Source organism: Heloderma suspectum, chromosome 2 (assembly GCF_057233095.1).
Source record: "Heloderma suspectum isolate Gila_16-S chromosome 2, 16-S_ref, whole genome shotgun sequence".
NCBI classification, from domain to species: Eukaryota; Metazoa; Chordata; class Lepidosauria; order Squamata; family Helodermatidae; genus Heloderma; species Heloderma suspectum.
Window position 1 is genome coordinate 370,609,381 of NC_139459.1, and position 120,922 is coordinate 370,730,302.

Below are 120,922 nucleotides of genomic sequence, written 5' to 3' on the forward strand. Positions count from 1 at the left end.
AATGATTAGTGCCCCACTTTTGTCAAGCCCCTTGCATTACAGCTGAAAGTCCTGACTTCGCTCCCAACTGGGTGTGTTTCCTTTCAACTTCAATGTGGTGGTGTACGGAGGCCAACTGCCAAAACAGTTCTCCTTGTTCCAGTATTTCTGGCCCGGACTGTATGTTATTCAGGCATAGCAGTGAGGTAATATGACAGGTGCAAGCACTACTGATGAATACTGGCCTGAAACGAAATTCTCAGCCATCCCAGGCAATCATAGCAGTATAGCAGTTCAAAGGATTTTCCAGTGCCCCTTTCTCATTCTTCAGCAAAGAGAGAAAAGAAAATGACTATCTACTGTATATGGAAGCATAAGGTTGGGGAGACATTTCCCACGTCCCCAGCAATTATGGGTGGGTCTTTTTTGTCCTGTGTGACAAAACAGCCGGTATTTCTGCTTAACACATTTCTATTCTTCCTCGCCTCTATGGGCTCTCTTCTGGTGTCTAGTAAGGCGTGATTTCCGAGAAAAAGAATTTGCACATGTCAAGCTTTTAAAGGGTCTTTCTCCTGTGAGGACCCTCTGATGGGTTAGAAGAGTTTCCTTCCGAGCAATAGATTTGCCACACTCCAAGCATTTCTGTTGTCTCTCTCCCGTGTGAATAGTTTGATGTCTAAGGCGGCGGGATTTCTCCTGAAAACGTTTGCCACACTCCAGACATATGGGGTTTCTCTCCTGTGTGGACTCTCTGGTGCAACACAAGACTGTCCTTCCGGGAAAAACGTTTCCCACACTCCAAGCATTCATGAGGTCTCTCTCCTGTATGGATTCTTTGGTGTCCCTTAAGGCTTGATTGATGAGCAAATGATCTTCCACAGTCCAAACATTTATATGGTTTCTCTCTTGTGTGGATTTTCTTATGTGTAATAAGGTATGATGAGACAGTAAACGATTTCCCACAATCTGCACATTCATACGGCCTCACTCCTGTATGTATTCTCTGGTGTTTAGTAAGGTCTGATTTGCTGGCAAAAGATTTCCCACAATCCAAACACTTGTATGGCTTTTCTGCTGTGTGGACTCTGTGGTGGTTTTGAAGGTTTCCCATTTGTGAAAAACATTTGCCACACTCCAAACATTTATGTGGTTTCTCTCCTGTGTGGACTGCCTGGTGTTTCAAAAGAGTTTCTTTCCTGGAAAAGCATTTCCCACAGTCCAAACATTCATGAGATTTGCCACACTCCAAGGATTTCTGTTGTCTCTCTCCTGTATGAATAGTTTGGTGTCTAAGAAGGCAGGATTTCTCCTGAAAACCTTTGCCACACTCCAAACATGTATGGGGTTTCTCTCCTGTGTGGACTCTCTGGTGGGTAACACAAGAATGTGTTAATTAAACAGGGGGAATATGCCTCTATATGCCCCTATTCATTCTGCTGCACCGCTCAGCACCATTCCGTACCATCGACCGTGGTGTCCTCCTGGCCCGTCTGGTGGGGAGGGGCTTGAGCGGCGGCACCTTCCGAGGGCTGGCTTGCTGGCTTCGGGGTCTGTTTCAGACGATGCCGGGGGGGCCCTGTGTGACGCTCAGCCAGTGGTTCATGGTGCCCCCCAAGCTTCGATACTGTCCCCCATGACATTTAACATCCCGTTCACATTCCTGGGTCTTTAGTCCTGGGGTATCTTGCCACCAGTATGCAGAGGAGATCCTGCTCCCCCAGGTCCCAGTCCGTGGCAGACGCACGTTGGGAAAGACGGCCCTTCAGCTCCCTGGGCCCTAAGCCATCTACAGCCAGTGTTAGGACAGGGTGACTCTGGCAACCGGATTGGCAGAGAGAAGAAGGGAAGCATTCTTTCACGCCAAGCGCGGAATTGCCCATCACGAGATGTGGCGACAACTTCTGACTCCTCTTCCAACGATTCTTTGGTACTCTGTGCTCCTGGTCCACAGGCGGAGCACGAGGAAGCTAGGGATGGTGTGAGCAGAAGGAACACCAGGTGCTTTCTCACCTGCCCTTTCTCTCTGAGCAGCCGGGGGGGGGTCAGAGGGGGAGGAAGAGTGTGACTGTCGGGAGGAGGAAGAGACCCCCCTAGGGCCTCTTGCCCAAGAGACCCCCAAAGTTGGAGCCGACATGTTTCACGGGGTGGAGGGGGAAAGAGATCGGGGGCAGCAACAGCTCCTTATCTTGTGTAGCTCCTAATCAAGCCGTCATTCCATGTATTTTCTGAGGTTCCTCCTCTGCCAGATTCAGGAGCAAATCTTGTTTCCCCCTCACCCGTTTCTTCCTCCCAGCAGGTCATTTCTGGAAAACACACTTCTGCCCAGAGTGCGGCCGATGTTTTGCCCACAAATTGTCTCTTGCTGCACACCAGAGAATCCACACAAGAGAGGAGCCCCAGGAAAGCTCAGAGTGTGGGGAAAGTTGTGGTCAAAGTTCAGAACGTGGGAGCAACCGCCAAACACGAAGGGGACCAAGACGCCATAAATGCTCAGAGTGTGGGAAATCATTTGCTCATCGATCTGTCCTTTTGATCCACTGGAAGCTCCATGCCGGAGATAAATCATACACATGCTTGGAGTGTGGGAAATGTTTCCGTCAGCGTTCAGGACTGATGTGCCTTCAGAGGACCCATGTGGGAGAAAAGCTTACAAATGCTTGGAGTGTGGGAAATGTTTTCCCTGGACAAAAAAGCGTTGAGCGACATCAGAGAATCCACACAGGAGAAAAGCCCTATGAATGCTCAGAATGTGGGAAAACTTTTGGTGAAAACGCGCGAAACATGTCGGCTCCAGCTTTGGGGGTCTCTTGGGCAAGAGGCCCTAGGGGGGCCTCTTCCTCCTCCCTACAATCACACTCTTGTCTGATTGACTCTTGGAATGGCACTGAGCGGTGCAGCAGAATGAACAGGGGCATATAGAGGCATATTCCCCCTGTTTAATTAACACATTTATATCCCGCCTTTTTCCTCCACGGAACCCAAGGTGGCTTGCATGGTCCTCCTCCTCCTCCATTTTTATCCTCACAACAACAGCCCTGTGAGGTAGGCTGGGCTGAGAGTCAGTGACTGGCCCGAAGTCCCCCAGTGAGCTTCATGGTCGACTAGGGACTAGAACCCGGATCTCCCGAGTCCCAGTCCAACGCTCTAACCACTGCACTGCACTGCCTCTCCAAGTGTACATCACCCACCAGGCAAGCAAAGCTGTGTGGGTCTCCCCGTGTCAGTTTCCTTGTACGTTTCCTACTGGTGTGACCCAGGCCTGAAGCTGGACTGGAATGGTCCAGATCACCCTTCTCCAACCGGTTGCCCTCAGGGTGTGTGGGAGATGCAGTCTCCCACTGCTGCAGGGACCAGGTTGGGGAAAGCTGGTCTAGATGATCCATTTCATCCTGTAGCAGAAATCAGAGTCAGAGAGACCACGGAGTAAAGAAAAATGAGTATTCTTTATTTAACGCGCGGGCTTAAGGCTGGAATCTTTTCCAAAGAGCCAAAAGCCCCGAGGCATAGCCACACATTACTTTTATAGAGATGATGACACACAAGCGACCCTTTCTTCCACTCCCTCTCCTGTGGTTTTACAGTTGGTACAGTTGTTTATAGTACAGGAAATGGGCCATAGGACATTCTATCTTGAGAACAAGGATACAGTCTTGCAGTAAGCAAAAAGGCAAAATCATGACTGTGTTGTGCAATTCGGCTTGCTGACAGGGGAAGTCTCTACATTGCTGTTCCTGCCAAACTATGCTAGCTCAGCAAGAACATGAGACCACTTAGTCTGACCCCCGACATGGCTGCTACATTCCCCCCTTAAATGCATAATTTTATTACAATTATAGCATTTCATTACACAAGTAGACATCTCGGTTGGCAAGGCATAACACGGGATTTTTATGGCAACTTTCTTATTTAATATCTTGTTGAGCTATTAAAGCATAGCGGGCGGCTGTTTTTGTGGCTGAGGCAATAAACAGATTGTTTAAGCAACGCATAAACCAGGGGATGCAGAGGCATAACAGTACCCCTACCACTGCTACTGGTAAAATCAGAACAAATAATGCTTTGAGCCAGCTGAGATCTGGAAGCCAAGAGGTCAACCAGTCGAGCCAATTATGTTGCTCTATTTTGATGTCAGCGACTATTTGGTGCAGTTTGTTGATCTGTTCATCTACAGCATTGCCATTATCAGTTAAGTTAAAGCAACAGAGCTTTTGGTGTGTCTCACAACCCAAATGATGAAGAAGGAAGAGGTAATCTATACTAGCTCTATTTTCTAGAACCGCACCTCTTAGATCACGCAACTCTTTATTTAACAATGACAATGCTCATGAGGTGGCATTTATGCTTTTGGCTAAGCTGCAAGCTAACCGGTTGATCTCCAGACCATCAACCAAGGCTAAACCTGGAACCCCAACCAGTGACATTGCTAAGGCCAATTTTTCCGAGTCAGAGTATAGCTGCACATGACTATTACAATCTTCAGTCAGTTGCAGTGCTCGAGGCTGCTGTTGACGGATTTTTTTAGGCCACGGGGGAAGGAATGGCACTAGGCGACTGAGGCAACATGGTTGGTTATCCGACAAGTTGGCAGGAATAAATGACCAAGTGCGGGAACCACATGTCTAAAACTATCCATGAGGCAAAAGTATGTGGGCCTCATTAAAAGATATATTTTGAATTTTATTACAGTGGAAGGGCGGGACCAGGGATGGCTTTACATTTTCCGGAAGATTTTTGACAATTGGGCATTCGCGCACATGTAGCATTTGTTTTAGCAACAATGGGGGTGCGTAAATTCTGTAGGGGGTAGGATCTTTGCAACCACGCTCCAATCAGCATTTTGGGAGTAAGTTAAACTTACACCATAAACTCTTAACATGGTATCTTTTTTAATTTTCCCAGGATGTCTATAGACAGGTATTAGGCAAGAGCTAATAAGCCTGTTTGCAGGTATATCTTTTGGTAAACAAAAATACTTTATCCCAGTGATGTTAGCCAAGTGAAGCCAGTAATTATCAGCAAATTGCTGGGACAAACTACCTTCTCCAGGGGCAGGCCCCCCTTTTTGCACCTTATTAAGGAAACACAATGCAACACTACTAACACTACAACACGCATGTTTGATCTTCTTTGGGATCTGACCGTACGCCGGGCAGCTATTCACCTGGCAAGCTGCAGTAGGGTCTAGTCCCCTTTTTTAATTCTCCAGTTGCAGGTCTGACCGTACGCAGGGTGTGTCCGCAGTAAGGTCTAGCCTGAGTCTTCTTACTGCTTTTTTAGAATGATTTTTAAAGGATTTTTAGGATGTCTGTTTACAGTCCATTCCCCTCCTTTCGCTCTCTTGACTCGTGTTTAATGTACACAAGTTCATAGCTCTGGGGGTGGAAAGTATAACAGTTTTTGGTCTTCTCCATCTGGGAGTCAAAGGGTAATTTTTCCCTCTTTAACTCATACTTTATCTCCTGGTTGGAAAGGATGAATCTCTGTAATGGGAATTGGGGCTTATTTTCTAAGACAAAGCGATGCTGGGCTTGAAGAACTTTGCTCAGTGTTTGGACTTCTTGTTTAAGGCTAACGTTTGCTTGCTCTTGATGCAGCTCCAGTGTCAATTATGAAGTCAATGTCATGGCCCCTCTCAGTGGCAGTGACTAGGGGCTTCCCGGGGCTGAGATTAAGGGGGCCCGGTCTGTTTTATTTAAGACTTTTGGCTTTAGCCACTTTAATGAAGGGGGCTTCTTTATACATTTTTATAGACCCCTGCTTTCCAGTTTGGTTGCTAACTAAGCTGTCTCCTCCCTCGCCCGTTCTGGCCACTTTGGTTTTCTCTTTCTTGTATTTGATTTATTTCATTTGGGCATTTACGCCACCAATGTCCATCTTGTCCGCACTGGGCACACTGGTTTTTTCTTAAGAATCTTCTGCCTCTGCCGGGTCTTTTTCATTTCTTTGTCTACGTTTTCTTGGGCCTCTGGGTCGAGGGGGCATACTGGCAATAGGCATTTAAAAGACTCTCCAAGTACGCTCTGGGGGCTTCGGTGGCACCTTGCAGCACTTTAGACACTTTGGTTATATTAACTGACTTTTTCATACTTGCTGTCATGGCTTCTAACAGCAGGGTTTGATACTGGGTGAGGCGCTTTAGCCCCGCTTGTGTGTTGGGAGAGAGAAACCTCTCTCCCTTTCTTGCTTTTTCTCTCTTTTGCTGATCTGCCTGTATTGCCGATCACGTTTCAAACTTTTTATATAAAACTTTCCGCTCTATGCACCAGCCTTGTCTTTTTGCAAGTTAAACTCACTTACTTAAACTTTTCTGCCCTACACTAGTCCCAATGACGCACATTTGGGATAGGCTCTTTTTCTCTTTCTAGTTACATTTTCTTTATCTTAAAGAACTATTACAGTATTGTGGCTACTTTATCCCAGGTAATAAGCTGAAGAAGTAACCGTTAGCCTAGTGCGCCGGGAGGGCAGCAGGAGAATTGCCCACAACGTTCTGAGTTGTGCAACATCATCACCTCGCCTAATTGAGATGAAATCCCTAAGAAATGAAAACTGAAAATGAAGACCCAGAAGATGAAGGCAAAATAGAAAATAAAGGTGAAGAATCAGCCCCCAGGGCACAGGCTAGACCCCTCCTCGAGTGGAAAGTGTGCCATGCCCATAGGACGGTCCCAAGGCAGAATGAAGCGGAGAGACCATGATGAAGATCTCTGTCAAGGTAGCCATGTTTAGCTTTGAACTGTCCTAGAATTTCATAGAGCCTGTAGACCATCAGCTATATGATTTCTGAAGAGCATAACCATTAAGCTTTTGCCGTGGGATTCCCTGCAATGAAGAAATCTCACTGATTTAAGTGTCCAGTGTTACACTGCCTAAGTGTGTGTGCTGAAGAGACCGAGAAACCAGACAGCATGTTCCTGGCCAAGCCAAAATTACGCTACTACCATGCTCCTGGAAGCTGCAATAAACTGTGTAAGCTGGGAGACCCAACCTGATTGAGAAAAAAATAAGATATTGGAGCAACTGTCTTAAAAAACAGTGAAATCTGTGTAGCTGGCTGGCTGATGCTGTCAGTGATGTTACAACTTTAAATTAAGACTGTTTTCCTGTTTGAGACCCCAGCGAAGAAAGCTGACCCGAGTTATTTGTTGCCTGTGCCAAAGCAAAAATTTGGCTGCCCTGTACCTCATCGTGTCCTGTTTTAAGCTTGGGATTTACAAATACAAACAAACTGGGAAGCTTGCCTTTGAAGTCCTGCAAATCACCCCACCGCCTCCCCGAAGATTAATGGCTGCCTGAAAACAAATGCAAGTATAAGGTGATGCCCATCACCCCCCCAGTGTCCTGAGTTTCAGCACTTTGCTTTCGTGTACCAGGTTTGTTGTTGTTCAGTCGTTCAGTCGTGTCCGACTCTTCGTGACCCCATGGACCATAGCACGCCAGGCCTTCCTGTCCTGCGCTCTCTCCCGGAGCGTGCTCAAGTTCATATTCATTGCATCCGTGATGCTATCTAGCCATCTCATCCTCTGCCGTCCCCTTCTCCTTTGGCCTTCAGTCTTTCCCAGCATCAGGGTCTTTTCCAGGGAGTTTTCTCTTCGCATTAGGTGGCCAAAATATTGGAGCTTCAGCTTCAGTATCTGTCCTTCCAATGAGCACTCAGGGTTGATTTCTTTTAGGATGGACTGATTTGACCTCCTTGCAGTCCAGGGGACTCGTAAGAGTCTTCTCCAGCACCACAGTTCGAAAGCATCAATTCTTCAGCGCTCAGCCTTCCTTATAGTCCAGCTCTCACAGCCATACATTACTACTGGGAAAACCATAGCTTTGATTAGACGGACCTTTGTCGGCAAGGTGATGTCTCTGCTTCTTACTATGCTGTCTAGGTTGGCCATAGCTTTCCTCCCAAGGAGCAAGCGTCTTTTAATTTCATGGCTACAGTCACCGTCTGCGGTGATCTTGGAGCCCAAGAAAGTAAAATCTGTCACTGCTTCCATTTCTTCCCCTTCTATATGCCAGGAAGTGATGGGGCCAGATGCCATGATCTTAGTTTTTTTAATGTTGAGTTTCAAACCAACATTTGCACTCTCCTCTTTCACCCTCAACAAGAGGCTCTTTAGATCCTCTTCGCTTTCTGCCATTAGGGTGGTATCGTCTGCATATCGGAGGTTGTTGATAATTCTCCCAGCAAGCTTAATTCCGACCTCTGATTCATCCAACCCGGCATTTCTCATGATTCACTCTGCATATAAGTTAAATAAGCAGGGTGACAATATGCAGCCTTGTCGTACTCCTTTCCCAATTTTGAACCACTCGGTTGTTCCATGTCTGGTTCTTACTGTTGCTTCTTGACCCTCGTACAGGTTTCTCAGGAGACAGGTAAGGTGGTCTGGTACTCCCATCACTTTAAGAATTTGCCACAGTTTGTTGTGATCCACACAATCAAAGGCTTTAGCGTAGTCAGTGAAGCAGAAATAGACGTTTTTCTGGAATTCTCTTGCTTTCTCCATGATGCAGCGAATGTTGGCGATTTGATCTCTAGTTCCTCTGCCTCTTCGAAACCCAGCTTGTACTTCCGGTAGTTCTCGGTTCGCATACTGCTGAAGCCTAGCTTGTAGGATTTTGAGCATCACCTTGCTGGCATGTGAAATGAGCCCAATGGTGCGGTAGTTTGAACACTCTTTGGCGTTGCCCTTCTTTGGAATTGGAATGTAAACTGACCTTTTCCAGTCTTGTGGCCACTGTTGAGTGTTCCAGATTTGTTGGCATATTGAATGCAGCACTTTAACAGCATCATCTTTTAGGATTTTAAATAGCTCAGCTGGAATACTGTCATCTCCGCTAGCTTTGTTGTTACTAATGCTTCCTAAGGCCCACTTGACTTCACTCTCTAGGATGTCCGGCTCAAGTTCAGTGACCGCACTATCATGGCTATCAGGGACATTCAGATCTTTCCTGTATAGTTCTTCTGTGTATTCTTGCCACCTCTTCTTAATCTCATCTGCTTCTGTTAGGTCCCTGCCTTCTTTGTCCTTTATCATGCCCATCTTTGCACAAAACGTTCCCTTGAGATCTCCAATTTTCTTGAAGAGATCTCTAGTCTTTCCCATTCTGTTGTTTTCCTCAATTTCTTTGCATTGTTCATTTAAGAAGGCCTTCTTGTCTCTCCTTGCTATTCTCTGGAACTCTGCATTCAGTTGGGTATATCTTCCTCTTTCTCCCTTGCTTTTCGCTTCCTTTCTTTCGTGAGCTACTTGTAAAGCCTCATCAGACAGCCACTTGGCTTTCTTGCATTTCTTTTTCTTTGGGACGGATTTCGTTGCTGCCTCCTGAACAATGTTACGGACCTCCGTCCATAGTTCCTCAGGCACTCTGTCTATCAGGTCTAATCCCTGAAATCTATTCCTCACCTCCACTGTATATTCATCAGGGATATGATTTAGGTCATACCTGAACGGTTTAGTGGTTTTCCCGACGTTCTTCAATTTAAGCCGAAATTTTGCAAGAAGCAGCTCATGACCTGAGCCACAGTCAGCTCCAGGTCTTGTTTTTACTGACTGTATGGAGCTTCTCCATCTTTGGCTGCAAAGGACATAATCAATCTGATTTCGATACTGACCATCTGGTGAGGTCCATGTGTAGAGTCGCCTCTTGTGCTGTTGGAAAAGAGTGTTTGCTATGATCAGCGTGTTCTCTTGGCAAAACTCTATTAGCTTTTGTCCTGCTTCATTTTGTACACCAAGGCCATGCCTGCCTGTTATCCCGGTGATTTCTTGACTTCCTACTTTAGCATTCCAATCCCCTATGATGAAGAGGACATCTTTTTTTGGTGTTAGTTCTAGAAGGTGTTGTAGGTCTTCATAGAACCGATCAACCTCAGCTTCTTCGGCCTCAGTGGTTGGGGCATAGACTTGAATTACTGTGATGTTGAATGGTTTGCCTTGAATTCGTACTGAGATCATTCTATCATTTTTAAGACTGTACCCCAGTACTGCTTTTCCCACCCTTTTGTTGACTATGAGTGCTACTCCATTTCTTCTAAGGGATTCTTGCCCACAATAGTAGATATGATGGTCACCTGAATTAAATTCGCCCATGCCTGTCCATTTTAGTTCGCTGATTCCCAAGATGTCGATGTTCAATCTTGCCATCTCATGTTTGACCACCTCCAGCTTACCTTGATTCATTGATCTGACATTCCAGGTTCCTAAACAATATTGTTCTTTACAGCATCGGATTTTCTTTTCACCGCCAGACACATCCACAGCTGAGTGTCCTTTCGGGTTTGGCCCAGCCGCTTCACTCTTTCTGGCGCTACTTGGAAATACCCTCTGCTCTTCCCCAGTAGTATACTGGACACCTTCCGACCTGAGGGGCTCATCTTCCGGCGTCATCTCTTTTAGCCTTGTGATACATTCCATGGGGTTTTCTTGGCAAGAATACTGGAGTGGGTTGCCATTTCCTTCTCCAGTGGACCACATTTTGTCAGAACTCTCTGCCATGACCTGTCCGTCTTGGGTGGCCCTGCACGGCATAGCTTATGGCTTCACTGAGTTACGCAAGCCCCTTCGCCACAACAAGGCAGTGATCCATGAAGGGGTTAAACTACTTATATACTGCTTAATATGATTTATATAAAGAATGCATAAAACACAGTATAAACGCCCATATACAAACTGCGACATAATAAATACATTCAGCACACTGCAGAAACAGTAAAACCGAGCCGGGCAGTTACAGGTCAGGGAAAGCCTAAGAGGTGCATCTTCCAGAGGCATCTGCAGGTTGCCGGTGTCCGCCTCTCCGGCCACAGGAGCGTTCCAGAAGGCGGGGCCGCTGCAGAGCAGGCTGCGTGCATCTCTGTGCCCTGTCAGCTGCTAATAACACCCGCTGCATCCTGTGAAGTGGACTCTGGGTCCTGAGGGCTGGCGCGCTGAAGCAGCGCCTGGGAGTTTTGTTTTGAAATGCGACCTATTTTACTTTGAGATGCCGCTGAAGATTCAGGCCCTGAAAAGGAAGGAGGCCACATAACGCGGCAGCCAGGCCGTCACGCTCGCGGCACGGCGCTGAGAGGAGCACGCCCGCGGGGAGCAGCGGGGCCGAGTGGAGCACGCCCGCGGGGAGCAGCGGGGAGCAGCGGGGCCGAGAGGAGCACGCCCGCGGGGAGCAGCGGGGAGCAGTGGGGCCGAGAGGAGCACGCCCGCGGGGAGCAGCGGGGAGCAGCGGGGCCGAGAGGAGCACGCCCGCGGGGAGCAGCGGGGCCGAGAGGAGCACGCCCGCGGGGAGCAGCGGGGAGCAGCGGGGCCGAGAGGAGCACGCCCGCGGGGAGCCGCGGGGAGCAGCGGGGCCGAGAGGAGCACGCCCGCGGGGAGCCGCGGGGAGCAGCGGGGCCGAGAGGAGCACGCCCGCGGGGAGCAGCGGGGCCGAGAGGAGCATGCCCGCGGGGAGCAGCGGGGCCGAGAGGAGCACGCCCGCGGGGAGCAGCGGGGAGCAGCGGGGCCGAGAGGAGCACGCCCGCGGGGAGCAGCGGGGCCGAGAGGAGCACGCCCGCGGGGAGCAGCGGGGCCGAGAGGAGCACGCCCGCGGGGAGCAGCGGGGAGCAGCGGGGCCGAGAGGAGCACGCCCGCGGGGAGCAGCGGGGCCGAGAGGAGCACGCCCGCGGGGAGCAGCGGGGAGCAGCGGGGCCGAGAGGAGCACGCCCGCGGGGAGCAGCGGGGCCGAGAGGAGCACGCCCGCGGGGAGCCGCGGGGAGCAGCGGGGCCGAGAGGAGCACGCCCGCGGGGAGCAGCGGGGCCGAGAGGAGCACGCCCGCGGGGAGCAGCGGGGCCGAGAGGAGCACGCCCGCGGGGAGCAGCGGGGCCGAGAGGAGCACGCCCGCGGGGAGCAGCGGGGCCGAGAGGAGCACGCCCGCGGGGAGCAGCGGGGAGCAGCGGGGCCGAGAGGAGCACGCCCGCGGGGAGCAGCGGGGCCGAGAGGAGCACGCCCGCGGGGAGCAGCGGGGCCGAGAGGAGCACGCCCGCGGGGAGCAGCGGGGAGCAGCGGGGCCGAGAGGAGCACGCCCGCGGGGAGCAGCGGGGCCGAGAGGAGCACGCCCGCGGGGAGCAGCGGGGCCGAGAGGAGCACGCCCGCGGGGAGCAGCGGGGCCGAGAGGAGCACGCCCGCGGGGAGCAGCGGGGCCGAGAGGAGCACGCCCGCGGGGAGCAGCGGGGCCGAGAGGAGCACGCCCGCGGGGAGCAGCGGGGAGCAGCGGGGCCGAGAGGAGCACGCCCGCGGGGAGCCGCGGGGCTGGCTGCTGGGCAATGGGGCTTCGACTCCAGGAGCCGCCGCGCAGGGAAGAGGAAGGCCGTGCCCGACCCTCGCTCCGGGTCCCACTTCCGGCCGCTCTCCGCGGGCCTCGCGGCCGCCGCGTCGCTCCTCCGGGAACGCAGGCGTGCGGCCCTGCTCGGGATGCGGGGCCCCCGGCGTGGCTCCCCCGGCCTGGCTCGGACGCGCTGCCCGGAGCCCTGCGGCGCCGCCGGCCCCGCTCCTCCCCGCAGGTCCTGGCCCGCTGCGCGCGGCGCCCCTGCAGTTGGGAGCCGGCACCGTCTCTCCTGCTCCAGGAAGCCCGGGAGCCCGGCGAAGGAGGGGCTGCGGCGGGGGCGGGGCCGGGGCCGGGCGCTCCTCCCAGTCGCGAGAGCCGGAGCGCGCGGCGCGGAGGCCGGTGCGCGACGGGTGAGCCGGGGGTCTGCGGGGGGGCGCGACGCGGTGCCTGGTTAGGCCGAACGGAGCCCTGCAGCTCCGCTCCCGCGGGGAGCGCGGGGGCCGCAGGCTTTCCCCCGTCCACCCGCGCGCTAGGTTGCGCCCAGAGGGGGCGGGGCAGCCGCGGGTGACCATGGCAGCGCCCCTACAAGCTGCGTGTCAGCGCCCCAGTATGCTCCACGTCTGAAAAGGGGGGCGGCGTGTGAGGGCGGAAAGCCCCACCAGAGAGCCCCCGGGACAGGAGCGCAGCCTCGGAGCTGGGTGCGGACCCGCTTTGCTCCCTGCCGCGGACCGGAGTTGTGAAATGCACAAAGGCCGAGACAGTCGGCGTCAGCATCTAGAATAGAAGGGTTGGGAGGGACCTACGAGGCCATCGCGCCCAACCCCCTGCTCAGTCTGTTTCGATTATTTATCTCCCCCGCTTCAGAGTCGGGTAGATTCATGCAGAAAGCGAAACCTTTTTATTTCAAGCCTCCGGCCTGTTGTAGATTAGCGGTGCTTCCAGGTGAGGCTTTTCTTGTGCCATCGGGAAATATTTATTGAGCTTTCCCCCAGATCGAACCTGTTGCTGGTGACCGGCACGTGCAGATCAAAACTCTGCAACTGAAATTTCAGGGCCTCCCCTGTTTGCAGTGAACCGCCCTGAGAGCTTGGGCTATTGGAGGTATAGAAATGAAATAAATAAATACTACATAAAGTATTTATTTATTTATAAATGAAATAAATAAATACTACATAAAGTATGGTCTCACTGTGCTCGGCTGTTCTCAACCCTCGCGCTCTCCTTTCAAGGAAGGCACGCACGGGGGGCTGCTGCACGGCCTTGCAGGGAGAGATGCAGGTGGGGGGGTGGCAGGACGGGAACCAAGACGAGAGCGCCCTCCCAGCTCCCATCCTGCCACCACCGCTGCTGAGCAACCGCTGCTGAGCGACGGCGCCTCTCTCTGCCGGCACCGGGTTGTATATTTTTGAAATGCACCTCGGTGTGACGTTGTGCCTCGCCATGACTGTTTGAGCTGGGGAGTCCCTTGTGGCTTGGCTCTAAAGGGAACGTGTGCCACACACAATGGGGGAGTGGGGCGGCTGTGCAGAAAGGGCAGAGGGAAACTTCCCCGGTGTCTTCTAGGGCCCCAGGGAAGGCATCATTGCACTGCTGTCCTCCCGTCATTTTCTTTTGTGCCCTCTGGGATCTGTGAATGGCTCTTTCTCCAGTTTTCTGCACATCTCCAGGCCAAAGGATCAGGTGACGGGAGGGGGGGCCCTCGGCTGGAGACCCTCCCCAAGTCAGAACGGACAGTCGTGACCTAGATCACTGGTGCACAAACCTTTTGGCCCTGAGAGCGCACCAGGCGGTGCCGGGGGCCGCACACACCAACACCCAAGCCTGGGGTTTCTCTTGCTGGCGCTAGCAAGGGGATCCTTCCTGATCCCTGATCTCTCCTCAGAGATCGGAGAAAAGGGAAGGGCTTCTCTGGGTGGCGCTGGCACAGCAAACCCCAGGCAGTGCCGCCACAGCAGTGCACATGGGGGGGGGGTCTTGTGGGCCGCCAGAAATGGCTGCCCATGTTGCACCCCTGGCCTAGATGGACTACTGGACTGTCCTGGGATGGTTTCCTCTATTTCCCCTGAAGCATCAGAGTGGGGGAAGCAGTGGTGTCTTGCCCATCTCCAGCCAACCGTTGACTCGGGTCCGGTTCTAAAGACTTGATATGATGTGAAGGTGGGTGTTTTTCTGAAACGCTCTCCCCTTGATTTCGCCCACCGCAGAATGGCGCTTCAATTCGGATCACCCTCCCCTCCTTCCGGAAGAAGGGGGGAAAGGACTAAAGCGCAGTCGGCTCAGGTAGGAGATTCTCTCTGGAAGGTCCCTGTGGGTTTGGTCAGGAGGGGAGAGAGCAGGACGGTTCCCTAGCTTTCTCCTTATTAAAGGGGGAAAAGCCTCAGCTGGTCCTCGTACAGGAATCGCACCATAAGAAAGATAACAATGCTCTTTGCAGATCCTTATAAATGGAAAAAAGCAATGAAAGTCTATTATAAAAGCTAATAGACTCGTGAAGGGTTCCCCGCTCAATAAGGAATGAGGCTGGAGGTGAGGCTGAGTTAAGCACTCCTGTCTTCGTGCACGAAGGCTGATCGCCAACAGGTGGGAACAACAACCTTCTTCTAACAAACACACATACCTTAGATAGGAGACAGCCCAAAGGCCAGTCGTCCAATCGTTCTGTAGCCCAATGGCCAATCACAGCACAGCATACTATTAGCCTATGTCATTACTCAAGATTATTCCTCCTCATATGATGACTCCGAAATGAGTACAGACTTTGCAACGCTTACAGAAACCGTTGATTAGCAAGCAGCAACTTCTAACTGCAGGAACAGCAAATTCTAACAGTAAGGGGAAAATCAGGAAACATTTGGCATATTTCTCAGACTTCTTGAGCAACCCTACTAAGCTCCTTTCTCCGTTGGCTCTTGGGACCTGGAGACTTTGACCCTTGATTTAGGCCGAAGTGAACCAGGCCAAAATGCCTTTCCTCGGATGATCAAATCCTGTTAATGTCTTGGGATAATCAAAAATCCTCTCACTTTCAAGAGCCCTGACACTGAGCATACAACAGCCCCTGACTGGCCCAGTGACATTCTCCCACCATGCACCCTCTACGCGACAGTCACCGCCGGAGACAACAGTCAAACCACACGTAGCTGGAGCATGGATCGCTTGTTGTGACAGGATCGTATTTCACTGGCTAAAATACAGACAACTGCGACATGTCATTTTGAAACCAGTGATGCCCCGGGCCGCTGCGTGAACAGAATGCTGGACCAGATGGACCTTGGTGTGATCCAGCAGGGCTCTTCTGTTCTCAGCTCTGGAATATGATGTCAGCCGAGAAACTCCCCAGTCAAGTAGAAATGCTTCGAGGGGAGCAGGAATGGACTCCTCCCATGGCTCATGGTGCTGCTTTATTGATTACGTCCGAAAGAAGGATAGTGGAAGGGAACCACCGGGCCGTGTGTGGAACAGTATAAATTGAGGTCAGAAATGAAATGTGCCACATCTAATGAATTCTCTCTCCTCCACTCATTGTTCGCTTTTGTTGTAAAGGTTTTAATGTAAAAATTAATGATATAGATACTTTGACATTAGGCTGAGGGTGGTGCCTGGCCCAAGGCAACCCAGGGAGCCTTGTGGGCTGAGCAAGAATTTAAACTGGGGTCTCCCGCCTCCAAGCCCACCTCTCCAGCGTAGTCTTTTTCCAGAGTTTTGTCCCCTGAGACACAATTCTCCCCCCCTCCCCCTTCTTTCCTCCTGTACTTTTTATTGAGAAGATTCTTCTCCTGTTTCATACAGAGAAAGAGAAGTGGAAAAAGACATGCCAAGAAGAAGAAGCTGAGTGAACAAGGCCAGGAAAAGCATCAGGTAAAGTGATGTGGAATAATTTGGCTGACAGCACAATGCTATGCATGTCTGCTCAGAAGCAAGTCCCACTGCGTTCAGGGGAACCTCCTGTCGGGTAATTGGGTACAGAATTACAGCCTAAAAGTCCCAGGTGCACCATATAAAAATGCTCACGTGCAAAAACGAGATACAGAGAGAGAAAAGAAAGCATTCTTTCAGCAGTAAAATCAGGGCCGGCCCTATAACAAAGCGAGAGGAAGCCCCCGCGTGAACCTGTGCGGAGTGGGAAGAGCGGCAATTTGTTTTGCTCCCCCCGAAGCTCCCGCCCAGCCAGCCATGCTCCTACACCCCCCCTCCCGCCGTGCCGCTGCCGCCTTTTCCTCCCGCACCCACCCGCCACGCTGCTCTGCTTGCGTCTTCCTCCCCAGCCACAGGGGCGAGCAGGGTGGGGAGGACAGGAGCCCCGCCTGCTCACTCGTGCCTCCTTCCCCAGCTGCGGGGGCAGCACAGGGCCTCCTCCTTGTCCCCCAGAGTAGGGCAGCTGCCAGAGGGGCAGAACAGCTGCCTCGGGCCGGGTAAAATCGAAGGAGATGGCTTCTGCTCTCTCCTTCGCCTGGCAAAGGGACCTGCCTGCTTTGCTTAATGCTGGACATGGATCCAGGTCGATGCTGGACTTCTTTATTTTCACCCTAGTTGCAAGCAGAGGGCTGCAACTCGAGCCTAACCCGGTTCATACTGCAAGCGTCTGCCTGTTTAGTCAGAAGTAGGTTCCACTGAGTTCAACGGGACCTACTCCGTAGTAAGCGACTTTGGGCTGGCAGCCTGTGTCTGGAATCTTCTACGTTCCACCTTCAGGCTGTGACTCAATGCACAGTTTGTGGCTTCAATATCAAGCCAGCTTTTCTCCCCACCCCTCGGGCCCCATCGTTTGCTTAACATGCAGCGTGGCGAAGCGTTCTGAAGAACTCAAAAGCTTGCTCATGACATTCTGCCATTTTGGTGGGTCCTGACTGTGGTCCCGAGTCAACCAATTACCTAGGGAGGCAGTGGGCTCTCCCGCACTGGAGGCATTGAAGAGGAGGCTGGACAGCCATCCGTCGGGGATGCTCTGACTTGGATTCCTGCATTGAGCAGGGGATTGGACTCGATGGTCTTGTAGGCCCCTTCCAACCCTACTATTCTATAATTCTGAGAGTCCTGTAAGGCTAGCTTAATATGCCAGTCGGGCATTTCCCAGCTGGGCAGTATACAAATCTAATAAGTATGTGGTTTGGTGCTAATTAAATATTAGAATTTTTTAATGTCCGTGTTTCGAGAGCATGGATGAGCTGCAGAAAGAGACTGGGTGAGGGGATCAGGGCGGTGGTGAACGCCTCCCTTGAGGAGGGAGTGATGCCATCAGCCCTCAAGGAGGCAGTGATAAGACCGCTCTTAAAGAAACCCTCCTTGGATCCTCATATTCTGAACAACTTTCGCCCAGTCTCAAATCTGCCATTTTTGGGCAAGGTGATTGAGCGGGTGGTGGCAGTGCAGCTGAAGGCACACTTGGAAGAAACTGATTATCTAGACCCATTTCAGTCGGGCTTCAGGCTTGGGCATGGGATAGAAACGGCCTTGGTCGCCTTGGTAGATGATATGAGGAGGGCTCTGGATAGGGGTGAATGCTCCTTCCTTGTTCTCCTTGACCTCTCAGCGGCTTTTGATACCGTTGACCACGGTATCCTCCTGGACCGCCTGGAGGGGCTGGGCATTGGGGACACCGTATTGCGGTGGTTCCGGTCCTTCCTCTCCAGCAGGTACCAGAGGGTAGCATTGGGAGAGGAGGTTTCGGACCCGTGGCCACTCACTTGTGGGGTGCCACAGGGTTCCATCCTCTCCCCCATGCTATTTAACATCTATGTGAAGCCGCTGGGGGCTATCATCAGGAGGTTTGGGGTGCAGTGTCATCAATATGCGGATGACACGCAGCTCTACCTCTCATTCAAATCTTCACCAAGGTTGGCCGTAGAATCCCTGTCCAAATGTCTGGAGACGGTGAGTGGCTGGATGGGGAGGAATAGGCTAAAGCTGAACCCTGACAAGACCGAGGTACTTTTGGTGGGAGACAAGAGGAGGCTAGGGGATGTTGATCTGGTGTTGAATGGGGTACGGCTACCCTTGGAAGACCAGGTCGGCAGCCTGGGGGTCATTTTGGACTCCCAGCTGTCCATGGAGGCTCAGGTGTCAGCTGTGAGCCGGACAGCACTGTATCAACTCCATCTGATACGGCGGCTGCGCCCCTTCCTTCCCGACCATCTGCTCCAATCGGTAGTACATGCCCTGGTCTCCTCTCGTTTAGACTACTGTAATGCGCTCTACATGGGGTTACCCTTGAAGATGGTTCGGAAGCTGCAGCTGGTACAGAATGCGGCGGCTCGCCTGATTAAAGGCAGCCGCCGGCGAGATCACATCACTCCAGTGCTGAAGAAGTTGCACTGGTTACCAGTTGTTTTCCGGGGCAAATTCAAGGTGTTGGTTTTGACCTTTAAAACCCTATATGGTTCCGGCCCAGCCTATCTTAAGGAGCACCTCCAGCAGCACCAGACAGGCCGCTTAACAAGATCAGCCTCGGATGGCCTTCTCTCTGTCCCATCAGCCAGGACAGCTAGACTGGTGGGGACGAGGGAGAGGGCCTTTTCTGTGGTGGCCCCCACTCTGTGGAACTCCCTCCCTAGGGAACTCCGTCATGCCCCCTCTTTAATGAGCTTCCGTCGTGCATTAAAAACGTGGCTGTTCAGGCAGGCATTTGGGGTGGGTTAGGGTATTTTAGAAAATGTTTTTATTGTAGAATTTTATTGTTTTAAACTGTTTTATCATATGTTGTACATCGCCCAGAGTGGCTGGGTGACCAGCCAGATGGGCGATTAATAAATTAAATCATCATCATCATCATCATCATCACCTGGGCACAGTCGTCGGGGAGCAACAGTGGGAAAGGTCTGTGGCGCCCGTGTTCTACTCCTGGGCTTCCCGGAGGCCTCTGGCCGGCCGCTGTGGGAATCAGGAAACTGGACCAGACGGGCCCTTGACTGGCCCAGCGGGGCTCTTGTGTTCTTGCAAGTCCATCACTTTCCCCCCCGTTAGGCTGTGTGATCGAACTGTGGAGAGGGTTTCTGGGTAGCGGAGACTGAGAGAGGGCTCTTATGTGCTTGCAGGGGCCGGTGGCCTTCGAGGAGGTGGCTGTGCGTTTCACCGAGGAGGAGTGGGCCCTGCTGGATGCAGACCAAAGAGCCCTGTACAAGGAGGTCACGCTGGAGAATTATGGGATCGTGGCCTCGTTGCTGGGTAAGGAGCTTCCTTCCTCACTGGGGCGATGAGCCGGGAGAGTGTGGAGGATGTCTGATGGGAATGGCTTGGCACTGCGGCCTCCTGTTAGAAAGGCAGCAGATAAAAACAAAAGGTCCCAGGCGGGGAGGTGCCCTGGAGGGTCAGGGCGCCTCCCTCCAGGAGCGAGGCAGCTGGGATGGGAGGGGGCAGCGTGTGTCCTCCTGCCAGGGCTGGCAGGAGATCTTGTGCTGCCCCTGCCCTCTGGCCTGCTTCCGGGATCCCTTTGGTATGGGGCCAAGGGGGAGGAGGACCTGTCAAGTCAGGGCTATTCTCCCGCTCCGTCTGCTCACACCGCCCCAGGATCTTTCAGTACAGATCTCTCTCCTCCTGCAAAATGGTCTGAGAGGGCTTCGGAGGAGTATCTGTCAGGGATGGTTTGGGCCTTCAGACTGAATTCCTCCTGACGTTTCCTTGTTCTCTCCTCTTTCCCACGTGGGATCAGCAGTGCCCAAGCCTGACCTTGTCTCCCGGCTGGAGCGAGAGGAAGAGCCGTGCCTGCCCAGTCTGCAGCGCTCGGAGGGAACAGAGTTCACCAAGTCCGACAGCAGCTCAGGTAAGGAGCTCGAGGTGTAGCAAAGAATCCATCGGGCTTCTCTCACCTCCTGCTGAGAAACGGCAAAGCAACGTTCCCGGTCATTTCATCCCGAAGGGCAGTTCTCCTGCTAACTCAACCACCCTATCTCCCGTAACCTTCCTTCTGCCCTTTTGGAAAGAGGATGGCGGATAAGATGGTGTTTTGGTCTGATCCAGTAGGGCTCCTCTTAGGTTCCTACCCTGCTAAGCCTTCCCTCCCCCCGGCTCAGCCATCCTGCCCCCTTGACCTTTGGTTCCTTCTGATCATCTCTAGGATGATTGAAGAGGGGGTGGCGTCTCTAACAAGTCCGGGAACATTAAGTTCTTCCCTGACGACGATTCAGCCCTTTCGATCTTCAGGCCCATTTCTCACATCGCTATTTCCTTTCTTAGCAAAGAGCTTGTACTTTTCTGCCACTGCACAGAGCCACTCCAACCATTGAAAGCTCCGCTACATCAGGGAGCGGGGAGAGCTGAGGAAGGGGACCCAGTTGTCCGCTGTGTGGCTTTGCTAGATGTCGCTCGCATCTGTTCAGACTTAGATGCCACAAGGCTAGCAGATCTGAACGATGTACCTTTGGCGCTCCTGCTTGTCCCTTTGGAATGGATCTGTTTCAATCTGTACAGCCCGGGAATGTGGACAAGATCCTTGGTAATAAGGCCGTCCACACGTAGGCTTCATCCTTGCCCTTCCTGGCTGACGAAAGCAGTTTGTGGGGGGCTGGTTGGGCTACAGAGCATGGGAAACGTGTCCTTGGAGGAAGGCAGAACGTCACCCAGCCTGAAGAGGGCTGTTGTGAAGCCTTGACTGAGGAAAGCCTGTTTGGGTGGCACCATGTTGGGTAGTTTCTGACCAGTCCCCCATTCCCCATTTTTGAGAGAGGTACTTGAGCGTCTGATGGCATCTCAGCTCCAGGGGGGTTTCTGCATGAAGGAGGTGGTATAGACCGGCCTCCCTCAGATGTGCTGCACTATACCCCCGACAGGCTTGGAGGGCAACCGGCTGGAGGAGGTGATCTAGACCCTTTTCAGGCCAGCTTCAGGCCCCGGTTTGGGAATGACAGAGATTTGTTTGCCTGATAGGTGATGTACGCCCGGAGAAGCAGTGTGGTGTAGTGGTTGGAGCGCTGGACTGGGACTCGGGAGATGCGGGTTCTAGTCCCCACTTGACCATGAAGCTCACTGGGGGACTTTGGGCCAGTCACTGACTCTCAGCCCAGCCTACCTCGTAGGGCTGTTGTGCGGGTAAAATGGAGAGGAGGAGGACCGTGTCAGCCCCCCTGTGTTCCTTGGAGGAAAAAGGCGGGATGTAAAAGTATTAATCAATCAGTTAAACACACAGGGAGAATATGTCCCTGTTGTTTGTGCTGGACCTCTCAGCGCCATTCCGTACTGTCGACCGTGGAGTCCTTCTGGACCGCCTGCTGGGGAGGGGCTCGAGCGGCGCCGTCTTTCAGTGGCTCCCTTGCTTGCTGGCTTCGACACCCGTTTCAGACGATGTCGGGGGAGTCCTGTGTGACGCTCAGCCAGTGCTGCAGTGTCCGTCAAGGCTGGACTCTGTCCCCCGTGACGTTTAACATCCCGTTCACATCCCTGGGTCTCTAGTCCTGGGGTACGTTGCCACCAGTATGCAGAGGAGATCCTGCTCCCCCAGGTCCCAGTCCGTGGCAGACGCACATTGGGAAAGACGGCCCTTCAGCTCCCTGGGCCCTAAGCCATCTACAGCCAGTGTTAGGACGGGGTGACTCTGGCAACCGGATTGGCAGACAGAAGAAGGGAAGCATTCTTTCACGCCAGGCGCGGAATTGCCCGTCACGAGATGTGGCGACAACTTCTGACTCCTCTTCCAACGATTCTTTGGTACTCTGTGCTCCTGGTCCACAGGCGGAGCGCGAGGAAGCTAGGGATGGTGTGAGCAGAAGGAACACCAGGTGCTTTCTCACCTGCCCTTTCTCTCTGAGCAGCGGGGGGGGGGGGGGTCAGAGGGGGAGGAAGAGGGTGACTGTAGGGAGGAGGAAGAGACCTCCTTAGGGCCTCTTGCCCAAGAGACCCCCAAAGCTGGAGCCGACATGTTTCACGGGGTGGAGGGGGAAAGAGATCAGGGACAGCAACAGGTCCTTATCTTGTGTAGCTCCTAATCAAGCCGTCATTCTGTGTATTTTCCGAGGTTCCTCCTCTGCCAGATTCAGGAGCAAATCTTGTTTCCCCCTCACCCGTTTTTTCCTCCCAACAGGTCATTTCTGGAAAACACACTTCTGCCCAGAGTGCGGCCGATGTTTTGCCCTCAGATTGTCTCTTGCTGCGCACCAGAGAATCCACGCAAGAGAGGAGCCCCAGGAAAGCTCAGAGTGTGGGGAAAGTTGTGGTCAAAGTTCAGAACTTGGCAGCAGCAGCCAAACACGTGGGCGACAAAGACGCCATGATTGCTCAGAGTGCGGGAAATCGTTTGCTCATCGATCTGTCCTTTTGATCCACCGGAAGCTCCATGCAGGACATAAATCATACACATGCTTGGAGTGTGGGAAATGTTTTCCTCTAGTATCAGATTTTGTGAAACACCTAAGAGTCCACTCAACACTTAGACCCTACAGATGTTGGGAGTGTGGAAAACGTTTTGGTAAGGGATCACAACTTGTAATTCATCAGAGAATCCACACAGGAGAGAAACCCTTCAAATGCTTGGAGTGCAGGAAAAGTTTTCCTCAGAGATCAGAGCTGTGCGAACACCAGAGAGTCCACACAGGAGACAGACCCTACAAATGCTTGGAGTGCAAGGGATGTTTTTCTCAAAGGTCTCAACTTGTCAGCCATCAGCGAACTCATAAGGGGGAGAGTCCCTATAAATGTTCAGACTGTGGGAAAATGTTTGCTCAGCATTCCGTCTTCGTGATCCATTGCAGGGGCCACAAGGGAAAGTCCCCGTATAAATGTCTTGTGTCCGGGAAAGGTTTTGCTTCTGGATCACACCTTGCAATCCGTCGGAGAATCCATACAGGAGAGAAACCCTACAAATATGATGAATGTGGGACAACCTTTGCCCGGAATTCACACCTTCATGTACACCAGAGAGTCCACACAGAAGAGAGACTCTACAAATGCAGTGAGTGTGGGAAATGCTTTTCCCGACGACCACAACTGATGCACCATCAACAAACCCATACCGGAGAAAGGCCTTATCAGTGTTTGGCATGTGACAAATCATTTGCTCAAAAATCTGGCCTCGTAATCCATGAGAGACTTCACACAGGAGAGAAACCGTATAAATGCTGGGAGTGTGGGAAATGTTTTGCTCAAAACGCACAGCTGTGGATCCATGAGAAAGTTCATAAGGGAGTAAAAGCCTACAAATGCTTGGAGTGCGGAAAATGTTTCCGTCAGCGTTCAGGACTGATGTGCCATCAGAGGACCCATGCGGGAGAAAAGCCCCACAAGTGCTTGGAGTGTGGGAAATGTTTTCCCTGGAAAAAAAGCCTTGTGAGACATCAGAGAATCCATACAGGGGAGAAACCCTATGAATGCTCGGAATGCGGGAAATGTTTTGGTGAACGTTCACAACTTGTGTTGCATCAGACGTTGCACAGTGGGGAGAGACCCTATAAATGTCTGGAGTGTGGGAAATCTTTTACAGGACAATCATACCTTGCAATCCATCAGAGAATCCACACAGGAGAGAAACCCTACCAATGCATGGATTGTGAGAAATGCTTTTCCCAGAAGCAACACCTTCGGCGTCACCATAGAGTCCACACAGGAGAAAAGCCATACAAGTGTTTGGATTGTGGGAAATCTTTTGCCAGCAAATCAGACCTTACTATACACCAGAGAATACATACAGGAGTGAGGCCATATGAATGTACAGATTGTGGGAAATCATTTACTGTCTCATCACACCTTATTACACATAAGAAAATCCACACAGGAGAGAAACCATATAAATGTTTGGACTGTGGAAGATCATTTGCTCATCTGTCAAGTTATAAGGGACACCAAAGAATCCATACAGGAGAGAAACCTCATGAATGCTTGGAGTGTGGGAAATGTTTTTCCCGGAAAGACAATCTTGTGTTCCACCAGAGAATCCACACAAGGGAGAAACCACATAAATTGTTGGAGTGTGGCAAATCTCATGAATGTTTGGATTGTGGGAAATGCTTTTCCAGGAAAGGCACTCTTTTGAAACACCAGAGAATCCACACTGGAGAGAAACCACATAAATGTTTGGACTGTGGGAAATGCTTTTCCAGGAAAGACACTCTTTTGAAACACCAGAGAAACCACACAGGAGAGAAACTGCATAAATGTTTGGTCTGTGGGAAATGTTTTTCCCAGAGTTCACAGCTCCAAACACACCAGAGAGTCCACACGGGAGAGAAACGACATAAATGTTTGGAGTGTGGCAAATGTTTTCAGGAGAAATCCCACCTTCTTAGGCACCAAACTATTCACACAGGAGAGAAACCACATAAATGTTTGGAGTGTGGGAAATGTTTTTCACAGATGGGAAACCTTCGAACACATCAGAGAGTTCACATAAAAGAGAAAGTATATCAATGTTGGGAGTGTGAGGAATGCTTTAGTCATGAGACAGCCCTTGTGACACACCGGAGTATCCATACAGGAGCGAGGACGTACAAATGCATGGAGTGTGGGAAATGTTTTGCAGAGAAATCAAACCATGATAAACATCAGCGGGTCCACACAGGAGTGAAACAGTATAAATGCTTGGAGTGTGGGAAATTGTTTGCTCATCAATCAGATCTTGGGAGCCACAGAAGAATCCACAAAAAAGTGAGACCTCATGAATGTTTGGAGTGTGGGAAACGTTTTTCCCGGAAAGATGGCCTTGTGTTGCACCAGAGAGTCCACACAGGGGAGAAACCTCATAAATGTTTGGAGTGTGGCAAATGTTTTTCGCAGAGTTCACAGCTTCAAACACACCAGAGAGTCCACACAGGAGAGAAACCCCATAAATGTTTGGAGTGTGGCAAATGTTTTTCTCAAAGCTCAACCCTCATTGCCCACCAGAGAGTCCACACAGGAGAGAAACAACACAAATGCTTGGAGTGTGGCAAATCTTTTGCTCAGAAGCAGACTCTTGTAATCCATCAGAGGGTCCACACAGGAGAACGACCCTTTAAATGCTTGACATGTGCGAAATGTTTTTCTCAGAAATCACTGCTTACTCGACACCAGAAGAGAGCCCATAGAGGCAAGAAAGAATAGAAATGCGTTAAGCAGAAATACCACCTCTTTTGTCGCACGGGACAAAAATGACCCACCCGTAATTGCTGGGAATGTGGGAAATGTCTCCCCAGCCTTACGCTTCCATATACAGCAGATAGTCTTTTTCTTTTCTCTCTTTGCTGGAAAGGGGCGCTGGAGAATCGTATGAACTGCTACACTGCTATGAATGCCTGAGATGGCTGAGCATTTCGTTTCAGGCCAGTATTCATCAGAATTTCCACAATTCATACGTTCCTTCATATGTGGGATGGAAAGAAGTTGAGATTTTTAAAAAAAACATTCGAATGTGGGAGAAATGGAGAGTGTGACATATTCCTCCATCCAGGCCCAGCTTGGTGCGCTTAGCTCTGGGTTTGAATCCCTGAGTCTATCCCAATTTTAGTGCTGAACTAGGGTCCCCACCTCTTTTTTCTGACAGGCTGCTCATCTTTCAACAGCTACATGGCAGGCACAACATGGTCCCTCCATGCTTGGAATAGTGGTACTTATTTCATTGGGCCAGTGCAGAGACTTTAATTTCAGTTCAGTTTTGATAGGAATTCACCCGAGTTCGCAAACTCCTTCATATTCAGGACAGAAAGAACTTCAGAATTCAAGCGTGGAAGAACGTGGCACAGACGTTTCCATCCAGCCCTAATGAATGTCATGACAGCATAACGCTGCCATATGCGCCAACGCGCCTTTTCTTTCTCTCCCTCCTTTTCTGTCTCTGCTGGTGCAGGACAAAGGACCGCTGGACTCGTTGCGCTCTGGTTCCTGTGAACTGCGATCGTACGCGAATGCTGTGGGTCTTGCAACGACTCAGGATGATTCAGGAAGATCAGGAGGATTCTGGGACGTGATATGAAAGAGACCCTGGTAGCAATTGCTAGACTTTTGTTCAGTTATTCTTATCCTCATTTGCTTTATTATTATTTTTTCTGCTGTCCTTGTATTGCGCATTGTACCCAATAAAACTTCTGACTTCTTTTGGTGAAATACTGAATTTCCTATTTTGGTGAATTTCCTGTTAGTTCAGCCTTGCCCACTGGGTGGGTGCTTAAAGGTGGCAGGCTTAGAAAGAAATCCACGAATGGAGGTGGGCTGGAGGAGGAGGGGCCCCCCACCTCTGCCCCACCTGTGCCCATCCCAACCGGGGAGAAAGGGACGAAGGTCTCCACTGTTGTGGAAAGAAAGCAGAAGCCAGATTCAATGTGAATGTGTCTTTCTTCCCCCAAACAGAATGGCTTGTACCGTGGTCACTGGGAACGATACGCTTGCATTGCCGTAAACGCATGTTTCCAAATATATACGAATGGAATAAGTCTGCAGAGACATCTTGAAATGAGCGAGGGAGTACGGCCACTGAAATGCAGCGGAATGGCTTTGTGATTCTGCCCACAGACCCAAAAGCCTCTGGCGCACAGCTTTTATGTGCCCGACCTCCAGGTATGCAGTAGCCCTCCGGAGAGTGCCATCTGGGGGGACCCTCCTGGGTCAGTGGGCCGCCTGGCAGGCTTAGCTGGTGGCGGGGAGCAACAGCACCGGTACTCTGGTATGCCCTGGGTGGCTGGGCCAGGAAACCACCATTTAAGCCGCTCACAAGGCCCCTGATGGAGCACAGGTGCTCCGGTGCATTGTGGGTAATTAACGGTCACCTGCAGGCTGTGAGAAAGCCTCCTTCAAAGGGGAACCCGGGCAAGGCATCCGTAGCGGCCCTGGCAGGCAGTCCAGGGCCCTGGCAGCCGCCGGAGGGTGCTGAGTGCTGACGCCAGGCCTGGAACCTCCCTTGAAATGCGTTGGAGCGGGCTGCAGTTCTGCTCTGGAACTAGGAAGCCTCCGGAGGCCGCAGAGGCCTTTGCTACACCCAGCTTGGATTACTGCAACACGCTCTTCACGGGGATGCCTTTGAAGGGTCCCTGGAAACCTCGGCTGGCCAGAATGCAGCTGCATTGGCTTCCAGGTGGCTTCTGGGCTGGCTTCCAGGTGGCTCCTTCCAGTTGCATTGGCTTCCAGGTGGCTTCTGGGCACAATTCAACATGCTGGTTATCATCCCCCACCCCCCATTTCCAGTGTTCAAACATGAGTGCCATTGCATACGTAGCCGAAACAGCACCATTCATAGACAAGAAGGAGGTATTGGCAGGCTCAGGGCAATCCCACCCTTTGCAGGAGGTTCACAACATATTAAGGACCCCCCCCCCCAAATGTTGACAAGGACTGAGTGTGCTCAGTGAGCAGGAAATGCTGACTGACTGTGTGAGGGGAGGGGAACAGCCAGGCGAAGCGGGGAGAGGGAATGCCATGGAGTATCCTGGAGGAGGGCATGGCTGTCTGACTGGAACCCCGCCCAGGAGCTCTCCACCCTTCAGCATACTGTATATTGTACATCAGGGGTCCCCAACCTTTTTTGGATCCGTGGGCACATTTCGGAATTTGAGAAACTGCTGTGGGCACCACCACAAAATGCCTAATCAGTGGATTTGACGTTTAGCTGTCATGTCTAGGGAGATCAGGATGCGTCTTACTCAGCAAAAATGTTTGTTTCGTGTCTATTGGACACCGCAAAATTTCTTTAATAAGGGATTGTCTAATTCAGCTAATTGCTGGTGGTGCAATGCAGCTAATGCTTCTTTTAGAGGTCTGTTTCGGCAGTCTCCGGTAGTTCCTTCTTTTGTGGGGGGAAGTTACTGCGCAGATCAACTGTCTTTAGTACCTACATCTACACACTCTTCTAAATTATTTACCTGCCTCTTGGACATTAACAACTGGTCAGCGGAAATGGAATCTCTGCACTCTTTGGAGAGCTGAAAGGCCAATATTAAAACACTGGGATGATAAACACTCACCTCCTATAATGCAGCGGACTGAGGACCTTACAACGCTTTCAGTATTTGAACTGATGGCATATAGACACCTTGAAATGGGTAGTTCTGTCGATATTTGGTCCACTTTTGATGAAACCCGTTTAGAACTGCTAGAACGTTGTATGCATTTCATATATATCCACGTACATGTATTAAAAAATATCCTGGGAATGGGCACAGACTGGAACCCTGAACAGGATCACCTCAATTCTCACTGGTATTAATAGGGATGTACAAAATTGGCCTTACCTGGCTCTGCTGGGTTCCGCTGGGGGGGGAGGCACTCCGTCCCTCCCACCGGAATCCTGGCTGGCCAGCTCCGCTCCACAGGGATTCCGCGGAGCCGCCGGCCGGCTCCGCCAGCAGCCGGACATCCGGCCGCTGGCTAGCAGGGACGCAAATGGCGGCGGCCATAGCCGCCGCTGTTTGCGTCCCTATAGTCAGCCGTGTAGTCAGCCGTAGCGGACGCTATTTGCGTTCCCCCTTATTTTCGCCGTCTTAGTCTACGTAAAGGTTTACGTAGACTAAGACGGCCCAAAATAAGGAACGCAAATGGCGGCGGCTGTAGCCTCCACCATTTGCGTACGTGCGTTTTTGTTTTTAAAGTCGGATGTGATAGGCTACGTAAAGATTTACGTAGCCTATCACATCGTGTTTTTTTTTAACACTGGAAATGGCAGTGGCAGCCGGTCGGAAGACTGGCCGCTGCCGCCGCCGAAGCCACTGCTGGAGCCACCGCCGCCCGGAAGATCCGCCCCATGTAAGTCTTGTCCCGGGGGGGATCCCCGGGGGGATGGCAGGCCGTTCTGACACAGATTTCGGGGGGCCAAATGTACTGGCATTCGGCCTCACCGAGATCCGTGGCGGAATTCTCTGCCATCCCTACTATAGTAATAGCAATCCCAATTCTCAGTCCCGTTTCTACTGTAGCCAAAGCGGCACCATCCATGTACAAAAGGGGGTATCAGCAAGCCGAGGGGAACTCCAAGTCCTGTAAAAGTAGAAAAACCCTCAGGAAGAAGCCAATGACCACGGAGCAACACCCTCCAGCCACAAAGGGCTGCATAAGGCCTGAGCATTCTCAGCTGGCGGACGTGTTGGCTGGCTGATGGCGGGGAGAGGAATCAGAAAACAAGGGTTGGGAGGGGAGGCAGTGGCTGGAAAGCACAACAGTGGGTGTGCACAGGGTACGTTTCCTTGCCGGTCCCACTTGTCACCTTCAAAGCCCTGAACGGCTTGGGATTGGATACTTCAAGATCGCCTCCTCCTGGATCAGCCTGCCTGCATCACTGGGGAGGCTCTTCTCTGTGTCCCGATGGAGGCTGAGGGAGGACCGGTCAGGAGGCAGGACGGGAGGGCCTCCTCTGTGGTGGCACCCAGATTGTGCGGCGCCCTGACAAGGCCAGGGAGTCCGTTTGGCTCCCTTTCTCTGGGCCTTCTGCCACCTAATAAGGCATTTTTGTTCCTGCAGTTGGATTTCTTTTAAGCTGTTTGTATCCCTGCACCTGTTCCTTGCTGTTTACTGTGGTAAAGCGGATGGCTCTTCATTGCCCGGCAAGGCCAAGCAACAGAGCCAGTGGCAAGTTTCTGAGGCCCCTCGGGCAGGACACCCTCCATGCCCCCCCCCGTGGATCCTCCTCCTCCCCGCCGTGGTCACCAGCTGCTGCTGCTCCTCCTCCTCCTCCTCCTGGCTCCCACGTGCTGGCTTGGCAGGCAGAGAGCAGGGAAGCCGTGGCGGCATCTGCGCCTCCTGCTCCACCTTCTCATCAGGATGCAGGACAACAGGGCCTTCTCTGTGGTGGCGCCCTGATTGCGGAGCGCCCTGCTGGGGCCAGGAAACCTGACTGGCTCTCTTTGCCTGGGCTTCTTCCATCTTGTTAAGGTACTTTTATTCCTACGGCTGGACCAACCCCTTCCTTTCAGCAGTTTGTATCTGCTGCACCTGTTCCTTGTTACTGTGTTAAGCCAATAGAAACACAGTAGAAAAGAATAAATACATCAAAAACATTCCAGAAACACTAAAACAGAGCAGTGCAATTCCATGTCAGGGAAAGACTGAGTAAAGAGGCGTCTTGGGCGGGATAGCTAATACTTTGGAAAACAGAAACAAAATTCAAAGTGATCTGGATAGACTGGAGTGCTGGGCAGAAAACAACAGAATGACATTTAATAGGGATAAATGCCAAGTTCTGCACTTAGGAAAAAGAAACCAAATGCACAGTTACAAGATGGGCGATACGTGGCTCAACAACACTACAAGAGATAAGGATCTTGGAATTGTTGTCGATCACAAGTTAAATAGAAGCCAACAATGTGATGTGGCTGCAAAAAAGACCAATGCTCTTTTGGGCTGCATTAATAGAAGAATAGCTTCCAGATCCCGGGAAGTACTAGTTCCCCTCTACTCAGCACTGGTTAGGCCTCATCTGGAGTACTGTGTCCAGTTCTGGGCACCACACTTTAAGAAGGATGCAGACAAACTGGAGAGGGTTCAGAGGAGGGCAACAAAGATGATCAGGAGACTGGAAACAAAGCCCTATGAAGAGAGACTGAAAGAACTGGGCATGTTTAGCCTTGAGAAGAGAAGACTGAGGGGAGATATGATAGCGCTCTTCAAGTACTTGAAAGGTTGTCACAGAGAGGAAGGACAGGACCTCTTCTCCATCATCCCGGAGTGCAGGACACGGAATAATGGGCTCAAGTTACAGGAAGCCTGATTCCGGCTGAACATCAGGAAACACTTCCTGACTGTTAGAGCAATATGACAATGGAACCAATGACCGAAGGAGGTGGTGAGCTCTCCCACACTGGAGGCTTCCAAGATGAGGCTGGACAGCCATCTGTCAGGGATGCTTTGACTTGGATTCCTGCATTGAACAGGGGGTTGGACTCGATGGCCTTGCAGGCACCTTCTAACCCTACTATACTATTCTATGAAGTTTGCTCCCGTTTCCACCCTTCAGGCCACAGGAGCGTTCCAGAAAGCGGGGGCCACCGCTGAGAAGGCTGCGTGTGTCTCTGTGCCCTGCCGGCTGCTAATAACACCCCGCGCATGTCGTGAAGTGAACTCTGGGTCCTGAAAGCTGGGGCTCTGACGAAACGGTCTCTTGGAGTGGAGTTTTGTATTGGAAGGTGGCTTTTTATTTTACCGCGCATGTCGTGAAGTGAACTCTGGGTCCTGAAAGCTGGGGCTCTGATGAAACGGTCTCTTGGAGTGGAGTTTTGTGTTGGAAGGTGGCTTTTTATTTTACTCTGAAATGAAACGAAATGGAAAAGGCAGGCTACTTCCACCGAGCGCTCCTGCGCAGGCCTGCTCAGGGAGCTCAGCCGCAGGGAGAGCAGCGAGATGCGCTGCCAGGAAATGGGGCTTCGAAACGAAACGCGCCGGGGCGAGGCCTCGCGGAGATAGAGGGAGGCGGTGCGCACAACCCTCACTTCGGGTTCCCAATGCAGGTCGCCCTATGCAAGCCCTTGTGGCATGGCGCGGGGGTGTCCTGCGATAATAGAGGCGCACGGCCCAACTCTGGCGTTTGGGTTCTCCCCGCAGCCTTTGTTTGGCTTGCACGTGATCCGCCCCGGAGCTCCGTGCTGCCCGCCCCTGTTGCATTGCCCACGGGGCCCTTTGCCCCGCCTGCTGCGCGTGCCCCCACCGCCCTGCAGTTGGGAGCCGGAACTGTCCGTCCGGCATCAGGAAGCCCTGGAGCCCCTGGTGAAGGAGGGATTTGGGGAGGGAGCGCGCGAGGGGGGAGGTTGCAGCGGCTTCTCCCAGTGGCAGGAGCCGGAGCCGCGGGGCTGGGGAGACCGATGCCTGCGGGTGAGTCGGGGTCTGCGAAGGGGGAGGCTGGCTGCAGTCGGGGTTTGTGAACTGATTTGCTGTGAACGGGACAGGAAGACACGGTCTCCTCTGCGAAAAAGCCGTCAAGGCGCTGCACGCCCATTTAAAGCAAGAGAGCCTTAGCGTGACGTTAAAAACACGTTCCAAAACAGCGAGCCACCGCGCGTGGAGTCCTGCGCACGCCAGGCAGAAACAGGCCCCGCAACTCCGCTCTCCAGGGGGAATGCTGGGGGTCGCGGGACTCCCACGGAGCCCCGAGGGCGGAGGGGGGGCAATCGGAAGAGCCGGGGGCGGGGCGGGGCGTCGCGTAAAGGGGCTGGGGGGTTAGCGGCCGGGGCCTTGATCCCAGCATGTCCTCGCCGCTAAGGAATGGCGAGCGAGGCGCGCTCGCTCTGGGCCGACGGTGACGATGGGGAGCCGTCCAGACGCCCCCCCCCCGCGGATGTACAAGATGTACAGTACATCTTGCTGTACTGAATGCCATCGTTTAGCTCTGCGCTGTGTGAAGAAGTCCTTCCTTTGATCTGTCCTGAATCTCCCACCAATCAGCTTCATGGGGTGACCCCCTTTGGGTTCCAGTATTTTCAGAGCGGGAGAAAAATGTCTCCCCGTCCACATTCTCCGCGCCAGGCGTAACGTTGTACACCTCTATCATGTCTCCCCTTGCCCTCCTTTTTTCAGCTTACTTGGAAATACCACTGCCAGTGTGGTCAGTAATGTGCCGCCAATGAAGACAGGCCTGCCCAGAGTTTCTGAGCAGGCCTGACTGTTCTTCCCGCAGGCTTTGTGCCAGCTAAATTTGCAACACGGAAAGTTCTACATAAAGACCCATGCGTGGTGTCACTGTGCTCGGCTGTTCTCAGCCCTCGTGCTCTCCTTGCAAGGAAGGAGCGCATGGGAGGCTGCTGCGCTGCCTCGCAGGGAGAGAAGCGGGGCGGGGGGGTGGCCAGAAAGGAACCAAGACAAGAGAGCTCTCCCAGCTCCCATCCCGCCACCACTGCCGCTGAGCAACCGCTGCTGAGCGACCGCGCCTCTCTCTGCTGGCACCGGGTTGTATATTTTTGAAATGCACCTCGGTGTGACGTTGTGCCTCGCCATGTCTGTTTGAGCTGGGGAGTCCCTTGCGGCTTGGCTCTAAAGGGAACGTGTGCCGCACACAACGGGGGAGTGGGGCAGCTGTGCGGGTGAGGGCGATTCTCCTGTCTCTGCAGCCAAAAGGGCAGAGGGAAACTTTCCCGGTGTCTTCTAGGGCCTCAGGGAAGGCATCGTTGCACTGCTATCCTCCTGTCATTTTATTTTGTGCCCTTTGGGATCTGCGAATGGCTCTTTTTCCAGTTTTCTGCACATCTCCAGGCCAAAGGAACAGGTGACGGGAGGGGGAGCCCTCGGCTGGAGACCCTCCCCAAGTCAGACCAGACAGTCGTGGCCTAGATCACTGGTGCACAAACCTTTTGGCCCTGAGGGCGCACCAGGCGGTGCTGGGGGCCGCACACACCAACACCCAAGCCTGGGGTTTCTCTTGCTGGCGCTAGCAAGGGGATCCTTCCTGATCCCCGATCTCTCCTCAGAGATCGGAGAAAAGGGAAGGGCTTGTCTGGGTAGCGCTGGCACAGCAAACCCCAGGCAGTGCCGCCACAGCGGTGCACACGGGGGGGGGTGTCTTGTGGGCCGCCAGAAATGGCTGCCCGTGTTGCACCCCTGGCCTAGATGGACTACTGGTCTGTCCTGGGATGGTTTCCTCTATTTCCCCTGAAGCATCAGAGTGGGGGAAGCAGTGGGGTCTTGCCCGTCCCCAGCCAACCGTTGACTCGGGCCCGGTTCTAAAGACTTGATATGATGTGAAGGTGGGTGTTTTTCTGAAACGCTCTCCCCTTGATTTCGCCCACCGCAGAATGGCGCTTCAATTCGGAAAACCCTCCCCTCCTTCCGGAAGAAGGGGGGAAAGGACTAAAGCGCAGTCGGCTCAGGTAGGAGATTCTCTCTGGAAGGTCCTGTGGGTTTGGTCAGGAGGGGAGAGAGCAGGACGGTTCCCTAGCTTTCTCCTTATTAAAGGGGAAAAAGCCTTAACTGGTCCTCATACAAGATTCGCACCAAAAGAAAGATAGCAACACCCTCTTGAGATCCTCAGAGACAGAAAAAAGCTATAGGAGACTATTCCAAGTGGTCCGGAGCCTGGTCGTTGCTGTGGCTCCAGAACCACTGAAGCATTCTAAGGCCTCCTGTGATAAAATTGATCGGATTAGGAGTGTTACTCCGCACGCTGTGGATACAGTTAGTGAGCAAGAGGCGGCTTGTGGCAAACCAGTTTTGTGGGATCTGTTCCAGCTTCTTCCTTCTGATGAAGTGGACAAGGTGCTTTAATCTGTAAGGCCAACCACTTGTGTGCTTGATCCTTGCCCAACTTGGCTCATTATGGGCTGCAGAGAGAGACTAGGTGAGGGGATCAGGGCGGTGGTGAATGCCTCCCTTGAGAGGGAGTGATGCCATCAGCCCTCAAGGAGACAGTGATATGACCAGTCTTAAAGAAGCCCTCCTTGGATCCCCAAGTTCTGAACAACTTTCACCCAGTCTCAAATCTGCCATTTTGGGGCAAGGTGATAGAGCGGGTGGTGGCCCCTTCCTTCCTGACCATCTGCTCCCATCAGGAGTACATGACCTGGTCTCCTCTCATTTAGACTACTGTAATGCACTCTACATTGGGTTACCCTTGAAGGCGGTTCAGAAGCTGCAGCTGGTACAGAACGTGGCAGCTCGCCTGATTAAAGGCAGCCGCTGGCAAGATCACATCACTCCAGTGCTGAAGGAGTTGCACTGGTTACCAGTTGTTTTCCAGGCCAAATTCAAGGTGTTGGTTTTGACCTTTAAAACCCTATATGGTTCCGGCCCAGCCTATCTTAAGGAGCGCCTCCAGCAACACCAGACAGGCCGCTCAACAAGATCAGCCTCGGCCTTCTCTCTATCCCATCAGCCAGGACAGCTAGACTGGTGGGGACGAGGGAGAGGGCCTCTTCTGTGGTGGCCCCCACTCTGTGGAACTCCCTCCCCAAGGAACCACGTCATGCCCCCTCTTTAATGAGCTTCCGCCATGCATGAAAAACGTGGTTGTTCAGGCAGGCATTTGGGGTGGGTTAGGGTATTTCAGAAAATGTTTTTATTGTAGAATTTTATTGTTTTAAACTGTTTTATCATATGTTGTACATCGCCCAGAGTGGCTGGGTGACGAGCCAGAGGGTGATTAATACATTTAATAAATAAATAAATAAATAAATATATAGCTCATGGAAACTGAAAGGCGAGAGGAGTAGCTATCTTGGTGGCTTAAATTTTCAATTTGATTGTACAAGATGTGCTAAGGAAACCCAGTGGACCATGTGTCGAAAAAGAATAAGTTTCCTAAACTCTAGATGAATTTAAGCAGGGGGAAATGATTCTGTAGCTGGGGATGATATTAGGTATATAGTTCATTGGCATTTGGACAGGAAGGGGCCACAGGTAATTAAATCAAACGGTGAAGATAACGACTGGGTTCGCACGGCTTGACAACCCCTCGTGGAAAACGCGCCGCAGTGGGTTGTCGTGTCGTCCGCACCCAGACCGCTTTCTGCAGGGTGGCTTATTTGGGGGCAACGAGCCACCCTGACAACCCATGGCTTGTTCTAGGGGTTGTTCAACACGTGGTGGGATGCGGCAGTCGGGTCCAGAGCTGCCCAGCAGGAGAGGCAAAATGCCATGTTCCCAGTCAATCTGGTCTGCGTTGCGGTGTCCTGTGGCTGAAAAGATAAAATAAAGCATAAATAATTTTTTAAATGAGTAAATGAAATAAAAATGTAAACCCCGGGGAACACAAGGGGGGCAGAGTCAGAGCAGGGAGGGGGGCGGGCAGGGAGATAAGATGGGTTCTGCTGCGAAGGACACTGGGATCCCAGCTGGAGGACCAGAGAGGATGGAGGGGGAGAACAAACCACAGTGAGCCCAATCGTCTGCCGGGTGCACTGTGGGTTGTCCTGGGAACAACCTCTCTGAGTAGCTTATTCGCAGGGCGGGGTGTCGTGTCGTGTGAATGCAGCCAATGAATTTGCCCTGCTACTAGAAGGATACAATCCAACAGGCTCATGAAGAATTTTGCGGCCCAGAAGAAGGGATTTCAGCCGACACTCTCATCAGCACAAGATGTCTGCAGGAATAGATGATATTCTGCTTTCAAGAGCCCCGACACAGGGCACAACAGGCCCTGACTGGCCCAATGACATTCTCCCGCCATGCGCCCTCTACGCGACAATCGCTGCCGGAGACAACCGTCAAACCACACGTAGCTGGAGCGTGAATCGCTTGTTATGACAGAATCATATTTCACTGGATAAAATACAGACATCTGCGACACATCATTTTGAAACCAGTGATGCCCCGGGCCGCTGTGTGAACAGAATGCTGGACCAGATGGACCTTGGTGTGATCCAGCAGGGCTCTTCTGTTCTCAGCTCTGGAATATGTCAGCTGAGAAACGTCTCGATGAAACTGCAGTGCTTGGAGGATGGCAGAAATCGGATTCCTCCTCTGGCACATGGTGCTGCTTCACTGATTACGTCCGAAAGGAGGATAGTGGAAGAGAACCACTGGCCACGCGTGGAACACTGTACACGAAGGCCCAAAATGAAATGTGCCACATCTAATGAATTCTCGCTCCTCCGCTCACTGTTAGTTCTTGTACCGTTTTTAATGAATTCATTTTTTTGTTTAGAGTAGGCAAGGGTGGGTGACTGGCCCAAGGCAACCCAGGGAGCGTCATGGGCTGAGCAAAGATTTAAACCGGGGTCTTCCGCCCCCAAGCCCACCACTCCGGCGCAGTCTGTTCCAGAGTTGTGACACCTGAGGCAGTTCTGACACCTCTCTCTCTCCGCCTCTATTTTTTCCTTGCATACTTTTAATCGCGAATATTATTTTCCTGTTTCGCACAGAGAAAGAGAAGTGGAAAAACACATGCCAAGAATACGAAGCCGAGTGAACAAGGCCAGGAAAAGCATCAGGTAAAGCGATGTGTAATAATTTGGCTGACAACTTACTCGTATGCACGTCTACTCAGAAGTAAGTCCCACTGAGTTCAAGGGAACCTACTCTGAGGTAATTGGGTATAGAATTACAGCCTAAAAGTCCCATATAAAAATAATCAGAAGTAAAAGCCAAATATTCAGAGAGAAAAGAAAGGATTCTTTACGCAGTGCATCGGGTGCCTCCTGACTAGGTGAGGCTGTGTGTGAAGTTAGGTCCGGATCCTGCAAACTTAGGGTGTTTCCAGTTGGCATCTCCCCCGTAGACGCTACTGAAGCAGCCCACGTAGGCTCTTTCCTTAACACGGAAGTGCCCGCAGGAGCACAGCGGCAGGGATCTCAGTGCTCTTGCAGCCCAGCTCTGCAGGCGACCAAAAGAACTCAGGGTGCCCGCCAGACGACACGACGACCCACGGTGGGTGAAATGACCCGTACTGCAGACTGTGGGTCGTTTGGGGCAAATAAGCCATCATGGATTTAAAAATTCCTGACAGACGACACGACAACCCAGGATAGGTTAAATAAACATGTCGTCCAAACCCAGTCCATGCATCACATTGTAGGTGAATGGGTTCCGCTGGCATGAGTGTTGGTGGGTTTGAGCAAGGCCCTGAGCTATGCAGTGCTGGGGGGGTTGAGAGATCAGGCCAGAAGGCCAGGAATTTGGCCACCCATTATAGCGAGCGGTGAGTTTTGGATAGGGACAAAATGTAATGTCTGTATGACACCGCTTGCGATTCAAAATGCAAATACCAGGTTACCTGAAGGATCGCCTCCTCCCATATTTGCCTGCCTGGACCTTAAGATCATCATCAGCGGCCCTTCTCCGTGAGCCCCTGCCAAAGGAAGTGAGGCAGGTGGCTACTAGGAGGAGGGCTTTTTCTGCTGTGGCACCCCGGCTCTGGAATGAGCTCCCTAGTGAGGTTCGCCTGGTGCCTACATTGTATTCCTTTCAGCGCCAGGTGAAGACCTTTTTATTTTCCCAGGCATTTTAGCATTTTAGCTTTCTAAATTTTTATCTTTCCTGTTTTAAATCTGTATTTTAAACTCCTGCACTGCTGCTAGGTTTTATTGTGGTTGTATTGTTATATTGTGGTTTTAATGTTCTATATATTTTAAATTGTTTTATTGTGTGTTTGGTTTTAATTTTTGTGAACTGCCCAGAGAGCTTCGGCTATTGGGCGGTATAGAAATGAAATAAATAAATATAAATAATAATAAATACTCTGTGCTCTCTTGGTACACCAGTCACTCGACTCAGGAGGAGAAGAGCTCTTGGGCGCAGCCTCTTGACTCCACTGCTTCAGAGGCCCCAGTCCTGATCGGGGCTGGTCAGCCTGTGCCAGGCCGTTCTGGTCACACAGGCATCCGCCTTGCAGTGCTGGGAGGCAGAGTTCTGAGACCATCAGAGGAGCCCTGCTGGACCAGACCAAGGCTCCATGCAGGCCAGCATTCCGTTCACCCAGGGGCCAACCGGCTGCCCACGGGAAACCCACGGGCAGGATACGAGTGCAACAGCACCCTCCCGCCCATGTTCCCCGCAACTGGTGTACACAGGCCTACTGCCCCTGACAGTGGAGGGAGCACAGAGCCAGTCAATACTGCCTTTCACTGCTGTGCGCCCTGCTCATGGCTCAGTTTCTTGGGGATGGGAGTCTGCTTTCAGGGCAGTGAAATGGGGATACTGCTGGGACTCCCCCAAGCCTGTCAGCTGTAGCACCGGGAATCCCCTGGGATCCTTATACCTTTGTTTGGGATGATGACATGTATGGGCACATTGGAGGGGATCCACGCTGATTAGCACCTTGACTGGCCCAGCGGGTCTTCTTGTGTTCTTGGGAGAGCGTCTTTCACAGCTGAAGGGTTTCTGGGTAGCGGAGACTGAGCGAGGGGCTCTTGTGTCCTTCCAGGGGCCGGTGACCTTTGAGGAGGTGGCTGTGCGATTCACCGAGGAGGACTGGGCCCTGCTGGATGCAGACCAAAGAGCCTTGTACAAGGAGGTCACGCTGGAGAATTACGGGATCGTGGCCTCGTTGGGTAAGGAGCCTCCTTCCTCGTTGGCGCAATGACCCTGGAGAGTTTGGAGAATATTAAGGCCCTGGATAAGTCATTCCCTTTGCCCAGCCTACTTTCCAGAGGTTTATTAAACAAGCCTTCTTTATATTCCGAAACTAAAATTCCACCCCCTTGGTGAAGGATGCAAGATGGGCCAGGAAATATCCGTCTCTTGTTTCCTCCTCGTTGCCAGCAGTGTACGCTGCGCTCTTTGACAGCATACCAAAGCGTACCCTCTTTGCCGCCCCGCTGCGCCGCCATCCAAGGTCTCCGGAGTGGCTGGCCTGATGCCTCACTCGGAGGGGTCCTTAGAGCAGGCTGTTGGCCTGGCTGCTGCCCTGGAGGGTGGCCATTGCAGCCCACCCCATGCCTTGCTCTGAGGACCCCTCGGAGTGAGGTGGCAAGTGGGACGGCTCCTTGGAGGGCTCTGCTGAAAGCCTGCCAGGTCCAGATGGCTCATTCTGAGGGTGTCCTTCCACAAAGCCAGGCAGAGTGGGTGAGGTGGCCCTGGAGACCGCCTGTGCCAGGGAGGCCCCTGGGATGGAGAGGGGGCAGCGTGTGTCCTTTTTCCAGGAGTGGCAAGGACATCTTCACCCGTTCTCTGACACGGGGCAAGAGGCAGTCAGTGCCATTTTCCCTCTCCCTCTGCTCACACCGCCCCAGGAACATTCATTACAGATCTCCCTTCTCCTCCAAAACGTTCTGAGAGGGCTTCGGAGGAGTGTCTGCCAGGGATGGTTTTGGCCTTCAGACTGAATTCCTCCTGATGCTTCCTTGTTCTCTCCTCTTTCCCACGTGGGATCAGCAGTGCCCAAGCCTGACCTTGTCTCCCGGCTGGAGCAAGAGGAAGAGCCGTATCTGCCCAGTCCAGAGGGAACAGAGGTCACTGAGTCCGACAGCAGCTCAGGTAAAGAGCTCGAGGTGTAGCAAAGAATCCATCGGGCTTCTCTCAACTCCTGCTGAGAAATGACAAAGCAACGTTCTCGGTCATTTCATCCCGAAGGGCGCTTCTCCCACTAACTCAACCACCCTATCTCCCGGAACCTTCTTTCCGCCCTTTTGGAAAGAGGATGGAGGATAAGACGGGTTTTTGGTCTGATCCAGTAGGGCTCCTCTTATGTGCCTACCCTGCTAAGCCTCCCCTCCCCCCAGTTCAGCCATCCTGCCACCTGGAAGGCTCCTTCTTTGCTTTGGACCATCTGAGTGATAACTGAAGAGAGGAATGACATTTCTAATAGCTCAGGGAATAGAAACGTCTTCCCTGATGATGAATCTCCCCTTTCCGTCTTCAGCTCTCTTTCTCATGTTACTATTTGCTTTATTGGTAAAGAAATTGTACTTTTCTGCCACCATTGCCATTGCATGGAGCTACTCTGAGTTGTGAAAGCTCCATGACAGGAAGGACCAGCGAGAGTTGAGGAAGTGGACTCAATTGTCCGCTGTGTCATTTTGGCTAGATGTTTTGTGGACAGAGTTGCTCGCATCTGTTCAGACTTAGATGCCACAATAGCACATCCGAACGATGTGCCTTTGGCGCCCCTGCTTGTCCTTTTGTAATGGATCCATTTCCATATGTTCAGCCTGGGAATGTGGACAAGGTTCTTGGTACCGTGAGGCTGACCACATGCAGGCTTCGTCCTTGCCCTTCCTGGCTGACGAAAGCAGTTTGTGGGGGCTGGTTGGGGGTCTACAGAGAGTGGGAAATGTGTCCTTAGAGGGAGGCCGAATGCCTCCCAGACTCAAGGAGGCTGTTGTGAAACCTTGACTGAGAAAACCCTGTCTGGATCCCACCACGTTGGATAATTTACGACCAGTCTCCCATTTGCCATTTTTGAGTGTCTGGTGGCATCTCAGTTCCAGGGGTGGTTTTGGATGAAATGGATTATCTAGACCAGCTTTCCCCAACCTGGTCCCCCCAGCAGTGGGAGACTGCATCTCCCACACACCCTGAGGGCAACCGGTTGGAGAAGGGTGATCTGGACCATTCCAGTCCAGCTTCAGGCCTGGGTCACACCAGTAGGAAACGTACAAGGAAACTGACACGGGGAGACCCACACAGCTTTGCTTTCCTGGTAGGTGATGTACACTTGGAGAGGCAGTGCAGTGCAGTGGTTAGAGCGTTGGACTGGGACTCGGGAGATCCGGGTTCGAGTCCCTACTTGACCATGAAGCTCTCTGAGTGCCTTTGGGCCAGTCACTGACTCTCAGCCTAACCTACCTCACAGGGTTGTTGTTGTGAGGATAAAAATGGAGCCACAGGGGCGAGCAGGGAGGGGAGGATAGGAGCCCCGGCTGCTCGCTTGCGCCTCCTTCCCCAGCTGCGGGGGCAGCACAGGGCCTCCTCCTTGACCTCCGGAGTAGGGCAGCTGCCAGAGGGGCGGAACAGCCGCCTCGGGCCGGGGCAGGTAAAATCGAAGGAGATGGCTTCTGTTCTCTCCTTCGCCTGGCAAAGGGATCTGCCTGCTTTGCTTAATGCTGGAGATGGATCCAGGTCGATGCTGGACTTCTTTATTTTCAATGGTGCGGAATCGGACATGATTTGCGTCTTCATCCCAGCAGCCCTAGTTGCAAGCAGAGGGCTGCAACTCGAGCCTAACCCAGTTCATACTGCAAGCGTCTGCCTGTTTAGTCAGAAGTAGGTTCCACTGAGTTCAACAGGACCTACTCCGTAGTAAGCGACTTCGGGCTGGCAGCCTGTGTCTGGAATCTTCTGTGTTCCACCTTCAGGCTGTGACTAAATGCACAGTTTGTGGCTTCAATATCAAGCCAGCTTAGAATCATAGAATCATAGAATAGTAGGGTCGGAAGGGGACTACAAGGCCATCGAGTCCAACCCCCTGCTCAATGCAGGAATCCAAGTCAGAGCATCCCTGACAGGTGGCTGTCCAGCCTTGTCTAGAATGCCTCTAGTGTGGGAGAGCCCACCACCTCCCTGGGTCATTGGTTCCATTGTCGTATTGCTCTAACAGTCAGGAAGATTTTCCTGATGTTCAGCCGGAATCTGGCTTCCTGTCACTTGAGCCCATTATTCCGTGTCCTGTACTCTGGGATGATCAAGAAGAGATCCTGGCCTTCCTCTCTGAGACAACCTTTCCAGTACTTGAAGAGCGCTATCATATCTCCCCTCAGTCTTCTCTTCTCAAGGCTAAACATGCCCAGTTCTTTCAGTTTCTCTTCATAGGGCTTTGTTTCCAGTCCCCTGATCATCTTTGTTGCCCTCCTCTGAACCCTCTCCAGTTTGTCTGCATCCTTCTTAAAGTGTGGTGCCCAGACCTGGACACAGTACTCCAGATGAGGCCTAACCAGTGCTGAGTAGAGGGGAACTAGTACTTCCCGGGATTTGGAAGCTATGCTTCTATTAATGCAGCCCAAAAGAACATTGGCCTTTTTTGCAGCCACATCACATTGTTGGCTCATATTCAGCTTGTGATCAACAACAATTCCAAGATCCTTCTTGCTTGTAGTGTTGTTGAGCCACGTATCGCCCATCTTGTAACTGTGCATTTGGTTTCTTTTTCCTAGGTGCAGAACCTGGCATTTATCCCTATTAAATGTCATTCTGTTGTTTTCTGCCCAGCGCTCCAGTCTATCCAGATCACTTTGAATTTTGTTTCTGTCTTCCAGAGTATTAGCTATCCCACCCAATGTTGTGTCATCTGCAAATTTGATCAGCATTCCCTGCACCTCCTCCTCCAAGTCATTAATAAAAATGTTGAAGAGCACTGGGCCCAGGACTGAGCCCTGCGGTACCCCACTCGTTACCTCTCCCCAGTTTGAGAAGGTCCCATTGATAAGCACTCTTTGAGTCGGATTCTGTAGCCAACTGTGGATCCACTGGATCGTTGTTTCATCTAGCCCACTTTGAGCTAGTTTGCTCATCAGGAGATTATGGGGCACTTTGTCGAAAGCTTTGCTGAAGTCGAGGTATATGATGTCTACAGCATTCCCCCAGTCCACAAGGGAGGTGACTTGATCAAAAAATGAAATCAGATTTGTCTGGCAGGACTTGTTTTTGACAAATCCATGTTGGCTTCGAGTCATCACGGCATTGTTGTCAAGGTGCTTCCAGATGGATTGCTTTATCATCTGCTCCAGAATTTTCCCAGGGATTGATGTCAGACTGACTGGTCTGTAGTTCCCAGGTTCCTCCTTTTTACCCTTTTTGAAGATAGGGACAACATTAGCCCTCCTCCAGTCATCTGGCACTTCCCCTGTCCTCCATGATTTCTCAAAGAGAATAGACAGCGGTTCTGAGAGTTCCTCTGCCAGTTCCTTTATGACTCTAGGATGCAGTTCATCTGGCCCTGGAGATTTGAACTCATTCAAAGTAATGAGGTGTTCCTTGACCATATGCCTATTGATCTCAAGCTGCAATCCTGCCCCTTCTGCCTGTACTTCGCCTTTGCCAGGGGGGGCATAGACCCTCTTCTGGGAGAAGACTGAGCCAAAGTAGGAATTGAGCACCTCTGCCTTTTCTTTGTCATCTGTTATCGTTTTGCCATCCTTACTTTGTCATCTGTTATCGTTTTGCCATCGTTATTATCGTTTTGCCATCCTTATATATCCTTATTTTGCCATCCTTAGTTTTGCCACCATTATAAATGGTGGTAGCTGAACCACCATTTCTTTCCTCTGCCTTTTACTATACACGTAGCTGAAGAAAGCCTTTTTGTTGCTTTTAGCATCCCTCGCTAACCTCAGCTCGTTCTCAGCTTTAGCTGAGTTAGCGTCGCTTGCCATGGGACCTTACTGATCACTGTTCTGAGTTTATTAAAATCAGCTTTCCTAAAATCCAGGGTACACGTTCGACTACACTCGGCTTTTGCTTCCCTTAGAACAAAGAACTCAAGTACAATATGGTCGCTTTCCCCCAGAGTTCCTGTAACTGCTACTTTATCCACTAAGTCATCTATGTTGGTTAGGATCAAATCAAGGATAGCCGATCCTCTAGTTCCTTCCTCTACTTTCTGTAGGAGGAAGTTATCCGCCACACAAGCCAGGAATTTTCTGGAGGGGCCATGTTTTGCAGAATTTGTCTCCCAACAAATATCGGGGAAATTGAACTCCCTCATTACTACTACATCATGCTTCCTTAAAACATTGGCTATTTGCTTTTCAAAAGTTTAATCCTTGCCTTCTCCTTGATTGGGTGGCCGGTAGTAGACTCCAACCACCAGGTTCCTTTTATTCTTTCCTCCATTTATTTTGATCCAGATGTTCTCGATGGGGCTACCAAGCTCATTCTCCTGCTTTTCTCCCCACCCCTCGGGCCCCATCGTTTGCTTAACATGCAGCGTGACGAAGCGTTCTGCAGAACTCAAAAGCTTCTTCATGACATTCTGCCATTTTGGTGGGTCCTGACTGCGGTCCCGAGTCAACCAATTACCTAGGGAGGCAGTGGGTTCTCCCGCACTGGAGGCATTGAAGAGGAGGCTGGACAGCCATCCGTTGGGGATGCTCTTACTTGGATTCCTGCATTGAGCCGGGGATTGGACTTGATGGTCTTGTAGGCCCCTTCCAACCCTACTATTCTATAATTCTATGAGTCCTGTAAGGCTAGCTTAATATGCCAGTTGGGCATTTCCCAGCTGGGCAGTATTCAAATCTAATAAAAATGTGGTTCGGTGCTAATTAAATATTAGATTTTTTTAATGTCCGTGTTTCAAGAGCATGGATGAGTGTCGCCTGGGCACAGTCGTTGGGGAGCAACAGTGGGAAAGGTCTGTGGCGCCCGTGTCCTGCTTCTGGGCTTCCCGGAGGCCTCTGGCCGGCTGCTGTGGGAATCAGGAAACTGGACCAAACGGGCCCTTGACTGGCCCAGCGGGGCTCTTGTGTTCTTGCAAGTCCATCACTTTCCCCCCCGTTAGGCTGTGTGATCGAACTGTGGAGAGGGTTTCTGGGTAGCGGAGACTGAGAGAGGGCTCGTGTCCTTCCAGGGGGCGGTGGCCTTCAAGGAGGTGGCTGTGCATTTCACCGAGGAGGAGTGGGCCCTCCTGGATTCAGACCAAAGAGCCCTGTACAAGGAGGTCACGCTGGAGAATTACGGGATCGTGGCCTCGTTGCTGGGTAAGGAGCTTCCTTCCTCACTGGGGCGATGAGCCGGGAGAGTGTGGAGGATGTCTGATGGGAATGGCTTGGCACTGCGGCCTCCTGTTAGAAAGGCAGCAGATAAAAACAAAAGGCAGGAGGTCTCAGGCGGGGAGGCGACCTGGAGGGTCAGGGCGCCTTCCTCCAGGAGCGAGGCAGCTGGGATGGGAGGGGGCAGCGTGTGTCCTCCTGCCAGGGCCGGCAGGAGATCTTGTGTTGCCCCTGCCCTCCGGCCTGCTTCTGGGATCCCTCTGGTATGGGGCCAAGGGGGAGGAGGACCTGTCAGGTCAGGGCCATTCTCCCGCTCTGTTTGTTCATACTGCCCCAGGATCTTTCACTACAGATCTCCCTTCTCCTCCAAAAAGGTCTGAGAGGGCTTCGGAGGAGTGTCTGCCAGGGATGGTTTGGGCCTTCAGACTGAATTCCTCCTGACGTTTCCTTGTTCTCTCCTCTTTCCCATGTGGGATCAGCAGTGCCCAAGCCTGACCTTGTCTCCCGGCTGGAGCGAGAGGAAGAGCCGTATCTGCCCAGTCCAGAGGGAACAGAGGTCACTGAGTCCGACAGCAGCTCAGGTAAAGAGCTCGAGGTGTAGCAAAGAATCCATCAGGCTTCTCTCACCTCCCGCTGAGAAACGGCAAAGCAACGTTCCTGGTCATTTCATCCCGAAGGGCGCTTCTCCTGCTAACTCAACCACCCTATCTCCCGGAACCTTCCTTCTGCCCTTTTGGAAAGAGGACGGTGGATAAGATGGGGTTTTGGTCTGATCCAGTAGGGCTCCTCTTAGGTTCCTACCCTGCTAAGCCTTCCCTCCCCCCGGCTCAGCCATCCTGCCCCCTGGACCTTTGGTTCCTTCTGATCATCTCTAGGATGATTGAAGAGGGGGTGGCGTCTCTAACAGGTCCGGGAACATTAAGTTCTTCCCTGATGACGATTCAGCCCTTTCGATCGTCAGGCCCATTTCTCACATTGCTATTTCCTTTCTTAGCAAAGAGCTTGTACTTTTCTGCCACTGCACAGAGCCACTCCAACCATTGAAAGCTCCGCTACATCAGGGAGCGGGGAGAGCTGAGGAAGCGGACCCAGTTGTCCGCTGTGTGGCTTTGCTAGATGTCGCTTGCATCTGTTCAGACTTAGATGCCACAAGGCTAGCAGATCTGAACGATGTACCTTTGGCGCTCCTGCTTGTCCCTTTGGAATGGATCTGTTTCAATCTGTACAGCCCGGGAATGTGGACAAGATCCTTGGTAATAAGGCCGTCCACACGTAGGCTTCATCCTTGCCCTTCCTGGCTGACGAAACCAGTTTGTGGGGGGCTGGTTGGGGGGCTACAGAGCGTGGGAAACGTGTCCTTGGAGGAAGGCAGAACGTCACCCAGCCTGAAGAGGGCTGTTGTGAAGCCTTGACTGAGGAAAGCCTTTTTGGATGGCACCATGTTGGGTAGTTTCTGACCAGTCCCCCATTCCCCATTTTTGAGAGAGGTACTTGAGCGTCTGATGGCATCTCAGCTCCAGGGGGGTTTCTGCATGAAGGAGGTGGTCTAGACCGGCCTCCCTCAGATGTGCTGCACTATACCTCCGACAGGCCTGGAGGGCAACCGGCTGGAGGAGGTGATCTAGACCCTTTTCAGGCAGCTTCAGGCCCCGGTTGGGAATGACAGAGCTTTGCTTGCCTGATAGGTGATGTACGCCCGGAGAAGCAGTGTGGTGCAGTGGTTGGAGCGCTGGACTGGGACTCGGGAGATGCGGGTTCTAGTCCCCACTTGACCATGAAGCTCACTGGGGGACTTTGGGCCAGTCACTGACTCTCAGCCCAGCCTACCTCGTAGGGCTGTTGTGCGGGTAAAATGGAGAGGAGGAGGACCGAGTCAGTCCCCCTGTGTTCCTTGGAGGAAAAAGGCGGGATGTAAAAGTATTAATCAATCAGTTAAACACACAGGGAGAATATGTCCCTGTTGTTTGTGCTGGACCTCTCAGCGCCATTCCGTACTGTCGACCGTGGAGTCCTTCTGGACCGCCTGCTGGGGAGGGGCTCGAGCGGCGCCGTCTTTCAGTGGCTCCCTTGCTTGCTGGCTTCGACACCTGTTTCAGACGATGTCGGGGGAGTCCTGTGTGACGCTCAGCCAGTGCTGCAGTGTCCGTCAAGGCTGGACTCTGTCCCCCGTGACGTTTAACATCCCGTTCACATCCCTGGGTCTCTAGTCCTGGGGTACGTTGCCACCAGTATGCAGAGGAGATCCTGCTCCCCCAGGTCCCAGTCCGTGGCAGACGCACGTTGGGAAAGACGGCCCTTCAGCTCCCTGGGCCCTAAGCCATCTACAGCCAGTGTTAGGACGGGGTGACTCTGGCAACCGGATTGGCAGACAGAAGAAGGGAAGCATTCTTTCACGCCAGGCGCGGAATTGCCCGTCACGAGATGTGGCGACAACTTCTGACTCCTCTTCCAACGATTCTTTGGTACTCTGTGCTCCTGGTCCACAGGCGGAGCGCGAGGAAGCTAGGGATGGGGTGAGCAGAAGGAACACCAGGTGCTTTCTCACCTGCCCTTTCTCTCTGAGCAGCGGGGGGGGGGGGTCAGAGGGGGAGGAAGAGTGTGACTGTAGGGAGGAGGAAGAGACCCCCTTAGGGCCTCTTGCCCAAGAGACCGCCAATGCTGGAGCCGACATGTTTCACGGGGTGGAGGGGGAAAGAGATCAGGGACAGCAACAGGTCCTTATCTTGTGTAGCTCCTAATCAAGCCGTCATTCCGTGTATTTTCCGAGGTTCCTCCTCTGCCAGATTCAGGAGCAAATCTTGTTTCCCCCTCACCTGTTTTTTCCTCCCAGCAGGTCATTTCTGGAAAACACACTTCTGCCCAGAGTGCGGCCGATGTTTTGCCCTCAAATTGTCTCTTGCTGCACACCAGAGAATCCACGCAAGAGAGGAGCCCCAGGAAAGCTCAGAGTATGGGGAAAGTTGTGGTCAAAGTTCAGAACTTGGCAGCAACAGCCAAACATGTGGGCGACAAAGATGCCATGATTGCTCAGAGTGCGGGAAATCGTTTGCTCATCGATCTGTCCTTTTGATCCACCGGAAGCTCCATGCAGGACATAAATCATACACATGCTTGGAGTGTGGAAAATGTTTCCGTCAGCGTTCAGGACTGATGTGCCATCAGAGGACCCATGCGGGAGAAAAGCCCCACAAGTGCTTTGAGTGTGGGAAATGTTTTGGTGAACGTTCACATCTTGTGTTGCATCAGACGTTGCACAGTGGGGAGAGATTCTATAAATGTCTGGAGTGTGGGAAATCTTTTATAGGACAATCATACCTTGTAATCCATCAGAGAATCCACACACGAGAGAAACCCTACCAATGCATAGATTGTGAGAAACGCTTTACCCAGAAGCAGCACCTTCAGCGTCACCGTAGAGTCCACACAGGAGAAAAGCCATACAAGTGTTTGGATTGTGGGAAATCTTTTGCCAGCAAATCAGAGCTTACTTTACACCAGAGAATACATACAGGAGTGAGGCCATATGAATGTGCAGATTGTGGGAAATCATTTACTGTCTCATCACACCTTATTACACATGAGAAAATCCACACAAGAGAGAAACCATATAGATGTTTGGACTGTGGAAGATCATTTGTTCATCTGTCAAGTTACAAGGGACACCAAAGAATCCATACAGGAGAGAGACCTCATGAATGCTTGGAGTGTGGGAAACGTTTTTCCCGGAAAGACAGTCTTGTGTTGCACCAGAGAGTCCACACAGGGGAGAAGCCCCATACATGTTTGGAGTGTGGCAAATGTTTTTCTCAAAGCTCAAGCCTTGTTACCCACCAGAGAGTCCACACAGGGGAGAAGCTTCATACATGTTTGGAGTGTGGCAGATGTTTTTCTCAAAGCTCAAGCCTTGTTACCCACCAGAAAGTCCACACAGGAGAGAAACCCCATAAATGTTTGGAGTGTGGCAGATGTTTTACTGAAACATCCTCACTTTGTAAACACCAGAGAATCCACACAGGAGAGAAACCACATAAATGTTTGGAGTGTGGCAGATGTTTTACTGAAACATCCTCACTTTGTAAACACCAGAGAATCCACACAGGAGAGAAACCACATAAATGTTTCGAGTGTGGCAAATGTTTTACTGAAATATCCTCACTTCGTAAACACCAGAGAGTCCACACAGGAGAGAAACCATATAAATGTTTCGAGTGTGGCAAATGTTTTTCACAGATGGGAAACCTTCAAAACCACCAGAGAGTCCACACAGGAGAGAAACCATATAAATGTTTGGACTGTGGAAGATCATTTGCTGATCAATCAAGCCTTAAGGGACACCAAAGAATCCATACAGGAGAGAGACCTCATGAATGCTTGGAGTGTGGGAAACGTTTTTACCGGAAATACAGTCTTGTGTTGCACCACAGAGTCCACACAGGGGAGAAGCCCCATACATGTTTGGAGTGTGGCAAATGTTTTTCTCAAAGCTCGAGCCTTGTTACCCACCAGAGAGTCCACAGAAGAGATAAACCCCATAAATGTTTGGAGTGTGGCCAAGGTTTTCAGGAGAAATCCCGCCTCGTTAGACACCAAACTATTCACACAGGAGAGAGACAACACAAATCCTTGGAGTGTGGCAAATCTCATGAATGTTTGGACTGTGGAAAATGCTTTTCCAGGAAAGACACTCTTTTGAAACACCAGAGAGTCCACACAGGAGAGAAACCACATAAATGTTTCGAGTGTGGCAAATGTTTTACTGAAATATCCTCACTTCGTAAACACCAGAGAGTCCACACAGGAGAGAAACCACATAAATGTTTCGAGTGTGGCAAATGTTTTTCACAGATGGGAAGCCTTCAAAACCACCAGAGAGTCCACACAGGAGAGAAACCACATAAATGTTTGGAGTGTGGCAAATGTTTTTCACAGATGGGAAACCTTCAAAACCACCAGAGAGTCCACACAGGAGAAAAGCCATACAAGTGTTTGGATTGTGGGAAATCTTTTGCCAGCAAATCAGGCCTTACTGTACACCAGAGTATACATACAGGAGTGAGGCCGTATGAATGTGCGGATTGTGGGAAATCGTTTACTGTCTCATCACAGCTTATTAGTCATAAAAGAGTCCACACAAGAGAGAAACCATATAAATGTTTGGACTGTGGAAGATCATTTGCTCATCAATCAAGCCTTAAGGGACACCAAAGAATCCATACAGGAGAGAGACCTCATGAATGCTTGGAGTGTGGGAAATCTTTTGCCAGCAAATCAGGCCTTACTGTACACCAGAGTATACATACAGGAGTGAGGCCGTATGAATGTGCGGATTGTGGGAAATCGTTTACTGTCTCATCACAACTTATTAGTCATAAAAGAGTCCACACAAGAGAGAAACCATATAAATGTTTGGACTGTGGAAGATCATTTGCTCATCAATCAAGCTTTAAGGGACACCAAAGAATCCATACAGGAGAGAGACCTCATGAATGCTTGGAGTGTGGGAAATGTTTTTCCCGGAAAGACAGTCTTGTGTTGCACCAGAGAGTCCACACAGGAGAGAAACCCCATATGTTTGGAGTGTGGCAAATGTTTTCAGGAGAAATCCCGCTGCCTTAGACACCAAACTATTCACATGGGAGAGAGACAACAGAAATGCTTGGAGTGTGGCAAATCTATTGCTCGGAAGGAAACTCTTCTAACCCATCAGAGGGTCCACACAGGAGAAAGACCCTTTAAATGCTTGACATGTGCACATTTTTTTTCTCCGAAATCACGCCTTACTATACACCAGAAGAGAGCCCATAGAGGCGAGAAAGAATAGAAATGTGTTAAGCAGAAATACCAGCTGTTTTGTCACACGGGACAAAAAAGACCCACCCATAATTGCTGGGGACGTGGGAAATATCTCCCCATCCTTACGCTTCCATATACAGCAGGTAGTTGTTTTCTTTTCTCTCTTTGCTGATGAAGGAGAAAGGGGCACTGGAAAATCCTTTGAACTGCTATACTGCTATGATTGCCTGGGATAGCTGAGCATTTCGTTTCAGGTCAGTATTCATCAGAATTTTCCACAATTCATAAGTTTCTTCATATTTGGATGGAAAGAAGTTGAGACTTGAAAAAAAAAGTCAAATGTTGGAGAAATGTGGAGTGTGACAGATTCCTCCATCCATGCCCAGGCTTGGCACGCTTAGCTCTTAGAAGTCTGGGGTTGAATCCTGGCCTATTCCACAATGTTAGTGCTGAACTAGGGTTCCCACCTCTTTTTTTCTGACAGGCTGCTCATCTTTAAACAGCTACATGGCAGGCACAACATGGTCCCTCCATGCTTGGAATAGCTGGACGTATTTCATTGGGCCAGTGCAGAGACTTTAATTTCAGTTCAGTTTTGATAGGAATTCACCCTAGTTTGCAAATTCCTTCATATTCAGGATAGAAAGAACCTCAGAATTCAAGCGTGGGAGAATGTGGCACGGACGTTTCCATCCAGCCCTAATGAATGTTATGACAGCATAACGCTGCCATACCGCCAATGCACCTTTTCTTTCTGTCACTCCTTTTCTGTCTCTGCTGGTGCAGGACAAAGGACCACTGGACTCGTTGCGCTCTGGTTCCTGTGAACTGCAGTCGTGCGCGAATGCTGTGGGTCTTGCAACGACTCAGGATGATTTGCTTTTAAGCAGATGGGCTGGAGAGAGTTCAGGGCGTTGCTGGAGTGTAATATGAAAGAGGGCTGGGCAGCAATTGCTAGACTTTTGTTCAGTTCTTCTTATCCTCGTTCGCTTTATTATTTTTTCTGCTGTCCTTATATTGGGCATTGTCCCCAATAAACCTTTTGATTTCTTTTGGTGAAATATTGAATTTCCTTTTTTGGTGAATTTCCTGTTAGTTCAGCCTTGCCCACTGGGGTGGGTGCTTACAGGTGGTGGGCTTAGAAAGAAATCCACGAATGGAGTGGGCTGAAAGAGGAGCCCCCCCCCCCCGTAAGTCCCCAGACCTGTAAGCAAGCTAACAGTAGTTGAGAAAGGCTTAGAGATCGATAATGCTCTCTGCTTTGGCTCATTGGTAAGTGCAATTTCCTCGCAAGTGGGCTCCTTGGCTGGTGAGATGAGTCAAAGGTCGATATGGCCGCCTCAGCACCTTCCGTGCTCTGGTACTCTGCATCTTATCAGAGTCTCGGATGTGCCTGGGAAGTGGAGCTCTGCTTGTCGTAAAGCTACAGGTGTCTGTGCTGGGAACCAGGCCCTGTTAGGCTGTACTGGGAAAGCTGCGGATTAACTCTAAGTAATGCTTGCACCTGTCATATTACCTCACTGCTATGCCTGAATAACATACAGTCAGGGCCAGAAATACTGGAACAAGGATAACTGTTTTATTTTATTTATTTTTTATTTATTTCATTTCTATACTGCCCAATAGCCGAAGGCCTCTATACACCACCACATTGAAGTTGAAAGGAAACACACCCAGATGGGAGCGAAGTTAGGCCTTTCAGCTGTAATGCAAGGGACTTGATAAAAATGGGGCACTAACCATTCAGGAAGGACAGCCAGTGGCATATACACACCCCCGTCGTTGGTGGCTCATAAGTAATGGAACGAATGGCCGACAAGCAGCTGCATGGCCAGTGGTTCTGAGTGCACTGAAACCCCCAACATGAGGTCCAAAGAGGTGTCCATGTGAGTGAAGGAGGCCATCATTAGGCTGAGCAAACAAAAGAAACTTATCAGAGAGATCGCAAAAACAGTGGGGGTGGCCAACACAACAGTTTGGAACATCCTCAAAAAGAAGGAATTAACTGGCAAGCTCAGCAACAGCAAAAGGCCTGGAAGACCACAGAAGACAACTCAAGTGGATGACCGCAGAATTCTGCTCATGGTGAAGAGGAACCCTTTCACAACATCTAGCCAGGGCAAGAACGCTCTTGTGGAGGTAGGCATGTCATTGTCAACATCTACAGTCAAGAGACAGCTTTATGAATGTAAATATAGAGACTTCACAACAAGGTGCAAACCACTGGTAACGCTCAAGAACAGACAGGCCAGATTAGCCTTTGCCAGCAAACACCTAAAAAGCCTGCCCAGTTCTGCAATAAGATTCTTTGGACTGATGAAACCAAGATTAACTTGTACCAGAATGATGGAAAAATATGGAGAAGGAAAGGAACAGCTCATGATCCAAAGCATACCACATCATCTGTCCAACATGGTGGAGGCAGTGTTATGGCATGGGCATGTATGGCTGCCAATGGAGCCGGGTCACTGGTGTTTATTGATGACCTGACTGCTAAGAAAAGCAGCCGGACGAATTCTGAAGTGTATAGAGCGATACTTTCTGCTCAGATTCAGCAGAATGCTGCCAAACTGATAGGACGCCACTTCATATTGCAGATGGATAATGACCCAAAACATACAGCAAAAGCTACCCAAGAGTTTCTCCAGGCAAAGAAGTGGGATGTTTGTTTGTTTGTTTATTTATTTATTTCATTTCTATACCGCCCAATAGCTGAAGCTGTCTGGTTTTAATTTTTGTGAACCGCCCAAACAGCACACAATAAAACAATTTAAAATATATAGAACATTAAAGCCACAATATAACAATGCAACCACAATAAAACCTAGCAGCAGTGCAGGAGTTTAAAATACAGATTTCAAACAGCAAAGCTAAAAGTTCAGAATGCTAAAATGCCTGGGAGTATAAAAAGGTCTTCACCTGGTGCCGAAAGGAATACAATGTAGGTGCCAGGCGAACCTCGCTAGGAAGCTCATTCCAGAGCTGGGGTGCCACAGCAGAAAAAGCCCTCCTAGTAGCCACCCGCCTCACTTCCTTTGGCAGGGGCTCACGGAGAAGGGCCGCTGATGATGATCTTAAGGTCCAGGCAGGCAAATATGGGAGGAGGCGATCCTTCAGGTAACCTGGCCCCAAGCCGTTAAGGGCTTTAAATGTTAATACCAGCACTTTGAATCGGGCCCGGAAATGGACTGGCAGCCAGTGCAGCTGGAAAAGTACTGGCGTAATATGATCAGTGCATGTTCTTCAACGGCCAAGTCAGTCACCTGATCTCAACCGAATAGAGCATGCTTTTCACTTACTGAAGACAAGACTGAAGGCAGAAAGACCCACAAACAAGCAGCAGCTGAAGGCAGCTGCAGTGAAGGCCTGGCCGAGCATCTCGAGGGAGGAGACTCCGCATTTGGTCATGTCCATGGGTTCCAGACTTAAGGCAGTCATTGACTGCAAAGGATTTTCATCCAGGTATTAAAGGCGATCCTTCAGTTTGAAATGATGTTGGTTTGTTCCATTACTTATGAGCTACCAATGACAGGGGTGTGTGTATGCCACTGGCTGTCCTTCCTGAATGGTTGGTGCCCCACTTTTGTCAAAGACCTTGAATTACAGCTGAAAGTCCTGACTTCGCTCCCGTCTGGGTGTGTTTCCTTTCAACTTCAATGTGGTGGTGTACAGAGGCCAACTGCCAAAACTGTTATCCTTGTTCCAATATTTCTGGCCCTGACTGTATATGATATAAAGGTCTTCTGGGAGCAGAACTCTTTGTTCAGAGAAGCCGTCTGATCCAGCCACTGTGTACGCCTGTGTGCTGTAAGTACTCAATAAAGTCTCCTTGTAAGTAAACCTGGATCTGGCTTACCACTTTCGCAGCACCTCCAAACCTTAGCAGCCCACGGCTGGGGCAAACACCCCCCTGCCCCACCTCTGCCCATCCCAAGGAGGGAGAAAGGGACGAAGATCTCCACTTACATGGAAGGAAAGCAGAAGCCAGATTCAATGTGAATGTGTCTTTCTTCCCCCAAACAGAATGGCCTGTACCACGGTCACTGGGAACGATGCGCTTTCATTGCCGTAAACGCATGTTTCCAAATATATACGAATGCAATACGTCTGCAGAGACATCTTGAAATGAGCGAGGGAGTATGGCCACTGAAATGCAGCGGAATGGCTTTGTGATTCTGCCCACAGACCCAAAAGCTTCTTGCGAACAGCTTTTATGTGTCCGACCTCCAGGTATGCGGTAGCCCACCGGAGAGTGCCATCTGGGGGGACCCTCCTGGGTCGGTGGGCCGCCTGGCAGGCTTAGCTGGTGGCGGGGAGCAACAGCACCGGTACTCTGGTATGCCCTGGGTGGCTGGGCCAGGAAACCACCATTTAAGCTGCTCACAAGGCCCTTGATGGAGCACAGGTGCACCGGTGCACTGTGGGTAATTAACAGGGTTGCCTGCAGGCTGAGAGAAAGCCTCTTTCAAAGGGGAGCCCGGGCAAGGCATCCGTAGCGGCCCTGGCTGGCAGTCCGGGGCCCTGGCAGCCGCTGGAGGGTGCTGAGTGCTGACGCCAGGCCTGGAACCACCCTTGAAATGCCTTGGAGCGGGACTAGGAAGCTTCCGGAGGTCACAGAGACCTTTGCTACACCCAGCTTGGATTACTGCAACACGCTGTCCGTGGGGCTGCCTTTGAAGGGTCCCTGGAAACCTCGGCTGCCCAGAATGCAGCGCCGTCCTTGGGAGCGCAGAATGCCTCGTTTGCAACAGCTGCATTGGCTTCCAGGTGGCTTCTGGGCACAATTCAAAGTGCTGGTTATCATCCCCCCCCGCCGCCTTTATTTCCAATCTTCAGAGATGAGTGCCGTTGCATACGTAGCCGAAACAGCACCATTCATAGACAAGAAGGAGGTATTGGCAGGCTCAGGGCAATCCCACCCTTTGCAGGAGGTTCACAACATATTAAGGAACCCCCCCCCCCCCAAATGTTGACAAGGACTGAGTGTGCTCAGTGAGCAGGGAACGCTGACTGACTGTGAGGGGAGGGGAACAGCCAGGCGAAGCAGGGAGAGGGAATGCCATGGAGTATCCTGGAGAGGGCATGGCTGTCTGACTGGAACCCTGACCAGGAGGTCTCCACCCTTCAGCATACTGTATATTGTACATCAGGGGTCCCCAACCTTTTTTGGATCCGTGGGCACATTTTGGAATTTGAGAAACTGCTGTGGGCACCACCACAAAATGCCTAATCAGTGGATTTGGCATTTACCTGTCATGTGCAGGGATATCAGGATGCGTCTTATTCAGCAAAAATGTTTGTTTCATGTCTATTGGACACTGCAACATTTCTTTAATAAGGGATTGTCTAATTCAGCTCATTGCTAGTGGTGCAGTGCAGCTAATGCTTCTTTTAGAGGTCTGTTTCGGCAATGTCCGGTAGTTCCTTCTTTTGTGGGGGGAAGTTACCGCGCAGATCAATTTTGTATTGGAACTGTCTTTAGTATCTACATCTACACACTCTTCTAAATTATCTACCTGCCTCTTGGACATTAACAACTGGTCAGCGGAAATGGAATCTCTGCACTCTTTGGACAGCTGAAAGGCCAGTATTAAAACACTGGGACGATAAACACTCACCTCCTATAATGCAGCGGACTGAGGACCTTACAACTCTTTCAGTATTTGAACTGGTGGCATATAGACACCTTCAGATGGGTAGTTCCGTCGATATTTGGTCCACTTTTGATGAAGCCCGTTTAGAACTGCTAGAACGTTGTATGCACTTCATATATATCCACGTACATGTATTAAAAAATATCCTGGGAATGGGCACAGACTGGAACCCTGAGCAGGATCACCTCAGTTCTCACTGGTATATAGTAATAGCAATCCCAATTCTCAGAGTCCCGTTTCTGCTGTAGCCAAAGCGGCACCGTCCATGTACAAAAGGGGTATCAGCAAGCCGAGGGGAACTCCAAGTCCTGCAAAAGTAGAAAAACCCTCAGGAAGAAGCCAATGACCACGGAGCAACACCCTCCAGCCACAAAGGGCTGCATAAGGCCTGAGCGTTCTCAGCTGGCGGAAGTGTTGGCTGGCTGATGGCGGGGAGAGGAATCAGAAAACAAGGGTTGGGAGGGGAGGCAGTGGCTGGAAAGCACAACAGTGGGTGTGCACAGGGTACGTTTCCTTGCCGGTTCCACTTGTCACCTTCAAAGCCCTGAACGGCTTGGGATCAGGATATCCCCCCCCCCCCGTGAGTCCTCCCCCTCCCTGCCATGGTCACCGGCTGCACTTGCTCCTCCTCCTCCTGGCTCCCACGTGCTGGCTTGTCAGGCAGAGAGCAGGGAAGCCGTGGCGGCGTCTGCGCCTCCTGCTCCACCTTCTGATCAGGATGCAGGACAACAGGGCCTTCTCTGTGGTGGCGCCCTGATTGCGGAGCGCCCTGCTGGGGCCAGGAAATCTGATTGGCTCTCTTTGCCTGGGCTTCTTCCATCTTGTTAAGGTACTTTTATTCCTGCGGCTGGACCAACCCCTTCCTTTCAGCCGTTTGTATCTGCTGCACCTGTTCCTTGTTGGTACTGTGTTAAGCCAATAGAAACACAGTAGAAAAGAATAAATACATCCAAAACATTCCAGAAACAGTAAAACAGAGGCGTCTTGGGCGGGAATAGCTAATACTTTGGAAGACAGAAACAAAATTCAAAGTGATCTGGATAGACTAGAGCGCTGGGCAGAAAACAACAGAATGACATTTAATGGGGATAAATGCCAGGTTCTGCACCTAGGAAAAAGAAACCAAATGCACAGTTACAAGATGAGGGATATGTGGCTCAACAACACTACAAGTGAGAAGGATCTTGGAATTGTTGTTGATCACAAGCTGAATATGAGCCAACAATGTGATGTGGCTGCAAAAAAGGCCAATGCTCTTTTGGGCTGCATTAATAGAAGCATAGCTTCCAAATCCCAGGAAGTACTAGTTCCCCTCTACTCAGCACTGGTTAGGCCTCATCTGGAGTACTGTGTCCAGGTCTGGGCACCACACTTTAAGAAGGATGCAGACAAACTGGAGAGGGTTCAGAGGAGGGCAACAAAGATGCTCAGGGGACTGGAAACAAAGCCCTATGAAGAGAGACTGAAAGAACTGGGCATGTTTCGCCTTGAGAAGAGAAGACTGAGGGGAGATATGATAGCGCTCTTCAAGTACTTGAAAGGTTGTCCCAGAGAGGAAGGCCAGGATCTCTTCTTGATCATCCCAGAGTGCAGGACACGGAATAATGGGCTCAAGTGACAGGAAGCCAGATTCCGGCTGAACATCAGGAAACACTTCCTGACTGTTAGAGCAATATGACAATGGAACCAGTGACCTAAGGAGGTGGTGGGCTCTCTGACACTGGAGGCTTCCAAGATGAGGCTGGACAGCCATCTGTCAGGGATGCTCTGACTCGAATTCCTGCACTGAGCAGGGGGTTGGACTTGATGGCCTTGTAGGCCCCTTCCAACCCTATAACCCTGACCAGGAGCTCTCCACACTCCAGCTTACTGTATATTGTATGTCAGGGGTTCCCAAGTTTTTTGGCCCAATGGGCACATTTGGGAATTGAGAAACTGCTGTGGGCACCACCACAAAATGCCTAATCAGTGGATCGCCACTTTGGCGTCCACGTCTCACATCTTTGGATCTATGGCTGTGTCTTATTCAGGAAAAGAGTTTGTTTCATGTCTCTTGGAGACTGCTTTAATAAGGGATTGTGTAATTCAGCTAATTGCTGGCAGTGCAATGCAGCTAATGCTTCTTTTAAATCTATGTTTTGGCAATGTCCAGTAGTTGCTTCTTGGGGGGCGGGGGTGTGCGTTACTGCACAGATCAATTTTGTACTGCAACTGTCTTTAATATCTACATGTACACACTCTTTTATATTAGTCACCTGTTTCTTGGAAATTAACAACTGGTCAGCATAAATGGATTCCCTGCACTGTTTTGACAGCTAAAAGACCAATATTACAACATTGGCAGGATAAATGCTCACCTCCAATAATGCAGTGGACCTTACAACGCTTCCAATACTGGAACGGGTGTCACATAATACAGCCTTCAAATGGATATTTCTTTGGATATTTGGTCCACTTTTGATGAAGCCTATGTATACTTGCTAGAAAGTTGTATGCATTTCATACAAAGCCACATACGTGTATTAAAAACCTGGGATTAAAAAAAAAAAACTACCAAAAATTTGGGGGGTGCCTGCGGCCATCATATTGGGGACCCCTATTGTACATATTCCCCTTCATGGATCACTGCCTTGTTGTGGTGAAGGGGCTTGCGTAACTCAGTGAAGAGTCGGACACGACGGAACGACCGAACAACAAATTGTACATATTAAAAGTGATTTCAATTCTCCAAGTCCCAGTTCTTACACAGCCAAAACTCCACCATCCATGAGCCTGAAGGAGGTATCAGCAGGCCTGGAATAACCCCTAATAGGTCAGAAGTACAAAAAATCTCTCGAAGAAAACTGAGAAGGCATCCTTCCCCGCCCCCCAAAGGAGCAGAATAAGATAATTTTTCCCCTGAGTAAGGGGGAAAAATTCTGGCTGGTTGATGGGGGGGGGGGGGGTGTCAAATCGGAAAAGGATGGGATGAGATGGCTGTGGTTCGTCTGGGCTGTGGGGTGCAGAGAGAAATCCGTGACTGGAGCTGGGCTGAAGAAGCTGGGGCCTGCACAATCTCTGCCCATTCCGAGGAGGGAGAAAGGGCTTCCACCTCTGTGGAAGGGAAGGGGAAGCCAGATTCGCTGTGAATTGGTCTTTCCTGGCACAATTCAAAGCGCTGGTTTTATTTTATTTTATTACTGCATTTATACCCCGCCTTTCTCCCTCTCGCAAGGAACTCAAGGCGGCTTACATTATCCTCCTCCTCTCCGTTGTATCCTCACAACAACCCTGTGAGGTAGGTTGGGCTGAGAGTCTGTGACTGGCCCAAAGTCACCCAGTGAGCTTCCATGGCCAAGTGGGGACTAGAACCCGGATCTCCCGGCTCCCAGTCCGTCACACTCACCACTACACTACACTGGCTCTCATCCCTCCCGTTACTTCCATTGTTCAGCGATGAGTGCTGTTCCTTATGCAGCCAAAACGGCACCATCCACATGCAAGAGAGGGGTATCGGGCAGGATCGGGGAAATCCCTTCCCCCCCTACAGAGATATGCCACATTTTAAGGAAAACGTGTCTGGGGGGCTGGGGGGAGAGAGATCAGAAAACAAGGGTTGGGAGGGAAGGCAGTTGCTGGAAAGCACAACAGTGGGCGTGCACAGGGTACGTTTCCTTGCCGGTCCCACTTACCTTCAAAGCCCTGAATGGTTTGGGATCAGGATACTTCAAGATTGCCTCCTCCTGGATCAGCCTGCCTGCTGCACTGGGGAGGCTCTTCTCTGTGTCCCGATGGTGGCCGAGGGAGGACCGGTCAGGAGGCAGGACGGGAGGGCCTTCTCTGTGGTGGCACCCAGATTGTGGGGCACCCTGACAGGGCCAGGGAGTCCGTTTGGCTCCCTTTCTTTGGGCCTTCTGCCACCTACTAAGGCATTTTTGTTCCTGCAGGTGGATGTCTTTTAAGCTGTTTGTATCCGCTGCACCTGTTCCTTGTTATTTACTGTGGTGACACGAGTGTCTCTTCGTTGCCCTTCATGGCCAAGCAACAGTGCCAGTGGCAGGTTTCTGAAGTCCCTCGGGCAAGACACCCCCAATGGGTCCCCTCCCTCAGTGAGTCCTCCTTCTCCCCGCCATGGTCACCAGTTGCTCTTCCTCTTCCTCTCTGGGAGCCATGAGGAGCAAGGAGGCCGTGGTGGCATCTGCGCCCCCCCCCCCTTGTCTAGGCCTGACGAAGAGGCAGGGGAACAATCATGGTGAAGAGGAGGAGGAGGCGCAACTCCGGGGAACTCTGGTCCATGGGCCCCTGCTGGGGTCCATGGGCCTATCTCAGGCTGCGGGAGCAGTGCAGAAGGTGGGGCCACCGCAGAGAAGGCTGCGTGTGTCTCTGTGCCCTGTCACCTGCTAATAACACCCCGTGCATCTCGTGAAGTGGACTCTGGGTCCTGAAAGCTTGCGCTCTGACGAAATGCATTGGAGTTTTGTTTCGGAATGTGATTTTTTTTTGGAAATAAAATTGAAAATTCAGGCAAGAAAAAGGAAGAACGCCACCTAATACTGCAGCCAGACAGCGACTTCCACCGTGCAGTCTTTCGCTCAGGGAGCTCAGCCGCAGGGAGAGCAGCGAAACCCGCTGCCAGGAAATGGGGCTTCGAAACGAAACGCGCCGGGGCGAGGCCTCGCGGAGATAGAGGGAGGCGGTGCGCACAACCCCCACTTCGGGTTCCCAGTGCAGGTCGCCCTATGCGAGCCCTTGTGGCATTTGGGGGTGGTCCTCCTATACTCTGGATTTTGGGTCCCCACCCCCAGCCCCATAGACCAGCATGGCTGCCTTTGTTTTGCTTTGATGTGTTGTGTCCCAAAGCTCCGCGGTGCCCCCGGCCCTGTTTCTTTCCCCACAGGGCCCTTCGCTCCTCCTGCTGCGCGTGCCCCCCCCCTCCCTTCAATTGGGGACCGGAACTGTCTGTTCAGCATCAGGAACCCCTGGAACCGCTGGTGGAAAAGAGGGATTTGGGGAGGGAGCGTTGCCGCTTCTCCCAGTTGCAGGAGCCGAAGCCGCGGGGCTGGGGAGATCGATGCAGCAGGACGGGTGAGTCTGCGAAGTGCGGGAGGTTTTGCGAGGAGCGGGGAGGCCGGCTGCAGTCGGGGGTTATGCATTTATTTACTGTGACCAGGAAGGCACCGTCTCCTTTGCGAAACAGCCACCAAGGCGGCGCACGACCATGTAAAGCAAGAAAACCTTAACATTATTTTTAAAAAACGCCTTAAAAACAGTGAAACATTAAGGGCGCAATCCTGTGCATGAGGAATGCTGGGAGTTGTAGGACTTTTTTTCCGTCTAAACCTGCATAGGATTGCGCTCAAAGCGGGGGGGGGGGGGGTTCGTAGAAGAGAATGGCAGCAGCCCCTTCAAACTATGCATGTAATCGCCCCAATATACTCCACATCTGAAAAGGGGGGGGGGGGAGTTGAAGTGTGAGGGTGGAAAAGCCCCCCACCAGAGAGCCCCCACTTTTCCCCCACGACAGGAGTGTAGCTTCAGAACTGGGTCCAGACCCCCTTTGGTCTCTGCCACGGACCAGAATTGTAAAATGCACAAAGGCCAAGACAATCGGCGTCAGGATCTGTTTTGATTATTTATCTTCCCTGCTTCAGAGTTGGGTAGATTCATGCAGAAAGAGAAACCTTTTTTTAAAGCCTCCAGCCTGTTGTAGATTAGTGGTGCTTCCAGATGAGGCTTTTCTTGTGCCATCAGAAAATATTTATTGAGCTTTTCCCCCGATCATCCCAGTTCGAACCTGTCGCTGGTGACCGGCACGTGCAGATCAAAACTCTGCAACTGAAATTTCAGGGCCTCCCCTGTTTGCAGTGCCTGTGTGTGGAGTGGCTGGGTGGATTTGGATCTCTCTGGACATTCTCACTCTTCTTTTTAGTTCTACATGTTCCACCACAGCCAAACCATGGCAGTATAGCTTAACCGGTGTTCCGCTGGCGTGCTAGAAAAGACGTTCGCTGTCGCTGGGAAGAGAACGAAAGGCGGGCAACTGAGCGCGGAGGGCAGGTGACTCTTCAATAAAACCAACTGTGCTGGTGCTGTTTGGTTTCTACTTTGCATTTGCAGAGGAGGGTGGATAGTGGCCTGACTCGGGTGGGGGGTGGGGGGAGAGAAACTGGTGGGCAGAGCATATCTACTGGGCCCCCATTTCCTACCACCAGTTAGATTTGGGCCCTTGTCAGCCATTGTGTTGCAGCCGTGCTGTGGAAGAGGTTAGCAACTTCTGTATTCTGTGATCTTGCACATTTTGTGGCAGGTACAGAGGGAGATCATCTTCAGAGGACAGGAAAGGAAGTGGAGATGGCAGAGTTTAAAAAAAGAAAAAAAATACGCGCTTGTTTCATTAACACATACTTAGGCTTGGTTATTACAGAGTTGTCAGGGGAGCTGAGCATAAGGTTTCACTGTAATGGCAGGTTTTGGGGAGGGATTTAATGGCCTGTGTCCTTAATCCCAGCATTTCCTCACTGTTACTGAATAACAAACAGACTATTTGTACTCGTGGGCCGACTGTAACAAATAGGTATAATCCAGACTTAAAAAACAAACCCACATTACGACATTTGCTGAATTGAAACTGCAAGCACATGGACTGCCTGGACTCTCCTTCCCCTTCCGATCTGGGATCGCACCAGGCAGCTTCCTTGCCCTCTTCCCCTTCCTCCTCCCTGCTATTTATTTTCATTCCTGCCCTGATACTCTGAGCTGGGGTGGGAGTGGGATTCAGGGCTACTGGAAAAGATGGCAATAACATTGATTTTAAAGGCCCAAATGTGTGTAGAAGAGTCTGCTCAAGAAACTGGTTCCTCAGAAGACAGGCTTGTTGGCTTCCCGTTGGGGCATCTGGATGTCCATCGTGTGAAAAGAGTCCCAGACTAGATGGACCCTTGGTCCTGGTTCTAAAGACTTGATATGATGTTGATACATTGGATATTTTTCTGAAACGCTCTCCCCTTGATTTCACCCACCGCAGAATGGCGTTTCAATTCGGATCACCCTCCCCACCTCCCGGAAGAAGAGGGGAAAGGACTAAAGCGCAGTCGGCTCAGGTAAGAGATTCTCTCTGGAAGGTCCCTGTGGGTTTGGATCAGGAGGGGAAAGAGCAGGACGGTTCCCTAGATACCCCTTTATAAAAGGAAAAAAGCCACAACTGGTCCTAGCACAAGAATTGCACCAAAAGAAAGATAGCGACACTCTTTTGAGATCCTCTTAGATCGCAAAAAGCTATCAAAGTCTATTATAAAACCTAATAGATTCGTGAAGAATTTTGCACCCTGGTAGTTTCACCCGATCATGGATCACTGCCTTGTTGTGGCGAAGGGGCTTGCGTAACTCAGTGAAGCCATAAGCTATGCCGTGCAGGGCCACCAAGACGGACAGGTCATGGCAGAGAGTTCTGACAAAATGTGATCCACTGGAGAAGGAAATGGCAACCCACTCCAGTATTCTTGCCAAGAAAACCCCATGGAACGTATCACAAGGCTAAAAGAGATGACGCCGGAAGATGAGCCCCTCAGGTCGGAAGGGGTCCAATATACTACTGGGGAAGAGCAGAGGGTATTTCCAAGTAGCGCCAGAAAGAGTGAAGCAGCTGGGCCAAAGCCGAAAGGACACTCAGCTGTGGATGTGTCTGGTGGTGAAAAGAAAATCCGATGCTGTAAAGAACAATATTGTTTAGGAACCTGGAATGTCAGATCAATGAATCAAGGTAAGCTGGAGGTGGTCAAACATGAGATGGCAAGATTGAACATCAACATCTTGGGAATCAGTGAACTAAAATGGACAGGCATGGGCGAATTTAATTCAGGTGACCATCATATCTACTATTGTGGGCAAGAATCCCTTAGCAGAAATGGAGTAGCACTCATAGTCAACAAAAGGGTGGGAAAAGCAGTACTGGGGTACAACCTTAAAAATGATAGAATGATCTCAGTACGAATCCAAGGCAAACCATTCAGCATCACAGTAATTCAAGTCGATGCCCCAACCACTGATGCCGAAGAAGCTGAGGTTGATCGGTTCTATGAAGACCTACAACACCTTCTAGAACTAACACCAAAAAAATATGTCCTCTACATCATAGGGGATTGGAATGCTAAAGTCGGAAGTCAAGAAATCACCGGGATAACAGGCAGGCATGGCCTTGGTGTACAAAATGAAGCAGGACAAAGGCTAATAGAGTTTTGCCAAGAGAACACGCTGATCATAGCAAACACTCTTTTCCAACAGCACAAGAGACGACTCTACACATGGACATCACCAGATGGTCAGTATCGAAATCAGATTGATTATGTCCTTTGCAGCCAAAGATGGAGAAGCTCTATACAGTCAGTAAAAACAAGACCTGGAGCTGACTGTGGCTCAGATCATGAGCTTCTTGTTGCAAAATTTCGGCTTAAATTGAAGAACGTTGGGAAAACCACTAAACCATTCAGGTATGACCTCAATCATATCCCTTATGAATATACAGTGGAGGTGAGGAATAGATTTAAGGGATTAGACCTGATAGACAGAGTGCCTGAGGAACTACGGACAGAGGTCCGTAACATTGTTCAGGAGGCAGCAACGAAATCCATCCCAAAGAAAAAGAAATGCAAGAAAGCCAAGTGGCTGTCTGATGAGGCTTTACAAGTAGCTGAGGAAAGAAGGGAAGCGAAAAGCAAGGGAGAAAGGGGAAGATATATCCAACTGAATGCAGAGTTCCAGAGAACAGCAAGGAGAGACAAGAAGGCCTTCTTAAAATGAACAATGCAAAGAAATCGAGGAAAACAACAGAATGGGAAAGGCTAGAGATCTCTTCAAGAAAATCGGAGATATCAAGGAAACGTTTTGTGCAAAGACGGGCATGATAAAGGACAAAGAAGGCAGGGACCTAACAGAAGCAGATGAGATTAAGAAGAGGTGGAAAGAATACACAGAAGAGCTATACAGGAAAGATCTTAATGTCCCTGATAGCCATGATAGCGTGGTCACTGAACTTGAGCTGGACATCCTCGAGAGTGAAGTCAAGTGGGCCTTAGGAAGCATTACTAACAACAAAGCTAGCGGAGATGACAGTATTCCAGCTGAGCTATTTAAAATCCTAAAAGATGATGCTGTTAAAGTGCTGCATTCAATATGCCAACAAATTTGGAATACTCAACAATGGCCGCAAGACTGGAAAAGGTCAGTTTACATTCCAATTCCAGTTTACATTCCAGAAGGGCAACGCCAAAGAGTGTTCAAACTACCGCACAATTGCACTCATTTCACATGCCAGCAAGGTGATGCTCAAAATCCTACAAGCTAGGCTTCAGCAGTATGCGAACCGAGAACTACCGGAAGTACAAGCTGGGTTTCGAAGAGGCAGAGGAACTAGAGATCAAATCGCCAACGTTCGCTGCATCATGGAGAAAGCAAGAGAATTCCAGAAAAACGTCTATTTCTGCTTCATTGACTACGCTAAAGCCTTTGATTGTGTGGATCACAATAAACTGTGGCAAATTCTTAAAGTGATGGGAGTACCAGACCACCTTACCTGTCTCCTGAGAAACCTGTACGAGGGTCAAGAAGCAACAGTAAGAACCAGACATGGAACAACCGAGTGGTTCAAAATTGGGAAAGGAGTACGACAAGGCTGCATATTGTCACCCTGCTTATTTAACTGATATGCAGAGTACATCATGAGAAACGCCAGGCTGGATGAATCAGAGGTCGGAATTAAGCTTGCTGGGAGAATTATCAACAACCTTAGATATGCAGACGATACCACCCTAATGGCAGAAAGCGAAGAGGATCTAAAGAGCCTCTTGTTGAGGGTGAAAGAGGAGAGTGCAAAAGCTGGTTTGAAACTCAACATTAAAAAAAACGAAGATCATGGCATCTGGCCCCATCACTTCCTGGCATATAGAAGGGGAAGAAATGGAAGCAGTGACAGATTTTACTTTCTTGGGCTCCAAGATCACCACAGACGGTGACTGTAGCCATGAAATTAAAAGACGCTTGCTCCTTGGGAGGAAAGCTATGGCAAACCTAGACAGCATAGTAAGAAGCAGAGACATCACCTTGCCGACAGAGGTCCGTCTAATCAAAGCTATGGTTTTCCCAGTAGTAATGTATGGCTGTGAGAGCTGGACTATAAGAAAGGCTGAGCGCCGAAGAATTGATGCTTTCGAACTGTGGTGCTGGAGGAGACTCTTACGAGTCCCCTGGACTGCAAGGAGGTCAAATCAGTCAATCCTAAAGGAAATCAACCCTGAGTGCTCATTGGAAGGACAGATACTGAAACTGAAGCTCAAATATTTTGGCCACCTAATGCGAAGAGAAAACTCTCTGGAAAAGACGCTGATGCTGGGAAAGACTGAAGGCAAAAGGAGAAGGGGATGGCAGAGGATGAGATGGCTAGATAGCATCACGGATGCAATGAATATGAACTTGAGCACACTCCGGGAGAGAGCGCAGGACAGGAAGGCCTGGTGTGCTATGGTCCATGGGGTCACGAAGAGTCGGACATGACTGAACGACTGAACAACAACAAGTTTCACCCGAAACTAATCAATACAAGAATAGATGGTATTCTGCTTTCAAGACTCCTCACACAGAACACACAACAGGCTCTGACTGGCCCAGTGACATTTTCCCACCATGTACCCTCTATACAACAATCACTGCCAGACACAACCGTCAAAGCACAAGTAGCTGGAGCATAGATTGCTTGTTATTACAGAATCATATTTCATTGGATAAAATACAGACAACTGTGATATGTCATTTTGAAACCAATGATGCCCCAGGCCATTGTGTGAACAGAATGCTGGACCAGATGGACCTTGGTGTGATCCAGCAGGGCTCTTCTGTTCTTGGCTCTGGAAAATTATGTTAGCAGAAACGTCTCAATCAAACTGCAGTGCTTGGAGGATGGCAGAAATCGGATTCCTCCTCTGGCACATGGTGCTGCTTTATTGATTACGTCCAAAAAAAGGATAGTGGAAGAGAACCACTGGCCATGCATGGAACACTGTACATGAAGGCCAAAAATGAAATGTGCCACATCAAATGAGTTCCTTCTCTTCCACTCACTGTCTGTTCTTGCACCGTTTTTTATGTATGTATATGTCTTTATTTAAAGTAGGCAAGGCTGAGGGTGGGTGACTGGCCCAAGGCAACCCAGGGAGCGTCATGGGCTGAGCCAAAATCTAAACTGGGGTCTTCCGCCCCCAAGCCCACCACTCCAGCGCAGTCTTCTTCCAGAGTTGTGACACCTGAGACAGTTATGACACCTCTCTCTCTCCACCTCTATTTTTTCCTTGCATACTTTTAATTGAGAATATTATTTTCCTGTTTCACACAGAGAAAGAGAAGTGGAAAAACCCATGCCAAGAATAAGAAGCCAAGTAAACAAGGCCAGGAAAAGCATCAGGTAAAGTGATGTGTAATGAGTTGACTGACAACATACGTATGCATGTCTACTCAGAAGTAAGTCCCACTGAGTTCAATGGAACTCACTCTAAGGTAATTGGGTATATAATTACAGCCTAAAAATCCCATATAAAATGATCAAATGTAAAAGCCAAATATATGGAGAGAAAAGAAAGGATTCTTTAAGCAGTAAAATCCAAGGATGAATAGGGAGCAGTCATTATATGAAAAGTAGCTCAGCACAAAGAAATAGAAAACCGACCTCTTCTGGATTAGAATGCGAGCTGTTCTTGACTCCTCAGTTCAAAAAGAATGATGTATTTTCTCCAACAGCTCCCAGGACAATGGCAGGTGTGAGGCGCTGGCCGTGTTGGGACATCACAATAACCCGTGGTGGCTTAATAAGCTTCTCACAGTAGCTTACTTCTTAAATCGTCCACGATGCCCGACCACACGACCGGGCTAATAAGCTACTGTGAGTAGCTCGCTAAGCTGCTGTGTGTAATTTGACTCCCCACCCCACCTTCTGCTGAAGTCCTCCCACCTAAGCAGTGGCACTGTTTCACTTCTAAAGCGGTGGAAGTTTACAGGATCTGGACAAAACTTCATATACAGCCTCCCCTGGTCAGGAGGCACCCAATCCCCCATCAAAACCCTGTGCAGTCACTCACCAAGCAGTGAAAATTGCTGGCCCTGCTTTATTGATTGTGGGCTTCATCTCGCCAGGGTAAAATCCTGCATCCTTATCGGGGTTTCTGCTTCTGGATTCTTTGCGAGAACTGTTTCTTTTTACAGCCACTAGATGGCGGTGTGGGTATAGCAGATTAACGTTTCTTACTGGGTTATCTCTGATCTTTTAAACAGTGGGATAAAGGTCAGAAGGTGCAGGAGATGCCCTGGAAGTTGATGTCCTGTAAAGGACCCGCAAACTTCCATGAGTGACCAATCACGAGCATGCAATAGCCTCGTGTAGAAAAGCTCTGTGTCCAAAACAAAGATAGACAACCACTGGCCATGTATGGTATACTATAAATTAAGGTCATATATAAAATGTGCTACATGTAATGAATTGTCTTTCATTTCATTTATTATATTGCTTTACCGCCCCACAGCTGAAGCTCTTTGGGTGGTTCATAAAACTTAAAACCATTAAAATATATTATATAAAGTATAAAACCATTCAGGTAATGACACAGAACAAATAGCACGTACAACAAAACTTATGTAAAACAGTCAGCCAGAGACAATCAAAGCAATTCCTTATATGCTGCCAAATGCCTGAGAGAAGAGGGCAGTTTTAACCTGACTCTGAAAAGATGACAATGTTGGCACCAGGTGGGCCTCATCAGGGAGCTTGTTCCACAGATGAGGGCCACCACCAAGAAGGCCCTCTCCACTGTTGCCACCTTCCAAGCCTCCCTTGGAGGAGGCTCCTGGAGGAGGGCCTTAGATGCAGGTTGTAGTGTATGGGTTGGTTCATGCCAGGAGGGGTGTTCCATCAGGTACTGTGGTCCCGAGCCGTGTAAGGCTTTATAGGTTAAAACCAGCACTTTGAATTGGGCTTGGAAGCATATAGGCAGCTAGTGCAAGCAGGCCAGAATCGGTCTTCTGTGTTCAGACCTCCTTGTCCCCCTTATGAACCTGGCTGCCACATTTTGCACAAGCTGCAACTTCTGAACTGTCTTCAAAGGCCACCCCACATAGAGCGCATTGCATTAAATAACTCGGAGGTTACCAGAGCATGTACAACTGAAGCCAGGTTATCCCTGTCGAGATAGGGGCATAGCTGGCCACCAACCGAAGTTGGAAGAAGGCACTCTGTGCCACTGAGGCTATTTGAGCCCCAAGTGACAAAGATGGCTCCAGGAGGACCCTCAAGCTACAAACCTGCTCCTTCAGGGGGAGCACAACCCCATCCAGAACAGGTTGAGCACCCTCCATCCAGTCAGGAGAACCATCCTCCAGCAGCATCTCAGTCTTGTCTGGATTGAATTTCAGTTTATTAGTCCTCATCCAGTCCGTTGTTGCACCCAGGCACCAATTTAGCAGATCCACAGCCTCACCTGAGGAAGATGAAAAGGAGAAATAGAGCTGTGTGTCATCAGCATACTGATGACAACACGCCCCAAAACTCCGGATGACCACACTCAGCGGTTTCATGTACATGTTAAATAGCATGGGGGACAGAACTGACCCCTGTGGAGCCCATACTCAAAAGCAAACTCATTGTTCGCTTTTGTTGTAAAGTTTTCAATGAAAAACAATATTATAGATATTTTAACATAGATTAGGCTGAGGGTGGGTGACTGGCCCAAGGCAGCCCGGGGAGTATCATGGGCTGAGCAAGAATTTAAACTAGGGTCTCCCACCTCCAAGCCCACCACTCTACCAGAAGTCTTTTTCCAGAGTTTTGACACCTGAGACACAATTCTCCTTCCCGCCATTTCTTCCTTTATCTACTTTTTATTGAGAAAATTCTTTTCCTGTTTCATACAGAGAAAGAGATGTGTAAATACAGATGCTGAGAACAAGAAGCCGCATGAACAAGGCCAGGAAAAGCATCAGGTAAAGTGATGTGTAATAATTTGACTGACAGCACAGTCCTATGCATGTCTACTCAGAAGTGAGTCCCGCTGAGTTCAGTGCAACTTTCAGGTAGGCGAGCATATAATTACAGCCTAAAAGTCCCAAGTGAACCATATAAAATGATAAATGTAAAAGCCAAATATATAGAGAGAGAAGGAAAGGATTGTTTAAGCAGTAAAATCCAAGGATGAGTAGGGAGTGGCCATTATACGAAAAGTTGCTCAGCAAAGAGAAATGGGTTCTAGTGGTGTGAGTGCTGATGAGCTTTAGCAAGGCTGTGAGCTGTGGAGCATTGGGGGTTTCCAAAACCAAACCAAAAGCACTTTGGAGACTGGGTGAAACGGCACTTACAGACAGTCGAGAGTCAGTAACCGCGGTTTTAGCCGGTACCACATCCTGTGGAAAAACAACTTGAAATTAATCTTTGTAAACCACCCAGAGAGGCTGTTGGGTGGTATAGAAATGTAATAAATTAAATGAAAACTGAAATGAAATAGCAGGGAACCACAGTATCAGCAATTACAACACCTGTGGAATAGCAAGCTGAAATAACAGGCTGGTAGTTCGTTTGCCCGAAGACGTCGCACCCTCAGCAATGGGTCAGTTTACTGACTTGTGGGTCAACGGCTAAAATGCAGGGCAATAAAAAAAAATCTAGAGAATGAACCAGTGACTGAAAAAGATGTATATAAAGTAGGCAAAGAGAAGCCCCAGTCTCCAGAGTGACGTCTCACTGAATGGGGTTTGGCCACCCATCATGGATGATCATATCCAAACCCAGTATATGTATCACATTTTAGGTGAACGGGTTCCGCTGGTGTGAGTGTTGGTGGGTTTGAGCAAGGCCCTGAGCTATGCAGTATTGGGGGGTTTCAGAGATCAGGCCAGGAGGCCAGAAACTTGGCCACCCATTATAGCGAGCGGTGAGTTTTGGATAGGGACAAAATGTAATGTCTGTATGACACCGCTTGCGATTCAAAATGCAAATACTCTGTGCTCTCTTGGTACACCAGTCACTCGACTCAGGAGGAGAAGAGCTTTTGGGCGCAGCCTCATGACTCCACCGCTTTGGAGGCGCCTGTCCTGATCGGGGCTGGTCAGCCTGTGCCAGGCCGTTCTGGTCACACAGGCATCTGCCTTGCAGTGCTGGGAGGCAGAGTCCTGAGACCGTCAGAGGAGCCCTGCTGGACCAGACCAAGGCTCCATGCAGGCCAGCATTCCGTTCACCCAGGGGCCAACCGGCTGCCCACGGGAAACCCACAGGCAGGACATGAGTGCAACAGCACCCTCCCGCCCATGTTCCCCGCAACCGGTGTACACAGGCCTACTGCCCCTGACAGTGGAGGGAGCACAGAGCCAGTCAATACTGCCTTTCATTGCCGTGCGCCCTGCTCTTGGCCCAGTCTCTCGGGGATGGGAGTCTGCTTTCAGGGCAGTGAAATGGGGATTCTTCTGGGATCCCACAAAGCCTGTCAGCTGTAGCGCAGGGAATCCCCAAGGATATGCCCATATGGGGATTTGGAAGGGATCCACCCTGGTTTGTGCCTTTTCCCTCTGCAGATAGAGAGTTTGTGGATGCCTCTGATGTGGTGAGTGATTGGACTGCCTTAAACAAAGCATGCAGGTTTCTTAGAGGGAAGGAGATTATTTCTTTTCTCTCCTTCGCTAGGCAAAGGGACCTGCCTGCTTTGCTTAAGGCTGGAGACAGATCCAGGTTGATGCTGGACTTCTTTATTTTCAACAATGAGGACACTATTTGTATCTTTGTCCAGCAGCCCTAGTTGCAGCCAGAAAGCTGCAACTCGAGCCTAACCCGGTTCATACTGCAAGCGTCTGCCTGTTTATTCAGAAGTAGGGTCCACTGAATTCAACAGGACCTACTCCACAGTAAGCGAGTTTGGGCCGGCACCCTGTGTCTGGAATCTCCTCCTATGTTCCACCTTCAGGCTGTGACTAAATGCACAGTCCGTGGCTTCAATATCAAGCCAGCTTTTCTCCCCACCCCCTCGGGCCCCATCGTTTGCTTAACATGAAGCGTGACAAAACATTCTGCAAAACTCAAAAGCTTGCTCATGACGTTCTGCCATTTTGGTGGGTCCTGATAAAGGCATTGCCTGACTGCGCATTTCAGACTTGTTCTTATGGACCAACTCAGATTCCTGGAGATTTTCTGTAATTTAGCAACATATTCCTAATTTATAATTCAACCCTTCCAATCCAAAATAAATGGTTAATGCTTTGTTTTTGACATTTCATGGTCAATAATCTGGTGATCATGCTTAAATAATAATAATTATTATTATTATTATTATTTTCATTTCTATACTGCCCAATAGCCAAAGCTCTCTGGGCGGTTCACACCAACTCACAAAATCAAAACCACAGATACAGGATAATAAAATACAGCATAGAAATGGCAATATGCAAAATTGTAAAACAATTTAAACTGCTAAAAACCATTTCAATGAATACTACACTGGGCTTGTTCAAGACAGCTGACACAAATGCCTCATCATATGCCATTCAATGCCTGGGAGTAGGTACTCTGTCAGGTATTGTAGTCCTGAGTCGTGTTAGACTAATTTAATATGCCAGTTGGGCATTTCCCAGTTGGGCAGTATACAAATCTAATAAAAATGTGGTTTGATGCTAATTAAATATTAGATTTTGTTAATGTTCGTGTTTCGAGAGCATGGATGAGTGTCGCCTGGGCACAGTCGTTGGGGAGCAACAGTGGGAAAGGTCTGTGGCGCCCGTGTCCTGCTTCTGGGCTTCCCAGAGGCCTCTCTGGCCGGCCGCTGTGGGAATCAGGAAACTGGACCAGACGGGCCCTTGACTGGCCCAGCGGGGCTGTTCTTGTGTTCTTGCAAGTCCATCGCTTCCCCCCCCCCCCCGTTAGGCTGTGTGAACGAACTGTGGAGAGGGTTTCTGGGTAGCGGAGACTGAGAGAGGGCTCTTGTGTCCTTGCAGGGGCCGGTGTCCTTCGAGGAGGTGGCTGTGCGTTTCACTGAGGAGGAGTGGGCCCTGATGGATGCAGACCAAAGAGCCTTGTACAAGGAGGTCACGCTGGAGAATTATGGGAACGTAGCCTCGTTGTTGGGTAAGGAGCCTCCTTCCTTGCTGGGGTGATGAGCCACAAGAGTGTGGAGAATACTTGATGGGAATGACTTGGCACTGCGGGCTCCTGTCAGAAAGGCAGTTAGCAGAGAAGAACAGAAGACAGAACAGAAAGAGCATTTACCAGTCTCACATCCACAGAAGATGATCTTAGGAGAAAGGGGACCACACTCTTCTTTAATAAAGAAAAGTAAACTCGTTTACTCACAGTTCTTGCATACAAAGGTACAGCGTATAGTTTTCGACAAAGTTTGTTCAGTCCATTTTGTATTCCTTGACACAGGCAGGCGCAAGAGAGCAAGCCGTGTGCTCCCAGCAATGGAAGAAGGTTGGGGAGTGTGCGAGGGCGAACGGGGCAGAACAGGAAACCACTGCAGGCTGTAGAGATCCTCCCACTAGCTATGCCCAGCATGAATTGATGGCAGCACTGCCCCCTTCCTGTAACTTGCAGACGAGGTCGCAGTATTCCCAGTAGTATTAAGGCCCTGGACCAGCCAGGAGTGGCAGCCCAGGCGATGCCTCGCTCTGAGGACCCCTCTGGTCAGGTCTCAGGCAGGGAGGCGCCCTGGAGGGTCCCGCCAGCTGCCTTCCTGCTGCGCCAAATGCCGCAGCAGGAAAGCAGCCAGTGAGACCCTCCAGAGGTCCTGCCAGGCTTGCTCTGTGGGCGTCCTTCCTTAGAGCAAGGCATTGTGGGCGAGGTGGCCCTGAAGCCTGCCTGTGCCAGCGAGGCAGCTGGGATGGGAGGGGGCAGCGTGTGTTCTCCTGCCAGGGCCGGCTTGTGCCCTCTCGCCAGGGGCGGCAGGAGGTCTTGAGCTCTCCATCCTGCTTTCCCCATCCCTCTGGTATGGGGCCAAGGGGGAGGAGGACCTGTCAAGGCAGGGCCATTTTCACTCTCCCACTGTTCACACCACCCTGGGAACATTCATTACAGGTCTCCCTTCTCCTCCAAAAAGGTCTGAGAGGGCTTCGGAGGAGTGTCTTTCAGGGATTGTTTCGGCCTTCATACTGAATTCCTCCTGATGTTTCCTTGTTCTCTCCTCTTTCCCACGTGGGATCAGCAGTGCCAAAGCCTGACCTTGTCTCCCGTCTAGAGCGAGAGGAAGAGCCGTATCTGCCCAGTACAGAGGGAACAGAGGTCACTGAGTCCAACAGCAGCTCAGGTAAAGTGCTCGAGGTGTAGTAAAGAATCCATCAGGCTTCTCTCACGTCCCGCTGAGAAACGGTAAAGCGATCTTCCCGGTCATTTCATTCCGAAGGGCGCTTCTCCTGCTAACTCAACCACCCTATCTCCCAGAACCTTCCTTCTGACTTACTGATCCTTTTGGAAAGAGGATGGTGGATAATATGAGGTTTTGGTCTGATCCAGTAGGGCTCCTCTTAGGTTCCTACGCTGCTAAGCCTTCCCTCTCCCCAGATCAGCCATCCGGCCACCTGGAAGGATCTTCCGTTTCTTCTGTCCATCTCTATGACAATTGAAGAGGGGGTGGCGTCTCTAACAGGTCCAGGAACATTAAGTTCTTCCCTGATGACGATTCAGCCCTTTCGATCGTCAGGCCCATTTCTCACATCGCTATTTCCTTTCTTAGCAAAGAGCTTGTACTTTTCTGCCACTGCACAGAGCCACTCCAACCACTGAAAACTCCGCTACATCAGGGGCCACTGAAAGTTGAGGAAGCAGACTCAGTTGTCCACTGACTGACTTTGCTTGATGTTTTGTGGACAGAGTCGCTCGCATCTGTTCAGACTTAGATGCCACAAGGCTAGCAGATCCGAACGATGTACCTTTGGTGCTCCTGCTTGTCCCTTTGGAATGGATCCATTTCCATCTGTACAGCCTGGGAATGTGGACAAGATCCTTGGTAATAAGGCCGTCCACACGTAGGCTTCATCCTTGCCCTTCCTGGCTGACGAAAGCAGTTCGTGGGGGGCTGGTTGGGGGGCTACAGAGCGTGGGAAACATGTCCTTAAAGGGAGGCAGAGCATCACCCAGCCTTAAGGGGGCTGTTGTGAATACCCTGTCTGGGTTGCATTGTGTTGGGTAATTTCCAACCAGTCTCCCATTTCCCATTTTGGGAGAGGTACTTGAGTGTCTGGTGCCATCTCAGCTCCTGGGGTGGTTCTTGGATGAAATGGATTATCTACACCAGCCTTCCCCAATGTGATGCCCTCCAAATGCGCTGGATGACCTCCGACAGACCTGGAGGACAGCCGGCTGGAGAAGGTGATCTAGACCCTTTTCAGGCCAGCTTCAGGCCCCGGTTGGGAATGACAGAGCTTTGCTTGCCTGATAGGTGATGTACGCCCGGAGAAGCAGTGTGGTGTAGTGGTTGGAGCGCTGGACTGGGACTCGGGAGATGCGGGTTCTAGTCCCCACTTGACCATGAAGCTCACTGGGGGACTTTGGGCCAGTCACTGACTCTCAGCCCAGCCTACCTCGTAGGGCTGTTGTGCGGGTAAAATGGAGAGGAGGAGGACCGAGTCAGCCCCCCTGTGTTCCTTGGAGGAAAAAGGCGGGATGTAAAAGTATTAATCAGTTAAACACACAGGGAGAATATGTCCCTGTTGTTTGTGCCGGACCTCTCAGCGCCATTCCGTACTGTCGACCGTGGAGTCCTTCTGGACCGCCTGCTGGGGAGGGGCTCGAGCGGCGCCGTCTTTCAGTGGCTCCCTTGCTTGCTGGCTTCGACACCCGTTTCAGACGATGTCGGGGGAGTCCTGTGTGACGCTCAGCCAGTGCTGCAGTGTCCGTCAAGGCTGGACTCTGTCCCCCGTGACGTTTAACATCCCGTTCACATCCCTGGGTCTCTAGTCCTGGGGTACGTTGCCACCAGTATGCAGAGGAGATCCTGCTCCCCCAGGTCCCAGTCCGTGGCAGACGCACGTTGGGAAAGACGGCCCTTCAGCTCCCTGGGCCCTAAGCCATCTACAGCCAGTGTTAGGACTGAGGTGACTCTGTTAGCTTGATCGGCAGACAGAAGAAAGGGAAGCATTCTTTCATGCCAAGCACGGAATTACCCGTCACAAGATGTGGTGACAACTGCTGACTCCTCCTCCAACTTTTCTTTTGTACTCTGTCCTCCTCGTCCACAGGGGGAGTGCAGGGAAGCTAGACATGGTGTGAGCAGAAGGAACATCAGGTTCTTTCTCACCTGCCCTTTCTCTTTGAGCAGTGGCGGGGGGATTGGGATCAGAGGGGGAGGAAGAGGGTGACTGTAGGGAGGAGGAAGAGACCTCCTTAGGGCCTCTTGCCCAAGAGACCCCCAAAGCTGGAGCCGATGTGTTTTTCGGGGTGGAGGGGGAAAGAGATCGGGCACAGCAACAGTTTCGTATCTTATTTATTTATTACTTATTTATAACATTTGTATACCACTCCACATCTAAACAGATTCCGGAGGGGTGAACAACAAGAGATAAAATGAACAAATGTTTAAAAGAATGAAGCATTACATTAAAATTATTCTTTAAAAACAGAGTGCCAATAAAATGGAGGCTGGTTAACCAAGGAAGGTTTCCTGGAAATGCGCTGTTTTCAGGAGGTGCCGAAAACAACCCAGTGTTGTCGCCTGCCTGACCTCCAGAGGCAGGGAGGTCCATATATCTTTGAAGCATCTAATCCAGGCATCATTCAGTGTCATCCACTGAGGTTCTTCGTCTGCCAAATCCAGGAGCAAATCTTGTCTCCCCTGCTTTTTTCCCTCCCAGCAGGTAACTTCTGGAAAACACACTTCTGCTCAGAGTGTGGCCGATGTTTTGCCCTCAGATTGTCTCTTGCTGCACACCAGAGAATCCATGCAAGAGACCAGCCCCAGGAAAGCTCAGAGTGTGGGGAAAGTTGTGGTCAAAGTTCAGAACATGGGAGCAACCGCCACACACAAAGGGGACAAAGATACCATGTATGCTCAGAGTGTGGGAAATCGTTTGCGCATCCATCTGTCCTGTTGATCCACCAGAAGCTCCATGCAGGAGATAAATCATACACATGCTTGGAGTGCGGGAAATGTTTTCCCCTGAGCTCGCAGCTTCGCAAACACCAGACAGTCCACACAGGAGAGAGACCCTACAAATGCTTGGAGTGCGAGGGATGTTTTTCTCAAAGGTCTCAACTTGTCAGCCATCAGCGAACTCATAAGGGGGAGAGTCCCTATAAATGTTCAGACTGTGGGGAAATGTTTTCCCAGCATTCCGTCTTTTTGATCCATCGCAGGGGCCACAAGGGAAAGACCCCCTATAAATGCCTTGTGTGTAGGAAAGTTTTTGCTTCTGGATCATACCTTGCAATCCACCAGAGAATCCACACAGGAGAGAAACCCTACAAATGCTTGGAGTGTGAGCAATGCTTTTCCCAGAAGCAGCACCTTTGGCGTCACCATACAGTCCACACAGGAGAAAAGCCATACAAGTGTTCAGAGTGTGGGAAACATTTTTCCCGCAAATCAGAGCTTTCTATACACCAGAGACTACATACAGGAGTGAGGCCGTATGAATGTGAGGATTGTGGGAAATTGTTTACTGTCTCATCACACCTTATTAGTCATAAAAGAGTCCACACAGGAGAGAAGCCATATAAATGTTTGGACTGTGGAAGATCATTTGCTCATCTGTCAAGGTATAAGGGACACCAAAGAATCCATACAGGAGAGAGAGCCCATAAATGTTTGGACTGTGGGAAATGCTTTTCCAGGAAAGACACTCTTTTGAAACATCGGAGAATTCACACAGGAGAGAAACCTTACAAATGCTTGCAGTGTGAGAAATCTTTTTCTCGGGTAGATGGTCTTTTGAATCACCAGAGAATGCACATAAGTGAGCAATCCTACACATGTATAGAGTGTGAGAAATGCTTTGCTAGTGAATCACAGCTTCTAACCCATCAGAGAATCCATACAGGAGACAAACCCTTGAAATGCTTGGAGTGTGGGAAATGTTTTACTGTAACATCCAAACTTCGTGGGCACCAGAGAATCCACACAGGAGAGAAACCACATAAATGTTTGGAGTGTGGGAAATGTTTTACTACAACATCCTTACTTCGTGTACACCAGAGAATCCACACAGGAGAGAATCTACCACAAAATGCCTAATCAGTGGATCGATGCTTTGGCTTCTATCTGTCACGTCTATGGCTCTCATGCTGCACCTTATTCAGCAAAAATGTGCCTGTTAGACACCGCAGCATCTTTTTAATAAGGGATTGTTATTATTAAATAACAATTCATAATAATTTAATTATTATTAAATTAGCAATTCAGCTAATTGCTGGCGGTGCAATGCAGCTAATGCGTCTTTTAAATGTATGTTTTGGCAATGTCCAGTAGTTGCTTCTTTGAGGGGGGTGGGGGGAGTCACTGCACAGATCAATTTTGTACAGGAACTGTCTTTAGTATCTACATGTACACACTTTTAAATTATTTCCCTGCTTCTTGGAAATTAACAATTGGTCAGCTTCAATGGATTCTCTGTACTGTTTTGACAGCTAAAAGACCAATATTACCACACTGGGATGATAAACCCTTTCCTCCTGTAATGCAGTGGACTGAGGACCTTACAACGCTTTCAGTATTTGAACGAGTGGCATTTAGATGCTGCCTTCAAATGGATACTTCTTTGGATATTTGGTCCACTTTTGATGACACCTGTGTATACGTGCTATAAAGTTGTATGCATTTCATACAAATCCATGTATGTGTATTAAAAATGGGGAATTAAAACTACCAAAATTTTGGGGAGTGCCCACAGACATTATATTGGGGACCCCCATTGTATGTATTAAAAGTGATCTCAATTCTCCAAGTCCCAGTTCTTACGCAGCCAAAACTCCACCATCCATGAGCCTGAAGTAGGCTTGGAAAAACCCCAAATAGGTCAGAAGTACAAAAAACCTTTAGAAGAAAACTAAGAAGGCATCCTTTCCCTCCCCCACAAGAGCAGAATAAGAATTGAGCATGCTCAGTAAGGAAAAACACACATTCTGCCTGGTTGATGGGGGGATGAGGTGAAATCAGAAAAGGGGGCGATGGGGTAGGATGGCTGTAGTTTGTCTGGAGTATTGCAGGTTGTGGGCTGAAGAAGGAAGGGCCCAGCCTGACCATCTCTGCCTGTTCCGAGGAGGAGAAAGTGTCTCCACCTCTGTGGAAGAGAAGGAGAAGCCAGACTTGTTGTGAATTGGTCTTTCCTGGCACAATTCATAGTGCTGGTTATCATCCCTCCCGTTATGTCCAGTGTTCAAGGCTGAGTGCCATTGCTTATGTAGCCAAAAGGGCACCATCCACACGCAAGAGAGGGGTATTGTCAGAGGCACACAAAATATTTAGGGAAAAAGCTAAAGCGACCCACACACCCAAAAGAAAAGGCTTGAGGAGGACAGCATGTACTCCGTATGGAATGCTGACTGAATTGGGAGGGGGAGGCAAGCTCAGTGGGCATGGAATGGAGTATCCTGGGAGAGGACATAGACTAGAACCCTGACCAGGAGCATGTCGTACTCTAATATTTTGTTGCAGTTCCCACTTGTATATCGTAATTGCAATCTCAATTATTGAAGTCCCAGTTCTACTGTAGCTAAAACAGCACCATCCATGTACAGAAAGGCAAGCTTAGAGAAACTAAGTATTGCAAAAGTACAAAAATCTTCAGGAAAAACAACGACTATGGAGCAACACCTTCCACCCACAAATGGCTGAATAAGGCCTGAGCATTTTCAGCTGGGGGAAATGCTGGCTGATTGATGGCAGGGAGAGGAATCGGAAAACAAGGGGTGGGAGGGAAGGCAGTGGCCGGAAAGCAGGACAGTTGATGGGCACATGCTGGTCCCACTTGTTACCTTTAAAGCCCTGAATGGCTTGGGATCAGGATACTTAAAAGATCGCCTCCTCCTGGATCAGCCTGCCTGCTGCACTGGGGAGGCCCTTCTCTGTTTCCCGATGGTGGTTGAGGGAGGACCGGTCAGGAGGCAGGACAGGAGGGCCTTCTCTGTGGCGGCACCCAGATTGTGGTGTGCTAGGAAATCTGTTTGGCTCCCTTTCTCTGGGCCTTCTGCCACGTTTTTATTCTGACAGGGATTTGGCCAGCCAGGATTATGATTTTTAGTGGGATGACCACTTCTTTCAAGTTTTGCGTAGCTGCTGCACCTTCCGTTCCTGTTTTCTTGTATTGGTATGTTCCATAAAGTTGCTTTAAATTCCCAAACTGGCTATGAGCTGCTCTATTGTGGCTGCACGAAAGGACATCAAAAGCACTGCCATTTCAAAAAGGCCATGTCCCGAGCTGTAGAGTATGTTATGTGGTTAACACAGAACTTTTTTTCCCCCACATTCATGTTGAGCCTGCCATCTTCACTGCCCAGAGCATCTCTCATTGTTGATGATGCCCAGAGCATCATCATTGGAAAATGAAGACGGGTGCTTGCCTGGCTGGAACTTTGTTCACCAGCATGCCTCACTTGACTGAAAAAATGTTAGTTTTTTAAACAAATGTAAAGACACTAGACTGTTTGGGGCCCCTGACCTGTGCCCCAGAGTCTGGCCATAACGGTGCCACTGGTCACTATGTCTGAATAGAAACATTATTTCAATCACCTGCACATGCAGACATGTGCAATTTTGCATGCCCCAATATCTGAAAATGATCACTGTAGTCCACATGGTGTGGAACTTTTCTAGACCTATAGTATTAGTTATTAATATTTACTCATTGTTAAGGCTGTGTTTAAGTACCCAATAAGTATCTTTCATATTTACTGTACATGTAATTATATATACATATGTACTATGTATAACTTTGTGCATATAGAAGATACTTATATAAACATTGCACTACGAATTAAGCTTTTTCATTAATAAACAAAGCTAAAGGGGCTAAATTATGCTCTTGGGTGGACAGCATGACCAAATTTGCATATTCTACTTCCCAGGATTGATTTAGGACTTAGTAAGTAACTGGTTTTCCTGTGATTGTAGCATGGGGCACCCCTTCCCATTCCAAAACACATACACAGACACAGCACGGAATTTTGGGTCAGAAACTTTCCTTGGTGATAGATGAATCTACCCTGAAATGTAGGTTAGGATCAGATTGATCAATCTTGATTTTAAAGTTTCCAAATATTCAAGTATATCATTGTACTTATATAGATTTGAGATGGCTTCTTCCGGCCAGTGGCTTAGAGGGTGGGTGTGGGGAGGTGTTGGCTGCCTTTATATTAAAGAAAAAACCCATAGTCCCCCCGTTGTGGAGTCTTTCCATGTTTACAGCGGGCTCCCAGACAGCAACCACGTGATTGCTGAGAGGGGAAGCTTTTAATTTTCAAGGTTCCATAGAACTCAATGAAACAGCGCTGTCTAGTGACTGTTTTAATCATGCATCATTCCAACTTTAAGAAGATAGTTCATTAGTTCTGGATCTTTTTGAGATGAAATAACCAGGAAATACCTCCAGATGTGCCCTGGAGGTTAACGACGTCATCAAAAGGACCCACAAACTTCTGTGAGTGAGCTATCTCAATAGCAGGATAAAAGCTCCATGTGAAGGAGACCTTTGAGAAAACAGGTGTCGTGTTTGCACTCTCTGACTATTAGAGTACCTGAAAATAAAAAGATGTGTTGGTTGCCATCAACAATAAACAATGACATTTGCTTGGTTTCTTGCTGCAGATCAGAACACTCAGTGTGATCTTGAGATGGAAAATGAGATTAGGGAGACATCCAAATTAGGAAGTGTTCTAATAATGGGTGATTTCAGTTACCCTGACATTGACTGGATAAATGCATGTTCCAGCCATGACAAAGGAGTTAAATTTCTCGATGCCCTAAATGACTGTGCCCTAGAACAGGTGGTCATGGAATGGACCAGATGGGAGGCGACCTTGGACTTAATCCTAAATGGTGCCACCCAGGACCTAGTGTGAGATGTGAGTGTTGTTAAACCAACTGGAAACAGTAACTACAGTGCTTTCAGATTTAATACATTTTAAGTGGAGAATTGCCAAGGAAGTCCAGCACAGTCACATTTGACTTCAAAAGAGGAAACTTCTTTAAAATGAGAGAAGTGGTAAAAAGGAAGTTAAAAGAGGGAGTCAAGAAGGTTAAATTCCATCAAAGTTATGGAGGTTTCTCAAAACCACAATAATAGAAGCCTAGCTAAAATGTATACCACAGGTTAGGAAAGGTAGCATCAAGTCCAAGAAGTTGCTGGCATGGTTAACAAGTGGTGTCAAGGAAACTATTAGAGAAAAGAGGGCTTCCTTCAGAAAATGGAAGTCTTGCCCAAATGAGGAAAATAAAAGGGAGCACAAGCTTGCACAAAGGCAATGCAAGCAGACAATAAAAGATGCAAAAAAAGCATTTTGAGGAGCATATCACTAATAGCATCAAGGCCAGCAATAAATAATTATTTAAATATATCAGAATCATGAAACCAGCTAGGTAGGCAGCTGGATTATTGGATGACAATGGAATTAAAGAAGTACTAAAGGAGGATAAGGAGAATGCAGAGAAGCTGAATGAATTATTTTCATCTGTCATCACTGCAGAAGATCTGGGACAGATACCTGTGCCTGAACTGATATTTTTTAGGGAGTCTGAGGAACTGAGGCAAACAGTGGTGACAAAAGATGAAGTTCTCAACCTTATTGACAAATTGAAAGTAAATAAATCACCAGGCCCAGATGGTATCCATCCTAGAGTTCTTAAAGAACTCAAATACAAAATTGCTGACCATCGAACCAAAATATGCAACATGTCCCTAAGATCAGCCTCTGTATCAGAGGACTGGAAGATGGCCAATGTAACACCACTTTTCAGAAAGAGATCCAAGGGGGATCTGGGAAATTACAGGCCAGTTAGCTTAATGTCTGTTTCAGGTAAATTGGTTGAAAACATTATTAAAGATAAAATTAGTAAGCATATAGAAGGACATGCCCTGCTGAAAAAAAATCAACATGGCTTCCACAAAGTTAAGTCCTGTCTCATTAACCTTTTAGAGTTCTTTGAGAGTGTCAATAAACATGTAGTCAGGGGTGATCCAGTAGACATTGTTTACTTGGGCTTCCAAAAGGCTTTTGACAAAGTCTCTCACCAAAAACTCCTGAGCAAACTTGTCAGTCATGGAATAAGAGGACAGGTCCTCGTATGGATCAGTAACTGGTGAAAGAACAGAAAGTAGAGAGTGAGAATACATGGTAAATTCTCCCAATGGAGGAATGTAAACAATGGGGTTCCACAGGGATCTGTATCAGGACCAATGCTTTTCAACATGTTCAGAAATGATCTGGAAATTAGGAGTGAGCAGTGAGGTGGGCATGCTTGCTGGCTGACACAAAATAATTTAGGACTGTTAAAACAAAAGAGCTCCAAAAGATCTCTCCAAACTGAGAGAATGAGCATCAAAATGGCAAATGCAGTTTCAGCATAAGCAAGTGTAAAGTGATGCATTTTGGGACAAAAAGTCCCAACTTCAAGTTTAAGCTGATGGGATCTGAGTTAGCAGTCACTGAGCAAGAAAGAGATCTCTTACAGCTTCAGTGTCTCCCTCCCTATTGGAAGCGTTTATTGCAGCTGATCAGCCACATCAGTCTACAATCTATGTCTATGAATACTTATTATTGGCTATTAAATATGGTATATAGGGACTTAAGCAGGAATGGAATGGGGAACTAGATTGTCACTGACCAAGGAAGAGATATTGGGTTTGTGGTGGACCATTTGATGAAAATGTCAACCCAGTGTGCGACAGCTGTGAAAAAATATTCCATCTCAGACATAATTAGGAAAGGATAAATAAAATATCCTTTTATTTTATAAAATAAAAGCAGTTGAAAATAAAACTGCTAATATCATACTACTCTTATACAAATTAAGTGTATGACCACACTTGGAATACTGTGTACAGTTCTGACACCGCATCTAAAAAAGGATATGGTAGAGTTTGAAAAAGTGCAGGAAAAGGCAACTAAAAGGATCAAGGGGCTGGAGCATCTCCCCTATGAGGGAAGGCTACAACAGATGGAACTGTTTAGTTTAGAGAAAAGGTGAGTGAGGGGAGACATAATAAGGGGTGTACAAAATTATGCATGGTGTGGAAAAAGTGGAGACATTTTTCTCCCTCTGTCATAATGCTAGAACCCAAAGGGGTCATCCCATGAAGCTGATTGGTGGGAGATCCAGGACAGATAACAGGAAGGGCTTTTTCACACAGTGCAGAGTTAAACTATGGAATTTGCTACCACAAGACGATGGCTCCCAACCTGGATGTCTTTAAAAGGAGGAGAAGGCTATCAATGGCTACTGGTTCTCATAGCTATATGCTACCGCCAGGATCAGAGGCACTCTGCCTATCTACCCCAGTTGCTGGCTCTCCTCAGATATAGTGGAGGACACTGCCCCATCTGCAGTGCTGAGCTACCAGCCCACTCTGCGTTTATTGAATGGGAAATGAGTGGGGAGGCGGGTGGGTGCCATCCTGTCCTTCCCTTCAGACAGCAAAATGTCTTGGGCTCTCCTTGGAGAAGAAGTAGTCAATAGTGTCAAAAACTCTTCAGTATTTGCACATTTTTATCTTTATTTCAGGGTATTATTACCTCTGAGCATGTGCACACAAACACAAATTGGAAGGGTCCATCCAGTCCAGCATTCTGTTCACACAGTGGCCAACCAACTACCCACCAGGAACCCACAAGCAGGACATGAGTGCAATAGCGCCCTCCACCCACGTTCCCCAGCAACTGGTGCACATAGGCTCACTGCCTCTGGTACTGGAGGTAGCATATAGCCATGAGGACTAGTAGCCGTTGATAGCCTTTTCCTCCAGGAATTTGTCCAACCCCCTTTTAAAGCCATCCAAATTGGCGGCCATCACTACATCCTGTGGTAGCGAATTCCATAGTTTAACTCCGCGCTGTGTGAAGAAGTACTTACGTTCTTACGTTCTCAACTGCAACAAAACGTTGCAGCATGGAGCGCTTCTGCTCAGGAGGCTAGCCACCCCATTCCATTCCCCCATCCCACCCAACCCCACCCCAATTTTCGGGGGGGGGGCGGCTCAGCATTCCATGCACATTGATCCCGCTCGGAATTGGGTGTGCGGCTGTGTATGTCCTTGAATTGCATTCGCATAACACTGAATGTGATAATTACAAACAGTTCAACCACCAATAGAGGCAGCAGTAAAATAAATCAATCCTAGCTGGCCCAGTTTAAAATATGCCCATTTTTACATTTATTCCCCCCATCCCCTTTCGAAGAATAACTGTCTGTTTAAAGTGCCGCAAGATTCATTTTGTGCAGCTTGAGGGAGAGTATACGGGACTCGGCTCTCTAACGGGTTAAAGGGACGGAGTCCTCCTCTCCTAGAGGGGCCAAGGAATCCCCAAAGAAGAGTTCCTTCCGGTCGGGGGTTGCAGCCTGGGGAAGCATCACATTTGGGGAGATGAATGGAATGGGTGAGTTTGCAGCGACTGCCGAGGCTGTGCCCGGCGCGGAGAGGGAGGCGCTCGGTTGCAAGAGCGCAGGCTGCAGGCGTGTGCATTTGATCACATTTCTAGCCTGCCTTTCCGCTCCGAGGAGCTCCGGGGGCGGGGCGTGCCTGGGCACAACAACCCTGTGAGGTAGGATAGGCTGAAAGACCGTGACCGGCCCAAGGTCAGCTTTATGGCAGCGTGGGGGTTTGAACCCGGGTCTCCCCTGCCCTAGCCTCATACTCTAACCCAGGCTTCCACAATCTGGTGCCTTCCGGATGTTTGTTTTTTTTTAACTCCAACTCCCATCAGTTCGAGCTAGCATAGATGCTGGGAGTTGTGCTCCAAAACATCTAGACGGTAGCGGGTAGGGGGAAAGGTGCTCGAACCATGACACCGCACTGGCTCCGCTTGCTGGAGGTAGCCTCTCCAGTTCCCTAACCTCGGCGCCCTCCAGATGTGTTGGACTACAACTCCCATCCTCCCCAACCAGCATGGCAGCTGTATGGCAAGGGATTTGGATTTTTCTTTAAAGAACTTTGGGCTTGTCTTGCAGGATCAGAATAAAGCTGTATAGCGAGCCAAGCACCCTGTTTCCTGCTGCTGGGAAATCAACAACTGGGGCCTGGAGGCAGCAGTCTCAGACCGTTGAGGCTTCTATTAGCCATCATGGCTAATAGCAGTTAATAGACTGAATCTGTTTGTGTGTAGCTAGTACTGCCAATGTGCGTGGCCCTTGACAAGAGCACAAGAGGAATAGATCCCTGCCCGAAGGAGCCTACAATCTAAAGCCCCACCCATGGGAGGCCAAAGAGGGAGGTGCAGGCTAGGTAAACAGTCCAGTTACATACCTGAATCAGCTTTTCCGAATTTGGTGCTTGCCAGATATTTGGGATTGCAACTCCCATCACCCCTGGCCATTGGCCATGCTGCCTGGGGCTGATGGGGGTTGTAGCGCAACAATATCTAGAGAGTACCAGATTGGGGAATGCTTCAAGGTCCTCTGAGGCGACCTGAGAGGGAAGGGAAAGGGGCTGTGCCAGTGGGCAGGGAGGGGACAACTTCTACCATATCCCCTGGCCTCCTTCCCTCCCCTCCCCAGCCCCTCAGGTAGACAGGAAAAAACACCCATCTACCTAACTTGCAGAGTGGGAGGCGCAGCAGCGGAGGCAGGGATCGCCTCCGTTGTGCCTCCGGCTCTGCACGGTATACCCCAAAGCCTCCCAATTCAGAGCTGTATCAAGGGCTTACACGTATCAAGAGTGGATCCAGTAGGACTGCAACCTTAAATGTTCATAACAAATGTCAGTAAAAAGGAAAGGATGTACTTGGTTTCAGAAGGGGATGGGCGGCAAAGGGGTTGTGCCAAATTCTTCACGGACTCGTCTTTGGGGTGTATTTTTGAAAACGGGCCTCCTTGCTTTGCCCTTCTTTTCACCAATACAGAGAGCAGAATGGCTTCATCCGCTCGGTCCGGATGGTCCCTTTCTTCCAGGCGAAGGAGAAGGATGGCAGCAAAGGCTGCTCTGGCGGTAAGCGATCCCTAGAAAAGCAGTGGGTGGGTTGCAAGTCCCAGAGCAAAGGGCTCACGCTCTGGGGGCGGGCTCTGCGAGGGGCCTGGAGATCTGCTGAGGTCCCTTTGTCCTTGCAGGGGCTGGTGACCTTCGAAGACGTGGCCGTGCATTTCACGGAGGGGCAGGCGGCTTTGCTGGATCCGGACCAAAGAGCCTTGTACAGGGAGGTCATGCTGGAGAATTATGGGAATGTGGCCTCTTTGTTGGGTAAGGCGCCCCTTTCCTCCATTTGGAAGGATTCCAGGAGATTTTGAAATAGCCGGATGAAATTTCCTGCCCCCTTGGATCCATTTCTCCTGTTTCTCCATTTCTGTATTTTCATTTATGGTAGGGGTGGGGAACCTCTTTTGGCCCGAGGGCTGAATTCAATTTTGAAGAAGTTCTCGGGGGCCGCATTCCGGGGGTGGGTGGGGCCAAAGGCAAAAAGGGTGGGGCCAAAGGCAAATGGGGTGGGGCCAAAGGCAAATGGGGTGGGGCCAGAAATACCAGCATGCTTTCGCTTCAAGCTCTTCCTGCCAGGACCTAAGCCTTAGGAGAGGCAGTGCAACCTCGTAGAATGGGAGGGAAAAACTCCACAAAAGCCAGGAAACCACCAAATGATTGGTGGTTAGGGGAAAGGGGGTGAGTCAAGCAAGAGAGATAATTTCCTGACCAAGTGGAACTGAAGAATGGCCCTCTAGGGGACCACAGAGGGCTAGATTCGGACCCCCGGAGGGACATGGCCCATGGGGCTAAGGTTCCCCACCTCTGATTTATTGATTCAGTTCTTGCCTACCTGGAGGGTGGTCTAAGAAGCTTTCAGGGAGGGTTTGCCCATGGTGGGTGTCTAGAATCCAGTGTTCTGTGCTGTTACGCACCTCCTGGATCCGCCCGTTCCTCTTTCTCCTGCTGCACAGTGAATGGGAATCCAGCTCTTTCATTCCATGCAAGTCTTCCCATCCTTTTTGGAGGCTCTTCTCTGGGTGCCCCTGCTTTCTGAAGTTTGTTAGGGGTTGTTATCATGGAAAGGGCCTTCTTGGTGTTAGCACCTCAACTGTGCAATGCTCACCCCTGGGAGGCTCGCCTGCCACCTTCCCTGATGTAATTTCAGTGCCAGGCATGGATCTTTTTATTTCCCCCAGGCCTTTTAAATGGATGAGTGTCTATTAGGAACCCTTGGGAAGTCCAGCCAAATTCCTCCAGCCAACCCTGCTTCTCTCTCTTTTTCTCCCCCAAGAAGAATCTGCAGTCCCCAAGCCGGGCTTCATCTCCTGCCTGGAACGAGGCAGAGACCCATGGGGGCCAGATTCTCAGGTCTTGGTTGAAACAGAGATGGCTGGCTCCAGCTCAGGTAAAAGGCATTGGGGTATGTCACCCAAACACACACACGTTCCGTTTCTACTTATCTGGAATTCTACTCTCTTGCTGTGAATTTGCGTATGTTAAATGCAAAAATGATCTCTCCTGCTTTGAACATTTCATTCAAAAGGACAGGAAGTTGGCCAGCAGACATTGCATTATAATAGCCTGAAGACATCAAATGGCTCACAGAGCCAGTGTGGTGTAGTGGTTAGAGCAGGGGTCCTCAGTGCAGCTTCTGCAAGCACCTCCAGTGGTACCTGTGAAGGGATCCCCACCTTGGGGCCTGCAGGCACCCAAACTTTATTTTTTATTTTTTTCTGTTTTTTTAAAAAATGTACATATATGGATTTATATGAAATGCATAGAGCGGTCTAGCAATTATACATGGGCTGCAACAAAAGTGGACCAAATATCTGAATTCATTTGTAGGTGACATCTGTATGCCACCTGTTCAAATATTGAAAGTGTTGAAAGGTCCTCAGTCCATTGCGTTATAGGAAGTGAGAGTTTATCCTTCTGAGGTTGTAATATCAGTCCTCTTAGCTGTCCAAAGGATGTGGAGAATCCCTTTATGCTGACCATTCGCTAATTTCCATGAAGCAGGTAAATAATGTAAAAGAGCGTGTACATCAGTGAATACTAAAGACTGTTCCAGTGCAAAATTGATCTGTGTAATAACCTCCTCCCCAAAAGAAGCAACTACTGGACATTGCCAAAGCATATGTTTAGAAGAGGCATTACCTGTGTTGCACCGCCAGCAGGTAGCTGAATTAGACAGTCCCCTATTAAAGAGGCGGTGTTCCATAGGCACAAAACAAACATTTTTGCTGAATAAGATGCAATCTAAGATCGATAGACATGGGAGGTTAGATGCCAAGCAGCAATCTGTTAATTAGGCATTTTATGGTGGTGTCCACAGCAGTTTCTCAAATTCCCAAATGTGGCCATGGGTCCCAAAAGGTTAGAGTGTTGGACTGGGTTCTAGTCCCCACTCAGCCATGAAGCTCACTGGGTGACTTTGGGCCAGTCACAACCCCTCCTTTAAACCCTTGGGTTTAACAACAACATAGGGTTGTTGTGAGGATAAAAATGGAGGGGTGGAGGGGGACTATGTAAGTAGCGTTGGGCTCCTTGGAGGAAAGGCAGGATATAAATGTAACTAATACATGAATAAATAATAACTTGTTTCCCTACCCACCTCAGCCATCCCAGCATCTCAAAGTTCCTTTGGCCTGTCTCCTCACAGAGCCCTTTTACCCATCAGATGTGGGCCACAGTTGCCCGCTACTTGTCTCATAGAGTGAGCCAATTGTATGCAGTATTTGAAAGGCAGGTAGGTATCTGTGAATCAGGGATGTTGAACCTCTTTCAGACCGAGGGCCGAATTCCATTTCAGAGAAGCTCTTGGGGGCTGCATCCCAGTGGTGGGCAGGGCCAAAGGCCAAGGGAGCGGGGCCAAAAATACCAGCATATTTTAGTTTAAAACTCTTGCAGCCGATAACTAAGCTTTAGGAAAGGCATTTCAACCTTTTAGAATGGGAGAAAATCTGCACAAAAAGCTGGGAAACCATCAAACAATTGGTGATTGGAGGAAAGGGGGATGGGGCGTAGCTATCTGGGCCTGAAATTCCCCGCCCCATAAACATTTGAATTTCCCGGAAATTCCCCACCCCTATACACATTTGAATTTCCCGGAAATTCCCCACCCCTATACACATTTGAATTTCCCTGAAATTCCCCACTCTTATAAATATTTGAAATTCCCCATCCCTATAAACATTTGAAATTCCCCAAATTTCCCTGAAATTCCCCACCTCATAAACATTTGCATTTCCCTGAAATTTCCCACCCCTATAAACATTTGCATTTCCCTGAAATTCCCCACTCTTATAAATATTTGAAATTCCCTGAATTTCCCTGAAATTCCCCACCCTTATAAACATTTGACATTTCCTGAAATACCCTAAAATTACTGTGAAATTCCCCACCCTATAAACATTTGAGGACATGTTTATAGGGCGTAACATTTTTCCCTTCCGTAAAGGGAAGCCCATGTGTCTCGTATCCAGATGTGACAGTGTTCACTGTGATGCAGGTGCTGGACATCCTGGGAACACATTTGCCCTGAGAAGGATTTTGCTACCCCTCAGTAACTCTGACATTGATAAGAGACAGTGGCTTGCTTACCTAGGAGAAAGCTTTACTGAACATGGTGGACTTCCTTCCGAGTAAAGGTGCACTGGATTGCGCTGTTAGCCAATTCATTCAATATGGATGAAAAGCAATAGTTTTGAAGCTGAAAGCTTATTTTCTTGTTTTTAGATGATGTACTGATCTGCTGCAATAGGCATGGTCTTAGCAGAGGCATTCCCAGCTGTATGAGTGGAGGGGAATGCCTCTTCTAAGATGGCACTTTCCATCTGCAATTTTTAGAAAAGGATTTGTGTTAAAAATAATTGTTAAAAATTAGAAACATCTGCTCTCCAGTTAATCAGGCCACCTTTTTCGTCAAACAGAAGGGTTTAAATTTATTTATTTACTTATATTTATTTAGTACATTTCTAATCTGCCCAATAACTAATGTTCTCTGGGCAGATTATAACCCATTAAAAAACTAAAGTGCCATTTTAAAACACAGTTAAAAATAAAAAATGCAATACAAATATGTAAAAGAATAAAATAGAATATAATAAACAGCACAGGAATTGAATAAAACAGCCATAATAACCTAGAACTAGGTCTCTAAAATGCCTGGGAGAAAATAAAGGTCTTTGCCTGGCACTGAAAATATAACATTATTTTAAAACAAACCAACAAAAACACACCAAAAAACACCCATGACTTTTTGTTGTTGTTCCATCTGCTTTATGAGGTTCCTTCTCCAGCCGCGGAGTGAAACTTCTCCGGTATCTGCCCGTTCTTCCAGCGAGTGATACTAGGAAAAAGAGCATGTGCTTAGACTGTGGGAAGCGATTCGCTCAGAAATCAATGCTCCTCATCCACCAGTGCATCCATGCAGGGGAGAGGTAGGGAAGTCTGACAGCTTGGCTTCAAGCAGAAAGCTCGACGGATTTCCTTGGTTCGGCCCCGGAGGATTCCGTTCTGTTTTCCCCTGTTTGGTGCCAACTCAACTTATGTTGAATCAAACCACAGAGCGGGTTTTGTTGTGTGTGCGCGTGCACAAATTGTCTGTAAATAAACATGCATGTTAACCTCTGCCAAAATATGCACATGTAACCTGTATATACACATGGTGTGTTGGCTTTGTGCCCTCATTTTAGTAACTGCTCATACAGATGTTCCTGCTCTGCTCTGTGTCTGTGTCTGTTCGTTATCTTCTCTCAGGGGTGTTGAACCTCTTTCGGCCCAAGGGCCAAATTCCATTTCAGAGAAGCTTTTGGGGGCCGTATTCCAGTGGTGGGTGGGCCCAAAGGCAAAAGAGGAGGAGCATATTTTAGCTTAAAGCTCTTCCTGCCTGTAACTAGGCCTCAGGAGTAGCATTTCGACCTTTTACAATGGGGGGAAAATCCAGCGGAGAAGCTGGGAAATCACCAATTGGTGGTTGGGGAAAAGGGAGTGGGGAAAGAGGAAGGGTCTTGGCTTTGGCCTGTGTTTCTGAGGTTCTGCACTCCTCCCTTATCTTTTTCATGCACTCCCATAAAGATAATCCAGAAGGTTATATCCATGTTTATGTGCTACTTTGCTCTCAGCTGGTGGCACCTTAAAACCCCCCGGCTCCTCCTTTCTTCTTATCATGCTGTTTTATGTTCATTGTTCCTGTTGTCATTCATCAGTTTCACATACATCCACATGGTATCTGACAAGCGGGTGGCACAGACGAGAGGGAGGAAGACAGAACTCAACTTTATGTTAATCCAGCCCTGCTAATAATATACCCAGCAGATATGTACCACAGGGGGCCACCACTGTGGGAGTGGAATTCAGTACTGCAGAAGACAAATGAGGTCACTGAGGTCATCAGAGGGCCTGCTCCTGGTGGTTCCACACAGACCTGTGGCCTGATTGGAGTCCACCTGGAGAAGAGCCTTCATTGTGGTGGCCCCCTTTCTGTGGAGGTGCAAAGACGGGTTAGCCTCCAAGATGAACTTAAGAAAGAGAAAATCGTCTCAGGATGCTGGATAAGGTTTTGTTAGTAAAAAGCCTGATGCGTTTCGGCCTCCGTTTTTGTTCTTCAAAAGGCTGTAACAACAACAATAAATTGAGATAGGAGAACACATAAATACGATATGTAAGAGTTTAAAAAAAAATTAATAAGCTACATTGCAGAAAGGCCTGTGCATATAATTAAGCATATATAATACCTATAAAGCATTCCCCACTGCAAGCAAGGCCTGTACATCCATACTTACTTATAAAAACATCTGCAGAGATTCTTATCAAGAAGAGAGAGAGACAGAGAGGGAAAGAAAGTAAGAAAGAAAAGAAATGGGGGTAGTGCTGCTGTTGCTGTTGCTGGTCTTTTCTTTTACTGCTGATTGAGTGATGATGGTGACAGTCAATGCGGAAGGAATGTCAGTCAGTCATCATGATCATGAGATCTTCCTCATGGATTGATTGATTCATGCAGTGCTGGCTTTTGAGGACCCTTGGGCAAGATGCCCTCAATGGACCTCTTCCCTCAGTGACTGGATTTGCAGGATCGCGGTGGCTTATTTCCCCTCCTTGTGTGTGCCGGTTGTGATTGCATAATCACAATTAATTAGCATAATTACCCTTGCTGGGCATGGCTTGTCGTGACATCCGAACCCGGTGAGGATGGGTGGTTTGTAAACCACCACCCCGGGTTTGCACCATTACAAAGGGGCAACAAGCCGCAGTGATCGTGTGGACCTGCCCAGTGAGTCGATCAAAAAGGGAAACTAAAATGATCAAGGGGGCTGGAGCATCTCCCCATGTGGAGAGTGGAGCTGGGATTGTTTAGCTGGAATTGATTAGCCTGGAGAAAAGGAGGGCAAGGGGAGACGTGACAGAGGTGTACAAAATTATGCACGGTTTGGAGAATGTGGATAGGGAGACATTTTTCTCCCTCTCTCAAAATACTAGAACCCAGAGGGGTCACCCCATGAAGCTGATTGGTGGGAGATTCAAGACAGATCAAAGGATGGGCTTCTTCATGCAGCGCAGAGTCAAACTATGGAATTCACTTCCACAAGATCTAGTAATGGCCACCAATTTGGATGGCTTTGAAAGGGGGTTAGACAAATTCCTGGAGGAGAAGGTTATCCACAGCTACTAGTCTTGATGGCTATGTGCTGCCTCTGGGGAATATGGGTGGGGGCTTTTGTGCTCTTGTCCTGCTTGTGGGTTCCTGGTCGACAGCTGGTTGGCCACTGTGCGAACAGAATGCTGGACCAGATGGACTCTTGGTCTGATCCAGGAGGGCTCTTCTTGTGTTCTTATGACCTTCTCACCGCCATGGTCACCAACTGCTCTTGCCCCTCCTCCTCTTTCCCCTCATGGCGCCCACTCGCTTGCTTGGCAGGCAGAGAGCCAGGGAGCAAGGAGGCCGAGGTGTTTCCTGCTCCTCCTCCTCACCACCGTTGTCTGGGCCAGAGCGAGGGGCAGGTGAACAAGCAGGTTGCAACAATGAGGAGAAGCCACTCCAGGAGGCACTTGTTGCTGGGCCCCTGCTGGGTGTGGGCTCTCGGCAGCTGCCCAGCCATGCCTACCCTTGTTGCCAAGCCTGATGATACCATCTACATATCAACCCGACAGTGTGCGTGTTTCTTCCTGCTTCTCTTGCCTTGTGCGCTGCTCTCCCTCCCTGAGGAACATAGTAATTTTAGTTTTTCTTTGCCCTCTTGAGAAGGTTAGCTGAGGCCAGAGTTTCTGTCTCGCAAGAGTTGGGGGGGGGTGTGTGTGCGTTTTCCCCCCTCCCCTTCGTTCCTTCCTTTAAAATGTCACGTCTCCACACAGCCACCTGAGATGGACGACAGAGGAAACCAAAACGATGCTTTCCGCTATTTCCCGTAACCCGGGAGTGAAGGTTCTGATGGGCAGCACTTCTGCGGCAAATAGAAAATACTGGAAAGTGGTGCAGGAGCATTTGCGTTCACAGGGGCACAAAAGGTCCCTGGCCCAAATCATCGCGAAGTGGAAGCGTGTGAAGGCCCAGTTCTTCAGCCTGGGAATAAAGGCTGCCCTTGGGCAGCTAACGATTAAAGACGCACCGCAGTACTACAGCCAGGTGCGATCGATCTGGCTTCTGGCTGGCAAGCCCACTTTTGGAGAGCGGAAGTGGCCTGGTGAGTCATTCCTTTTTTTCTTAAGAGTAGGGCAGTGGAGGCTGGTGGCTCCGATGTCAGTGGGGCGGTGGATCCGCTCCGGGTTTCAGTTGGAACTAGTCAGAACTCTAAAGGAGCTGGTCGGGGGGCTACAGAGAGTGGGAAATGTGTCCTTAGAGGAAGGCAGAATGCCACCCAGCCCTAAGGGGTCTGTTGTGAAACTCTGCGTGAGAAAACTCTGTCTGGATCGCATCGTGTTGGGTAATTTCTGACCAGTCTCCCATTTCCCATTTTTGGGAGAGGTACTTGAGTGCTGGTGCCATCTCAGCTCCTGGGGTGGTTCTTGGATGAAATGGATTATCTACACCAGCCTTCCCCAATGTGATGCCCTCCAGATGTGTTGGACTAAACCTCCTACAGACCTGGGGGGCAGCCGGTTGGAGAAGGGTGATCTAGACCCATTTCAGCCCAGCTTCAGGCCTGGCTTTGGGACTGACACAGCTCTGTTTACCCTGGTAGGTGATGTATGCCTGGAGAGGCGGTGTGGTGTAGTGGCTAGAGTGTTGGACTGGGATTCGGGAGATCCCTGGCGCCTACATTATTGTTTTTTCAGTGCCATGTGAACAACTTTTTCCCAGTTTTTTTCGACCTTCAGTTTTGTTTTAAATATGTGATTGTGTTTTTAGATCTTTCCCTGCTGCTGGTTTTTACTCTGTTTTAAACTTGTAAGGGTTTTATTTTACGTTTTATCATATTGTGGTGTAGTGGTTAAGGTGTTGGACTGGCACTCGGGAGATCCAGGTTCTAGTCCCCGCTCAGCCATGAAGCTCACTGGGTAACTTCGGGCCAGTCACTGACTCTCAGCCTAACCTACCTCGTATGGTTGTAATGAGGATAAAATGGAGAGGTTGAGGATTATGTACACCATCTTGTATTCCTCATGTGAGGAAAAAAGGCGGGATATAAATGTAACAGACGATAGACAATACAACATATCAACAGCATGATGATCAATTATAAGCCAGGGAAAGCTTGCATGAAGGTTTTCAGGAGGTGCTTAAAACTCACCACGTTTTCTGCCTCCTGAACTGCATGAGGGAGGGAGCCCCAGAGGGTGGGTGCTACTGTGGAGGAGGCCCTACTTTCAAGATGTCACATGGCGACATTCCATTAAGATCATTAATCTTAATGATCGGCTGGGCATATATAGGGGAAGGTGAAGGTTCCCTGATCCAGAGTTGTTTACGGCTTTGTATGTTAACAGCAGAACCTTGAACATGGCTCAGTAGCTAATAGGCAGCTATTAAAATTACTGGGTGAGGAGGAATGTATATTGACTTAGTTCTGAGGCCATGACTCACCTGTCCTGCTGTCTGTGTTTGTTATATGTGTGGTGTTCTTTTTTTGAAAAACAAAAGGTGAATATTGCGGCTTTTGTGGTTCATGGTTCTTAATATTAGTAGTCGTGGTAGTATTTCTGGAGTGCTCTCTGATGTTCACTTTTGTCGAAGCAAAAAGTACATCTAGTCAGGTGTCCCCAACATTTTTGGGCTGATGGGTACATCGAAGCAAAAACTTCATTTAGATTAGATCAGTCACACTCTGAGCGCATTTATTAAAAGAAGTAAAATACAACTGAATGGAGAGTCTGCAATAAAAAGTACAGGGTCTCACTGAACTGCTCACAGGCAGTTCCTTATAACGAAGCATTACATTTCCTGTGAACATGCTTATCAGTAGCCAGCAAGAGCAGGTTGCCTTGATCAGCTTGCTAGACTGGAATTTTCTGGTCTACGGTGTTCTCGAAACATCAGAGTTGCAGTTTATTACTACAGAGCACATTGGAAGTTACACTCATGGTCTTCCCATAACAATTGTTCAACTCTCCCAGAGACAAGGCCTGAAAGCCTTTCTTCCACAGGTATATTTGGAATTTTGAAGACAGTGTCATGGGCACTCTCATAAAATGGCTGCCATGGGACCTTATTGACAAAATGGCTGCCGTGGGGGAGGAGGGCTTGCCCTTTCACAAAATGGCTACCATGGAGGGCGTGGCCTAACACAAAACACCCATTTCCCAGAAGGCAAACTGTTGAAGCTGAAACAAAAGTAACTTGCTCAAGAACTTTAAAAACCAGGAGGGTCAGGGAATGTGGCTGGGAGCAAAGGAGACACATTGGTACTCACGGATTGGGGACCCCAGGTCTAAGTTTACGTTTTATGTCTTAGTTGACATTAGGAGAATCAGCACAGCAGAAGGAGAGGAGGAGAAGCAGGAGAAAGATGACGGCATACGTGAGAACAAAGAAGGGGAGGTCAAAGCAGAACCTCCTGAAGGAGAGGCAGAAGAGCCACAAAATCATGGTGGCCAACCCCAGCAGGATCAGCAGCGTCGCCTCCCACTCAGCAATCCCTGCCAGCCCTTCTGCGCATTGCCACTTCCTCATCCACCTACCGAGGCAGAATGGTTTGCCTCACAGTTGCAGCCCGTCTGCGTGGAGTCTTCTGAATTAGCTCCCTGCCGTCCAGAAACTGTCCTGATGACAAAACAAGCGTCATCGCCCCAGAAAATTAATTTCGCAAGTGGCGACGACGACAACGCCGCCGTTCCGCCTGCTGCCCTGTCAGCATCTGACAGTGACACCATTTGTACCACTGGAGTTGCTGCATCTTCTTCATCGCTTCAGAGTTGCCACTCATGTAAGTACATTTCTCAGATATGTTTATTTTCCTGACTCTAAGCCAGGGGTGGGGAGCATCTGGTTCATGGGCCACATGTCGCCCCCATGGTCAGATGTGTTTTTTTTTTAATGGAAAAACAGCATTAGTAGCACAAACAAGCTAGATTTAATCCTTCCGGCATTCTTTACTGCTACAGATACTTTTCATTTTTAAAGTTTAAAAATTCCCAGCTGCCAAATTTCAATTTTTTAAAATGAAAAGAATGGCATTCTTCTATGGAGCTATGGAGTGTTGCTATTGAGTGTTGCTATGGAACTATGGAGTGTTGCTACACTCCATTGCTATGGAGTGTGCAAAGGGTCATATTTAGGTTGTTCACAAACAAGCTAAATTTAAGCATTTTGGCATGCTGTAGCACTACAGATAGCATTTAAAAAAATAGATGTAAAATTCCCAGGTGCCGCATTTGGGTTTTTTGGGTATACTTAAGCCTTTTAGCAATCTGTAGTGCTAAAAGTGCCATTAAAAGAATTCCCAGCATCCCACAGAGTGTGGCTTGGGCAAGGCTTGGGAGCAAAAATGACCCTGGACTTCCTGCATCCCCCAACCCTAGTCTAAGCAACGAGACAATGCAACGTTTATCAGCAAACTGAATGTGCATAGTCTAGTATACAGAGTGGCCCAAAAGTAGGTGTACAGTATAGTTTATTTGCATTTTATTACATTGATTATTACATTAACATTTGTTTAACACTGTGTAATCTTGTAAGTGCTCGAAATGTATTCCATTAACTGATTTAACTGTCACTCCCCGTCACTCACTCCTCCCAACTGTCATTCGGACTCCACCCACACATCTTCTACTCACACATTCTCTCCCCCTCCCATCAACATTCCAAACAACTGTATACCCACTTTTGGGCCACTCTGTATAGCATACAGCGCCAAATATTCAGGCTCTGACTTCCAGTATTTCTCTCAGGTGTGCAAACCAACAGCGGTAGCAGAAAAAGAAATTGTATGTGCAGTATTTGTTGTTCAGGGGTTCAGTCGTGTCCGACTCTTCGTGACCCCATGGACCATAGCATGCCAGGCCTTCCTGTCCTCTGCTCTCTCCTGGAGCATGCTCAAGTCCATATTCATTGCATCGGTGATGCTATCTAGCCATCTCATCCTCTGCCGTCCCCTTCTCCTTTTGCCTTCAGTCTTTCCCAGCATCAGGGTCTTTTCCAGAGAGTTTTCTCTTCACATTAGGTGGCCAGAATATTTGAGCTTCAGCTTCAGTATCTGTCCTTCCAATGAGCACTCAGGGTTGATTTCCTTTAGGATGGACTGATTTGACCTCCTTGCAGTCCAGGGAACTCGTAAGAGTCTTCTCCAGCACCACAGTTTGAACGCATCAGTTCTTTGGCGCTCAGCCTTCCTTATAGTCCAGCTCTCACAGCCATACATTACTACTGGGAAAACCATAGCTTTGATTAGACGGACCTTTGTCGGCAAGGTGATGTCTCTGCTTCTTACTATGCTGTCTAGGTTTGCCATAGCTTTCCTCCCAAGGAGCAAGCGTCTTTTAATTTCATGGCTACAGTCACCGTCTGCGGTGATCTTGGAGCCCAAGAAAATACAATCTGTCACTGCTTCCATTTCTTCCCCTTCTGTATGCCAGGAAGTGATGGGGCCAGATGCCATTATCTTAGTTTTTTTGATGTTGAGTTTCAAACCGGCTTTTGCACTCTCCTCTTTCACCCTCAACAAGAGGCTCTTGATAATACTTTGCCATTTTGCACACGCACCGTACTAATGCTGCTTTTTGCCCTTTTTCTTCACGTACAGGCGGAGGACTGGAAGGCTTCAAGAAAGAGATCATGAATTACCTGGACGCGATCAACAAGAAGCTGGGGCGCATCGAAGATACTGTGGATGCGCTCCGACGCAGCGTCGTCCCTGAACCATCCAGGAATTTCCTTGAAGAGATCGCAGCCGGTGTGCAGGGTTGTTCCGCCACATATACAAACCTGTCACTTGCACTGCCTCCTGTCGCTGCCCTTCCTGTCAGCAGGGACTGCTGCTGAAAGCACTTTTGCAGCGCTCAGGTCTCCATCACGTCTCTGTGTACGAGACTCCAAAGGTGTAATGCATGTGCATGCTTTGATATTATGATATGTAACGTCGGAAAATGGGATTCTCAGTGTGGAAAAAGGTTTCTAAGGGTGCAATCCTATGCATGTTTAGACAGAAAAAAGGCCTGCCACTCCCAGCATTCCCCAGCCAGCCATGCTGGGAGCTGTAGGCCTTTTCTCTGTCTACGTAAAACAAAAAAGACAAAGCCCCCAACAATAGCTCAAAACAAACGCCCAAGGTGCAAGAGAGCTAACAGAACTGCACTAGGCCAATAAAATATTTTTATACAGTATTTATCAACAGAGCACTTCATGGCATACATCAGTTTATAAAAGGAGTGAATATTTCCAATACCTGTATACCATTTATAACAGTCATATCAATGTCATAACAGCCATATTAGTCATAATGACATATATGACAAACGAATCACAATTGATGATACACATCAAAATATAAGAGACGTAGCGGCAAATTTTTATAGAATTTTTGGTTTATTTGATAAAGGGGAACCTCCCTCCTGTGCAGACGTTTTGAAAAGAACTGGACCAACCACGTTGCCTTTTTATCAGTATCAGAAACTGTGTCACTTTCTTAGCCTGAATCACATTCAGAAGGCAGCCAAGCACCTCCTTAGTTCTTTTAAACCTCTTACAGATGCTGCTGTTAGTTCAGATAAAGGTTTGGTATCATCTATTTGTAAAACCCTTCAAACGCCATTATTGGATGACAAGCCATCCTATGTGTGGGAGACTGACAGAGGTGGGTCTTTGGACCTCTTTCGCAGCTTTATCAATTAACACTAATATAAAAGAAGCACAATACAAAGAGTAGGTGGTACATTCCTCCTGCAAGGCTTCACCTAATACATCCAAATTGTAGCCAATATTGTTGGAAGGGGTGTGATCACATTGGTTCGTACTTTCATCTTTGGTGGGACTGTTCTACAGTGTGGGAGTTTTGGAACATGGCTGCTGATTACTGTCAGGAATTTCTTCAGGTTAGACCACTGGTCACTCCTAAAGCCGTGCTGCTTCATCTTCTTGAACCTAATGGTCCGGGATTCCTGCATAAAGACCTTCTTAAGCAATTGTGTACAGCTGCAAAGTTATGTATAGCATGTAACTGAAAGTCCCCAAAGCAACTAGCTAAAGAGCAGAGGATGAATAACATTTGGAAGGCTATGAGTATATATAAACTTATTCAGCAAGTGCAGCAAGCAAGGAACCCTAAATTGAAGAATGATATTATGGCACCATGGTCTCCATTCATTTCCTGTGTTAAGGCACTTCAGACTTTTGATAAAATTCCAACAAGGTACACTTGTCTATATTATTTCTGATTAATACACACAAGCACACGAAATTACATGCACTTGCACACACTCCTTTTAAAAGTTGTAAAACGTGTATATTTTCTTTCATTAGGTACTGAGCTCCTACTTAATGCTGTTTTAGTGTAGATGTTCCATAAGGATATCAGTTATAGACCAAGGTTTATAATTAGTGAATTCCTTTGTTTCTTTAGTGATTTTGATTATTATGTACATTCTTCTTTTCGTTGCCTTTATTTTGTTAACCTTATTTCAAAATAAAATTTCATGATCAAAAAGATTATCTATCTATTTATCTATCTATCTATCTATCTGTCATCTATCTATCTATCTATCTATCTATCTATCTATCTATCTATCTATCTATCACCAGGACTGTTATAAATGGCCTAAAGGCATTGGAAATATTCACTCCCTTTATAAATTGCTGTGTGCCATCAAGTGCTCTATTTATAAATACTGTATAGAAACATCTTAGGGCGCAGTCCTATGGTGATAGGCAGCTGCCTCTGAACTCGGAGGTGATCACCTATCCAGTGCAGGGCAGGAGAAGCACAGAGGGGATTGTCCCCTCCGCGCTTCAGCTGCCCTGCATTTGCGGCTAGACAGCTGATTTTGGCTGTCTAGCAGCGGGAAGGTAGAGCAGGGGAGGCAGCTGCCAGACAACACATAGGATGTGTCATACCAGCATTTCTGCCTTCCCCACCCTGGAATGCCCCCTGGAACGCCCTGTTTTCCCCACTGTGCGCTCCTCTTCCGAGTGCGGGGCCACTGCGAGCTGCTTGTGAGGCAGCGTGGAGTGGGGGAGGTTGGTTCTGCGGGTACCGACATATCCTATGGCTGTCTAGCCACTGACTAGCGGCCATAGGATTGCTCCCTCCTTGGTCTAGTGCAGTTGTTAGGTCTCTTGCACCTTGTGTGTGCATGTGTTGAGCTTTTTTCCTGTCTAAACATGCATAGGAGTGCTGCCTAACAGTTGTTTTTACTTCTTAGTTCTTTTCTCTCCCCCTCTTGGAGTTAAGGGCTACTGTTACATGCCCCCCCGCCCCCCGAGAGCTAGCTCATTTCTCAGTTTTGTCTCTCTATGAATAACGTCCACTTCTAGCGCTAATTTATTTGACAGCGTGTCACTAAAGCACTCTTTCTGACATTGTAGAACCAATAAAATGTGATTGTTGTATGTATTATAGTGCACGCTGCATCTTCTTCCTTTCTTGCTCTCATGTCATCATCACCCCAGTCATCACTAAAGTGAATGCCTTTTTTATCCCATGCACCGTCGATGTTGGTTTAGGTAGCGATCACAGAATAGCCTACTTAGTAGCCTAGGAGGATTCAAAGAGCAGACAGATGGACTATACCCTTTATTAGTAGCCACCAAAATTCCACAAAGCTGTGCAAACGTTCATGTTCCCCAGAACTGTTCATCAGGCAAAAAAGGGGATAGGGGAAGAAACAAACATCCCCCAAAGTGGCCAGGTGTTATGGCCATGCAGTTTGCAATTTAGGTAGCACCAGTCTCAAAATGGAGATTTGCCATCGAAATGAATTAGCCCGTGGTAGGTGTTGCAGGTGTCAAAATACACCAAGCAATGCATTTGGGGAAGCAGGAGCGATAGCTGAAGTCCTTTTCTGACAACACGAAGCCTGGTTGTAACACTGATCTGCGCCTTGGGTGAAACACACAGGTTCCTGAGGTGGCAGAGCGCAGAAATGCAGAGCAACATGACCATCCTTATATTAACAAAGCCAGGGATTAGTTTTCAGTGGTGCAGTAGGTAAAAGAAGAAGCAGCAACTGAGGCCAAATTGTGAGCATTACCTAGTGCAGTTGTGCAGAAGAGATCAGAACAATCCGCCCCACCATGCCAGGACTCTGAAAATAATTGGTAAAATGATTAGTGGGGAGACGGGGGACAACTGAATCCACACAAAAATAAGCTATATACAATCACTGCTGCGTGTTGTGTCATTACCCTGAAAAATATCTGTATGTCACGCCAACCTTCCTCAAAATTCTCTCGCTCGCTCGCTCTCACACACACACACACACCTGTGTTGCCTGGCTGTTATTAGCTTGAACAGCCACTGCCTGACACTGGGTAGCAGCCATACTCCTACTTAGAGTAGACCCATTGAAATGACTGACCTAAATCCCTTTCATTTCAATGGGCCTACTCTAAGTAGGACTAAGATTGGCTGCTACCCAATGATTACAGGGCGCATGTGTCATGAATACAATCTCTTACTGACCCAGCACAGAGTAGGAAGGTTGGCGCGTGTTCAGGGCTCTCTGCCTGTCAAGGAAGCAACTGCGAAAACCTTTATTGTGAGGAAAAGCCTCCACTGTCACCAAGGCAGCCACACAGGTGAGAAATACCAGAGGTATGGGAAAAGGCTCAGGTCTTCGTGGCGACGCTAGGCATGGCTGGGCAACTGCCGAGGGCCCACACCCCAGCAGGGGCCCACTGACTAGAGCCCCCTGGTCTTGCTCCTCGTCACCATGGCAACCTGCTTGTTCACCTGCCAACGGTGGTGGTGGAGGTGAGGAGGAGGAAACACCTCGGCCTCCTTGCTCCCTGCCTGCCAAGCAAGCGAGTGGGCGCCATGAGGAGAAAGAGCAGCTGGTGACAATGGCAGGGAGAAGGTGGACGCACTGAGGGAAAAGGCCCATGGAGGGGGGTCTTGCCCCAGGCTGCCCCACCCTGAACCTAGAGCCGGCACTGCTGAGTATCTGAACACCTCAGAAGCCCAGTACAACCGTGGGGTGCTGCCTGTCCCCAGCTCCAAACGATTCCCAGCCTTTTTCCTTCCCCCTGCTGAGAACCCTCCAAAGCTCGAAGTCTGTGTGTGGGGGGTGGGGGCAGGGAATGACCTTGCCCCCTCCCCAACACCAAGCTGGAGGGGGAGGCAGGTCTCCGTTCATCCCCTTCGCCAGCGGGTGCCAAAAGCCTCGCCACAGCGAGGGCCGTGACTGGGACCGTGGAAGGCTGAACAACGTAACAATGGCACCTCTGCCCGACTCTCCAGACAACCCCACTTGGTGGTTTCAGGTAGATGTGAAACAGCGGGGAGTGGGGATAAGACGAAATTATGCGGCAACATGTAGGCCCAAAGCCAGCTGCTACACCTTTAGGCCCCCAGTGCTACTTTCTAGAACCAGGGTGGATACCACGCGGCCCCCACTGCTGCCAAAGTACACAGCAGTGGCTGCAGAAAAGTCAGTGGTTTGCTGCAATGGAGTGGTAAACGCAGAAGATTTAGCTTAAGAAACAAGCTAAGTTTGACTTTTTTACCACTTCATAGTGGTTTGTGGGGTTTTTTTGCCACCGTGGGTTTTTTGCCACCGCTGAATTCAGCGAAGCAGCTGCAGGAATGCGGCCCGTGGGGGTTCAGTGGGTCAAAAGTGGCCCCTGGCCCCTTTGAACTTGCCCACTCTAGTTCTAAACCCAAGCCTTGGAGATTTGGACCACAGCGACCAACATGTGAGGCCACCAAGCCCTGAGAGATGATCCAGAAGGACACCATGGCCAGTGGCATTGAAATCCACTAAAAGATCCAGGAGAATTAACAGGAATGCGCCTCCCGCCTTACCCCTCTCCCAGCACAGGTTTTCAAGAACACTATTGTGTTCGCCATGCTGCAGTCTGGGGGCTGTAAGACAAAGAAAAACAAGCTGAAGAAGAGTCCTGTGTAACTCAGATAAATTTATTTGTGAAAAGCAAATCACTGTACAAATGCAGGACCTCCCAAGATGGAGCGCTGCTTGGCCCAATTAAAAAAAAAAAGACTTTGCCTCACTTGCTACTTCCTGACATGAGGGGAGCCTACAGGATGATTTAAACCAGGGGTGGGGGACCTCTAGTCTTAACAGATGTCATTGGACTCCAAGTCCCATCAGCCCTAGCTCAACAGTCAGGAACAATGGGAGTCAGAGTCCAATAATATCTGCAGGGCCATAGGTTTTGCCAGTGCTTCTCTGAACCATGCGTGAGCAACTGATTAAATTAATTAAATTATTAACTCATTTAGGACTGGGCACTGCCACTCGCCTAAGAAACTTTGTTCTCTGACAGCTTCTCTCGTGCGTGGATTTCCCGATGTCTGCTGAGGTTGGGGCTCTGGTTGAAGCTCTTCCCACAGTCTGCGCATTGGTACGGCTTTTCTCCTGTGTGGGTTCTCTCATGGGTGACCAGGTGTGCGATCTGGGTGAAGCTCTTTGCGCAGTGCAGGCATTCGTACGGCCTCTCTTGTGTGTGGGTTCTCTTGTGGCTATTGAGGTGCGAGCTGCGACGGAAGCTTTTCCCGCAGTGTGAGCATTTGTACGGGCTCTCCCCCGTGTGAATCCTCTCGTGGATAATCAGGTACGTGTTCCGGCTGAAGCTTTCCCCGCAGTGTCCGCACTTATATGGTTTCTCTCCGGTGTGGATTCTCTGGTGTGTAACAAGGTTCGCGTGGCGGTTGAAACTCTTCCTGCACTTGGCACACTGGTACAGTTTCTCTCTTGTGTGGATCCTCTGATGTGCGACGAGGCTTGATTTGTCACAAAAGCTTTCAGCGCAGTCGGAGCATTTATACGGCTTCTCCCCTGTGTGCATTCTCCTGTGACTGAGGAGGCTTGTGCTCTGACCGAAGCTCTTCCCGCAGTCTGAGCATTTGTACAGCTTCTCCCCGGCGTGCAGCCTCTGGTGCCTCTGGAGGCTCGACTCATCACAAAAGCTTTCGCTGCAGTCCAAACATTTGTACGGCCTCTCTCCCGAGTGCATTTTGAGGTGGGTGATGAGATGCTGGCTCTGCTTGAAGCTTTTGCCACACTCTGTACATCTGTATGGTTTCTCTCCCGTGTGGATTCTCTGGTGCCGGATCAGGCAGGTCCTCTGATTGAAGCTCTTCCCACAGTACGAGCATTTGTAGGGTTTCTCCCCAGTGTGGATTCTCTGGTGTGAAATTAGGCATGTGCTCTGCTTGAAGCTTTTCCCACAGTCCGAACATTTATAAGGCTCTTCGCCAGTGTGGATTCTCTGATGCCTGATAAGGTTTGACCTATGGCTAAAGCTTTTCCCACATACGTTGCATGGATTCTGCCTCTCTTCTGTAGGAGTACTCTGCTGGTCTGCGGCATCAGGGCGGCTGCCACTCAGATCAGCAGCATCTTCCTGTCTCCACTCCTCCATTTCCTTTCTATCCTGCCTTTCTGCTCTGTTTTGCTTCCCAGTGTCTTCATTTGGCTCTTCCAGTTCATTTCTTTCCTGTGACATTTTGTGCTGTTTAGCTTCTTTCTCTCTCCCCCATTCAATGTGTCCTGGAACAGAGAGAGAGAGAGAGAGAGAGAACACAAGAACTTGTAAGTAGAGTATAAGGGAGAAAATGCAGAATCAGGGAATAAACAAAATTAAGAACATAAGACGAGCTACACCGGATCAGACCAAAGGTCCATCTAGCGCAGAGTTCTGTTTCCACAGTGGAAACAGCTGCCTGTGGGAAGAACTGGAATGTGAGCACAATAGCATTCTTGTGCTCATGTTTGACAGCGCAGTGTACGTAGGTTTACTGCCTCTGATAATGGAGGTAGCATAGAGGCGTCATGTTCTAATAGCCTGATCCTACATACATTTGTCTAATCTCCATTTATTTATTTATAACATTTATATCCCACCTTTCTTCCATTGGGTAACTCAAGGTGGCTACATGCGGTTCCCAGGCGGTCTCCCCTCCAAGCGTTGACCAGACCCAGACCTGCTTAGCTTCAGCAAGGGGGCTGCCTCATGTGCCTTCAGACCATGCCCTAGAAACAACTTTTAAAGTTGGTGACCATCACTACGTCTTGTGGTAGCGAATTCCATTAATTATGTGCTGTGTGAAGAGCTCCTTCCTTTTCTCTGTCCTGAATCTCCCACCAATCAGCTTCATGGTATTATGAGTAATACCTCCAGTATTATGAGAGAGGGAGAAAACTATCCACTTTCTCCACACCATGCTTAATTTTGTACACCTCTATCATGTTTCCCCTTGCTCGCTTTTTTTCTAAGCAGTCCCAGACGTAACCTTTCCTCATAGGGGAGCTGCTTCAGCCATTTGGGTAGCCCTTTTCTGCACCTTTTCTAGCTCTAGGAACATAAGAAGCTGCCCTATACTGACTGAGACCATTAGTCCATCTAGCCCAGTATTGTCAAAACTGATTGGCAGCAGCTATCCAGGGTTGCAGGCAGGGTTTCTTGCTCTATCTGGACATCCTGGGGATCGAAGCTGGGATCTTCTGCATCCAAAGCAGGGGCTCTACCACTGAGCTATGGCCCCTCCCTCCAATATCTCTTTTGAGGTGCGGTGACCAGAACTGTACACAGTATCCCAAATGTGGTGGCACCAAAGGTTTGTATAAAGGCATTGTGATATTCACAGTTTAATTTTCAATTCCTTTCCTAATGATCCGGAATGTGGAATTTGCCGTTTCCACAGCAGCTGCACACAGTGGAACACTGGGGAGGAAGAGGTGCAGTTCTGTGAATGGGGGTCTGGACATCTCCAGTTCAAGGTTGACTTTACACGAGGCATTTATAGCGCACTCCTGATTGGACACTCATGGAAGTTTGCAGGTCATTTACATGATGCCATCAACCTCCGGGGCACATCCCGCTGTTTTTGATCTTTATCTCACTACCCCACCCCACCCCACCCCACCCCAGATAATCCACTATTAAAATGTAAATCCACTTTAATGGCTGTGTGTAAATGTGCGGTTCCTCTATAACCACAGCCTGGGAAGAAGAAGCCACTGGGTGGAGCAGGAAAATCACAACTGCCCTTTCTCCTCCCACCCCAGTGTGTCTGCCGGTTGACCTGGGCTGGGAGGAGAGTTTTCTTGGCAGGGTTAGGAGAGGCTCAAAGTGAGTGCCGAGCTGGCCGGGGAGGAAGAAGATGACCGTGACCCCCCATGTAAACAGCTGACAGCAATGAAGCCATACACACACACACACACACACACACACACACACACACACACAGCTTCTCAGAGAGAGCGAGAGAGCACGAGTGAGCGAGAGATACTTGAATCCCTTGGGAGACCCGCTTATTCACTGCTCACTGTCTGTCTGGAGGCTGCAGAGAACTTGTCTGTGTAAAGAGCTGATCTTTATCTCGCTTAGAATGTGGAAACAGAAGCCCCGATAAACTGCGAAATAAAAAGCCTGGTGTGGTGAACCCCTTAATCTCACTCCAGCCACAAACTCAGTCAGTGACCTTATTAACAATAAGAGCATAAGCAGAGCCCTGCTGGATCAGACCAAGGGCCATCTAGTTCTGCTTTCTGTTCCCACACTGATCAACCAGCTGCCCACGGAAACCCCATAAGCAGGACATGAGTGTAACAGCAGTCTCCCACCCATGTTCCCCAGCAACTGGTGTACATAGGCATACTGCCTCTGATACTGGAGGTGGCATACAGCCACCAGGATTCGTAGCCATTGATAGCCTTCTCCTCCATGAATTGGTCTAACAAACGTGCCTGCCCCTTGCCATAGAGAAGGTGAGGCAAACCATAGGATTCCACTCAACAGTGGAGCTGGGATAAAAAGTCATAAATAAATATACATGTGGTCTTTGTGATTGAAAAGAGGATCGAGCAAGAAAAGTAAAAGGAGTGGCAGATGGGATAGCTGAAGGAAGAGAAATTGGAATGTAGGGCCAGTGTACTTGAAGGACTGCCTGCCTCCATCTGTACCTACATTACAACCATTTTTGGTTCCCTGCCATACGAAGTGAGGTGGGTGGCTTCCAGAGACAGGGCCTTCTTGGTGGTAGCCCAATCTGTGGAAACCTCTCCCCAGAGAGGTTCACAACCTCAGCCATTTCCAACCTTAAATCCCGAGATGTTGTCGGACTGTAACTCCCACCATCCCCAGCCAGCATAGCCAATGGTTAGGGATGATGAGACATTTAGTCTAACAACATCTGGGGAGCCAAGGTTGGAAGAGGCTGCGTAGTGCCTACTTATTGTCCTTCCGGCACCAGGCAAAGACCTTCTAAAAATCATTTTCCTGAGCTTTTCAGATACAATTTTAATCCTGCTGCTTGTTTAGAACTTTATGGCTTTTAGCTTCTTTATTTATTCATTCATTTCTTGTGCTTATATTTCAGTTATTTTATTTGTTTTGTAAACGGCCTTGGGAACATATATTACTGACAAAAAACAAACAAATAATGTTGCCCAATTAGGCTCTTTCTTGCAACTAATATAATTCCGGCGTGAGGGCTGCTTACCCAGTGGGTTGGCGTCTGCTTCATCCTCCTGCTTAATTTCCATACTCATCTGATTTTGTGCAGATTCAGACAACGCCTCCTCTGTGTCTGGGAATTTCATCAGCACCCCCTGGAATGGCTCCATTGGCGCCTGAAAACAGCAGGGAGTCGTTTATCATTAGCATCATTACTGGATATATTTCTATTCCGAGCTCAGGGAGACATGGAAGATGCTCTCCATCCCTTCAATCTCCCTTATCCTTGTGGGGTAGGCTAGGACTGAGAGGCCATCCAATAGGCTTCATGGCTTAGTGCGGATCTGAAGGTGGGACTTCCTGGAGCTAGTCCTGCAAGCCCCAGCCGAGTCCTGGGGAATCTGCTCGTTATCTCTGATTGGAGATAAAAAAAAGGGTCCCTCTCTGTGCCGCTTGTCTCCCACCAGGGGGCTGAGCAGAGCACAGGGGAATCCTCTTGTTATCTCCCACTATGTTCAGCATCTAAGGCCCTTCTCTGGATGCCTCCTCCAAGGGAGGCTTGGAAGGTGGCAACAAGAGAGAGGGCCTTCTCAGGGGTGGCCCCCCAACTGCAGAATGGCCTGCCTGATGAGACCTGCCTGGCACCAACATTGTTATCTTTTTCGTGCCAGGTTAAGACCTCTCTTTTCTCAGGCACTTGGCAGCTTTTAAATCAAGTCCTGGGCTTGTCTTATGGGTGACTGCTTCAAGTTGGTTTTAGATATATGTTGTCTCTGTGTGTACTGTCTGTGTGTTTTTATGTAGTGTTTTGAACTTTGCATACTGTATCTAGGGATGTATGGACTGTGTAAAACCTGTTCCATCTGTGTTTCATGGATTATCAGGTGCCTTTTGTTCCATCTCCACTCACAGACGGATGCAGATTTTTTTCTTCATGCGGTTTCATAACAATTTACGTAATTTACCTCAGTACATAACATTTAGCGTATCGTCCCCCATTCCATCCCACTTTTCCTCAGCAGGAACGTGTGTATTTTTCCACGAATAAATATGTGTAAATTTTGGGAAAGTAAAAAAACATCAGAAAGTCCACGGACTCTGTGCAGCCTGAGGGGATCGCTCCGCAGCGGATTCCGCAGGTTGGATTCTTAGAAATTTGAGGTCATTTTAGTCCGTCTCGAATTTCCCCAGCATCTCCAACTGTATCTTTACTAGTTTTTAATAAAAAAACTGCCCAGAGAGCTTCGGCTACGAGGCAGTATAGAAATGTAATTAATAATAACAAGGCGATTCTCCCCCACAGGCCAGGGGATGGGGCTTAGGGAGTGGTGGGAGAGAGGAGGGGAGATTGCGCACCCGTGAGGGATAGATTAGGCTGCAGGCTGGAAGCTGCACCCTCCTGCTGCAGCCAGTGAGCTTCAAGTCCGAGTGGGGATTTGAACCCAGGTCTCCCCAATCCTAGCCCAGCACTCTAGTCACTACCCTCTGTTGGCTCTCCAGTTACGGTCTGGGGCTCATTTCAGACAGCAAAAACACCCAATGTGGCCCACTTAATGGCTAAAGATGTGATGAGAAAGAGTTCTTCATCTGGGTTCCCAGCACAGCACCTTGCCCCAAGGACTGGAAGCGGGTGTATGAGGGGTGCCTGGAGCTGCCAACTTTTCAACCAGCCACTGCAGCTGTGCCTTTTACAACAGATATTATCTTTCTCTATAACTAAATGAAATCAGATTATCATGTTTCCTCTCCACACTGTGAAAGGTTCCGCTTGCCAATTTCTGCACACCTCACCTAAAGAGGAGTGGGTTGCAATGGACGCTGGTGACTCCGATGTCAGCGGGGTGGTGAATTCACTCCACTACATCACTGGGTACACTGCCTCCAAACTTGGTGGCTCTATGGATAAAGCCAAGTGCTCCGCTGCATAAATAAATATACACTTCAGGAAAGAGCTTTGAGTGCTTAAAATACGCTGGAGGAAACATCTGGATACCCTGGCAACAGCCACATAAGGGGGGTGAGTTTCTTACAGAACACTTCCACATCTTCTAGAAAAATCCCAGGATGCTCAGCCTTGCCACATTTGGGGCCAGGTTATTTGGTGGGCCACCTTCACCCAAACGAACCTGCCCATGCCCTGAGATCAGCTACAGAGGCCCTGAGATCAGCTACAGAGGCCCTGAGATCAGCTACAGAGGCCCTGAGATCAGCTACAGAGGCCCTGCTCGGAGGCCCACCCTGTAAGGGACAGGGTCTTTTCAGTGGTGGTTCCAGGCTTGTGGAACTCCCTCCCACTGTTGTGCATATGGCCCCATCAGCACAGGCCTTTGAATGTGCTTTAAGGTCCTATTTATTTCAAGCTGCTTCCTTGTAAAGCAAGGGGGGCAACTTGTGGACCTGTAGACGTTTTGGCCTACAACTCCCATCAGCCATAGCCAACACAGCCAATGGTAAGGGATCATGGGAGTTGTAGGCCGAAAGATCTGGAGGGCCACAAGTTGCCCACCCCTGTTGCACAGTGTTTATGGCGGTGCTGATTTGAAGGTGTTTTAGGCTGATTTTAACGGTATGATGCAGGCCAGTTACGGAACTGCAATACTGTATTTTATGATTATGTATATTGTATTTTTATGTTTCACATAAACTGCCTTGTGAGGGCGTTGTGTTAAAAAATACTTAGACAGAATAAAATTAAATGAAAGACATGCAAATTACCAGGATGAAACCCCCTGGTAAACCCCTCACCTGCAGTTCCCCTTTCTCTTGCTGCAACCTTAAGAACTCCTCTGCCAGGGCCACGGCCTTGGCTCCTGCTTCCGGCTCGCGTTCCTTCACCCAGCTCTGCATCTCCGGGGGCAGGACAGCCAGGAACTGCTCCAGGATCAGCAGTTCCAGGATCTGCTCTTTGGAGTGCCTCTCAGGCGCCAGCCACTGGTGGCAAAGGTGCCAGAGGTGCCAGAAAGCCTCGCGAGGCCCTTCAGCCTCCTTGTAGCAGAACTGCCTGAAGCCCTGGCGCTGCGCTTCCTTGCCAGTAAAATCCTCTGTCACCTCTTCCTTCACCCTGCTTGGGTCTCCCTCGTCGTCTCCTTGCCCATTACAGTCTTCCCGGGCGGCTCCATTTGGGCCCAGAGGGAGGCAGTTCATGGCATTTTCTGTTGTCTGTCTGGCGGAAGCTGCTCCCTCGTGGGAAATCAGGGCAGCCTTCACATCAGCCTGGGGCACCAGCAGTTGAGGCCTTCCCCTGCCAGACTGCATTGTTTTCAGGGAAGCCTGCCAATGGGACTCCCAGAGCAGGGACCACCCTTTCTCTCCTCCCTCTTTAACACACTGTGGCAGTGGCCATCTTGGATGCTCTTCACGGGTTCCCAGCTGGATGATACCAGGGTCATCTCGTATTCTGTCACATTCAGTGCGCAGTTCCGGTCCAGTTGGTTCCCACTCCTCCATTTTCATCCCCGCTTGAGCTTCCTGGAAATGGATGCCCCGGGCTGACCCTTCTCCAGGTTTCACAGCCGCCATTTCCTCTCACTGGGGAACGACCACCACTTGACTTGCACCCTTGTTTTCTGCGAAGGTTGGGTGAAGCTGCCACTTGCAGTGGGGTGCAGCTTTGTACCTGCAGTTACATCAGAAGAAGGTGATCACGAAAGAACGACAAAACTCCCTCCATGACGCCTACCAGGGTTTTCTGGCCAAATGTGGAACTGTGCAGAAGCTCCGCTGTCTTTCCCAATCTACTAGGTGAAAGGGAACACAAAGAGAAGTAAGAAAAATGGACGGAAGAACTGATGACATCGGCACTGTATACTTATACAGCCTTTTTTATTTGGAAATCAATGTTGCAACTATGCTAACTATGCAGGACTGCTAATCAATTGTTTTAAACTTTGTGTGAAACATCAGTATTTATATTAAAATGTTGTTATATTTTTTACACACACAATTTTCCTTAAACCTATTTTATTTTCTAGGAAGAACTGATGGTAATTTTGTATTTTATATCGTATGGTGGAAAGGCAGGATATAAAAGCTAATCAATTTATAATCATAAAAGAGGTGATGTCTGTCTGTCTGTCTGTCTGTCTGATAGCACCATGGCTCCAAGATCATGAAACCTAGACAAGTTGATGTGCATACTAAGGGGACCCTAGGGGTGTGCACCTTGAGGTTATTTTGCTTTTAAAATAAATTAAATTATTTTTATTAATTTAAATGTGTTCATGTGGTTAAAATCTGTAGTAATGTTTTCAGTCACTAGGTGTCAGACTTCCCTAACCAGTGCATAGCTTTGCAGTCCCTACAGTTTGAAGCCAGGGCAGAGTAGTAGGCCCAGAGGGAGATGTCTACACTTGCCCCCTCCTTCCTACTGCAGGACAGCCCCCACTCTGGGGAATAGTGTCAGACTCCTCCCTCAAAGGAGCTATAGGGGTGGACCATGATAGGGGATGTGTCAGCGGGCATTCCTTCACTCAGATGGGGAGGGCACAATGTGTCCAACTCTGACAACTCTGTAAATTTGCTTGAAGGCTTTGTTGTATCAAGCTAAGAGCTATTCCAGCCTGTGTGAAGCCAGGTTCATTCGCTATTAAACAAAATAAAATAAAGCCTTGGGGTGGGGGTGGGGGAAATCAAATGTAAAAATAAATCAGTGAAAAACACACCAATAACATTAAAAAAATAAACAGCAGAAACACACACACCAGTCAAAACCTATTTCAATAACCTGACAAGTCATCTTAAAGGCAGAAGGATATCCAGCATGCAGCTAGGTTGGCTTCCTTTGGCAGGGAGTTCCACAGACTGGGAGCAGCCACCCAAAAGGCCCTCTCTCATGTTCTTTCCAAAAGGAACATGATTCCAAAATGATGGCGGGACAAAAAGAAGGGCTTCTCCTGCAGATCTCAAAAACCCGGGCAGGCTTGTATGGGTCCCAAGATGTATAGGGCTTTATAGGCCATAACCATCACTTTGGATTGTGCCCAGAAAAGGACCAGTAGCCAGTGAAGCTGTTGTAAGAAGAGATTCACAATAATCGCCCTGGGTCAGTAGTCTGGCCACAGCATTCTGGAAGTTTCCGAACACTGAAGCTGAAGTTTCCAGACACTTTTCAAAGTTAGGCACACATAACCGTAGTCCAAGCAGGACGTAACTAACGCATGTGTCACTGTGGCAAGATCAGCAGGCACAGTTGGTGCACCAGACTTAGCTGTGCAAACACACTCCTGAAACCTGAGTATCCACTCCTGGGCTTTCCCACCCTGTGCTCTATAGCCCTACAGGGCTACCAGCCCCAAACTCAAGTATTTTATAGCTCTATAACAGAGAGGGACCCACAGTTCTGGAGATGGGAAAGGCAAACATCCCAGTGCTCTTCAACATTTTTATTAATGACTTGGAGGAGGAGGTGCAGGGAATGCTGATCACATTTGCAGATGACACAAAATTGGGAGGGATAGCTAATACTTTGGAAGACAGAAATAAAATTCAAAGTGATCTGGATAGACTGGAGCGCTGGGCAGAAAACAACAGAATGACATTTAATAGGGACAAATGCCAAGTTCTGCACCTAGGAAAAAGAAACCAAATGCACAGTTACAAGATGGGCGATACGTGGCTCAACCACGCTACAAGCGAGAAGGATCTTGGAATTGTTGTCGATCACAAGCTGAATATGAGCCAACAATGTGATGTGGCTGCAAAAAAGGCAAATGCTATTTTGGGCTGCATTCATAGAAGCATCGCTTCCAAATCCCGGGAAGGACTAGTTCCCCTCTACTCAGCACTGGTTAGGCCTCATCTGGAGTACTGTGTCCAGTTCTGGGCACCACACTTTAAGAAGGATGCAGACAAACTGGAGAGGGTTCAGAGGAGGGCAACAAAGATGATCAGGAGACTGGAAACAAAGCCCTATGAAGAGAGACTCAAAGAACTGGGCATGTTTAGCCTTGAGAAGAGAAGACTGAGGGGAGATATGATAGCACTCTTCAAGTATTTGAAAGGTTGTCACAGAGAAGAAGGCCAGGATCTCTTCTTGATCATCCCAGAGTGCAGGACATGGAATAATGGGCTCAAGTGACAGGAAGCCAGATTCCGGCTGAACATCAGGAAACACTTCCTGACTGTAAGAGCAATACGACAATGGAACCGATTACCTGGGGAGGTGGTGGGCTCTCCCACACTGGAGGCCTTCAAGACGAGGCTGGACAGCCATTTGTCAGGGATGCTCTGACTTGGATTCCTGCATTGAGCAGGGGGTTGGACTCAATGGCCTAGTAGGCCCCTTCCAACCCTACTACTATTCTATGATTCTATGAACCCTAATTCCACCCCACCACACACACCCCTCAGATACACTGACTATAAAGCAGCCTTCCATGACCTGTGGTGGGCTCTCCCACACTGGAGGCATTCAAAATGAAGCTGGGCAGCCATCTGTCAGGGATGCTCTGACCTGGATTCCTGCGTTGAGCAGGGGGTTGGACTTGATGGTCTTATAGGCCCCTTCCAACCCTACTATTCTATGATTCTATGACCTGGGGTCCTACTGATGTCATAGACTACAACCTCCATCACCCACAGCCAGCATAGCCCATCCTGGCTGGGGATGATGGGGGTTGTATAACACCCCCATCTGGAGGAGCCCAGGTTGGGGAAGGCTGCTCTACAATTAATATATAGGATTTTCAGCAGGGCTTTCATTGTACCCCAACTCCCATCAGCACCAGCCAACACAGCATATGGTGAGGGATGATTAAAACTGCAGTCCAGCAATATCTGGAGGGCCACAGGTTGCCCAGCCTTGATTCAGAGTGATTAAGGGCGCAATCCTAGGAAAATCTGTAATGCGTGTGCATGCATTGATATTGTGATATGTAATGTCTGAAAATGGGATTCTCAGTGTGGAAAAGTGTTTCTAAGGGTGCAATCCTATGCATGTTTAGACGGAAAAAAAGTCCTACTGCTCCCAGCATCTGGGAGTTGTGGGGCTTTTTTTCTGTCTAAACATGCATAGGATTGCACCTTAAAGGGCTTCACAAACCGTAATCCTTACGATTACCCTGTAAGGTAGGCCAGTATAAAGTGTTCACTATTCATATATACTAGGATGATGATATTATTATTATTATTATTATTGCTGCTTGATGCATGCAAAGGATGTTTCACATTCAACATCCTCCTATCCTCAGCCCATGCGTTTCTGCCACCCCATCTTTCTTGCTCCTGCCCCCCGGCCGAAGGCCTCGACCACCAATCTCCCCCCACCCCAATCCTTACCTCCTATTTTGAACTGGTGGCTGCTGCCTCCATGCGCCAGCTTGCTGCTCCTTGGAGAGGAAGCTAATAGAGACAGAACAGGAAGGTGCACCCACTACTGGCACCCCCCATTCAACCCCAAATGTTGTGGCCCCTCTAGGATTTCAGTCTCTGTGCGGCCCGGGCTTTGGAGGAATCCTTGCAGGGAGGCTTTTCCAGATCTCGCCAGGCGCTGCCGCTGCGTTTTTTCCTGTGCAACTTGCGTGACGCCCATCCAGAAATAGGGAGGAGCACTTCAGTAGTGGAGAAGTCTCCTGCTCCTTTAATCATAAAAGCATGAGAGCCTTGCTGGATCAGCCCGGAAGCCCATTGAACCCAGTCCCCTGCCTCCAAAGGCGGGCAGCCAAATTCTCGCTGTTGCTTCTCCAGCAGCTGGTGTGCATGCTGTGCCTGGCCGTGGAGGCTCCATTTTTAACAAGCCTAGCTAATAGCTCTGTTTGGCATGAATTTGTCTAACGCTATACAACGGGGTGCATGGCCCTCAAGGCCTAACCTATAAGGAAAAGGGCAACTAAAATGATCAAGGAGCTGGAGGAAGGGAAGGTTACAACAGCTGGGATCATTTAGCTTGGAGAAGAGGAGAGTGAGGGGAGACGTGATAGAGGTGTACAAAACTATGCATGGTGTGGAGAATGTGGGTAGGGAGACATTTTTCTCCCTCTCTCATAACGCTAGAACCCAAAGGGGTCACCCCATGAAGCTGAATGGTGGGAGATTCAGGACAGATAAAAGGGAGGACTTCACAAAGCGCAGAGTCAAAACTATGGAATTCGCTACCACAAGATGTACTGATGGCCACCAATTGGAATGGCTTTAAAAGGGGGTTGGACAAATTCTTGGAGGAGAAGGCTCTCAATGCTTACTAGTCCTGATGGCTATGTGCTACCTCCAGTATCAAAAGTAGTGTGCCTCTGTACACCAGTTGCTGGGGAACATGGGCGGGAGGCTGCAGTTGCACTTGTGTCCTGCTTTTGGTTTCCCATGGGCAGCTGGTTGGGCACTCTGTAATCAGAATGCTGGACTAAGTGGACCCTTGGTCTGAACCAGCAGGGCTCTGCTTAGGTTCTTATATGTGTGTGCCAGGCATCACATGTGGTTTGCAAAGCCAAAAACGTCGTGCACCCATACTATTTAAGAATATAGGAAGAGTCCTGCTAGATTGGACTAATGGCTTGTCTTGCCTAGCCTCCTGTTTCTGACAGATGATTCTGGGAAGGCCACAGACAGGGCTTGAAGGTGATGGTTCCCTCCTGCTGTTTGTCCCCCAGTAACGGGCACCCAAATATACACTGCATCTGAACATGGAGGTTCCATTTAACTGTCATGGCTATGACTGTAAGAGGAGACCTGCTAGACTAACAGTCAGTTTATTCCAGGGATATTGAACCTTAGGCCTGCAAGCCAAACGCAGCCCACCTGGTCATAATCCGGCCCTCGGGAATTCGCCAAGTGGCCACGCCCTGTTCTATGGAGGCTTGGTGGCTCAGATTTCGGTGGAGCTATGCATCCCTTCTGGGTTTCAGTCAGAACCAGCCAGAACTCCAAAGGTGCTATGCAAGGTGCTGAACCTGTTTTGGGGATATGGTTCAGCACCTTGGATGGCCCCTTTAGAGTTTTGGCTGGTTCTGACTGAAACCCAGAATGCAACACCGCCCCACTGAAATTGGAACCACCGGCCTCTACTGCTCCCTCTCTGGCCTCACCCTCTTTTTCCTGGAGCGCTGAGCACTGGGTAGTTTCCCAGCTTTTGCACTGTTTGTTTTCCCATTCTAAAAGCTTGAAAGGCCTCTCCTAAAACTTAGTTACGGGCAGTAAGACCGGTAACTGAAAATACGGTGGTATATTTGCCTCTGTCTCTTTTGCCTCCAGGCCCGCTCACCTGTGGAATGTGGCTGAGACCTGGGATTCAGAGGTATACTCCTTCTAAACATGGAGGTGCCATTTAACTGTCATGGCTATGACTGTAAGAGGAGACCTGCTAGACTAACAGTCAGTTTATTCCAGGGATATTGAACCTTAGGCCTGCAAGCCAAACGCAGCCCACCTGGTCATAATCCGGCCCTCGGGAATTCGCCAAGTGGCCACGCCCTGTTCTATGGAGGCTTGGTGGCTCAGATTTCGGTGGAGCTATGCATCCCTTCTGGGTTTCAGTCAGAACCAGCCAGAACTCCAAAGGTGCTATGCAAGGTGCTGAACCTGTTTTGGGGATATGGTTCAGCACCTTGGATGGCCCCTTTAGAGTTTTGGCTGGTTCTGACTGAAACCCAGAATGCAACACCGCCCCACTGAAATTGGAACCACCGGCCTCTACTGCTCCCTCTCTGGCCTCACCCTCTTTTTCCTGGAGCGCTGAGCACTGGGTAGTTTCCCAGCTTTTGCACTGTTTGTTTTCCCATTCTAAAAGCTTGAAAGGCCTCTCCTAAAACTTAGTTACGGGCAGTAAGACCGGTAACTGAAAATACGGTGGTATATTTGCCTCTGTCTCTTTTGCCTCCAGGCCCGCTCACCTGTGGAATGTGGCTGAGACCTGGGATTCAGAGGTATACTCCTTCTAAACATGGAGGTGCCATTTATCTCCCAGGGCTAAGAGCTGCTGATGGATCTCCATGGATTTGTCTAATCTATTTTTAAAGCCATCTAAGTCCCCACTCTCTATGCCTTGCGGTTGGGAATTCTACAAGTGCATTGTGTTTTGTGCAGAGCACTTTCCTTCTTTGAAACACACCACTTTCACCTGTGTTCTGAATCATTGCCCGGAAAAGGGAAATTTGACAAGCGAAGTATTGCTTACCCCTACAGCATGTGTCTCAACTTGCTGAGAACGATTAAAGCTGCAGGGAGTCCTATTTTGCATCTGGCCTCCTTGCTCCTGACTGAGCTTAACTGTGCATCCCTGGCTCGGAGTCTGGAGACAGTCTGTCTCTGTTTTGCATGTGTTGTTGATGTAGTTCTAGGCCTAAATGTCTGGCTTAAGGCAGGCACAGAAGGTGACTGGATAGAATTCTATGCCTTTCACAGTTGTGTACTTAAGGAACGTTTTTGCAAGGAGCAGCTTCTCCCAACCCCCCAGAAATTCCCAGGTCCCTGCCCTCTCTTCCAATCAGAATATCAACATTTTGCCATGGTTCCTGCGGCTTTCAAGAATTGCCATACAGGCAAAACCCAACAGGTGAAATTTTCCCCACTGCAGCTTCTCTGGATTTCTACACATCATGCATTTGTTGAAGGTACAAGAACCCGGCATGTTAGTGTTATGATTTGAGTGAGTTTAAAATGCAAAACTGGGCATGCTCAGAGGTCTTTTTTTGAAATCAGATGTTGTGTTGTGTCAAGAATATAGAAGTTGTAAAGCATGGAATGGCGGATGGGAAGAGAAATATTAGTTATGTACTTCACAACTGAATACACTTGGCTGTCTAAAGTGCCCCCGCCCCTTCAAGACCAGGGTCTAAAATTATCTAGCTGCACCACTGTGTGCAGAACCCTCAGGCCTTCAAGGTCCAAACTGGTGCACTTTCAATATTTCCTTCGTTTGGTTTGCCCCACTTTTGTTCAGTCCCAATTTTGTCTTTTTAAAATCCAACTGTGCGAGCCATTTCTTTGAATCCCTTCTCCCTGCCTCTCATAAGCAGAGCCCTGCTGGATCGGACCAAGTGTCCATCTAGTCCAGCATTCTGTTCCCACAGTGGCCACCCAGACACCTGCTTTTGGACCCAAATTCGCTCCACAAGGGCTAAAGAAAGTAGGGGGGGAGGATACACTCTATTGGCACTGAAGTGGAAAAATACCGCTTGCATTGTCAGCATGGGAACGTGTTGCTGAGGTGCTGAGAATCGCATAAGCCAAAGGACATAGTGATTGAATTAGTGCTAGCGGACAGTGGCTGATTAACTTACTGCGCACAAGTCACAATGCCTAGCAAGGC

General features: G+C 49.4%; 5 protein-coding genes and 1 pseudogene across 13 annotated transcripts; 4 read left to right on the top strand and 2 right to left on the bottom strand.

The window, feature by feature from the left end:
* Positions 1–450: 450 nt before the first annotated feature.
* Positions 451–1,357, bottom strand: LOC146356052 (uncharacterized; annotated as a pseudogene).
* A 10,915-nt stretch (positions 1,358–12,272) lies between these two features.
* On the top strand, positions 12,273–26,272 carry LOC146356053 (uncharacterized). The gene is made up of 7 exons (XM_084830006.1): positions 12,273–12,540; positions 12,573–12,684; positions 14,479–14,554; positions 16,064–16,132; positions 19,306–19,435; positions 19,920–20,030; positions 22,284–26,272. The coding sequence occupies exons 1-7, from the start codon at positions 12,273–12,275 to the stop codon at positions 25,271–25,273; spliced, it is 3,756 nt and encodes a 1,251-aa protein (XP_084686132.1). The 3' UTR covers positions 25,274–26,272.
* A 4,887-nt stretch (positions 26,273–31,159) lies between these two features.
* LOC146356054 (uncharacterized) lies at positions 31,160–81,065 on the top strand. Of its 3 annotated transcripts, XM_084831200.1 has the most exons (7): positions 31,160–31,954; positions 36,931–36,999; positions 38,931–39,057; positions 39,881–39,982; positions 45,633–45,734; positions 47,984–50,723; positions 77,617–81,065. In XM_084831200.1, the coding sequence occupies exons 1-7, from the start codon at positions 31,619–31,621 to the stop codon at positions 78,809–78,811; spliced, it is 4,671 nt and encodes a 1,556-aa protein (XP_084687326.1). In that variant the 5' UTR covers positions 31,160–31,618; the 3' UTR covers positions 78,812–81,065. The 3 variants fall into 3 exon arrangements, with proteins under 3 accessions (XP_084687326.1, XP_084687325.1, XP_084687324.1); XM_084831199.1 differs by lacking the exon at positions 77,617–81,065 and having other exon boundaries at positions 31,166–31,954; positions 45,636–45,734; positions 47,984–60,580; XM_084831198.1 differs by lacking the exon at positions 77,617–81,065 and having other exon boundaries at positions 31,167–31,954; positions 47,987–60,580.
* Positions 62,045–74,762, top strand: LOC146356055 (uncharacterized). The gene is made up of 5 exons (XM_084831862.1): positions 62,045–62,636; positions 63,604–63,679; positions 67,960–68,028; positions 70,524–70,592; positions 73,584–74,762. The coding sequence occupies exons 2-5, from the start codon at positions 63,605–63,607 to the stop codon at positions 73,740–73,742; spliced, it is 372 nt and encodes a 123-aa protein (XP_084687988.1). The 5' UTR covers positions 62,045–62,636; position 63,604; the 3' UTR covers positions 73,743–74,762.
* A 5,048-nt stretch (positions 81,066–86,113) lies between the features above and the next one.
* LOC146356056 (uncharacterized) lies at positions 86,114–102,657 on the top strand. Its single transcript, XM_084831696.1, has 8 exons — positions 86,114–86,163; positions 87,625–87,710; positions 87,830–87,959; positions 88,969–89,082; positions 91,966–92,119; positions 95,031–95,359; positions 97,568–98,038; positions 99,854–102,657. Exons 1-8 carry the CDS (start codon positions 86,151–86,153, stop codon positions 100,090–100,092), a joined length of 1,536 nt encoding a protein of 511 aa, XP_084687822.1. The 5' UTR covers positions 86,114–86,150; the 3' UTR covers positions 100,093–102,657.
* On the bottom strand, positions 102,656–117,060 carry LOC146356057 (uncharacterized). Of its 7 annotated transcripts, XR_014787274.1 has the most exons (6): positions 116,959–117,031; positions 112,429–113,299; positions 109,730–109,859; positions 105,526–106,775; positions 103,296–103,349; positions 102,656–103,208 (listed from the first exon to the last, which is right to left on the bottom strand). XR_014787274.1 is itself a non-coding variant. In XM_084831488.1 (4 exons), the coding sequence occupies exons 2-4, from the start codon at positions 113,200–113,202 to the stop codon at positions 105,526–105,528; spliced, it is 2,154 nt and encodes a 717-aa protein (XP_084687614.1). In that variant the 5' UTR covers positions 113,203–113,417; positions 116,959–117,060; the 3' UTR covers positions 102,656–105,525. The 7 variants fall into 7 exon arrangements, 4 of the variants coding, with proteins under 4 accessions (XP_084687614.1, XP_084687615.1, XP_084687617.1 ...); XR_014787272.1 differs by having other exon boundaries at positions 103,296–106,775; positions 112,429–113,417; positions 116,959–117,060; XR_014787273.1 differs by having other exon boundaries at positions 102,656–103,349; positions 105,068–106,775; positions 112,429–113,420; positions 116,959–117,017.
* Between the last annotated feature and the right edge of the window lie 3,862 nt (positions 117,061–120,922).

Excerpts from the sequence above, each read along its gene's own strand:
- LOC146356055 (XM_084831862.1), top strand. The coding sequence starts at position 63,605 with ATGGCGTTTCAATTCGGATCACCCTCCCCACCTCCCGGAAGAAGAGGG. Across the intron at positions 63,680-67,959 it reads CTAAAGCGCAGTCGGCTCAG|AGAAAGAGAAGTGGAAAAAC; the intron begins GTAAGAGATTCT and ends TGTTTCACACAG. Across the intron at positions 68,029-70,523 it reads AAGGCCAGGAAAAGCATCAG|AGAAAGAGATGTGTAAATAC; the intron begins GTAAAGTGATGT and ends TGTTTCATACAG.
- LOC146356057 (XM_084831488.1), bottom strand. The coding sequence starts at position 113,202 with ATGGCGGCTGTGAAACCTGGAGAAGGGTCAGCCCGGGGCATCCATTTC. Across the intron at positions 109,860-112,428 it reads AAGAGAAAGGGGAACTGCAG|GCGCCAATGGAGCCATTCCA; the intron begins GTGAGGGGTTTA and ends TGCTGTTTTCAG. Across the intron at positions 106,776-109,729 it reads AGCAGACGCCAACCCACTGG|GACACATTGAATGGGGGAGA; the intron begins GTAAGCAGCCCT and ends TCTCTGTTCCAG.
- LOC146356054 (XM_084831200.1), top strand. The coding sequence starts at position 31,619 with ATGGCGCGGGGGTGTCCTGCGATAATAGAGGCGCACGGCCCAACTCTG. Across the intron at positions 37,000-38,930 it reads AAGGCCAGGAAAAGCATCAG|GGGCCGGTGACCTTTGAGGA; the intron begins GTAAAGCGATGT and ends GTGTCCTTCCAG. Across the intron at positions 45,735-47,983 it reads TGAGTCCGACAGCAGCTCAG|CAGGTCATTTCTGGAAAACA; the intron begins GTAAAGAGCTCG and ends TTTTCCTCCCAG.
- LOC146356056 (XM_084831696.1), top strand. Across the intron at positions 87,960-88,968 it reads GAATGTGGCCTCTTTGTTGG|AAGAATCTGCAGTCCCCAAG; the intron begins GTAAGGCGCCCC and ends TTCTCCCCCAAG. Across the intron at positions 95,360-97,567 it reads TGGAGAGCGGAAGTGGCCTG|TTGACATTAGGAGAATCAGC; the intron begins GTGAGTCATTCC and ends TTTATGTCTTAG.
- LOC146356053 (XM_084830006.1), top strand. The coding sequence starts at position 12,273 with ATGGGGCTTCGACTCCAGGAGCCGCCGCGCAGGGAAGAGGAAGGCCGT. Across the intron at positions 19,436-19,919 it reads GATCGTGGCCTCGTTGCTGG|CAGTGCCCAAGCCTGACCTT; the intron begins GTAAGGAGCTTC and ends ACGTGGGATCAG. Across the intron at positions 20,031-22,283 it reads CAAGTCCGACAGCAGCTCAG|GTCATTTCTGGAAAACACAC; the intron begins GTAAGGAGCTCG and ends TCCTCCCAACAG.